Raw genomic sequence first — 144,179 nt, 5'->3', positions numbered from 1 at the left:
AAGAGGATTGGCAATCTGCAAGGACGTTGCCCAGGGGACGCCTGGATGTTTTGATGTTTTTACCATCCTTGTGGAAGGCTTCTCTCATGTCCCCGCATGGAGCTGGAGCTGATAGAGGGAGCTCATCCGCGCTCTCCCCGGGTGGGATTCAAACCTGACAGCCTTCAGGTCAGCAACCCAACCTTCAAGTCACAAGGCTTTAACCCACCAGGGGCTCCAAGGGCCATGTAAAGAGGTCCTAAGAGAGGGCACATCAGGGTTTATTCATTTTATTTATTTATTTAATTTATATACTGCTCTTCTCCCCCAGGGTTTCTGCATTTCCTGTTGCATTGCCAATGGAGAGTCTATTGATAGTGTTTACAGCAAGTAAGGACAGATTCAGCCTAAACCAGATCCAGCCTGAAAACACCTGCAACACCGCAAGATCAAATTCACGTTCCACACTTGGAGAATAACAGCAATATGCAACCAGTGCTCTGTGAATCTGGTCTGTGTGTCATGTGGACTCAGTTGCCGCAGTGACACATAGACCAGATTTACAGCCTACATACTATTCCTGTCTTGACATTTACTAAAAAAAAAACAAAAGAATGTCAAAGAATAATATGCTGAATTGGGGAACATGGATGTGAGAGGAAGGAGTCAGCTGTCCTTTGGTCCAAATTTTCTCCTTGAATTATATTGGGCATCTTCTAATTAGTGAGTCTGTTTTCTAAATGACAAAGGACCAAAAGCTTTGCAATGGGTTTTTGATATCTGCATGGATTAGATTCCAGGACTCCATGTGGATACCAAAATCCAAGGATATGCAAGACCTATTATATACAATTGTGTAATAAAATGATAACCCACATATAAAATAGCAAAATCAAGGTTTACTTTACATATTTTCTGTTTAATATTTTCAAGTCATGGATGGTTGACTCCATGGATGCAGAATCTGTTGTTACAGAGAGCTGACTGTATTGAATGCAATAGATACAGAGAGTGTGTCTTTAGAGCAGGATTTGACAACTGACAAATTTATACTGTCAGTGATAATAGAACAATATGTGATTACAGAATAAGAACTTGAAAAATACATTTTTGTTCTTTCTTTGTGACATAATAGACATTTGTAAAGGTGTAACTAACCAATAACAACTCTACTATCCCCATATAATTCTTTTTTTTCTCTTTCCCTCATCCATTCCCACAGTGTGAATTTTTTATTTGAAAATGCTTAATAAAAATTATTTGCCAAAAAAAGAACCTGCAAAAGTTCCTTTTGGGGGCTACAGTTCCCTAAATCTGCCAGCTAAGACAGCCTATGACTACACTGCCTTGGAAATTTCTAGGAATTATAGTGCAAAGAGGTAACTTTCCAAGCTCTGCCCAAAACTGACAATGAACTGTATATTCCTAAATTCTGTCAGCTGTGATGTGATCATTAATTCGAGATCAAATTTTGCTTGTAACACATTCTGAGATTAAATTCATAGCCCCACTTTCTCCTGGAGCTAGAAGCCAGGGTCAAGTTCCCTTTCCACCTGCACATTGGCTGCCATCGCTGTGCCAATTTTTCAGCTTCTTTTTTGCATGTACATGTTCTCAAGGAGAAGAGGAAGTACTTATGCATTTCAGTGTAAACATTTCTGCTGAAAGTGCTCAGCCAGCAAACTCATGATAATGTCCTGCTCTGCAGTTTTTTCATTGACACTTATTCACCAGCTCTCTGCAGTACCATTTAAGATTTGAGGGTTTTTTTTTCTTTTGAGATACTAGGTTATATGGAATCTTATATTTGGGGGGAGGGGAATTAATAAAATGAGAAATAAAAGCCTTTCTTCCTTTTGCCTCCTCTCAAGATGTCTGCCTCATCATATCCAGATAGTGAAATTTGTTTCTTTTCATGCTGTATAGTTATTTCTCTTACATTAAATTGTTCTCTCATTCAGGTGGTCTCAGCTTGTTTGGTTTTTTATAAACAAAAATCTAATCAGAGAGACTGTTACTGTTGTTTAATTTATTGTTTCTCTTCCACCACTGCAACTTTTGGAACAGACTGGATATGTTATTGCAGAACTACTATTGAGGGCACATGCACACACATTCCCTGGTAATTTACCTGTATAGTGGAACCTCGACTTAAGAGCATCCCAAATTAAGAGCATTATGAATTAAGAGCCATAACTTGACCTGGGTTTCACTTTGATATATGAGCAGCATTTTGAGTTAAGAGCTAGTGCCAGAGGGAGTGCTAGCACAAGAGGGAGTGCTAGTGTGAGAGTATTAGGACTTCAAGGGAGCAGCCTCCGTGCTAACGTGCCTCATGCCTTAAGCTCTTGTGTGCTTTGGGAGATTGCTATCTGCTTTGCTTCTGTCTGCTTTGAGGAACTTTGTTAATTTACTTTGCATGGTTTTTATTCCTTGTATGCTTGGCTTCATGAAGAGAGAGGGGGAGAGAGCAAGAGAGGGAGGGAGGCTGTAATGAATACAGTAAGAATAAAATTGTGATTCTGCCTCTTCACTTTGTGCTTCCTTGCCACAACTTTGTGCTTATACTATTTTAAACTTGATCTTTCTTTTTTATTGTTCCATGTGAATATGCATTTATATATTATTTTCTATTTATAAAGCACATTTTCTTATTTAAAAACATATAACAAAATTGGAGGGTTCACGGATGGAACATTTTAAATGTTTTAATTGTTTTACTTGAATTCTTGGATTTTAAATGTCTTTTAATGTCGTATTGTTGTCAAGGCATCAAATAGCTGCCTTCTATGTAAAAGCTGCCTTGAATCCCCTTCAGGGTAGAGAAAGGTGGGATAGAAATATCGCAAATAAATAAATAAACAGATTAACTGCATTTCAATGGGAAATTTGCGTTAAGATAAGAGCAATTTAAGTTAAGAGCTCAGTGACAGAACAAATTAAATTATTAAGTCAAGATATCATTGTATTTATACATGATGCTTAAGAGAAGAGAAAGGAGGAGAAAGTGAGAGAGGAGGAGGAAGAGGAAAGAGGTGGTGAGGTCTTTTCCAGATGTTTTCAAAAATAGGCAGGCAGCTAGTGAATCCTTTGGCTAAGGATCCTGTACTGAGCAGTGTGGTTGCACTCAATGGCTTATTGGGCCCTTTTCAGTTCTGTGATTCCATTATTCTGTGGGAAGAGTAGGAAGCATTGCTTTTGTCTTCTACTACTTTTAAGAGAAAGAGACTGTCAGTACTACCCAATCCAAAGCCAATATTCTCCGTTAAACTACTTTTGCATTTCATCTGTTTATTTATTGTTGCTAAATGAATTGCTTCTAGGAGCATTCTAGATGGTACAACATTGCCCCCATGTGTCCTGAGAACAGAACTCCACGTCTTTATAATTGGTGACTTATTTTTAGTGCCATTGTACACAGGACCTGAGCAGCTCCAAGTAACAATCTCTCCTTTTATGAGCAATTTGAATGTCACAGCTGGAAATCCAGAAATACATTGATCTGTAGAGGTCCTTTATTTATATTCACCATCATTCATTTAATGCAGTGGTTTCTAATCTTAAATTCCCAGGTGTTTTTACACTATAAATTATAGAATCTCCAGCCAGAATGTGCAATAAGCATGATTATGTTGCAGCTGCTACCACTCCCAGGTGGACACGGAGATTCATGCAAGCTCCTAGCCATTGAAGACCCCCCCCCCCCCCCCGCTCCCACTAGGTTTTTTTATCATAGAATTTGGTTTATTTATTTTTTGGCCTTTTCAGTACATTGGTGCTGCCCAGCTACATGTGTGTCAGTTTTTATCTGTGAAGTAATGAGGTTTAGGAAACCTACTACCTATCCCATTACCAGGACTGAAGTAAGGAGTTTGTCACATGAAGCAGTCAAATTGCAGCTTGCAAATTGCAAGCATGTTTTCCTTGAACTCAGCACATTACCTAGTTCTGTTCCTTGTGGGAAACAACCTGGAAAAGTATTTCTTTTACAAATATAAACAATCCAGTAATGGCCTCCTTTTGTAAAAGAAACACCTTCCTACGTTCTCCCACCTGGAGGGTAGTGAGAAAGGAGCAGCATCAGGTAATAGCCAAAGATGCACTGTCCTGCTGCAATTGTGATTTCCTTCTTCATATGATAAACTCCTATGTTTCAAGCAGTTGGCCAAAAAATTCCTGTATACAGAACAGCAAAGGGGAGTCATCTTGAACTTTTTCTGAGGGAAAAAGGTCCACGTTTTTCCATTTTGTATACAAGTATAGGAAATTGTCCACATGTATTTGTTTTTTCAAATGGGGGGGGGAGAGAGAGAGAGAGATCTGATGTATTTCCTTTAAAATACAAAACCAGAACAATTTCTTGCAAATTCTTTATTTCTGACCTTTGCCACAGAAGAAATCAGCAACTCCATAATATATTTCCATTCAGTTTTGAGAAGGAAAAAATTGACTATCTTATTTTCTATTAGATTTCCAGTTCATGTAGTTTAGTATTGCTTGCAATGCTCTCCAGAATTTAAGGATGAGATTTTCCTGGACATGACAGAAATTAAACCTGGAACTCTCTGCATGCAAGCAATAACCTACAGATATTCCCACAGCTGTGACTAGCTAATCATTTCATTCTCCACAAAAGAGAAGAGCAGTTCAATCCTACTTAATCATTCCATAATGAAGTTTGGCACTACTATAGTATGGATGAAATTAATTAAAAGGCTTTCCTCCCCATCAAAGGTATAATCAACACAATCTGCTTCTGAACATAATCGGGAATCTGTGTAAGGGGAGCTTACCCGTACGAAGCACTTTTTCATGTGGAAAATTAATTGAATTCTATGTCTGATTTTTCCTCCCCTCTTCTGCGAGATTCAAATAAAGTGTTATCAAAATGTTATGCTTTTATGTGTAATTGGTACTTTTGAGTTTAGAGAGGTTAGTAGGAATTAGACAAACTATTTCTCCCACCCACCCACCCCTCCTCTCTAATATCTTGGGAGAGATTGCATCAGTCTTCAATTTTTTTAAGTGACCTGGAGGCTAAGCAAAACTCTAGTGTGCTGAAAACAATTAACATTTTAGAAAGAGAAATCTTACTGTGAGGTGGCATGCAGCACCTTCTGCCTTTCTCTGAATTCAGCAACAAACACCTTTTCTGAATGCTAAATAGGCAAGAGACTGATGGAAGACTTGCTGCCGTTTGTTTTCATCTGTGCTTCAGGCCCCAGATGAAATTCCACACAGAAATAAAAAGGTGAGGAAAGGTGAGCGGTGAAACAAAACTGGCAACTGAGTCACAATCTGCTCCATTTGTAGCATCCAATCTCAAACGCACATGAAGCTTGCCTACTGTCATGGCTATGCCACCTACCTGGACTTTGGGGAAACCACAAAGCATTACCTTTTCAAAGGGAGGGAAAAAAACTAGCTGTGAAATTCTTTTCTTGGTATTTCTCAAGACAGAGCAAGCAAGCTGCTAGGAGATGAACATCCAAATGCTTGTTTCCCACAAATAGCAGCAACCTAGGGCCAAATTAGACATGTTGGTGGTGACAGAATCATTTATTTACACCTAAATCTCTTCCAAGCCTACATAAAGTGATGCACAGAGAAGTGCAGTGATTTTAAGAGCTAAAAGGGATGGCAGGTAAAGCAAGATAAATTTTCCAATTACCCACGGCTCAGAATAATTTTCTTTTTTTAGACTACAACTGTCGAAATCTTCCACCCAGAATGGCCAGTGGATCAGAAGCAAGAACCCCAGGCCTGCAGACATCACCCAAATCAGAGGGGCTAGATCATGTATCTTTGGGTGGCTCTTTTCAATCTAGGGGCCTTCTGGAAACACACAGATAAAATCTGGGGGGGGGGGCAAAATCATCCAGAATTCCACTTCTGATTTTATGAAAAAATAGCTGATTTCTTTATTCTCAAGGCTTTTGAGTCTTGTTAATTAACCCTTTTGCTCCTGAAAAAGTGCCACCTATGGAAGTCAGCCATACTTTTCCCACACTTTGTCTATCGTGGAGAAGATTGAGGTGTCCCACCCCTTCCAATGCCTAACCTCTTCCTGGGGGGGGGGGGGTGGTAAGTTACCATGACATCCAACTGTACCAGCGTGGCAGGGATAGTCACAATCCTCCTTTGTCCCATTTTAATTCTGATTTTAATATGTTCCATTTTCTCTCTCCTCCTTCTAGTTTATTCCTTTGTCTCCAGCTTGCAAGTGTAAAGTGCAAAGTAGTTCCATTCACTTAACTCAGCAGTGGGAAGACAGTGTGGAATCTTGAACTTCTCTACAAACTCAGGCAAAAGCAAACTGATGCATCCTGTCCAAACTTATAAGGTCTTCCTCGTTAATAAATTTTGCCAGCATGCTCACATACTGCTGCTGCTGCTTGGCCAACCTGTTTCCCAGCTTTCACCTGTGAAATGTTGGATAGTATGAAAAACTGGAGACTCTGTCCTATTTTCAGCCAGTGTGGTAAAAGTAATTCACTTTCCTATTCTCGTATAGGGAAGGGCTTTCAGAGTTTTTGAGGGAGATTTCAATTGATACTTCCAGGAATGATTTGCCACTTTAAACATGCAATGGCCAGAGAATCAACATCTTTTTCCTAGTCATAGCATCAATGGATGAAGGAATGAAAAATTCTGCCAAGGTTATACATTTTAATAAATGTAACAGCTTTGAATTCCTTGGCTGACATTTCAGCTAATAATTCAACAGGGACAAGTTTAGGATGTGAGAGTACATGTTTGGTTTTGAGAAGTGATTTTATTAATGCAGTGAAGGAATTGTATTAATGCATTGTATTAAGGCAATGAAGGAAGATCAAAAATCTAATGATGTCCTGCTCAGTAAAAATGAATTATATACTAAAATAGATTGTTGGTGCTCTCATACCTATTTTTTCAAAGGTCTATGATACTCAATAATGTGTGTTGCTTAAAAGTGAAATTCTGCATCTACTGAGCACATCTTCAATTGATGTACAGGTGAAATGAGCATGGCAGGCACTCACTCCACCAATGAGGCTGGCTGGCCTCCTCCTTTTACCACCCCCCCCCCCCCCCCCGCTTTTTAAATCCACTACCCTTTCCCTAAAGTACTGCTCTACTCTGAGAAGTAATACTGCTCCAGTCCAGACTCCTACATGCTGCCAACAGTGCTATGCCACATGCCAGTATCACAGCACAAAGTCTAGAGGCATGAGGGAGATTTGCAATGGAAACTACTGCTATTAGGCTGGCTGCTGTCTCTCAACTCTCAACTCTAGCATTGCCACTTAAAGTAACTCTCAACTCCGACATGCTGTCTCCCTGCTCCACACCACACATCTGTGGTGTGGCGGAATGTCTCTTCTACCACTGTGAGAGTTCAACTACCTACCTCAACCACTGATCTTTTCCCTAAACTACCTTTCAAGACTGAGGAGTAATACTACTCCAGTCCAGACTCCTGCACACTGCCAACAATACTGTGGTACATGACAGTGTTAGAGCGCAAAGTCTATAAGCAAGAGTGAATGAGTTCCTCTGTTGACAATATCTATCAAGTTATCAAGTTCCTTTCAACTCTGACCAATACTACTACTCAAGTCCAGACTCCTAAACACTGCCAATAGTGCTGTGACACACGCCAGTGTTGCACAAAATCGATAAGCAAGCATGACGGAGTTCATCCTCTGACAGTACCTTACCTATCTCAAGTTCCTATAAATTGTCATACTGTCTCAAGCACCATGTGTGCTACACACCTATGATGTTGTGCATAAGAGAGTCCATTGAAAATACTAAAGTTCCAACTTTGACATGCTGCTTCACAATGCTATTTCACATGCCAGTGATGTGGTTCCACGCTTGGTCTACCAGTATGATGGAGTTCTACAATCTCATCATTGCATCCTGATCTGCTACACATGCCACAGCTGGCATCTGGGACCACTTTCAGGTGCATCCAGATGATCCCATGTATGCATGCAGTGTACAACCACTGCAGAGTCAAAGTCTTGACTCTGTCCAGTCATGCCTGGTTTGATAGGAGGGTGGAAACTCCACCAAAATTCTGCTCCCATTCTCAGCCAGTCAGCCAGATGGCCATGGGTAGGGGGCCAGGAACAAGCTGAGGATCAATCCTGACAAGACAGAGGCCCTCCTGGTCAGTCGCTCGTCTGATTGGGGTATCGGGTGGCAACCTGTGCTGGACGGGGTTGCACTCCCCCTGAAATCACAGGTCCGCAGTCTGGGGGTCCTCCTGGACTCAGCGTTGACGCTTGAGGCGCAGGTGTCGGCGGTGGCCGGGAGGGCTTTCACACAACTAAAACTTGTGTGCCAACTGCGACCATATCTCGTGAAGTCTGACTTGACCACGGTGGTCCATGCCTTAGTTACCTCTAGGCTGGACTACTGCAATGTGCTCTACGTGGGGCTTCCCTTGAAGACGGCCCGGAAATTACAATTGGTCCAGCGTTCGGCTGCCAGACTAATAACTGGGGCGAGTTACAGGGAAAGATCAACTCCCTTGTTCAAGGAGCTCCACTGGCTGCCATTTATTTTCCGCTCCCAATTCAAGTTGCAGACCATCACCTATAAAGCCCTAAACGGTTTGGGACCCACCTACCGTCGTGACCGTATCTCCTATCATAAACCTGCCCGATCCCTTTGATCATCAGGGGAGGCTCTCCTGTCGCCACTGCCGATATCTCAGGCCCACCTTGTGGGAACAAGGGAGAGGGCCTTCTCTGCTGTGGCCCCCCGATTGTGGAACTCACTGCCCGGTGAGATTAGGCAAGCTCTCACATTAGCAGCCTTTAAGAAAGATTTGAAAACATGGCTCTTCCGTTGTGCTTTTGGAGAGTAATTACTGCATACATCCCTTTTGTTACTCTCCTCCAATATCTGTCCTCCAGATTGCACCACTACTTTATGACCCTGTTTTCTGTGGTTTATTCCTATTCCCTTTCTCACCCCGAGTTTTTAACCTAGTGTTCATGTGGCCCGCCCTTGGTTTTATTGTTCTTTTGATTTTGCTTAATGTAGTGTATATTATCTTTTATTGTATTGTTTAATGTGTTATGATTTGTTGTTCTATTTATATTCTGTGATATTGTATTGTTCTGGGCATGGCCCCATGTAAGCTGCCCCGAGTCTCCCTTGGGGAGATGGTGGCGGGGTATAAATAAAGATTATTATTATTATTATTATTATTATTATTATTATTATTATTATAGCATGATTATGTCCAGTAACTTTTTGCTCCAGCCAGCCACCAGCTAGCTTCTACCCTCCAATCAGCCTGCCAGTGAAAATGCCAGCCAGTGGCCCTTTTCAAGTCAAACCTGCAAGATCCTTACCTACCTCTGGCAAGACCAGCATTTCACTTTACAACTATGTGTTGCTACTTATTGTTCATAAATGTCATTGATATGAAAGTAATTTAGGTTAATCACATATGCTTAATTTGAAAAAGATCCTGAAAATCATTAGATGGCTGAAACTTTCTGAATCTTGGTGGGCTTAAAGTGGTAAATGTCACATACAAGTGTGGCAAGTTTCATCCTGATTGTCATAAAAATATTTTAATTTTTCAAGTATCTAAGACTGGGAGATTGGGACTCATTCAAGGTGCTTAAATTGGGGAAAAAATCTCAAAAATCAGTGGATAACCAGATTTTTCTGAAACTTTTCAGGAATGATGCCCTGCTCATGTTGTCTCATCGTGCAGAAATTCAAAGGGATACCTCTTTTGAGTTTTTTAAATTATTTGTAAACTCCTTTTAAAATTTCTAAAATGACCTAAACTTTCTGGAAACTTGGCAGTCTAAAAGTTGTAAATGTGGCCTATAGGTGTGGCAAGGTTCATCCTGATATCCACTAAACGACAGAGAAATGAACCTTGCAAATCACCCCATTGCCACTAATGGAACGAATCTCACTGAAACAATAACGAAACTTTGGAATTCAGTTTACAAATCAAAATCGACCCCTTCCAAATCTTTCTGAATTTTTTTTAATGCGATGGGGACCATCCGAATTTTGAAACAAAATCCAAAATGGATTTCTACCATTTCACACACCTCTAATAACAAACTGTTATTAAATACTGTCAGAATTTTAATTTATTTTAATTGGGGATTCAGCCTCTGAGACTGGTTAGTCAAATATCATGGATTACTGTCCCACAGTCTGGACAAAAACCGGCAAAACAGAAAAGGAGTCCATCAGAATCTGGAGGTCTAGCCCCAGATTACCCAGAGTAACAGATCAAGCCTGAAGAGTCAGGGACAAATGAGAACTAGATCTGAGGTCCCTTCTACACAGCTGCATAAAATCCAGATTATCTGCTTTGAACTGGATTGTATGGCAGAGTAGACTCAGACAATCCAGTCCAAAGCAGATAATGTTGGTTATCTGCCTTGATATTCTGGATTATCTGGCAGTGTAGAAGGGCCCTTAGATCCATTGAAAGTAAATAAGAGGGGGAAAGAAGCTGGATATGAAACAGAATGGGAAGTTAATGGACAAATTTGGGAATAGTGTTATATTGTCTGAATGACAAGGGAGAGATCTTACTTTCTCAGTGAAGTTAGAGAGTTATGGACTGAAGTGACAAGATGGAAGGATAAGCAAGAAACTGCAAAAGAAGAGGCCGAAATAACTAAGTAAACTGATGACCAGAGCATGAACCAGAATTTCTACCTAGTAGATAAAAAGAGTAGAAGGATGTTTACAGTGTTTTGCTGGAGAAGTGACAGCAGTGAATGTATATAGTAAAGCAGAATGCAGAATCAAAGAGCAAGGGGATGCTGTATAAACAGCTCAAAGATGATGTTGACAGATATAGAGAAGGCTAGAGGTAAGGAAAGCTCGTGAGAAAAAAAGGAATTCAGTATTGCAAATGTAAGACATGCATTTCTCAGTGGATTCATACACTTCCTAGTTTTGTTGCCTATTTAGAAGTGCAAAACACAAGTTATTTCAAGCCCCTGGCAGACCACAAAGCATCTTTTTGGGGTTATGAATGCCTTGGTGATTAAAGTTCTGTTTGATGCTCACACACATTTTGAGGGAAAACACTCTGTAGATCAGGCATGGGCAAACTTCAGCCCTCCAGGTGTTTTGGACTTCAATTCCCAGAAATATCAGCCAGCTTACCAGCTATTCAGAATTGTGAGAATTGAAGTCCAAAACATCTGGAGGGCTGAAGTTTGTCCATGCCTGCTCTAGATACATGTATCTAGAAGGAAGGGTAAATGGGATTACGCTTTGTAGAGTTGATTACACTCAGGTACTCCCTCGTGGGCAGTCTGTGATATTTTGAACTTTCCTCTTGTGACCCTAGAGCATTATAAAACAGAAACACTATATTAAAACAATGTCCTTGTCTATCTGAATTTTAGAGACTTTTTATGGTATAAATCATACCATGTATATCTTGCAGATGTTTTAATGTGTTGAGTTGCCACAATTGGGAAAGGACAATTTCCCTTGTCTTGCTTGTGCCTGAAGGACTGTGGCTTGATAACCCCATAATCATTGCAAACTACTTTGAAATTGCACAAGAGTAGAGCTATCATTTCAAAGGCAGGGTCTGGGGTCATTCTGGCTATTTAGTTAGAATACATTAGAAACTAAGAAGAACATTTTCAGTTTCACTCCATTGGAAGAGAGAGCATTACCTTGAAAGGCTGATATGTATAAGTGACATATGCATGTGTAACTCATGCTTCACTTACAAAACTATTCATCATAGTGTAACAGACCTATTCTGCTGAGTGGGAGAAGCAAAGTTGCACATACATAAATATTGCATTTTATTGTTTTGCATTGCAGTTGCAATTGTGTTGCAACTGCAATGTGTTGTTCATTGTTTGTTATGCATTATGTATTTCACATCAGCACCCAATCATTGATGCAAGTTACACATCCTCCTAGTCTACATCCTCCTAATGATTTTCCCATTCCTCACAATCAATGGGCAAAACCTCTTGATGGGAAAAAAGCCATCAAATGTTTACAATTCTGCAACATTTCTGTCACCTAATTTTGTGCAATGGGTTTGTTACACTTCTGTGGGATTCTCCTCCTTTCTCCCTCTTGCTCTTCCTCCTAACTATTCCAAAACTGTCAGTTTTCTTTCAATCTTTTACTATTATATTTGGTTGTTGTTTGGTTTTCAAAGCTGAAATTATGAAGTTGTTCTAAAATTGACCAAATTGGCAGAATTGTACAAGAGAATTAGTCTATTTGGGTGGGGGGGGGAGGGTTCTAGCTCCTCTCAATAATGCTTTATAACTTTTTGATGCCCGTCAAGAATGATTGATGGCCTATTAAAATTATTGACACCTATCAAATCAATTGAGATATATGTACCCTCAGTACTTCCTGTGTGTTAATACATCTGACAGGCATCAATTATTTTGAAAGATGTCAATCATTTTAGAGGCTATTAATTATTCTTAACAGGCATCAAAAAGCCATGAAGCATTTTTGACAGGAGCTACAATGCCCTACTGTTAAGACAAATATGATATCAAAGGTGCGTAATCCGCTATTAATGATGCCATAACTTCAATGGAATAGCAAGTTCATGTGATACTGTCCATAGCATGACACAGTCATACCTTTCTTATTCTCATAGCCTATTTTATGGGAATATCACCACAAAATTTCCAATAAGAAAATGAATAAAGTATGAATGGTCTTTATCCCAGTAAACAACATAAAAATGTTTAGGGATGTATCTTCTGCATGCTAGAGGCCATGCAGAATTCCTAGAAGTATGCAAGAATCAGGCTTTTTAACAAACATACATTAATTATTTGGTCAGCAAGAAGGTTTATGCTCATTGTTTTTCTTTTCTGTTGGTTTGTTTCTGAAAAGTTTGTAAATGTTAAATGCACACATAAAAAATACTAACACAGCACCAGCAGCACTTGGATTAGGCACTAGTCTTCCATCTTCTTTACTGTAAATTTTTACCCAGCGAGAAAGTGGTTCGTTAGATTAATGCAATGTCTTGTCGCATTTAAAGAAGCTGGTTGTAAATCCAACCAAAGCAAGACACAGACACACAAAATGCATCTCAATTTTCATCTTTTAAAGAATGAATGTGCAATTTGCAGCAAATCTAAATGGTGGAGTCGACAGTTCAAAGTAATGGGTAGTATTCATTCTCTAGCTGAGTTATTCTGAGGAATAGGGATAACATGATAAACAGTGTTTGCATCATTTTAAGGGTTGCGCATATTAGATATGCAAAAGGTTTATTCATACAAACAAAACAGCAGATGACTTTGGCAGTAGCTATGAATCTTAAGGTTTATGTAATGTTGAGGCCATTTCACATGATAAAAGCAACCTACTCAGAGGGAAAGATGTTCCAAGCTGCAGAGTAGCTGTGGCTGAAATAAAATAATGAAAATCTCAAAGAAACTAATCCCAAAGGCTTCTGGAATTGTCACGCATTGTGGTCATTCCGGCGATGCACATTGGGCTGAGAGGGTGGCATTGCCCCTCGCTTCACATTGCCTGACTTACCCAAGTCACCATCCCACTGGTGGAAGCGTTGACTACTTGGCTTTCCCCCATTGTTCCTGGTAGAACACGGGAAGCCTCCCATGTTAGCTTGCTCCACTTTGCCTTCGCTTTAAGCAAGGAGCCCCACCGGAAACACCTTCACATCATGTAATGGAAGCCAGTGGGCTCCATGCCTAAAGGGAAGGTGAAATGGAGCATGCCACTAATTCTACTCCAATCTGATGGGGTCACAAGAGCCTTTTGTTGATGCATTTTGTGTAATTAGTAGGACAAGTATCTAATCTTTTGACAATCTCATTCAACCTAAATGAACTGCAAGATCTGGCCCTATTTTGATATCGTGTTTTGATTTAATTTCAAACCAAATCACAACAATTTAGCATAGCTAAACTATTAATTGTGTTGTCAAAGGCTTTTATGGCTGGAATCACTGGGTTGCTGTGAGTTTTTTGGACTGTACAGCCATGTTCCAGGAGCATTCTCTCCTGTCATTTCACCCACATCTATGGCAGGCATCCTCAGAGGTTGTGAAGTTTCTTGGAAACTAGTCCAGTGGTCCATGTCAGACTACACAGAGAAACCATTGAAATCCACAAGCATGTGGACAATTACAACAGAAAGGAGGAAACCATGAAAATGAACAAAATCTGGCTACCAGTAAAAACTCTAAAATCAGGACAGTAAATTAAAAAAAACACTCAAAAACAGGGGAATTCCAGTCAAGAAACCATCAGGGCCAGCTAAACATCTCCCAACAAAGGATTCCTCCAGGCAGGAAGCTGCCAAGCTTTGAAGCTGCAAGGCTATTCAATGCTAATCAAAGTGATCAATTGCAACATTCACACTTGCCTCAAACAGACAAGAATTCCTTCTCCCACCCTGGACAGTTCACAGATATATAAATCCCACTGGACTAGTTTCCAACAAACCTCACAACCTCTGAGGATGTCTGCCAAAGGTGAGTGAAACGTCAGGAGATAATGCTTCTGGAACATGGTCATACAGCCTGGAAAACTCACAGCAACCCAACACTATTCAAGTCATGATGTTACAGTGGAGTAAGTGTGTTTATCATTTTACACAGGTTGAGAATGCCTTAAAAGAGATACTTGGGACCAGCAGTGGTTTTGAATTTTAGATGTTTTTACATTTTAGAATATTGTACGTACATAAGATATCCATTTATCTTTCACATCAACTTTATACATATAGCTTGAAAGCAATTTCATTCACAATAATGATTTTGTAATGATTTTGTGCATGAAATAAAGTAAAGGTGTTCCGTCCCCCAGGACGATGGTTTGCCTTACCTATTGGTCATTTGTTTGTTTTCCCTCCTTTGCATTTTGTTTGAGCCTCTGGCTGCAAAAGCCTAGGAAAAGTGGCTTGGAATCTGCAATAGCTGGCTGCAGTTTTCTTTGCAGTGATTGGTCAAAGAGTGCAACATCTTAGGACCGCCCTTTTTACCAGGGTCTAGTCTCCATTTTGGAGCTTCATTCTGGCTATAGTCTTACAACGTGCTGGAGCTGTGCAAGGCTAACTGGGACAAATCATCCTCAAAACCAGGCCAATCTAAGCCTATCCAAATTAGATAAGTATTGAATTATACTGATCTGGGATAGGAAATCTAGTTAGAGGAGCAGGGTTATTCTGTCGCTTCTAGAACTAATCTTTGCTGTAAAGATAGGGAAGGAAAGAGTTTCTCCTTCTAATATAGGCAGCGTGATTAGGGTATAGTGGTTTTATAATCACTTTTGCCTTCTGGAACCAGGGATAATTCTGTGACTAAAACCTATAGAAATTTGTTTCATTTTCTGCAACTTTAAGATCTGTGCCAGGTTTACAACCTTGTATGAATAAACATTCTTTTTTGAAGTTATCCAGACTCAGTCGTTCAATATCTATAGGACAGCTTATAGGGATTTGCAGTTCGCCCGGATAAAGGACAGCACGTTTCAGTTTTATAGTTTTTTATTGTCCGGCGGACGGCACAGTTTTGAGGTAGATCAGCGGTTTTTCCGCTTGAGCTAGCTTGCACGGCTTTATAGTTTTTTATAGTTTAGGAAGTTTTAGTATAGGCTGCGGCTTTTCCGCCTGAGCTCAGTCTGCATACCTAAAGACTCTACCAGCGTCTGAGGCAGTGGAGCCCGCTCTCAGACCCGAAGGAGTCAAATAGTGGGGCTCTATTTCCTTGCTATTTGGCTCGCGTGTGCGCACGTGGCCCAGTGGCTTTCTGGGTTTGCACAGGCTGTGCAGTTCCCAGCAACGTCCAGGGCTCCCTCGGCGGTAGACCTCGAGCCGCGGAGCACCAGCGACAGTTCTTTGGCTGGCTCTGAGGCGTGGAGCCCACCAGAACCAGGCTAGAACCTGGACAGGCCTGGCAACGCTGCTGCGAGTTCGGCCGGAGCACTCAACCGGCTTTGACAGCCTCTTCATCAGGAGTTCGGCCGGAGCACTCGGCCGGCTTTGACCTGCCTCATGGTCCGGCGGTGGTGACCTGCCTCATCGTCCTGCGGTGGTGACCTGCCTCATTGACCTGCGGCGGTGACCTGCCCCATCGTCCTGCGGTGGTGACCTGCCTCATCGTCCTGCGGTGGTGACCTGCCTCATCGTCCTGCGGTGGTGACCTGCCTCATCGTCCTGCGGTGGTGACCTGCTTCATCGACCTGCGGTGGTGACCTCCCTTCACAGCGGGGAGGAGGTGTCTCTTCTCTCCTCCTTTCCAAAGCCAGCCTCGGTGCTCCTTCGGCGGCAGGCCTCGAGCCGCAGAGCACGAGGTGCTTGAAAATTTGGCGAAGTCGCCATTTTGGCAGTTTACGTCACTCGGGCAAGGGAGGTATCAAGTGGCAAGTTGCTGTCAGTTGGCATTTTGCAACTTGCCCACCAAAATCTGGCGCCAAAGGTCACAATCTTTGTAAAGTATAGTTACTTAGTGATATATATTGCTATGATTAAGTGTTGTGCATTGTATTATATATTGCATTTGCTTTTATTGTAAATTTACTTGCTGGTATGTTGTATTTGCTTTTGTTGTAAATTTACTTGCTATTAAGAATACATAATGTCTATGCAATTTCAAGATGATACAGATGGTATACCTCCTTCTGAGGCTGAAAGTAGGAATGAAAGGCCCCAAAGGATAAAGCACCCTTCAGCCAAGATGCTAGCCCATCTAATAGATGAAAAGGAGCTCCTCCATGTGAGGTTAGGTTCGGCATGGGAGCGAATTGTAACATTGATGGACAGAATTGAGAGCTTGGGTATTACAAGGGTGCCATCCATATTACAGACAGACCTTGAAGAGACCTTCGGTCTCTGGAGGGGTTTAGTGTCTAAGATAGTCCAGGTCCTCGAGCGCATTAACGCCAAGGATTCAGAGTTAGAAATAGTGAGTGTCTTAGCTGACACTAATGAGAAAGAAAATAAGGTGAGGGCAATTCTAGATGCCTTGGAATTTAGTTCTCCACCTGTTAATCTAAGGTCTGAGCCAAAAGGAAATCAGTCTTCCTTATGCAGCCATGAGACCAATCTTTTAAAATCACCTGCTGTGGCACTTAGTCTTAAGTCTAACCGCTCTAGCCAGGTATCTAAACTAAGGGAGTGTGCATCATCTAAACATAGCCACTCTAGCAAGTCTTCTGCTGCTGGGAGTGCCATCTCTTCCCTAGCTGCCTTGCACATTAAGGAGGCTGCACGTCTGGAGCTAAAGAGCAAGGTAGCGGGGGCGGAGGCTGATGCTAAGGCAGCTGATCTCACCCTTCCCTTTAAAGAAGAAGAGCAACGACTGCAAATAGAACAGGCCCGTAGACAAAGCGAAATGCAAATAGAACAGGCTCGTATAGAGATGCTTAGAATAAAGATGGATGCCGCAGCCAAAAGGGTAAGGGCTGAGACTTTGGCCAAGGCCCTAATTGAGCCACTCACAGAAGAAAATGTAAGCCAGTTACCAATACAGGACCCTTCTGCCAAAGTGTTTGCGCACCTTGGCAGCATGTACAGCCAGTTTTCGGATGAGGAACAGGGAGACTTCTCTCCTTACCCAGAGCAGGGCCCCAAAGTCACTTTTGAATTTCCTGCAGAGCAGAGCGTCATAGCGGGGAGCTCACCCTTGCTCGAGCTACCTGTGCCTCCTGCTAAAACCCTAGGTCAGTCAATCAGGGCCTCAAGGCCGAGCGCTAGTTGGCCCCTACAGACAGCTGCACAGGGAACCATCGATTCGTCAGTGGTCGATGTCATCCCTCCAAGAGGCCAAAGGTTGACGCAAGGTACACGGTGGGAGTCCACTCCACAACAGCAAACTCCTCAATTGTTCCCTTCGACGCCAGAGTCCCAGCTTGTCTCCATCATCAGAAGCCCCAGAAGAGATCTTAAGGACAAGGGTGTCGAAAAGTTTTCGGACAAGCCTGAGGAATTTCTTCTCTGGAAGGCCACCTTCCAGAGAGCAATCAGAGACTTAAAGTTATTGCCTGAGGAAGAACTGACTCTTCTGGCTGCATGGTTGGGCCCAGCCTCATCCTCACAAGTTAAGAAGATCTACGCAGCCCACGTAGCCGATCCCGACAAAGCCCTGGAAAAGGCCTGGGCCAGGTTGCAGCAGAGGTATGGGGCCAGCACAGAGATTGAAGCATCTCTTATGGACAAGCTCCAAAGGTTCCCAGCTTTGAAACTCAAAGACTTCAAACTCTTGTGGGACCTCAGCGATCTCCTTACGGAATTAGAGTCGGCCAAGGAGAATCCAGAACTGCCCGGTTTGAAGTGCCTCGATCAGCACCTGTCCCAGAGGCAGATTTTGACCAAGCTGCCCTTCACTTTGCAAGAACGCTGGGGACAGGAGGTCTTCAACTACAATGAGGCCCACTCCCAGGCATACCCTCCATTTTCTCATTTGGTCCAGTTCATCACAAGGGCGGCCAGAGAAAGGAATGATCCGCAGACGGGCCTCCCCACCTTATACCAAGGGACCCAGCCAGAGAAGGCACCTAAAGTGGAGAAAAAACCATCCAGAGAGGCCAAAAGACCGGTTAGTGTTAAGGCTGTTGAAACTCAGCACAGGGCCAACGAATCCAAGTCAGAGGTGAAGGAGGTGCTCTGCCCCATTCACCAAAAGCCTCACAGTTTGGCCAACTGCCGGGAATTTGGCAAGAAGCCTTATAAAGAAAGACAACAGATTGTACAGAAGCTGGGCATATGTTTTAGGTGCTGTGGAGCAACTCCACACTTTGCATCCAACTGCAAAGAAAACATCAAGTGTGAGAAATGCAACAGCCTCAAGCATTGCACCGCAATGCACAACTCCAATATCATCTCCCACCCCAAAGAGAACGCTTCACCAAAAGAAAAGTCAGCAGTCGAAGACACCGACAAGCCAGCCGCACCAGAGATGCAGGTGGAAGTTTCAGCAGTCGCCTGTACAGAGCTGTGTTCTGACTCGCACCAGTACAGAGTTTGTCATCCTATCTGCCTAGCGGATGTATATCCAGCCAAGAGCCCTTGGCTTAGAAAGAGACTCTATGTGGCCCTGGATTCACAGAGCGACGCCTCCCTGGCTACTCCAGAGTTCTTCCGCATGTTTGACCTTAAAACCAAGATGGTCGACTACACTATGACTACGTGTGCAGGAAAAAAGAAGTTGCAGGGTCGCATAGCATCTGGCTTTGTTGTCTCCTCTTGCGACCAGAAGAGACAGTTCAAGTTGCCAGACCTGATTGAGTGTTCCTCCATCCCTCGGAACAGAAAACAAATTGTAACTAGAGAAGTTGTGGAGGCTCATCCACATTTGCGACGGTTAAAGAATGCTATACCAGCCTTTCGGCCAGATGTGGACATTGCCCTTTTGCTTGGCTCGGACTGCCCGAGCTTGTTCTGTGTGAACGACCAAGTTAAAGGACCTCCAGGTGCACCTATCGCACAACAATTGCCATTAGGCTGGACAGTCATAGGCCCAGTGTGCATAAACAAGATGCACCCACCATCGTCGTTGGACTCCAATCAAGCACAGGTGCTTAAAGGTGGACGTCCTACACTTGTGCGCAGTTGCCTAAGTCACATCTCAGTCTACTGCCAAGCAATAACTCCAGAGTATTCCTCCATCTTCAAAGTCTCTGAGAGAGACGAAGCCACAGCGCTCTCGAAAGATGAGCAAAGGTTTTCGGACATTATGAAAGCTCAAGTCTCACGAAGTGCAGAGGTGAAAGCCTGCAAATCAACCACAGAAATCAAGATGGGCCAAAGATCTTGCCTGGAACCACACCGTTTTGAATGTTTTTCGGAGTGGCACAGTCTTCTTAGAGCAGTTGCTAGGCTTATACATCGCTTAGTCTGCAAAGATAGTCAGCCTTTGCAAGTTCAGGACATGTTGAAGGCTAAGGGAGTAATATTCAGGTCAGTTCAGAGGCATGAGTTTAGTCTAGAAATAGCCAGGTTAGAACAAGGGCTTGACACCCCCAGTCGGAGTTTCTTGCATGAGTTAAACCCATTTCTAGGCAAGGAGGGTATTTTGAGAGTTGGAGGAAGGTTAGCCAAAGCTAAACTCAAGGCGTGCATAAAAAACCCCATCATCATACCCCCTAATAGTCACACTGCATTGCTGCTCGTTCGGCATCACCATGAAAGGATCCATCATCAGGGTAGAACTCTGACTGAGGCAGCCCTTAGAAATGAAGGTCTGTGGGTAGTTAATGCCAAAAGGTTGGTCAACAGTTGTATTTTCAAATGTGTTAAATGCAGGCGCCTTAGGCGAAACTGTCAAAGTCAGTTGATGGCAGAACTACCTCAGGATAGGACTTTGACAGACCCACCCTTTTCCCATGTGGGAATCGATGTGTTTGGTCCTTGGGAGGTTGTCACTAGGAAAACCAGGGGTGGTGTTGTAAATAACAAAAGATGTGCGGTTTTGTTTACTTGTTTGTCAGTACGAGCTGTCCATATAGAGGTTGCAGAGGGAATGGACACTTCATCATTCATAAACGCATTGAAAAGGTTCATAGCCCTCAGTGGGCCAATTAAGTCAATTCGATCGGACTGTGGCACCAATTTTGCATGTGCAGACCTTAGCCAACCACTTCTGGAAGAGGTGGAAGGCCGAATACTTAAGCCAGCTTCCAACCAGAAGACTCTGGCAAACCCCAGAGGACAATTTCAAGGTGGGAAACCTTGTGTTGCTAAAGGACAAAGACTTGCCCCGCTATGCCTGGCCTATGGGCATTACACTAAAGACCTTTCCTTGCCCTGACGGTAAGGTTAGAAAAGTTCAGGTAAAGACTCATAGTAAGGACAAAATGTCTGTCCTGGACAGACCAACCAGCAATCTCGTGTTGCTTGTCCAAAGTGTGTAAGTTTTATACTGTTTTATTGTTGTGTATACAAAGGTGTTTGTATGTTTTTGATTGGTAAATTCCCATATCCTGGGAATTTAGCGGGGAGTGTTCCGTCCCCCAGGACGATGGTTTGCCTTACCTATTGGTCATTTGTTTGTTTTCCCTCCTTTGCATTTTGTTTGAGCCTCTGGCTGCAAAAGCCTAGGAAAAGTGGCTTGGAATCTGCAATAGCTGGCTGCAGTTTTCTTTGCAGTGATTGGTCAAAGAGTGCAACATCTTAGGACCGCCCTTTTTACCAGGGTCTAGTCTCCATTTTGGAGCTTCATTCTGGCTATAGTCTTACAACGTGCTGGAGCTGTGCAAGGCTAACTGGGACAAATCATCCTCAAAACCAGGCCAATCTAAGCCTATCCAAATTAGATAAGTATTGAATTATACTGATCTGGGATAGGAAATCTAGTTAGAGGAGCAGGGTTATTCTGTCGCTTCTAGAACTAATCTTTGCTGTAAAGATAGGGAAGGAAAGAGTTTCTCCTTCTAATATAGGCAGCGTGATTAGGGTATAGTGGTTTTATAATCACTTTTGCCTTCTGGAACCAGGGATAATTCTGTGACTAAAACCTATAGAAATTTGTTTCATTTTCTGCAACTTTAAGATCTGTGCCAGGTTTACAACCTTGTATGAATAAACATTCTTTTTTGAAGTTATCCAGACTCAGTCGTTCAATATCTATAGGACAGCTTATAGGGATTTGCAGTTCGCCCGGATAAAGGACAGCACGTTTCAGTTTTATAGTTTTTTATTGTCCGGCGGACGGCACAAAAGGTGTCTTTATCTTTGGAAAGTTTTGGTACATGCCTCTTATAATATGGCTCCCACTGGCTAGTTGCCCAGTTTATTTAGTCAAAAAAGAAAGCCTCCACTGCAGATCTCAAGATAAGTTTGCCAAGCACCCACAGACTGCTTTATGTTGATGGCTGGTTTCCAAGAGCTGCAGCTCAGAGTCAACTATACTTATCTGTGAGACCCTAGAAGGAAATGGGATTTCAATTTCCTTCTCACCTAGAATAGTATGGTCCAGGTCAGTAATCACCCCTACTCATCACTCAGCCAAACCAAGCCCAGGCATTTCCACACAGGTGTACAGATTGGGGTGCATGAAGTTTTCCACCTAGTCCCTTGTGAAATAACTGAGCTCCTAGTTAAAACAATTTGCTGTGTCTCATCATTTTAATCGTTTCTCTAGTTGTAATTAACAGTTCACACACCAGCAGTATGAATGTCTTATGTTCCAAGGTTACAAGGATATTCCCTTTTCAAATGGTCCACCAAATCTCAAACACCTAAATATATGAGAATGATTAATCGCCACGTTCGGAAGTACTTTCTTTATATCAAGAGTAAGTGAAGAATCAACACCTGCCATAATTTAAGGTGATAGGCATTTTGGGTAGCAACCATCTAGCCAGTCAAAACAAGACAAAGCACCCCTTTCAAGACAACATGATAAATGTGGTATCTCCCACCCACCTGTGCTAACTGGCAGTTTAGAAAATGTTGATAGTAGTGGGAATACCCTCAGTTAATCTTAGTGGTTGATCTCTGTGGTACAGGCAAACTGATCTTGAGAGACCCTCAAAGACCTTTATCAAAGGTTCAATCACCTTTCAGGTGTGGTTTTGATGTGGTACAAGCTCATCTGTAACACGTGAACCTGATGTTATACACCACCACAATCCTTAGCCTAAGTCAATCCTTAGACATAGTTCACAAATATTTGTAGAGTTCCAACTCACAGTTAAGAATGAATAATTCACTTTTTAGCCATAGCAACAGAGCCACAGCAATTCCACTTGTAGTGGGTTATTTAGGATGGACAGATGCAAAACAGGGCAGGACACAAGCGTCCTAATAGCTGTGATGATATTTCAGCAGGTGCAGCTTTCTAACCCTGCATGACAATGTTCACTGTCTCTATGAAATAGATTGGTGTTGTTATTTGAAAGGTTGAAAATGTACATAGTACGCACTGCTTCCTCCCATGGAGCTGGCCACACAGGAGGCTTCCTATGTTGCCAGATCCATGCCGGCTCCATGGGGAGAAGCCGTGTGCTCCTCGCTTGTCTCCATGTGGCAAGGTGAGGTGAGAGCTCCATGCTTCACCCTTAAGAGGAGTGCGGCCATTGGCTGCCGCCAGCGATTTGACAAGGTCCTAATTGCAATATGTACAAAATTGCAGGTCTTTGCTCTATCCCCATGACATTATTTTATACTCAAATGAGACTTATTTAAAAAGTAGTGAATAAATAAATGGCATAAATATCAATATGCAGGATTTCAGTTATCCACATTCCAGAATATACTGCTTCTCAGAAGTATCTGTGAGCCTTTCTAGATAATAAATCCAATGCAATTCTGTGGTTTGCTTCTGGCCCAGGTTGAGTTGGAAGAGACCACAAAAGCCATCCAACCCCACACCCTACTGTGCAGAAACACAAAATCAAAGCACCCCCGAGATGGACATCCAGCCTTCTTTTTAAAACCTTCAGAGAAAGAAACTCTACCACACTCTGTAAGAACCTATTCCCATCAAATGGCTCTTACAGTTAGAAAGTTCTTCCAAATGTTTAGTAGAAATCTCTTTTCTCATCATTTGAATCTATTTTTCCATGTTCTAATCTCTGGAGCAACAGAAAACAAGCTTTCCTCTTCCTAACTATCCCATCCTTTCAAATATTTAAACATGGCTATCATGTCCCCTCTCAATCTTCTTTTCTTCGAACTAAATAATACTCAGCTAAGTTGCTCCTCATACAACTTGAGTTCACTATTATCTGTGATTTTGTAGTGATTTAAGCAAGGACTTCAGATAAGAAGGTCTGTGCCCAGTGAGCTTCCACTGAATAGCTGGGAAATGGGCCAGCTAGGATCCATTCAGGGATTGGCCAGTGGTTACTCTGACATCACAGACAGGAGGAGGGAATCCCCAGGGTGGAAAGAAGAACAGCGGATTATTGGTAGGTTTAAAGGTTTCATCCATTGCAGACATGTCCCGTGGAGGATGTAAAACTGAACATAATGATGACGTGAGTATGCAGATGATTCTTTGATTGATTTAAGTGTCCAGCTCCAGGAAGACAAAGGTGAAAGACCTAGTAAACAAAAGGTAGTGATCCTGGGTGACCAGAGGCTTGGTTGCCCTTTCAGAAAACTAATGTATTCATATTTGTTTTAGCCCTCTTCCATAAGAACTATAAGCCTCCAGTCACATTTAAACAGGTAAACAGTATAAACACAGCCCTGCTGATAAAGGGATTATCTGTCTCGCATACATACACAAAGGAAACTGTCTTATCACATCTGGGAAATCACTGGAGGGAATTCTCTAATAGTTCAACAATCTCTGTTCTTAGAAACGTATGCAAATAGGGAGCACTGGGGGAACAGATGCCTTCGCAGCATATTTGATAAGGTTTTATACATTTAAGAATTGATACAGTGCACAGTTAATACAAGTTACACAGAAATATCATTCAATACATTCATTAAAGGGTTCAAATATGACATAGTTAAGAATTGCTGCTGGGTCCTCACGGAGCCTCCAGTAGCTTCAAAATAGTGAAACTTCAGAACAGACAAAAATGTTTAAAAAATAAAATCATATATGTTGCTTGGAGTCTTTCTGAAGGTCAAGATTAATTTGGGCAGGGGAATGCCATGGCTCAACAACAATTTCAGATATCTATCAGGATGTGTGTGCATGTCTCCTGGAATGTATCCCCAGGGGATACAAGAGTTGAACTCTACTCGGTATAAACAATTATTTTTCAGTGATACTAGTAACTGACCCCTTAGATCAGGAGTAGGAAATGTGCAACACTCCACATGTTATTTAAACCTAAGTCCCAGTATTTTTCACCGTTGTCATTGCTGACTAGGGCTGCTGGGGATTGAGCATTTATATGATCCTGCTCAGTCTAGAACAAAAGCATACAGACATATAAATACCCATAAAGTCCAAACCCTCTGTAGATACAGTGTATATATTGTGGAAAAGAAGATAAATTATTGTGTCTTGGGGTGTTTTATCCAGTACCTACTCTCATAATTGTGACTGCTGATTAGCAACATATATAAAGCAATTTTCATAGTGCACGAAGCTTTGCCTGGAAGGAGAACTCCCTTAACCAGCAACTTCCAAGAAAGGACCCTAGATCTCAGGGTCTGGCCCTTAGTCTCAAGTCCTGGACCCTCTTCTACAGTCCTCCATGAGGGGGAGAAATCTCAGGCTGAGAGTGCTACTTTGATTGCATTGACTCATTTCATTTGATAAAATGCATTAAAAATACAATATAATACACAGCAAATCCTAACAGTTTTGAAAAAAAAATATAAAGTATTGAATTGAAACTTTAAAATAAAGTGGAAAGAAGCAGTCCACATATGCCCAGGGTGGCAATTCCAAGCGTATAGGGCAGTGAGTGAGAAAGAAAGAAGTTGAGCAAAGGAAGAGGAAATCCTTGGTTTGATGAGCTTACAATTCCTTGAACACAGATCTTGTGCAGGTCAGTAAAAAGAAATAAGCACCAAAGGGAGGGCTTGAATATACAGGCAGTCCCCAAGTTATGAACAAGATAGGTTCTGTAGGTTTGTTCTTAAGTTGGATTTTTTTGTAAGTCAGAACAGGTACATTTTAACTGTAACTCCAGCTATGTATATACACACACACACACGCGCACACACTTTGGATAGCAAAGGGAAGAGTTAACATCTCTGCAATATTTGCTTTGCTGTGTGCGCCTCTGTTCAGAAGATTTCACCTCACTTTCTGATCATTGCATTTTGAAAAATTTGGCTTATAGTGGAAACCAGGATTGGTGATAAAGCTTCAGTGGAGACACCTATTCCCCATGATAACTCTTTCAGGAGTGAATTTCCCTTCCTAAGGCTAGATTTCTCTCACTTCCGATTGTCTCATGTTGTTGTTTATTCGTTCAGTCGCTTCTGATTCTTCGTGACCTCATGGACCAGCCCACCCCAGAGCTTCCTGTCAGCCATCGCTACCCCCGGCTCCTTCAAGGTCGAGCCAGTCACTTCAAGGATACCATCCATCCATCTTGCCCTTGGTTGGCCCCTCTTCCTTGTCTCATCCTTGTCTCATCCCTGTTCTTAATTATGAGTCATTTGTAAGTTGGATGTTTGCAACTTGGGGACTGCCTGTATGGGTACCCAATGGAGATATATCAAAAGTGGGGTAACATGATCAAAGTGATGGGCCATAAAGGTAATCTAACAAGCAGAATATTGAGTGGAAATTCAAGGACTAAGATGAGATCAGTCAAGAGAAGTTTACAATAACCAAGACATGAAATTAAAAGCATGAACTAAGGCCATGGTAGAGGGAGCAGAAAGTAAAGATCTGATTTTGACAATGTTATAAAGAAAAAAAAATGCAGGATTTTTCTTCAGTCTTTTCTGGAAACCTTACTTCAAGTTGCAGTGAGACTTCTGGACTCACAACATCTGCGGAAGTGCAAAATAGAGGTTATCTTATCTTATTTATTTATTTATTTATTTATTTCCGTACTTTTCTCCCATATGGGACTCAAAGCAGCTTACACTACATGAATGAATATCTAAAACAAAATGAAAAATTTAAAGGCCTTAAAGAACAATCCTCTTAAAAGCATTAGTTTATGTCCTTCATCCCAAGTATTAAAGGGCATGATCATTTCTCAAAAGAAATAATACTGCATTTTGTGAAAATAAAGGTTTGTTGTCTGAAGCCAGCCCATGTGTTTGAGTATGTTCAAATTATAAATATTTATAGCTATTTACACCATTCACCATAAGCATTCCTGCAGGACCAGTCATCATCCTGCAAATTATTTTCCTTTTCCTTTGCCCCTCCATAAACCCCCACTGATCTTACCAGAGCTTTCTACAGTGAGTTTGACCTCAGGCTCATAATAACAGTTGACAGCCGATACCCAAATTCATCATCAAGAACGATGGGTTGAACTTTTCTTACAAAACAGTTGCATCTTGGCGGGGGAAATGGCATATAAATAAAAATGCTATCGTGATGTTTTTTAAATGGGCACCAGAAGGAACTCTCCCCTCCGATTAATATTTAATTAAACTATTTTAAGACTCTAGCACTCTGAGCTGATTAAGCTGTTTTTAAGTTAAAGGAACAAATTCAGTTATTCAATTTGACCTAATTTAAGCCATTTAATGTGCCCCATTTGTACTGTACTGTAACTGAATGAATATCATTAACTAATTTTGCTCAAGGCAAGGAATCAGAAAAGCCTCCTTGGCACACACTGAATACATTTTCTACCCCTTGGATCAGTACAAATTAGGTAGAGCTCTGCTAAAATGTAAGGATACAAGCTAGCTCCTTGAGGTCGTAAAGTGTCTAGCCATTCAACTACTTCGCTGTAGTTAGGATACATAAAGAAAGCATGTAAATATGCTGAGAATATGCTGGCCCTAACTAATCTTTGTACCAGAACAGAATGAGTATAAGAGCCATTTGCTTAGTGGGCCAGATGGTGAACAATGATGGCACCAGGGCTGTAGCAGGGGAAGGGGGGGGGGGGTTAGGAGTTCAACCCCCCCCCCTCAAAAAAACTGGTTTACTCATGAATTTTAACTGATTAATCAAATCCCCATGAGTGACCACTGAAGCTGATCTGTCTTGAGTCCACTAAAGTTTATCGATGGAGCCTGATTTCTAAATTAGTTTGTGTTATGGTAATACCCTTCATGATTCACTAAAAAAAAGTTTTAACATCCCCCTCCCCCCAAAAAAAAAAATTCTGGCTATGGCCCTGGCGGCACCCATGTGATTGCTTCACTATAAATGCACACACTCCAAGACGGATTGGGACCATTTTATGGTACTTTTCCCCTGGAAATACAATGTATCTCAGCTCATGTAGGGATATGTTTAAAACTATTGTTAGAGCAAGTTGTTGGTATTATCACTCTTCAGTATTCGGCCTCCTTTTTAGAGCCTTGAAGTGGGGAGCAGCCACTTTTTCATTGAAAACATACTTTGGAAAATATTTTCTTTTTGTAATACAGTGCTCCGAATGCACTGCCAGCCTCTCTTCCCCTGCACTTAAGAGGAGAAGACTAGACAAGGCCTGAAGACTCCTCCCTTGGAAGAGCCGAAGGAGGGCTTTGGGTAGGGGAGGGGGATTCCTCCTCCAAGGCCCCCGGTTGGATTTTAGCGGGAAGGGGAACAGAGACAACGGCTGCTGGCCTGCATGGAATAATAATAAACAATAATAAATTTATTCTTATATCCTGTCCCATCTCCCCAAAGGGACTCGGGGCAGCTTACATGGGGACATAGCCCAGTAATACAGCAATAAAATATATCAACATAAAATACATTGCAATTACAATGAATTAAAACATAAAAACATATAAGATATCATAAAAACATAACAACGACCAAAGGCTTTGTCGTGGAAGTTGAGGGGATATGGGGGCGGGGGGGGGGGGGCAGGAGGGAGTCCACACAGGTGGGAGGGAAGGAAAACATGGTTGTTCCATGCCTGCAGGGATACACAGACATGGAAAAATGCGAGTTTCTCAGGAAGAACCAGGTTTAAAGAGCAACTCCTGTATTTTAGCTAAATGTTATTTAGCCACCCCTACCTTTTAACCCAGTTTAACCTGGGTTATAATGCATGTGTGGAAAAGCCCTGTGTCATCCCCTGGCATGTCCAAAAGAACCACAGAAGATTTTGTACAAATCCTGCATTATCTGTAACAATTGTCAGAGTATAACCAGTAATATTCCTCTCATCTGAGACCCCTCTCCTTCTCACTAGCCACTTCATGGCCATGTAGGAGGGTGGTAGGGCCCCTGAGTAACAATCAACCTTGCTGCTGCCACCTATCTTAGAAGAGCTAATACAGTGATCCTTCTCGTTTATTATTTATAGTATTTATATTCTGCCCTTCTCACCCCGAAGGGGACTCAGGGCGGATCACAATGCACATACTGATGGCAAACATTCAATGCCATTAGACACACAACATATATAGACAACACATATAGACAGAGGCAATTTAACATTCCAGCTTCTGGCTTCCTGAGGGTATGCATGATTCCGGCCACAGGGGGAGCTACCGCTTCACCGTCCACTTGTGACATCGAGTCTTTGATGGAATACTTCCTCATGCCGCTGAAGATTTTTATGGCATTGTAAATTAGTTAAATTAGCCTCCCTGCATAAGCTTACATAAATTCCTACTTGACAGATGCAACTGTCTTTCGGCTGCCTAGGTCTAGCAGCAAGCTGGATTATTAATGGTCAGGAGCTTACCCTGATCCAGGCTGTCTTTGAACTCATGAGCCCTTGGTAAGTAGTGATTTATTGCAGCTTGCTACTAACCAGCTGTGCCACAGCCCGGCCCTCAACTGCTTCTTCCCACCATTACATGGCACTAGGGGAATGGGCATCAAAGATTGTCTGCCTTGCCTTTTTAAGGCCCCTTCTACGCTGCCATATAAAATCCAGATTATCTGCTTATAACTGGATTATATGGCAATGTAGACTCATATAATCCAGCTCAAAGCAGATAATCTGGATTTTATATAGTAGTGTAGAAGGGGCCTAAGAAGAACATTGATGGAGGCAGGAACTCTTCTGACTCAGCAGTATGAAAAAATTGAATATGGGAGTAGCTATACCACCCCACCGCACCCCACCCCCCAAAACGCTTATGGAAATATATTCCCACTGCAAACAGAACATCATTTTAAGTATGTTTCCTTCCCTGCAGAAATGAATATTAAACAAGGATATCCCCAATGATTAATTTATTTTCATCATTATGATGTGGTTTCAATGTAATGGTTAACTTCAGTTCTTTTGTTGTGAAACTGTAACTTTTATTTCTTTTATGTTTATCGAGGTATGACCTCATTAAAGGGGAAAGGAATATTTCATCTTTCTAGTGTTAGCTCAGCTGTGACTCATACTGCTGGTTGAAAAACAGATTTTTAAAAAAAGTAGATGTATTCATTTCAGCTATTCTTGAGACCAAGGAAGTGAACACTAGAGCCTGGAAAATTACAAGAAGGAAAAAAAACTCAAATGAGAGACAATGTGGCATAGTGGTTTGAGCAGTGTGACTATGACTGTGGAGAACAGAGTTTGAATTCCCAATCATCCATGGAATCCCACCAGGTGACCTTGGGAAAGGCACATTCTCTCACAGAAGGGCAAAACCAATCCCTTCTTTAAAATCTTTCCAAGATAGGTTGACCTTAGGGTCACCGTAAGTTGGAAACTAATTCCATTTGGAGATTCTATTATTCTCCATGACTCATTGGGAGATTTTTCAACCAACCAATTCCATACATAAAAGTTCTCAGTTCTGAAAGAACAACAAAATTCTGGAAACACATCTCATGATAATCCCAAACCAGTATGGTATAGTTGTTTGAGTGTTGGACCAAGGTTTGAATCCCTGTTCATCCATAGAAAAGCTACAGTTGACTTTGAGCAAGTCATATTCTCTCAGGCTGGATCTACACTGCCATATAATCCAAATTATCAAAGCAGATAATCCACATTATCTGCTTTGAACTGGATTATCTGAGTCTACATTGCCATATAATCCAGTTCAAGGCAGGTAATCTGGATTTTATATGGCAGTGTAGAAGGGACTTCAGCCTCAAGGAAACACTTGTAAATTTTGCCATGAAAACCTTATGATAGGGTTATAATTAATTGGTGTCAATTTCAAGGCATTATATCCCCAGTGAAAATGACCCTGGAAGGAATCATATACCTTCTTGTGTTTTCTGAAGCTTGGTAATCACTGACAAAATATATTGATGGAACACTTAGAAGTGGCATAGAAAGAAGACAGGAATGCTAGATTGAAGCTGGGAAGACATGGAACACTACCTTTAATTAAACCTCATTATCTATATATTTCAGATGCATCAATATCAAGGTGACATTCCAAGGATTCCATTCTGGGAAACAAAAGCTGTACATTTAAATATGTTGTTAGGAGTGAAGTGGGCTGAAGCTGTTTCACTGAAGGTTTTGATCATGGCATAAATTTTGGGATGCATGAAATAGCCACACATTGAAGAGAATGTTCAACAAAAACTTTAAGGCAATCTTCTTGAGATTACTGACTGAATTGTACAAAGCAACTATTCCATGATGGTTGCACTATCATGGAAAGTGGTTACCTACCAGGATGAGCACCCTGAATATTGCATTTCTCTTTATTTGTGTAATTGCATGGTCCTGCAATCATATTTATATATACCCTCCTAACTTAACTGTGTCATACTTTCACCTCTCTATAATTGTAGAGCAATTTTGTTGTTTGAGCAACAAATAACCCCCAAAAAACCAAAAATATAACTATAAAATATTAAATAAGTACAAAATTGGTGATCACCCTGCTTGCTTGTCCCTTGTCCTTTTCTGGCTTTGGGGGGTACAGGCTCAGCTGGTGCAAAGCATTAATTGTGGAAAGGCGCTCCCAGCCACCACTGACACTTGAGCTTCAAGGGTCAGCGATGTGTCAAGGAGGACCCCCAGGCTACAGACCTGCGTCTTTAGGGGGAGTGTAACCCCGTCCAGCACAGGTTGCCATTCTATACCCCGATCGGCCTCACAGCTGACCAGGAGGACCTCTATCTTGTCTGGATTGAGCCTCAACTTGTTAGTCCTTATCTAGTCCATCACAGCTGCCAGATACTGAAATCTAGAAGTTCATAAGTGAGACTTTCCCATGTATCTCCAGATTCAAGCTAGCAGTGTTGCAGATTTACTGGTTTCCTTATTGATCTGTTCTACCTTACAGCTCATTCACGTATTAATTCAAACATGTTTGAAAACCAAAGTCGATTTGTAAAAGATAGCTTTGCCATTCCATGATCATAACTGGTAACACTACTAGTAGTTACAGAAGGCATTTAAGTTCTCGGTACATAACTCTTGTTTCTCCAGACAAAAGTAATCCCTAGCCTCTTTTGATTGGAAATTGAAATTCCAATTTATTGCAAAAGAAAGAAATCTTGCTATGGAACACTGAATCCCTCAAAGGCGAAGAAAACTTACAGTGAGTCAAGTTATTATCGTATTATTTTTGCCTAAGGAGCTGAAAGAAATATGTGTGTTTCAGGTGTCTAATTTAACATCTAATTGAAATCTTTTTGGGAATCTCTCTGGGAATAGAATTTGTGCTCTATTAAAGAACTGCCAGTTTCCTTAAGATTGCCCATGTGATTTACATAAACAGAGATATATCTGAAGGAGGGAGTAATTTTCTTTTGTAGCCACCGTACATTCAAATTAAAGAGGAAAAGAATCTAATGCTTATATTCATAACTGGAACATTTTTGCCAAAGGCAGTTTTGGAAGGTAATGCTGTAAATACAGTCTATTATATGTTGCCCATTTTGTCCCTTTATTTAACATGTGGCACAGATAAGAGTGGGCTAAGAGGTTGAAGCTGGCCATTATTTTTACAGCACTTGGGGATAGCTGCAACTTTTGCTCATTTTTAAATAACATGAAAGGTGTTCTATCTCTTCCCCAGTCCCTGTCCCTCATTACTGTGGGATATTTATTTCCTGTGGGGTCCCGCAGGGCTCAATTCTGTCTCCCATGTTGTTTAACATCTACATGAAGCCATTGGGAGAGATCATCTGGAGTTTTGGAGTTCGATGTCTTCCATATGCAGATGTCATTCAACTCTATCACTCCTTTCCACCTGTTACTAAGGAGGCTGTTCAGGTCCTGAACCGGTGCTTGGAAGCTATGACAGTCTGGATGAGGGCGAACAAATTGAAATTGAATCCAGACAAGACAGAGGTACTCCTGGTCAGTTGCAAGGCCGAACTGGATATAGTGTTACAGCCTGTGTTGGATGGGGTTACACTCCCCCTGAAGAAGCAGGTTTGCAGCTTGGGAGTTCTCCTGGACTCATAATTGAGCCTGGAACCACAGGTTTTGACGGTGGCCAGGGAAGCATTCGCACAATTAAAACTTGTGTGCCAGTTGTGCCCGTATCTTGGGAAGTCAGACTTGGCCACAGTGGTCCATGCTCTGGTTACATCCCGAATATATTATTGCAACGTGAGGTTGCCTTTGAAGACTATTCGGAAACCTCAAATGGTCCAACAGGCAACAGCCAGGTTGCTCCCCAGGGTGTGGTACAGGTAGCATACAACCCCCTGGCTGGCAGTCTGCTACCGAGCACAATTCAAGTGCTGGCTTTAGCCTATAAAGCTCTAAATGGTTCTGGCCCAACTTACCTGTCTGAACGTATCTCCCTCTACAAACTATCTCAGAGTTTAAGATCATCTGGGGAGGCCCTACTTTCAGTCCTGTATTCCTCGCAGACATGATTGGTGGAGACGAGAGACAGGGTCTTCTCAGTGGTGGCCCCTCAGCTATGGAATTTCCTCTCCAGGGATATTGGATCAGCCCCCTTCCCTTCTGATCTTCTGTAAGAAAGTGAAAACGTGGCTTTGTGACCAAGCCTTTGAAGAATTTGTACAATAGACATATATGGAAGGGTGTGCAATGACTTTTGGAACAGCCCAGTTTATGCTTTTGGATTACATGATTAATTGTGAATGTATTGTTTTAAATATTTTAATTGTTTTAATGAATTTTACATTTTTAAATGTTTGTTAGAACTGTACACTGTTTTTAAGGCATCAAATAGTTGCCTATGTGTAAAGCTGCTTTGAGCCCCTTCGGGGTTTAGAAAAGCGAGATAGAAATAAATAAATAAATAAATAAATTTAAGGGAGAAGGAGCCAATGTAATGCAAAAGTAAAAGTTGAAAGACCATACACATATTTGCCACATCCAGTGATGATACCTGTCCCACATTTTACCCTGAATTTCACGGGAATTATGGAAGTTGTAGCCTTCTCTGCCAAAGAGTCCTGGTATCCCACAAAGCTACAAATCCCGGATTTCATAGTATTGAGCCATGGCAGTTAATTTTGGTTCAAAATAGTAGAGAAATTGTAATTATAACTATCTATTGATCAATCGATTGATCAAACCATAGATAGATATTGATCTATCGAGTGATCCATCTATTATTATTGACACAACGACGTTGTATGACACAGCAAACAAGATAGATATGCTGGATTTCGTTTCACAAAACCACAAGTCACTTCCCAAGTGTCTAGGACTGTGTGATGTATTTTCGGATGATGTGTGCAGATCCCAGCAGGGTGGCCTTTTGCAGTTGGCAGATCGTAATTTTGTCAATGTCTATTGTTTCCAAATGCCAGCTGAGATCTTTTGGCACGGCACCCAGTGTGCCCATCACCACCGGGACCACCTGCACTGGTTTCTGCCAGAGTCTTTGAAGTTCGATCTTGAGGTCCTGATAGCGGCTGAGTTTTTCCTGTTGTTGTTGTTGTTGTTGTTGTTGTTGTTATTATTATTATTATTATTTGAAACACAACAAGTTGAGTCCACAGCAGACACTCTGCTGGCTGTTGAATTGGATCACATGTTGGCCACTTCCCAAGTGTCTAGGGCTGTGTGATGTATCGGCGAATAATGCGTGCAGATCCCAGTAAGGTGGCCTTCTGCAGCTGGCAGCTGGTAATTTTGTCAGCGCCGATTGTGTTTAAGTGCAGGCCAAGGTCTTTAGGCACTGCACCCAGTGTGCTGATCACCACTGGGACCACCTTGACTGGCTTGTGCCAGAGTCTTTGCAATTCGATCTTTAAATCCTCATATTGTGTCAGCTTTTCCAGTTGTTTTTCTTCAATCCTGCTGTCCCCTGGGATTGCAACATCGACAATTCATACTTTGTTTTTAACACAATCGTGAGGTCAGGAGTATTGTGCTCCAAAACCATGTTTGTCTGAATTCAGAAGTCCCAGAGTAGCTTGCCATGTTCATTCTCTGTAACTTTTTCCAGATTGTGATTCCACCAGTTCTTTGTCACAGGCAGATGGTATTTGTGGCACAAGTTCCATTGAATCATCTGAGCAACGGTATTATGCCTCTGCTTGTAGTCTGTCTGTGCGATCTTCTTGCAGCAGCTGAGGATGTGATCTATTGTTTCATCTGCTTCCTTGCAGAGTCTATTATTATTATTATTATTATTATTATTATTATTATTATTATTATTATTATTATTATTATATTTATCCTGCTTTTATCTTGATTTTTTTGATTTTTTTCTTCCTTGTGAATAATAGCAGTTTAGACTAAATAAATCATGCTGTAGGGTAGGTCAAGTTTCCATTTCCTCTGTGCCATTAAGTTCTCAGCAACATCCTCAAAACCTAAAGAAATTGGGGGGTTTTAATTATGGGTTGCTTACATCTTTTTGAGAGTGGGTTGATGTATCAGTACCTAAGACAGAAATCCTTCCACATTTCAGTAACGATGTTAACAAAACAAAAAAATTACTGACTTTTCAGAATTTATGTTTTCCTAAGTCAAAACATAATTGTGCAGTTTCACAACATCTGTATTAAACAAGGGGCTGCTGCTAGGGAATGCCAATATGTATTTGTACTCTATAATACACATCGGGAATATTTGTCCTAATATGCCATTGTGCTCCTTCACATCTTTGCAGTTCACGAATAGGATTTCTTACTGCCTCTGCCATGTAACTAAGTAAGTATATGTAAAATTACATAATATAAACTGCAATGGAACGTTATGGGTCATGACTGGAAAATATCCCTCAGCTGAAACCTCCAAGCAGTTTAGTCTGAAAGAGGGAGAGGTCTTTTCCAAAACTGCAGTCATTCCGGACACATCTTTTCTAATCCTGTTTTGACTCATACTGATCATTAGAATCTTGTGCTCGTGCTTCATTTGAGACAGAAGCAATCTTCAAATTGCAACTTTCTGATAGGATGATTAAATTAAAAATTAAAAATCTCTCTGCTCTAAAATGAACATTGGCTCTAGTTCTTCCTTCATGAAACTTAATGAGCTGAAATAGGCTTGCAAGCATTCCTTGCCTTCCTCTCCATTTAAAAAAATGAAATTCTGATGAGGGGGAAAAAAGGCCATTTTAATCGGAAACATATAATGATTGCTGCTGATTGAGCACTTCTGCTCTTATTTGGTGAATTACATCACTACCTAGCTAACTTCTAAAGGTCCACTTTTGCAGTAGAGTTATGGTGAGCATGTGTGATTTCTGAATTAGTACTTTGCACATGATTCGGTGAACTCCCGAGATGCCTTAGAAACATTTTATAGGTCCCTCAACACAAAGCTTAAGAACAGTACATTGGCAGGGCCATCTCCCAGATTCTTTAGCCTGAAGCAATGATAGAATTGCATCACTACATTTCTCTTTTCTATATTGTTCAACCGTCCTAATTTAGCATGGACATATCCAAGCTTTTATTTGAAAAAAGTTGGAGGGTCTGCTTTCCACATATAGAAGTAAGCCACCTGAGGATGCCAAGGTAACATGGCAGGAGTGTGAATCCACTAAAAGCTGAAGGACTGACTTTCTATAGAATCTCAGGCTCTCCCAGATCTGAACCAATTCTCCCATGGCTTTATTTCCTCTTTTTTTAAAACCAGGAAGTATATTGGAAGTCAAGTTCTGGATTAATTTGTGGTTGGAAAGAAGAGCCTCTTTTAAGCTTAAAAGAGTTAGGGGATGTTGCAATACCTTACAAAATTCCTCATGCCACCTTGAGGGACCATGCTAGTAAGAAAAATGAGTTGCTAGGTCCACATAGTGGCCTCAAAATGGCATTGCAGCCACTTATAGCCCAAAAATTAAACTTTCCCCATGTTTGGTTTAGGGGGTGCCTAACAGCAGCATCCACAGCTTTGTTTTAACACTGTGCCCCTGCTCCTCAGTAGTGACACAATCATCATCATCATCATCATCATCATCATCTTCTTCTTCTTCTTCTTCATTTATAACCCGCCCTCTCTCCCCAAAGGGACTCGGTAGTATCACTTTGAAAATGAATGTGAATTACTTTCCTGGATGATACCTTGCCTCGAGATGCTGATCTTATATCCTAAAGAAATAGGAGAGAGCAGAATCTTTCTAAGGCATATTTTTAGTTTTTACAGGATGTGTGGGGGAAATTAAGTAATTAGATATCATAGTAAAGCACCACTAATTTAAAACAGTATAAAATCTTTTGAAAAGCACTGTATACATATCCCATTAAAAGACCTGTAAGCAACAAATGCCTATTAAATACATTTTTGATACATAACAACAGCAGCAAGAATGTTGTTTGCTCAAACTTGGCACTGATGATGGAAGAATGATTAAGGTTACTGAGTTGGCACACATTCCCAAATAAACATAGGCCTAGAAGGATAAGTCTACTGAAGGCGTTTTGACAGACTGGAAACTTTTTGAGCAATAAGAAATCACACAATTGTGGTAATAATAATACTTATCATCATCATCATCATCATCATCATAATTATATTTCTTACCTCTCCACATGGCTTGAGGTGAGTTACAACATCTCTAAAATATGCACAATCATCTAAAAATACACATATGTAAACATACACAAAATACACATATGTAAACATATTTCTACAAAATACATATTAAAATACACAGAACAAAGATTAAACACAAGACACAAGTTAAAAATTTGTGATTAAAACTGGCTGGGTAGGAAAGAGATCAGTCGGAGCTCTTCCGGCAGGTCATTCCACAGTCTTGGAGCGGTCGATGAAAAGGTCCTCTAGGTGATGGTTGCCAGTCAGGTTCTGGCAAGCTGGAATAGCCACCCCAAGAGGACCTAGGTGTGCAGGTCATATTGGAGAAGACAATCCTGTGAGTAACCTGGACTCAAATCATGTAGAGCTTTAAAAGCCAGAACCAACACTTTTTACTTTGCCCGGAAACTAATTGGTAGTCAGTGGAGTGACACTAGTTATGAGTGTAATATGTTCACTCCCTTATATTCCTGTATAATCAATATGGCTGCCATATTTTGAATCAGCTGGAGTTCCCAAATTTGATACAAATGTAGCCCAATGTAAACCACATTCAGAAGTCCAACCTTGAGGTTACAAATCTTAAGATAGTGTGTGCACTATCTTTAAGTCCTCCAAATCTAGTAAGGGGCATAGCTGGTGTATCAGCCAGCACTCCTGACCAATGCATCTACTTGGACTGACATTTGGAGAGACAGATCCAGGAGCACTCCCAAGCTGCTGACACGGTCTTTCAGAAGGAGTATAACCCCATCCTGTACTGGATGACATACGTCCATCCCCATATCAGGACCCCTGGTGGCAAGCAGTTCAGCTTTGTCTGAATTCAGTTTCAATTTGTTTTTCCTCATCCAGCCCATTACCTCCTCCAGGAATTCATTCAGGGGAGACATACTATCCTTAGCTGAGGCTGTTTTTATTATTATTAAATTATTGATAATTTATTTGAATCTGCAATGCTACAATAATGTATTTTTATTTTCATTGCAATCAGAACTGGGGGGTGGACGTCAAAGCTCCACTGTGTTTTCGGTATATGTCTTTTCCCTCTTTTCTTCTTTCCCCTCTTTTCTTCTGTTTCCCCCTTGCTCTTTTTTTCCTGAATGTTGATTATTTTGAATGTGGCCCCCAGAAGTACTTTTGGTGCCTACCGACAGGGATAACCAAAATGCCCTGTGGGGGATGTGCGAAGTATATTGCTATGATATGGGGGCATCTTTGGTCATTTTAACCCAAGGAGAGACTTTTTTAAAAAATAGGAAGTGAACATAAAACAACCATATCACATTGAGGTCCTCAAGTCGGGGGACAGCATGGGCATCCGTGAGGCAGTAGGGCAAATCTGGCAGGCAATGGGGGAATTGCCACCTTTCCCATCCCATGGGAAAACCTGTTGCTACCCAGATTTCCCCCATGTGTTCCTCAGATTACCTAATGAGAACATGGGAAGCCTACCGTATTCTCTGAGTTCCATCTTAGTATGCTTCCAGGATGGAGCCAGGAAGGAGCCCTGCATCATATGATGAGCTCCAGTGGGGATCCATCCTGGCTCTGTCCTGGAAGTGTCCTAGGATGGAGCTCAAACCTCATGTGATGAGGCCTAAAGTGAATTCTGGAATTAAACAAATGCAGAGAGACTCATTCAGAAATGCCCCTGTCCCCTAGAAGATATATGGGATCACTGGGGGGGGGGGGACATTTCTAAGGGTGCAATGAGTGGCGTGATTCTCTAAGGTCTCCCAGGAGATGGGTGCCAATGAAGCCCCCAACCTGCCACCATTTAAAATCTCTAATATAGGGAGATAAAGGATTTTAGATAGTTTAGACCCAAGGTACATTGGTATTTGTGTATAACAAAGCATTTACATTCTACCCAGAAATGGACCATCATCTAGTGTAGCTATTATATATTCTTCGTAATCATTTGCAGTCAGCACTCTGGTCACAACAATAATTGACAAAAGCAGACTCATGTACAGTACACTACGGTAATTTCAATGGAATGTAATGAAAGCATGTGCCACCTTAGCCAAATCTGACAGGAACAGTCACAGTCGGTACCCTAATTTCAACAATGGAAATATCAGGAGCCTCCAATGGCCTAGGGGATAAAAGCCTTCTGACTTGAAGGTTGGGTTGCTGACCTGAAGGCTGCCAGGTTCGAATCCCACCCGGGGAGAGCGCAGATAAGCTCCCTCTATCAGCTCCAGCTCCATGCCTCCCACAAGGATGGTAAAACATCAAAAACATCCCAGCATCCCCTGGGCAACGTCCTTGCAGATGGCCAATTCTCTCACTCCAGAAGCAACTCCGGTTGCTCCTGACACACACACACACACACACACACACACAATGGAAATGAAATCTCGGCATCAAGGCTCAGGAATTCAAGATAACAGCCAATCTGCATAGTCAGGCAGAGTGTATCTTCCAAAATCAGAGTCTCAGCTCATCCTGTCTGGATAAGGTTCAATTTGCCTATCCTTATCCTTATCTAGTCTATCACTGACAACAAAACAGCTTCCTTGGAATTAAATGTAAATAAGAGACAGAACTGGAGGTCATCAGTATACTGTGACACAAAACACCAACATTCTGCATTGCCTCTTCCAGTGGTTTTATGTGTATATTGAACAGAAGGGGGAGGCAGAATCAAGGGACCCCATGGGCCACTGACCAGGGTGTCAAGCAGGAAGCCCCTTCGATCTTGCTCCTACAGGAGGATCAAAGTCACTGTAAAACAGTGTCCCAACTCCCATTGCAAAGAAATGGCTCAGAAGAGTACCATGATTGATAGCATCAAAAGTATCTAAAAATGCAGCAGGATCAGCCAGGGCACATTCTCCCAGCCAGTCCCAGTATAGGCCATTTACCAAAGCAAACAAAGTCATCTCTGTTCATTAACAAGCCAAATTGAAAGAGAAAATCTGTAACTGAATAAAGAGTTTAATAGAAACAAAGTGGAGGTTCAATTTTGCCTTTGTGGACTACAAACTGGAATATTTTCACATCCATCCAAGGAGTAAGAATAGACTATATTTGTTAGAAAGTGAAGAGCTGGACTGCTTTTGTCAATATCATATGTAATTGTGACAATAACCACTTCTGAAAAAATGCATTATCTAAAATTAGAAAGAAACAAGTATGTGATGTTCTGTTGGCAGTTGATTTATTATATTATATAATGGCATGTGTCATAAAACAGAAGCTCTTCCAGAAATGAGAATAATTATTGCAAAGTGTTTATTTTTTTTTAAAAAAAAAACACACAGAATGGCTAGTTCAAAAATCCCTTGAGGGTTTTTCTATATTTTTGTGCCTTTCTATAGAAGAGGCATAATTAAAACCTTCTGAAGAGGAGAAATTGTGCTCAAATAAATTGTTGTCAGGGGGTGCATCCACACAGCTTGGAAAATGCATGACCTCCTACGCTTTTCCCTGAGGCCTCCAAATGACACCTCAGGTAAAAGTGAAACTAATTTGAGACTAAGCAGGAAAACCCTGGAAAGACCCGGGTCTTTCAGAAAATCTGGTTATTTCCAGATGGGGGCCCTGTGTGGATTGAGCCCGGGGATCACATCACACAATTTCCAGCCCCAATCCACACAACTGTCATGGGATTTCCGGGCTCCTGGAGCCTGGGAAACCCAAGGCAGCCCCCATTGCCTCCCAAAAACCCTTTCAAAAAGTAAAAATTACTTACTCAGCTGCCATTAAAGTGCTTCTGGTCCTCTCCTCACCAGGAGAAGGGGGAGGAGGAAAATTTACGCAGAGGCTTGCTGGTGATGTTGCTTCTGGAGAGGTCACAACAGGGTGCCCAGCCATGTGACCAGAAAAAACAATATTGCCAGCAAACCTCTGTAAGGGAGCCAGCTGCCTAAAACAGTCCCTGGGATGCTCCTGAAATTGAGACAGTTTCAGAGCCATTTAAGATGGTATATGTGAGTATGTTTAGATCCAGCCTAATTCTAGATCAACATGTATGCACACATATCTCTTGACTAAGAAAACCCAATTAAAATCATGGTGGCACCATCAGTTGAGACCGAACACGAAGACCCTAAGAGTCACTACTTAAAAAGTACTGCAGAAATGGCAAACACAGAGTGACATTTAGAATATCCCCTCTGATTTAAAAATCCCTTTAGTAACGCAAAAAAATGTTTCACATCTCTTTCAATCATTAATGAAGGAAAGTGTGTTTGTTGGGGAGGGGTGCTGGCATCTGAAGCATGTAGGAAGATAGAAGATGTGTTAAAGATGAATGTTGCCCCCTCCCAATCCTGATTGGCTGGCATTACAGGATGGCATAATCAGTTAGGTCTCCTGATCAGGGTTAATCAAGAAAGACGTTCTAAGATACCAAAAAAACAAAAATAAAATTGGGAAAGTTGACAGTCCTCTACCCCAGTGGGAAGTTTCATGAAAGCTGTAGGGTTTCATTAAGATCTAGCCAGTATCTTGCAGCTGGTTTAGACTGCTAAAACAGTGCTAGGGGATCATCATCCTAATTAAGCTGCTAATTACATTCTCAGTGGAGGTGATTAATTAGAAACAGGGATGCCATGAATGCTGCCAGTGGCATCATACAGGGAGATGGAGTTGAGGAAGCATTGATCTTGAAAAGCTTTGGACGATTTGGATCTTGCCTTGTTTACTCCCACAGAGCAGTGCCTCTTTGGGTGATATGTTGACTGTAATCCTGGGATTCTAAGAGCAGCTTGGCTTAATAAATGTAGAAATCCTGCAATTCTGTTATCTGCCTTTTAAAAAAAAGTATGATGAGTAGCAGGCAGTTACTAAATCAGTGGACATTGTTAATTGAGTCATTTTATTAAATAGTTCTTATTAAACTCTTTTTTTAAAAAAAAAAGTGGTAGCTAATACTATAAATTCATCATTAGCTCATAAAAATAAACCTGACCGTCATGAGTAAATCTGTTTTTTAATTCAAGAGTGTAGCACAAGCTAACCAAGTTTTCCTATATCCGAATAAATAAAATTCAACAGCAGTAGAAGCAATCTGGTTTCATTCCCAAATACTTAGCCTGAAAATCCTCATTCATGTATATTCCCATTAGGCTTGCCTGGTGTCCTTATTATAAGAAATGTCCCTTATTTGAGGGCCAAAAAGTATATCCCTTCCAGCACTGCCAGGTGTGTCTTATTATAAAGGATGTCACCTGTTTGAAAGTTGGAAAGCTTTTACTTTTTGTATGAGCTGAGTAAGATGTCAAACTATCCTATATTTTGGGATGTAGGCTTTTTGTAAAGTCAGAAATGTATTCATGCTCTCTATGAATGTAGACAATGTGTTAATTTTACAGAAAAGTACATAGCTACATTAAAGTTTCAATTGGGTATTTAGATAGAATATAAACTTACTTATAGCAACTTCCAGATTGCCAATCATATAAAGTAGGCTCATGTATTATGCAAGGGGTCTATTCCAGGTCCCTTTGTGTAATATGATTTTCACGTAAAAATCAGGAGGTTTTTTTCCAGGGAGAAATTTCACTGGCTAGGTCTTTCCCTTGACCAGCATGCCTCTACAGACTGAAAATACTGAACATAGTCAAAATATTCCCTCCCTATTCATGTGCCGCCCCATGGAGGGGAGAGTATCTGAGACTCACATTTTGGAGTGATGGCTGTATGTGACTTCTTCCTCTGCTGAGAGATTTAGAGCCAGACTTCTTCTCTCAGCAGAGGAAAGAAATGAACTGCTTCCTCTGCTGAGAGAAACACAGCTGGGCTTCCCACCAGAATTGGCCTTCAGGAAGGGGAAGGGGTTTCAGGTATTCTCATATACAAGGATGAAATAGTCAGGAATTCACATTTTTATTTAGAGGGCACAAAATTTACTCTCCATCAGCTCTTCCTGAGACAGAGCAGGGAAGTGTTGCACTTTGAATTGGAATGCAAAGTAAAGAGAACAAACTAGCCAAGATTCTCTTGGCCCAAAATAAGGAATTTAACAAAGAGAATAAGCTAACAAGATGTGTGGCTAAAACCCTGGATTCTGTTATCCATGGGTAACTGTGAGAAAGTGCTTTCATGTTGGTCTCAAATAATCTCAACTTAAAGGGGAGGCAATTCAGCACAGGCTAGCCAGGGGTTCAAGCAAAGTTCCAGTAAAAAGCTCTGACAGTGACAAAGGCAGCAAGAAGATCTTCCCCCCTCTCTCAATGCATTCTCTTGACTCTCACATCTCCTTTTTTGTGGTTTTGAGGAAAAAATACTTCAGCAGGTGATCTAAGATAAAGGAGCTAACAACAGGGCTAGGTGGCCAGCTGGCTTTTCTTTGAAACATTGCCAACGACTAGAATTAACCAAAGGTAAATTCTAGGCTCTCCAAAGTAAGCCACATCTCACTTCAAAATCATGCGTATAGCCTACTGCCCATTTGTCTTTCCTGAGGCATTATTAATGACTTGGCTTAACAAAAAAAGGTAGTGATGACATTGTATCATGTACCTAAAGACTTAACATGTTATGAGATCACTATAAATGTCAATGTGAATATACTCAGATTCACCAATATGCAATATGCAATAGGGAGAAGTAGTGCAACTCATTATAGAACAATGTTATTTATTTATTTATTTATTTATTATTCAAACTTATATGCCGCCACTCCCCTAGGGCTCGGGGTGGCTTACAAGAACAGGCTAAAATCTAACAATTTTAAAAAATCTTAAAAACATCTTTAAAACTACCTTAAAAACATCCTAAAAGCATCTTTTAAAAACATCAATAACAGAAATCAAAAGCCTGCCGAAACAGGTGTGTCTTACATGCCCTGCAGAAGGCTGATAAGTCCCATAAGGCACGAACTTCAGGTGGCAGAGTGTTCCAGAGAGATGGTGCCACTGCTGAAAAGGCTCTGCGTCTAGTTGTTGTTAGACGCAAGGTCTTAAAACTGGGGACTTCCAATAGGTCTTGGTCCTCAGAACGGAGGGATCTCTGGGGTTTGTAGGGGTTTGTATCCTGTTATCCTGTTATGCTAATGGGACTCAATCTCAGATAAGTGCTAAAATGTTTTTAATGCAACAAATACATGCATTTATGTCTAACTGCATCTTTGAATGTTATCACATGATGCTAGCAAACTGGAATTGCTCCAGGACAAGAGCATTTGTTGCTGGCATTTATCACATGATGTCATGTGCGTTGCTGTGCCTTTCCTCTGTTACTGTAACACTCCTATTTATGGATTGGTAAGACTCATCAATGGCTCCTCATGTCACAGCCTTCTTCAGTGCAATAAGTCCCTTCTGCTTCTGTTCCAATATGCCAGCTGTCAAGTGGCATCAGTGAGTCTGATTCTCCTCCACTCCTTCCTCCCCACAATTATTCCCAAGTAGGTTGTTTCCCTTTTTTCAACTTCCTTTCTGTTCTTTTTTTTTTTTTTTTTTTGTGATGCCATAATTGTGAAACTGCAATAAAAAATATAAAAACAAAAAGTCATGTTGGGTAAGGCATAGTGCAAGAAGGCGGGATACAGAGGCTATGAGGAAGACAGATCATGGAACAACAGAATGCCAAAACAACACCATTGCACTAACGCAGAGAAAGGTGATAGAGAATACTCTAAAACTTAAAACATGATGTCCCACATTTTATTCAACCAATACTATCCTTTATTCTTTTAAAGAAAAAGTTTCTAGTCATTTCATTCTTATATCTGAAACATTGCCATCACGTGCTAACCCAGACACAGCAAAATGAAGTAACTATTTCCACAAATCATGCCTTGACCCGTACACCAAGTCACTTTTTACTCCAGCAAAAACAAAACAATATGGGATATATGTTCAAGAAACTGGCAATAGCTCTCTGATAGTATAGGGCATGCCACTTAATTCCTTTGCCCTAGAAAATCTTGCTTTTCTTAAAGGATTCTTAAGGAGAATAATTGGTCAGTACCTCTTCAGTGTGCACACACACAGTAGTGCTGTGCAACAAGTCCTACTACACGTTTGCCTATTGTTATTATGTTCACAGTTGATTTCTTCAAGGTCAAAAAACTCTCCTAGCATTGAAGATTTTTGGATAAATAATCTCTTTGAGAGAAACAACAGCAAAAAACCATCTCCTGTGGCAAATCAAACAGAACATCTCATAAAAAACTAATAGTTATCACAGCAGTCATTATCTGTTATAATCACCAATAAAGCAGTGATGGAAAGATTATCTCAATAGGTTCCCAGTTCCATCTATCAAATAATATTACACAGGTAATCATGATAGTGATTTTCCTTTTTTTCCTTGGTTTACAATAGGCTGGTGCTTTTAAAATGTATGTGATAAACACATACCCAGCAGGTAGAAGATGCCAATGCTACCCTTTAGCCGTGACCAGATAGTAATATTCAGGGCTTATTCAGCTCTCGATCTACCAAGAAAATATATTGGCACTTATTGTGAATATATACTTAAAATTTAGGGATGGCTGCTGGCTTCTATATCAATGGAGGCAAGGATGAATCTGTTCCTAGTTTGAATCTGAACTTTTAAGTTTCAAGCTAAATCCTTCCTCCAAAATTGGTTGAGAGCCTTGCTTAGTTTAGAATAAACCCTGAAGTGGATTCACTCACATCCAACATAAAGAGCCAATAGCTGTGACTGCCTAAAATAAAGACAAATGCATCCCTGCAGAATGGTTTATGATAATCTTTTTACATTATTCAAAGAATATGCTTTCACTTTTATGTGTGCTTATTGTGAAACTGTGAGCTGTGTGTGTGTGTCATTGAAAATGTGACTGATGTGCACTTTTCTTGTGATAATGCTTAATATATTTAATGGATTAATTATTCATAATTGGAAAACTTGTGTTATAGACTCTATGACCCCCAACCCTACCAAAACTGATCATACCAATTGCATAGCAATAGAACCTTTAAGGCATCCAACCTGAATTAGGCCTTATGTTGCGGAGTTGCCATCTTGTGAACGACCAAGGCTAGTGGCTGTTTGTATGCTGGGAGAGGGATGTAGAGGTAATCATTTGAATTATTTCAAGTGGTAAGGATTTCATTCATGGGCAGTTCATGGTTGCAGAGATATGACCATTTCAAATTGACTCCATGCTGACACAAAATGTAAAGTCAGATAATTGACATCACAAACCTCAGCACACACATCTTTTTTGTTGTGAAGCAGTATTGGGAGGAAACAATGTGCTTAACCCTCCCATTTACCACTTTTCAAATGCAACATTATAACCCTCCAGCCCGTTTAATCTCCATTAGGCATCTTATTTCCCAAAATCAGGTGACAACCAACAAATCTAGAAGGAGAAATAAGAAGTGTCGTGTCATTGAGTCTACTGTGGTACTATAATAGGGTTTCTTCCTCTGTTGAATTCATGTTGCTCATCTGCTAGAGTGTTGTCCCTAAATTCTATTTTACTGGCTTTGTGAAAGATGACACAGTATGAAATACCTTTAATTCTGGTCTTAAGCCATAACATTTTGAATTGTTAAATGATGTTTTAATTATTAAAACTTATTTGATTTAAAGATTTTTGTAACAGTGCTCTGTCTCTGACTACTAAAGATATTTCTCTTCTTTCAAAACAACGTCGTCTTAAAAATCTGAAGACAAATGCATACACTACACCAAAGAGACAGCAGGCTGTCATGGTTTAAGAAGATAAACATACCTATATGTTTGGTTAGAGTCTTCATCTATGCCAAAAAATAAAAATAATTTCAAGTAATTGCTTACCTGGAAAAATGCCCAGTAAAAATCATAAGGAAATAAGCTATATTATGCTTAATTGTTCTCCTTTAGCTCAAAGCAAGGACTTTCAAACAATACTTTGAAGCAATTAAAATAAAGAAAACTATGGAAATATGAACTTGAAGTTTTAAAAAGGCTGATGCAAATAACATGGATTTCATGAATGTAAAATAGCATTTATCTAACAAAAAAAACAGATTCTTTCTTTTTCTTTTATGAAATTCTACCATCTACATTCTGAGGCAAATGGTGCTCTACTGATAAATTTCAGAAGTTACATTTTGGAATTCACTTTCTTCTTTGGCAAAGTTAAAATACTTTGAACATGCTTCTGAATGTGTTTGTTTTATTAACTTCAGCAATGTTCATGAAAACCTGCGCAATTTTGTTTTCTAATGCTGAAGTTCATGCAGGAATAGAATTGTTCTTCGAAAAAGAAAATGTGAGAAACCCAGATCACCTCTGTGCACTGTTTAGCTGACACTGAGCTGGTCCTTCATGCTAAGAGAATTATAAACTTAGAAGAGACCACAAGGGCCATCCAGTCCAACCCCCTGTCATGCAGGAACAACCAGTCAAAGCACTCCCAATGAAGGGCCATCCAGCCTCTGTTTAAAAACCTCCAGAGAAGAAGATTCCACTGCCAAACAGTTCCTACCATCAGAAAGTTTTTCATAATGTTTAGGTGAAATCATTTTTCCTTCAATTTGCATTCATTGCTCCATGTCCTAAGAAGCAGAAAACAAGCTTGCTCCCTCCTCAATGTGACATCCTTTTAAATATTTAGAAAAGGCAATCATGTGTCTTCTCAACCTTCTCTTAAAACACACCCTAGCTCCTTAAGCCACTTCTCATAGGGCTTGGACCTTTGACTGTTTTGGTTATTCTTCTTCATGTAAATGTGCCCCAGATTTTGGAGAGAGAAAAAAACCACTCTAACAGCTATCATGGCCTGTCAATATTGAGTTCTCTGGGCTTGCCTCAATCATCTTATCACATTTACCTTGGGGAGCATCCTACGACACTTCCCCTCCAGCTGGAGGACTGATGGACTAGCTGCCTATCAGATGATACAAGGGAGCTTCCTGTGGAAGCCCCTCCTCCAACTGGAGGGAAAGTGTCATACAATGCTTTCCTCTCAACATGGCAGGCTTCCCATGCTTTGCTGGCTCCAATGGAACCAGTACAGGGCCTCTCCAAGGAAGGGATGCTTTCCCCATGTGATGGGTAAAGTCTTGCCAAGAGGGAGCTGCCCCGTTGCTCCCTTTTTCTTCCCAGATGCCAGATGAAGCAGCATGCTTTGCCTGGCTTATGTGATGAGGCAATTATAAAGGCAAGAAGCAACAGGAAAGGGACAGTGGGGTGGTGCACATGCTCGAGACATTTTATTCCCTAAAGCAAAGGACAAGTTGCACTGAAATATTTGAGAGACGTGCAAAGAACCAAAACAGGCTGAATACTGATTTTACTCTGATACGGAGAATGAGGCAATGTCCTTGAGAACAAAAGAGAGCCATGTCTAGTCCAAAATTCTGCCCACATAGGGGCCAAGGAATAACCTACAGGAAGCTGACCAACAGTGTCAGAAATACAATAATGCTTAGCACTGAAGTGTAAAGAATGCCTCACAGTGGGAGGTTGTAATACAGCCAGATAGTTTCAATGACCTGAAGTGTCATTCCTTTATAGCCCCATCTGCACTGACCATTTCATGCCAGACAACACACTCCTGCAAAAGAGTGTGAAAGAAAGTCCTAAATGTGCATTCGTGCTATGTGGTTTGTCTAATCACCATCCAAGCCTCAAATTGGTTCCAGGATTTCTTATGGAATTGTCTGCATAGTAAAACTACCATCTTCAATAATGTTTTGAAACTGTATTAAATGATCAATGTAGATGAGCCCTAGGTTTACCTATCCTAACCTCTCTGTGATGTAAATGGATACTGTCCCTTTTCAACCTTGCATGACTGCAGATAAGTCAGATGAGCACTTTGAGTTATTATCCTATTTTACAATGGAATTTCAGCAATAAATCATAGTTTCTTTCTCCAAGCCATTGACATTGTTTCCTTACATGTTAGTATGTGAATTTACGTCTGCAGGAATTACAATAATGCAGTTATATAATCTATATATTCAGTAGCTTGTTGCTGTTAAATTTCTACATAGCAAAGTCAGCAGGATGCACAATGCACATCAGTGCATGATATGCATTGGTGCACAGTGTACATCATACACAAATGCACATCAGATGAAGTTGTGCATTGTCCACAGATGTTCATCAAACAGTGTAATGTGTATTGTGCACTGGTATGCATCATGCACTGATGCACATTGCACACCAATGCACACTGGGCATTTTTTCTGGTGTCCTGCTATGTTACACACATCTTAGTAATTCAAGAGGTTTCTTACTACTCCTGCTAAGTATATAAAATGATATATCATGGCCGGTCATATAGGATTCCAATATTTATTCCTATCTGCACTGCACATAATTTTCATGTATCTACTTAACCACTTGTTAAAAGCTGAATACCTCTTAACCTTTCCTTCTAGGGCAGCTATTCTAGTCCATTGATTAATTTAGTTACTTTTTATTTTATTTATAGCACTATATTATTTTTTGGTGAGGTGACCAAAATTGAACACAATATTCCAGATGTATGCTCACCAAGGACTGCGTAAAGACAACATAATATTGGCAAGTTTAAATATGATTTCCGTTCTAATTCCCAGCATGGAATTTGTGATTCTCTAACACACTTACTGAGTTCCAGAGACAAACTCTACAATTTCTATAGAGCATGGATCAGCAAAGTGCAGGTTCCATGCATTCTCTAAACATCACCTCTGTGTCCCCCAAGCTTCCCCTCAAGAAAAATTAAACATTTTTAGTGTTATATCTAGTCATAGTTTGCCTCCAAAATCACTCCAAATAGAAGGCTACCAAACAAGTGAAAATATGCAAAAATGTCCACCCCTCCCACAAGCAGTCCATAATGCCATACTACACCAAAAATACTTCCATTTTCCTTTGTAGCCCATTCAAAAATGGCGACATGACACCACCCTTTTGGAAAGTACTGCAGAAGTAAATGGAGGTATTTAGATGAAGTAGAGGGAATGCAGCCCATGAAAATGGATTCAGGGGTAAATTGGTTGTGGCCTCATGCAGTTTCCCACCCCTATTATAAGGTTTGTATCAAAATATGACTGTATGCTACTGGTTCCTTTCAATTCACTAGCCTTCTGTTATGCCCATCATATCTATGTCTCCTCCCAGCTCCAAACAGCCCCGTTCTCCCTCTTTGGCTTGGCTGATTCCTGTAAAACCTGTAGCAGCTTCATAAAACTCAACATAGGTCCACTGCCCCAAAACAATAGAGCCAGTGGCTGCCTCTGAAGATAAGAAGGTAAGGACTGAGTTTAAAGCAGGAATGACATTTTCATTGGTAATGGCAGCCTATTTTTTATTTCCTTTTCCAATAGGATCAACATAAAGGTTTTATAATCAATGCATAGCAAATACTTCCTGCTGGAAGTTCGGCTGTTTCCATCCGATCCTACTCTACATCAGTGCATCCAATTATTACAGCCTTTGTCTCACCAGCACTTAATATAACAAAATGTGTAGTCATGCTTGAAACTTTTTGTACTGTAGTAACAAAGACAAATATTAGACTGTTCTATTAAGGAAGAGATAATGGAAGCCTTGTGATGCTTTATGAGGCAGAAATCTAAATCCTGGGTGGCTAAAGAAAGTCCAGAAGGCAGCTTATTGCAATGAATGGGCAACATACTTAATCAGGAAAAAAATATCAGGAAGCTTCTGCTGCTACCAGTAATATTCAAGTTCTTGTGATTCATAATATCTTTTTCAAAATGACATTGAACCCACAAGGTACAATCAGAGGAAGAAGCTAATTGCTGAATCTCCTCTAGGTTAAACACAACTGACTGGTGTTCCGATCGCATCCATTCTTTTAGTTCATCCTACTTAATCTTGGTAAAAATAGGGCTTTGAAAGTATGACAGGAGTGGTTAATTGGTATAGTATATATGCAGACTTTATGTCATGGTCATGATATACAATAATGATATTGTAATGCTGGGGAAAGTACCAAAAAGGACAACCACGGGCTCATCTACACCAGGCAATTTAGCCTTGATGTCTTAATTCAACCATACATCCTACATCTTCATGCTGCAGCTGGGGCCATTGTTCACATGGTGATGAAGTACTGCTTTTGTCAACCACTAGATAGCAAATTATTCACTGAAGCCATTCAAGCAACACCAGTTACAAAACAAGGCTGAAAATGAGACTCACATTGGCTTTCTTCAACTAGATGCTTAAGAATCCTGTCCAAAAATGACAACTTTATCTGGGTTGGGCTGGAATAGACAATCCTCTAAGTCACTGGATTCACTGGGTCCATACTTCTTTTCTCTTTTTCAGCTTGATCTACCTCATAAAATTGTGGTAAAGAAAAAGTGTGGAGGAGAATCAGTATTTGCAAATCTACATAGCCAATTAAACAATCATTAATTTAATTATTAGATGGGACCATTTAAATATGAGGTTTTGCACAATATTTGGAATAGGTTGTATACAATCCACCCCAGGATTATGCAAAACCTCAAGTTTTAAATGGACACTTCTGCCATCCCACAAGGCATAGATTACCCAAACTAGTATCCAATTTTCACATATGTGTTCCTCCTCACTAGATCATCACCTTGTTGTGGTGAGGGGGCTTGTGCATTCCAGTGAACCTGTGAGCAAAATCATCAGGAGTTATGTACTCCCAGCAGGGCCACACATGGAGGCAAGGTCACAGTGGAGGAACCAGACCAAGCACGATAGTTCCAAGAAAATGCAGAGAACAAAAAAAAAATGGCATTCATCAACCTTGCAAAGGGCTTTGAGACAGAGAATCGCAATGCTCTCTGGACCATACTCTTGAAAATCAGGTGTCTTGATAAATGTGTGAACATCCTGTGTTTCCTCTATGATGACTTGATGGCACAGTCTTGAAGAGCAATGGCTACTAAAGTGACCCATTTAAGGTTGAATCAGGTGTCAAACAGGGATGTGTTATTGGTCCAACCTTTTCCATCTTCATAGCTATGATTCTACATCTAGTTGTTGGTAAGTATCTCACCAGTGTGGAAATCACATATCAGATAGATGGCAAGCTCTTTAACCTTAGCAAGATGAAAGCCAAAAGTAAAGTCACAACAACTTCTGTTATATAACACCAATATGTTGATGATAATTTAGTCTGTGACCTATGAGCCACTTTAAAAGACCTATGAGCCACTTTAAAAACCTTTGCAGAAGCATATGAAAAGCTTGGCTGAACCTTGAGAAAACCAAAGTGTTCCATCAGCAGACACCAACCAAACCCTCTGTAATGCCAGCAATAAAGTATAATGGTGTAACACTATGAAATATTGACCATTTCTGCTACCTAGGCAGCCACCACTCCACAAAAGTTGACATAGATGCCAAAATACAACACTGTCTGAGCAATATGGATGCAGTATTTTTGAATGGAGTAGAGTGTTTAAGAATCATGACATTTGTATGGATAATAACATGTTTGTTTATAAAGATATTGTCATTCCAACTCTATTGTATGCCTATGAGACATGGACCATTTACAAATGACACTCTTGACTTCTGGAAATATTCCATCGAGCATTGACTCCCAAAAATCCTGCAAATCTCTTGGGAAGACAGGCAAACAAATATCACCATTCTGGAAGAAGCAAAGACCACCAGCATTGAAGAAATGATTCTCCACCATCGACAACACTGGACTGGCCATGTTGTCTAAATGCCTGATCACCAACTCCCAAAGCGGTTACTCTACTCTCAGCTGAAGAATGGAAAATGGAATGTTGATGGACAGCAAAAGAGATTTGAAGATGTGCTTAAATCTAACCTTATAAAATGTGAAATAAACACCGAGAGCTGAGAAGCTCTGGCCCTCAAGCATTCTGGAAGTCAGCTATTACCAACAGTGCTAGAGGTTTTGAAGAGGCACAAATAGAGGATGAAAGGGAGAATCATGCCTAGAGGAAGGCGAGTCAAGCAAACCCTTTTTGTGACCATGTTGTATCTGTAAATCTATGTCATCACTGTGAAAGACCATGTGAATTCAGAATAGGTCTCTACAGACACTTATGGACCCAGCGCCAAGACTCTACCCTTGGAAGACAATCATACTCTGCCACGAGTGATTGCCTATAAAATAGAATAAACAAAAAGGCAAGACAGTGACTTTTGTTCTGAGAGTAGGAATGGAAGCTGGGGAGGTGGCATTTACCTAGGTTTGCATGAGGCCAAACTGAGCAGTACAATATTTCCTACATTTCTGGACATTCACACAAACATATTTGGTGAACATTCTGAAAATGACAGACAACTTTGAAGAACAGGCTTTCTTTGTTTTTAATCCTACTGTGATAATGTCAGCACATGCCAGTCAGGACACCACAGTAACTATGCATTTTGCTGGAAACACAAGTATTCAACCATTACATTTAGGTAGACACACACTCATTATTTCTACCCTTCAGTGTCTTCACATACTGTGCAGTAAATCCTTGCCTTCCCTTAAAAACTGTAAGGAATGCCTCCTTTTCTGTGCATGCCTACTGCTGTCTCTTGTTTCTTCCCCTGTAGTCTAATCTGAATTAGATTACCTGATTTCTAGCCAGAGGATGTGATGGGAAGCACACTGACAGTTTTCTTGTATCTCTCAGGAGAAACATTTCTGTTTATTTCTGTTTGATCATTCAAGCATAGAAAATGTATTTGATCCCCCAAAGGAATCCATTTGGGATGTTCGGCTTTTCATCACCTTGTCCACAATGAGATTTGGGGGGGGGGGGGGGGAAGCATATCATCCAGGAAAACACAATATATCCTCCCAGAGAATATTTGTGTAATAAAAATCTGATATAGCTTATTTAAACACAGTCTGAATATAATATTTCCTTTGGTTTCTTGTGGAAGAAGTATTTTTGTCATTTTCTATTCAACATTCCACTTTTAAGCTTTATAACATGCACATTGCAATTCTGTAGCATATACATGCATATGTTAAAGTAAACACATCTATAGCATCCACAGAATTAAAAAAAACTATATATTGTACGTATTTTTTTAAAAAAACAGGATGAATTAATCTTTGTTTTCAGAAAACTATTCCAGTTATTTAAAAATGTAATATGATGAAATAGAAATGGGAGATTCTGAAATGAGGTGTGATGTAATTTTTTCCAGCCACAGCATTTTCAAAAATTAACTATACTCTCATGGTGTATAAAACTTCATATGTTATTGTATGCTATTATATAAATGACACCCATGATCCAGTAATTAAAGTATCAGATGTAACACCCTGCATTCTACTCAAAGGTAAGCTGCAAGTCATTCCCAAATCTCAAATATAGGAAGGAGAACATTTCCCCTTTGGCTGTGTTTTCTGCTTCAGTGAGTTCATTTCTGGGAACTCACCAACTTGGGCACATTGCTATAATGCAGTTTGGCTCTTCCTTCAGACCTCCTCAATAAAACAAGCATGACCAATACATATCCTTCCTCCCAGTCTATGGGTACCTAAGCTATGAAAAAATCAGATATGTTTGATAACCCCAGAGAGAGAAAGAGACAGTGGCCTGATGGGAAAGAGGAAGAAGATACAAAATGGAGATTATCAAAGATATGAACGGGCTCAAAAGCTTGTCTCCAAAAATACCCATCTTCATGCTTGCAGAAAGGATTTACTAAAAAGCAACACTGGGCCTGAATTAATACCCCAAACCCATAACACTTGAGCCTATTGTCAAAGAAACCTGAACATCATTGCCAAAACTGACTCAGGATTGGACCTCATGGTTTCAAAGGAGGTAAAAGAAGCACTTCGGTAGATAGGATCTTTGAGAAAATTCTCTCAGTTGGAACCAAGCCACAAGGATCTGCATAACCTATCTTTTCCTCCTGCTTACTCATATTCTGCCTTAGTTTGGCATCCTGACTTGGGGAGGTATGCTCCATGTATAAGCTACCATGGGCCGCACTATGGTAGAAAGGCAGCATATAAACAAACACATCTGTATACGTGGTTAAGGACCTGACTTGTGATACTGTTCAGAGTCTTAAGGCAAAGATGCCCATCTTGATCACCCTCTCTCCTTTCTAGCCTAAGTTAAGGATTCATTGTTTACCTGCAAGTTTCTTCCCTCCTTCATCTGCAAGCTTCACTAAATTCTGCTCCATCTACTTCTGGAAAATAGATTGCTATTTCCTTTCCCCTCTCTGCCTTGGTCTGGTACTTTCTCCTATTCCATCTTAAATCTAACTTTCTACCCTCTTTCTTTTCTCCATTGCTACTGAAATTGTCAAGCCAGACTCTTAGAACTAACTTGCATATTGATTATTGCATACTGAATAATATTGATTATTAAAAAAAAATGATGACCCACTTTTACTGGAATCCTTGATGGGGGTTTCCCACCATTGCTCTGTAAGCAAAATTCTGGGTAGGGAGATAAGGCCAGTCTTGGGAAAGTATACATCTTAGTCAAGAGTAATTTAATTCAAAATTTCATACCTGATAACAGAAGCCAATAACATTATGCATTAATGAAAGAAAATCTAATGTAGCCTCTTGAAAGAAGAGGCAGTAATGAACGAAGATCATTAACCCTCTATTTCTCCCCACTCCACCCCAATTAAATTTCAAGTAAATTAACAGTATTATTCATTGGGATTTTAATACTTTTCTATTACATTAATTTGTTATTGTTTTTGTAATTTTTCAAAAAATATATGATATTCTCAGATTGCCTCATAGATAAAAAAATAGAGATTTTAAAAACCAAATAAATTGTGCAATTTGCTCTTGACATATGCTGACATATATACTGTATCATGCAGGTAAACCTCATATTAAAAAAAAACATTCGGACACAATCTGTCCAATAGTTGCTTTAAGATGTAATCAGCTTTACAATATATATATATATATATATATATATATATATATATATATATATATTGCTACAGCGAGCAGCATCATAAGTACCCCTGAAACCTGATGGGTCACTCACCATTTTCACATATATGAAATTATAAATGATAAATGTATGGAAGACAACAACTTCTATCCCAAATGTCCATCTATTCAGTTATTCTGTATGCACTGGGTTTATTTATGTAAAAGCTGTGAACATATGAGCTGACTGTGTGGGTTCTTGCAGTCTTCTTTTTGAAGATTTCAGATCATCCAGATGTAATTATTTGCAATTGTTACTCTCCCAAATAAATGATTTTTATTATTTATTTATTTATTTATTTGCCATTCAAGAATTATTCTGCATTAAAAAACACTGGACATTTGTCTTCTGCACAGAAAAAAAAACATTTTGTGCACAGAAGATGCTATTTCCTATGCTAGGGAACCACACAGAACTTTGTAGAATTTTTCTTATAGAACTTTCTAGAACTGCACACAGCAGTAGAGAAACTTTCAACTGCATCTACATTGTAGAATTAATGTGGCGTGATATCCTTTGAATTGCCATGGCTCAATGATGCTAGAGTTATACAAGGTATCTAGAATAGAATAGAATAACTTGTACATTGTACAATGAAATTAAAAGCCTTTCCCAGCACATATCACAAAAACACACCCATCCCTCCACACTCCAATCTTCTTTGTCTCACCAAACTACAGATCTCAGAATTCCATAGCATTGGACCATAGCTGTTATAGTGCAGTAATCTAGGGCGAGTAAGAAATGAATTATTATTATTATTATTATCATCATCATCATCATCATCATCTCCATTAATTCTACAGTCTTTAGTTTCTCACTTAAAAGAATAAAGATACCTGTTTCTAGCTTTTTGCCAAATATTTTGTATTTAATGGAATAAAAGAATATTCAGCCTTTCAGCTGATAAAAGGCTAGGGGACATTCACCATTTAAATCAGGAATTGCATAAGAAAAGAAGCAGGCTACCTGCCTATAAAATGATTTTGAATGAATGAACAAAAGTCACTTTCTCTGAGACACATACACACTGTTCAATGAAACACAATTAATATAAAATGGCTGCTATACTAGCCATAATTAATAAGAGCCCGGTATAGCAAAATGGTCTGCTACCGGAGTCCAGTGTAATAATGTGAACTTTAAAACTTCCTGTAGCAATATGCCCTAAATCATTCAAGAGCATTCCTCATAATTGGAAAGACTGTTTTGAAAGTAGTATTGGGGCACTTTGGAAGCTAAAATACTTTATCAGCACTTTGAATGGTGTCAAGTTGTGTATTTTTGTCCTTACTATAGAGAGATAGCAAGAGGGAAACTCTCACCTCAATGCAGGCAGCAAAGAAAATTGTTCTACCTTCCCCCTGGCTAGGTGATAATTGACTCATTATTTGGAGCTATAGTTTGCAACTTGCCAAGATCCAAATTCAAATTGTTAGCCTTCGGAACTTGGTACAAAGCAAGGCCCAAACAACGGGACACAAGATCAAGGGGAGAGGAAAGCAGTGGACGAAGACTTCAGTGATATGAGAGCATTGAAGTGGAAGACACACTTTTTCCCCTTCAGCTGTTTTATAGTTCAAAATTTCATCTGCCACTATCTTGAACTCAGTAATAAAGTAATAACAGCAAGGAAGGGACCGTTGAAAGTAGAACCATTTCTCTGAGGAATGTATGCAACATACATTCATAACCAAGTGTCACTCAGAATTGTTTGAGGCTACCAAACACCTTTCTTTCAAAAACAGCATGATCTGTCCCTTTACCTGTCCATCATATTTCTGAAACTACTTTTGGTCTCATGGCTTCATCTGTGTATGATTGCTTGCCACTGCCCAAACAGAAAGCTGACTTTACTTCACTTTATGCAGAGTCAGGGAATACTATGGAATATTCAGGAAACTCTGAAATATCCACAGGCTTCATGGCAATCTGGACAGCTGGATCAGATCCATTTTGGCCTGATCTCCTATACATATGGATACCACTGGTGTCACCCTTTCCCTGCATTTAATCAGTACAGGTGAATGATCCTCATGTGGCCATAACTGCTCCTTGCCAGCCACAGAGCTCCCCATAAGTGCCTGGCCATCATGGTCGCATCTGCTGACGTCAGAATGAGGTGCCCACACAACCAGCAAGGAAAGGGTGGTGTGCCATTATAACATCTGCATATGTGACCACAATGTTCGGGCACTCCTAAAGAGTTATATGGTTAGTGTTGAGCAGTGGTAACAACACAGAAGACAAGGTGACAGTTCAGCGGGGACGCTGCTGTCTCATTCCAGCAGGGATGACTAAATGCCAATGCATCTGGCCACAAATTACCATCTCTCTGGGATCAGTCTGGGCCATAATGCTCCAAATTGGCCCCAAATTAAGTGGCCAGTGTAGGTGTGGTTTGAGTGAAATCTCACATGTAGTATTTTTGTTCACATTGCTGCCCACAAATGGTATATTTTGTTGTTGTATACTTCAAAGCTCCCTAGAGAATACAGATTGCCTTCTCCAATGTGATTCTTCCCAAATGTGTGTAAAATGCACAAGGTACATCCAGACTAATTAACAAGACAAGAAGTTCCAGATTTTTTTCCCTTTTCTTCTTGATTGTATTTTCTAAGTTCAAGGCCCATCCAGACAGGCCCCAAATGAGGGGCCTGTCAGGCTTTTACCTGAGGCATCCAAATGACATCTCAGATAAAAGCAAATTAATTAGGCACAAAGCAGGAAAACCCTACTTTGTCCCAAATTAATCTGATAATGGGGTATTGGGCCTGTGGGGACTGACCTAGAAGTAGTCCTGGGACTACCCGGGGGTCAGTCCCCATTTCCTATCTCACGTCTTCAGGCTCCATGAACCCAAAGAAGTAAGAGGACACCCATCCCCTTCCCAAACCACCCCAAAAAAAGTCCTTAAAAGAAGTAAAAACTTACCAGATTACCATGGCCCCCCTCCGGCTGGCCTCCTGGCATGTAGAAATGACGTACCAGGAGGTGGTTGGGGGGAGGAGGGAGAAAATATTTTCTCTCCCCCCCCCGGCCTCCAGGAGGCCTGCCAGATAATAATAATAATAATAATAATAACAACAACAACAACAACAACAACAACAACAACTTGATTCTTATATCTCGCCCCATCTCCCCGAAGGGACTCGAGGTGACTCACATGGGGACCAAGCCCTGCCAGAGGAGCGTCATGGCGGCCCGGTAAGTTTTTACTTCTTTTAAGGGCTTTTTGGAGGGGTAGCCCATTCCACGAGAAAAGCCCATTTTTGGGGGCGGACATGGGAACTTAAACCCAGCAAGTCAAAGCGCTGTCTGAAAGCGCCCTCAGAGATGTATTGCTTATCCTACAATATTTTCTGTCAGAACCCAGTATGATCAAATATTTCTTAAAGGCAGCTCGGTAGGTTGGTTTATTTTGAGTCAGTATAAAATCAGAAAGAACAGGAACAAAATCTAGGACAGTTTAAACATTATGGATTGTTCATACTTCGATTGCTTATTGGAGAATGTGGGGTATGTAATACAAGAGATCCAGAAAATAGTATACTAGGTTGAATATAATCATAATATAACAATAATTGTAACAACTTTACTAATGTCACCACCTTCACTTTAAAACTGAGAGTCGAAACATAATAATAAAGTGATCTGTTGCTTCTCAATGCTTCTTTTGACCCATATCCACCCTTGCAACAGGTGTCTTATTTATGAACCTTTCAAAAAAAAAAACATTTCAAAGAAAATGGGAACAAAAACCTTGAAACGCTCTTGTTTAAATGTCCTTTAAACAACTTAAAGCATAACTACAATGTACTATTTTGTTGCACCAAAACACATAAAGCTGTTACCCTTTGTTTCACTATATTTGAAATGTGACTCTGTTATGTCTTGTTACACAAGCAGTGCTGTCCATGGCAAAGAACTTCACTTTACTTTCATTTGCTACTTCCCATCTGTGGTCTCAACTTCTATATTTATTCATATCAGTTATTACTGCAGCAATCCAATATGTTAAAAACATTTCCCATGTGTACTTTTAGCCTCTAGTTAGAATTTATCGAGGAAATATTTCCTGTTTGCTACTCCTTGCTCATCTGACCATATAAGAGAAAAACAAGATTTTTTCATGGTTCAGCAGTAGCATTTGCTAACAGCCTTCTAAATTTGACTACATGCACCCATTCAGTTGAATCAGAAGGCTTCTGTTTGTCTGATCATTTTTGTTTCTTGCACATACTTACACATATATATACGCACATACAGAGGCCTGTGTGAGGAACGTTGATAATATTGTCACAAATACAGTTTTTACTCCCAAATACTGAACTAAATAATTGGAAACATGGTAAATTTTGTTGTAAATTGCCATCAAGTTGACTTCAGCTTTTGCTGACTTTATGAATGAGAAACTTTCAGGTGTCCTGGAAATATATAACATTTTAATGAAAGTTTTATAAATAAATTGTAAAAGTTCCTTCAGTCATCATGTCTCTCTTGTATTGGCAATCAAAGAGTTCATCTACCCATTGAATTAATGCAGTTTGACACCACTTTAATAGCATTGACTCAATGCTATAGAATCTGGGAAGTTGTAGTTTGGTGAGGCATCAGAACTCTTTGTTAGAGAAGGTTAAAGGTCTTATAAAACTACAACTCTCATGATTTCATAGCATTAAGCTGTGGCAGTTTAAAGTTGTGTCAAACTGCATTCTGCAGTGTAGATGCACCCAGAGTCCCATGAAGGCTGTTCCAGCTGATGAATTTCAGGAATTTATGAACTATCACATGAATCCACTATTATACTACTGTTGAATTGTTGATAGTGGATACATGTTGCATTGACTAGCTTTGATAACATACCTTTCTTCAATACCACAATTGCCAATCTTTGATCCATGATCATATTTCCAGATACTTTTGTTACTCCACTTTCTTGCACTACTTTTTTGGCACAATTGGCAACTGCAACCATTAAAAACAAAAAAGCAAATGTATATGTAAAATTTAAAATGAAATGAAAACCGCAAGCTTGGGAATAGTGAGAGGGAAGATAAACAAGAGGAGAAACCTGCCCGCTGATATCACTTTATTGCTGGCACAGAAGCATAAGGGACCCATTGCACCAATGTAGAAGATGGATTGGGAGCTTTTTAAAAAACAGTTTTTATTAAGTAACACGTTTTCCAAATCACTTTCTAAAACAAAGATACAAATACATATAGGTAGATGAGAGAGGGAAAAAGAAAAGAAAAGAGGAAAGAAAGTGGGGGGGGGGGAGAGAGAAAAAAGAGAAGAGAAGAAGGGAAAAAAGAGAAAAAGAATTTAAAAAGGGGAAAAATAAGAATAGACACTCTCATTTTAATCTAATACTTTTACCCACACAACTTAAACTTAAGAGAAAAAAATAAAAATAAAAACAAAAATTTATACATATCTACAAATATATTGACTTCCATCCTTTATATGGTGTTAAAGCTGAAAAGTAATCTTTCACCAAGTCTTTATCAATCTCATATTATTTCTTCAAATATCTCATTTTCTTCTTCTCTAATATTAGTGGCAGATGTTTTGTTTATTCCTGTTTCCTTCAAATGAGTACTTTCAGTTTCTCCATTTTTAAATAATCCTTGAACAATTCCCAGTCCATTTGTTTTCTTCATTTTTGGGATTGGGAGCTATTGACGGGTTTTACCCGTCAATAGCGAGGGATGGAAGAAACATGTGGAAGAGGCAGACCAGCAGCGGGATGCATAAAGGATTTGGTGATAGGTACGGTAATGGCAGTTTGCATTTCTTGTGCAATAAAGTCCTTAGTCTTCCATAACTTTTACTAATTGTGTTCATAGCTAGAACTAAAGTTCAGCATGGGATTGCCTTTACAACACTACTAGGACTTGAAAGATAATATTTTAAAAAATGATTTTTGAATGTGGCTTTACTTTCTAGCATGAATTATTTTGGAGATACGGTTTCAGTTCGCTCCCCTTTCTATTCATTGGTGAATTAAGGAAGCCCATGGGTGAATGTTTTGCCCACACCTGCTTTCCTTAATTTTGCTTTATTACATGTTTTCATTTCACACATCTCAAGTAATATTATATTTTTATATGAGAGAAGAACGTTACAGAATGGTCACTAAGTTGTGACCAATAGAAAAATACCAACTTATTATTCTCCTGATGGATCCTTTCCAATGATTTGATAGAATACATCAATTTAAAATGAAAAAAACCTACAACTTCTGAGCTTAAACTGTTTCCCTATTTCATGCCCTGCTTAAGTTCCCTGGGGATGACAGATTAATTTAATTAGTTTTATTGAACTGCCTAGTTGCTTTTATTGGCAAATTCACTCATACGAGGCCTCCTACAAATTTCTCTGGAGGATAACACCATCCTATTGGCCCATTTTTTAAATTAAAGTAAATTTATTGCCCTGCCTTGTGTTATTTTCAGCTGTAGCTTGTGTCATTAAACTCACATTTGTATGGTGCCTTCATGGCCACTTATACGGAGGAGCTGAAAGTTTGATTTGCCGCTTTCTGCCACCCCCCAACCCCAGTTCCTAGCATGATTAACGAATAATAGGAAGCAAATAGATATTGCCAAATGGACTGTGAACTGAAAACACTGCTCAACATTCACTGGGGAATTAAACAATGCTGACCAAAACCGCACAGCAGATGCCACCTGGATGCCACCTGGAAGCACAAGATGAGGGAGCTTCCAGCTTCCGGTTTGGTTTGGTTTCCCTAAGAGGCCTGTGCAAAATAATATCATTGAAAAAGCTTGCTGGCATACAGATAGTTAGGTTTCTTAGCCACAGTAACAAAAAGCGTCAGTTTTGAAACATCAGATCAAAGAATACAGGCTTTCTCACTGAAACGAAAGACAAACTGCCTCCAAGTTAGATAGTGGTGTCTCAGTTTAGGATATCTCTGATTAACTCTGTCATTGACAATCAGTGGGAATATTACATATCTAAGAACCAACTATAGGATCATTGTCAACATTTGGGAAAAATAGTTCAATATTTATAGTCACTAGTAATTAATTCATTTTCCCAATAAAACAGCTGAAACTAAACTACAATACCTAAATAAAACAATGGGGAATGTGTGTGTGTGTTTGTGTACAGTGCCATATATTGGTGGTTTTTGCATCCCAAGACATTGTTGTTTGGTGTAAATGGCTAATTCCCAAAAGTGATCTCTTAATACTGGTACATGAAAGACATAATGCAATGCTTAACCCCTTTCCTCCTTAATTGTGTATGTCTGTGGTGGGCAGGGGGTGGAGATAGGAGAAACAAAGGGAAAACGTGCAGCAAGATCTTGAATGGAAAAATATGTCTTCTTGAGTGTCAATAAATATATGTCTGTGGCAAATTCCCACGGAAAGCCCTATGTTGCTTCCCCAGCCATAATATAGTGGGCAATGGCCATCAAAATTGCTAGAAGGGAACCACTGAGAGCAAAAGAATCCCTGACTCAAACATTATCCATCAATAGCCTGGACTTTTAAAAATGCACTTCCAGCTGTAAACATGCCAAAAACAGAAGAACTTCTTGGTTAGACTCAATTGAAGGAATTAGTGGTTTATGGTCTATATCAGACAGGAGCAACTATCAAATTTTTGGCTTGATACCCATAGGGTGAGTAACCACATGGATGGTTGAAAACAAAATCAGAGGTAAACAGATGTTCAGTTCTGATTTTGAAAATGTTGGAAAAGCAATAACGCTTAGCATTAAAGATTATCTACAGTTGGCAATAGAAATAGGGTTAGATAATTTGACTGTCCTGAAGAAACTGTCCTCTTTTGTCATTCAGCTCCTTCTGTAATGTAGAGTTTCTCTTTTGTAGAAGTTCTCCCTACCTTGTTAAATATAACTAACTTAGATTAGCTTCCCGAGTAACTTTCCTATTTTAAAATGGAGTTCCTACAATAAACCTTCAAACCTTTGACAGAAGCAACTTAAGAACATTCTGCAAGTCGCTTCTGGTATGTGAAAATTGGCTGTCTACAGAGATGTTGCCCAGGGGAGGCTCGGATGTGTTGCTGTGAGGCTCCTCTCATGTCTCCACAAGCTAAAGCTGACAGATGGGAGCTCACCCCATCTTGTGGATTTAAACTGGCAACCTTCAGATCAGCAACCCAACCTTCAGGTCAGCAGTTAAGCCTTTGACATGATGGTTCCCTAAATATATCAGATAAATTGGTAAAATTATTTCAAACAGTTTATGGTGACATCTCCAATGTGTTCAGAAGGTGATCTGTTACTCCAGTAAGTTTCCAAGGCAGACAATTCACTCCTACCTCTTTTGACCCCAAAAGATCTGTCCAGGATAAAAGAGTAAGGATTTTAAAAAGAATGTGAATGGGACACTCATATCGTCTTAGAGAGATGCAGGGAGAACAAGGTGTCTGGCATTCCAGAAAGTGAGACATTGAAATCATATTGCTTAAATGAAAGTTTATGTTACTGCAATGCTGGAGAGTTGGGGACAATACAAAAAATTCAGGTGGAACAGGATTCCCATTTGGGAGCACAGTGTGCTCGTTTTGTCCTCCTGAACTGCCTGAGCTACATCCCCGACTGAACCGAAAATACTGGTTTTTCATAGGAAGTTTCCATGTCAATGAAAGGTAAATATAGTGTAATAATTGAGGAATGAAAGGACCCATTTACCATTCGGCCTCACATAATAAAATTTCTTAATTCAACTTTGCCTGGATTCTGCCACTGAGTTGTAGTCCTTCCTCGGATTGTTTGGGCCATTCATTTATAATTTGTTTGTAAGTCAGAACAGGTGCATTTCCTAAGTGTAACTTTAGCCATATGCATGTATGTATATGTGTGTGTGGGGGGGGGGGGGGAGAGGGAGAGAGCTTTGGATAGCATAGGGAAAGGCAAATGCTCCTGTGGTGTTTGTTTTGGAATCTGTGCCTCTGTGCAGAAGATTTCACCTTGCTTTCCTTCCCTGTGATAATTCAATTTGGAAAAAATTGGGCTTGATATGGAAACAAGGATTGGTGATTAAGCTTCAGTGAAGACACCTTTTCCCCATGATAACCCTTTTATGGGGAGATTTCTCTTGCTTCTTGTTGTCTCACCCCCATTCTTAACTATGAGTCATTTGTAAGTTGTATATTTGTAACTCGGGGACTGCCTGCATAAAGAAAGGGAGGGAGGGAAGGAAGAAAGGAGGGAGAACATATATAGATCTAAATATAGTAACATGGATTAGTGCACACATCCATACAATCACTCACATGCACACCTGTATTTTGAGTTGGATATTGGTGCAGAAAATCTTAAGTATCTGGTTTTTCAAAATATTATTTTATATTCTGAACAATAAACAGTGGCCAGCTCTTATACTTATAGAGCATCCAGTTACTTGCTCCAAGGTGTTCTCTTTGCTTGGTTTTTTGAGTGACAGTATCACCATGGGAGCAAAGCTGAGAGTGTATTTGCTTTATCTTCCTCACCCACTTCCCTCCCTCCCAGCTTTCTCTCCTTTAGCGCCAGTGACTGAGTGATGCCCAGCTCTGCCTGAAGGACAAGGACAAGTGAGGTGCTGAGTGCCAATCAGTGAAGCATGTCACCTGATGTAATTGGAAAACACATTGCTTCTGGAGTGCGATGAGGACATTACTCTTAATAGAATGTGCTCGGGCAATATGAACCTGACATGGTCATTTCCAAAGGCTGATTTAAAGAACCCATCTGTTTAGTGCTTATCAATGAGATAAGTCAGAGCTACCGAGTTGGATTCAGACCAGAATTCTCTAAACACTCGAGGGTATTCAGATTGATAACGCTATTTTAGATCAGAAGCAGGGGATTGATGCCATACAGAGGGCCTTTCTCACAGTTTTCACCACAATCTAAGAGAAAGATAACATTCCTACAAAATAAGCTCATTTGGATCTTATTTGATTAGTTAATACATTTTTATTTTCTTTTTCATGATTAAAATCTACATAATATAGATTTGTAAAATACAATGGAATCAATACATTTTTACATGTTCTTATGATATGGTATTATCCATGGAACTCTAAAATAAAAGTAGTAATATAAAAAATAAACACAATAAAAAGAACAATTGAAGACATAACCAATTATTTGAAAGTATCATTGGTAAAGATCAATACCTGGTAAATCCCACACACATAGGGCTTTCATTACTTTACCAACTGTCTAGCAGAGGGACAAGAATAAGTGAGACTCTACTGTACTGTATTGTATTATCACAGCAATCTTGTAAAGTAGGTTGAGTTGAGAGATTGGCTTGTTTGTCAGAGATCTTCATGGCCAAGTCGGGATTTGAACCCAGATATCCTTAACATAATATTAATGTATAAGCATGTGTATGGAACCACAACAGTCTGATAAGCTTTTCAAACAGGTTGAAACAGAAGAGCTTTACCTGAAAACTTAAAATAAGTAATTAACATTAATGCCACCTTAACTCTGTAAAAAGGTTGATAGGAAAATCATTGTTTTCAATCTATGCTTTCTTAAATGCCAAAATATTTTCATGTGTGTGAGAGTTTCACAAAAACAAAGCTAATATTAATCTCTCCAGGGACTGACTGTGCAGATAATCATTTGCCAGACCATCAGAGTGGTTTATGCAAATCCTTGTGGTTTTACAAAAGGAAGAAATGTTATTTTATTTTTCATTACTGTTCCGTTATTACGGTCATTATTCTAAGCACCATGCAATGTGTGGTCTATTGGGGTACATTATGAGACTTTCATGAAAGGACATTTTTTTTACAAAAAAATATTATTATCCAGGCAATAATAAATAATCAGAGAAATCATTGTTAATGCCTTGCCCTTCTACATTGACTCCCGTTAGAGAATATGAAAGAGCATCACAGTATTTAAAAGTTGTATCTTGTGTTATTTTGTGGGTTGCAAATATTATGATGCTCACTGGGAAGCTTGTTGTTTTCCACAAGCTATGAAAAATAGCTTCCATTGAGAGACCAAGAGAGATCTTGGATATCATAGAATCATAAACTTGGAAAAGCCACCAGGGCCATCCAGTCCAACGCCCTGCCATGCAGTAATAAAAAAAAATCAAAGCACTCCTGGCAGATAACTATCCAGCTTCTCTTTATAAGCCTCCAAAGAAGGAGACTCCACCATTTGCCAAGACAACATATTCCACTGTCAAACAGCTTACTCTCAGCAGGAAGAGATCCTCAGATGGAATCTCTTTTTGTAGTTTGTAGCCATTGGCTTTCAGAATTTGATGTCATCATAAAGTGATTTAGCAATAATATGCTAGCTGATCCATTTGTTTTCATGCTAATTTTACTCTTTCCTTTGAATGATTTATTTCGAATCAATGCATCAAACACTGTAGGAGAAATGTAGTTTGATACCACTTTAGGTGCTATGGCTGAATGCTTTGAAATCCTGGGATTAGTAATTTAGTGAGGGGCAAGTGACTCTTTGGCAGAGAAGGCAAATGTCCTTGTGAAACTACAACTCCCATAACTGCATAGCATGCAGCCATTGACAGTTAAAGTGATATTAAACTGGGTTGTTGTGTGTGTTTCCAGGCTGTATGGACATGTTCCAGAAGCATTCTCTCCTGATGTTTCACCCACAGCTATGGCAAGCATCCTCAGAGGTTGTGAAGTATATTGGAAAAAACTAAGCAAGGAAGGTTTATATATCTGTGAAAGGTCCAGGGTGGGAGAAAGGACTCTTGTCTGTTGGAGGCAGGTGTGGACGTTGTAATTATTTACCTTGATTAGCATTTGATGGCCCTGTGACCTCAAGGCCTGGCTTCTTCCTGCCTTGTGAAATTTTTTGTTCAAAGGTGTTAGCTGGTCCTGATTGATTCATGTCTGGAATTCTTCTGTTTTCAGAGTGTTGTTCTTTATTTACTGTTCTGATGTTAGAGTTTTTAATACTGGTAGCCAGATTTTGTTCATTTTCATGGTTTCCTCCTTTCTGTTGAAATTGTCCACATGCTTGTGGATTTCAATGGCTTCTCTGTGTAATCTGACATGATAGTTGTTAAAGTGGTCCAGCATTTCTGTGTTCTCAAATAATATACTGTGTCCAGGTTGGTGCATCAAATGCTCTGCTATGGCTGACTTCTCTGGCTGAATCAGTCTGCAGTGCCTTTCATGTTCCTTGATTTCTGTTTGGGCAATGCTGCATTTGGTGATCTCTATGTAGACTTGTCCACAGCTACATGGTATACAGTAGACTTCTGCAGAGATGAGAGGATCCCTCTTGTCCTTCACTGAATGTAGCATTTGTTAGATTTTCTTAGTGGGTCTTTAGATAATTTGTAGGTTGTGTTTCTTCTTCAGTTTGCCTATGCAGCCAGTGGTTCCATCGATTTATGTTAACAGCACTTTTCCTCTGAGTGGATCTTTGTCCTTACTCTCATGGCTTGTTCTTAGCCTTACAGCTATTCTGATGTCCATGGTGGAGTATTCATTGGCCTGTAGAGACCAATTTAGGTGGTTTAGTACACCTTGGAGGAGGTGAGATTTGCAGATTCTTTGTGCACGGTTTGCCAGGGCTTTGATTCTGCTTCTTTTTTTTACTTGGGTGATGGTTGGCGTTTTTATGAAGGTATCTATCCATGTGTGCAGGTTTTCTGTAAACTGTGTGGCCCAATTGTTGATGTCTGCCATAGATGTGGGTGAAACGTCAGGAGAGAATGCTTCTGGAACATGGGCATACAGCCCAGAAAACACACAACAACTCTGTGATTCTGGCCTTCGCCAACACATTGAAATTAAACTGTATTAATTCTACAGTGCAGATGCACCCTTCATAACAAAAGCTTTGTTAACTTGATAGCAGCCATTACTGGTATAAACACAAAGGCAAGTAGGGATAGACTTATTTATTTATTTATTTCCATCATTTATATGCCGCCCTTCTCACCCGAAGGGACTCAGGGTGGCTCACAATACAGTAGAAAAATAAAACATAGCAATATAAAACAATCAATTTAAAACAATCCCATAAATACATTTAAAACAGTATAATAAAATACTTAATCCATTCGTCCACATAAACCTTGCACGTAAACCTTAGTCCGGACCGAGTTAAAGCCATCATAATTCATTCATTAAACGCTTATTCTCAAAGCCAGGTCTTTACCTTTTTTCTGAAACTCAGAAGGGATGGAGCCTGCCGGATGTCACTGGGAAGGGAGTTCCACAGCCGAGGAGCCACCACCGAGAAGGCCCTGTCCCTCGTTCCCACCAGCCGCACTTGTGAGGCAGGTGGGACCGAGAGCAGGGCCTCCCCAGACGATCTTAAAGTTCTCATGGGCTCATAGGAGGAGATACGTTCGGATAGGTAAGTTGGACCGGAACCGTTTAGGGCTTTGTAGGCCAAAACCAGCACTTTGAATTGGGCTCGGTAGCATATTGGCAGCCAGTGGAGCTGACGCAACAGAGGAGTGGTGTGCTCCCTGTACGCCGCTCCAGTTATAAGCCTGGCTGCCGCTCGTTGTACTAATTGAAGCTTCCGGGCCGTCTTCAAAGGCAGCCCCACGTAGAGCGCGTTGCAGTAGTCCAAACGAGCTGTAACTAGAGCGTGGACCACCGTGGCCAAGTCAGACCTCCCAAGGAACGGGCGCAGCTGGCGCACAAATCTGAGTTGTGCAAAGGCTCCCCTGGCCACCGCCGAGACCTGGGGTTCCAGGCTCAGCGATGAGTCCAGGAGAACCCCCAGACTGCGAACCTGTGTCTTCAGGGGGAGTGTGACCCCGTCCAACACAGGCTGTAACCCTATTCCCTGTTCAGCCTTACGACTGACCAGGAGGACCTCTGTCTTGTCTGGATTCAATTTCAATTTGTTAGCCCTCATCCAGTCCGACACAGCGGCCAGACACCGGTTCAGGACCTGGACAGCCTCCTTAGTGACAGGTGGGAAGGAGTGACAGAGCTGGACATCATCTGTGTACAGATGACACCTCACCCCGAAACTCCGGATGATCTCTCCCAACGGCTTCATGTATATGTTGAACAACATGGGGGACAGTACTGACCCCTGCGGGACCCCACAAGTCAATGGTTGTGGGGCCGAGCAGGTGTCCCCCAAGGACGCCATCTGGGATCGACCCTCCAGGAAGGACCGAAGCCACTGCAGAACAGTACCTCCAAGCCCCATCCCGGCAAGGCGCCCCAGAAGGATACCGTGATCGACGGTATCGAAGGCCGCTGAGAGGTCCAGCAGAACCAGCAGGGACACACTCCCCCTGTCCAGTTCCCGGCGTAGATCATTGACTAAGGCGACCAAGGCTGTCTCGGTACCATGCCCCGGCCTGAAGCCAGACTGCGCCGGATCCAGAAAATCAGTGTCAACCAAGAATGCCTGGAGTTGTGTGGCCACCACACGTTCCATGACCTTGCCCAAAAAGGGGAGATTGGAAATAGGCCGAAAGTTCTCTAATTGAGTGGGGTCCAGTGATGGCTTCTTCAACAGCGGTTTGATCACAGACAATTTGAGGCTCGCTGGAAAAATGCCTTCCTGAAGGGAGGCATTCACCACCACCTTCACCCACTCGGCCAACCCCCCTCTGGCTTCCTTTATCAGCCAGGATGGGCAGGGGTCTAGGATGCATGTGGTAGCCCTCACCTCTCCAAGCACCTTGTCCACATCCTCAGGCTGAACCAATTGAAAAGAATCCATCAAAATAGGACAAGCAGGTGCTCGTGTTACATCCTCGGAGACTGCCGTTAATATGGTGTCAAAGCCGGAGCGGATCAGAGCGACTTTGTCCGCAAAGAACCGAGCAAATGCTTCGCAGCGGGCTGCCGAGTTGTCAGGGATCCCGTCTTGAGCGACAGGATTTAACAAGCCTCTGACAACCCGGAACAGCTCCACCGGACGGTTCTTTGCAGACGCAATATTAGCTGCCAAGAAAGCATTCTTTGCAGCATCTATTGCCGCGGCATATGCCCTGAGGTAGAGACACAGCCGTGTTCGGTCTGATTCGTTCCACTCTGAACGCCACACGCGCTCTAGTTCCCTCTTTTTTCACTTCATCGCTGCCAACTCCTCAGTAAACCAAGGAGCTGGTTTAGCTCGGTTACTCAAGAGGGGACGTTCCGGAGCAATCGTGTCTACTGCCCTAGTCATCTCCCTATTCCAGAGAGAGACCAGGGCATCAACAGGATCACCAACCGAGGCGGCGGGAAACTCCCCAAGAGCTGTCAGGAATCCATCTGGATCCATAAGCCTCCGGGGTAGACTTCATTTCTGAATGTACTGGTTTGATTTGAACCTCACCTAGGACATGGGAATAAAAATTCCTTGGTATCTGGGTGCTTCTAAAATATACTTCAGTGTCACTTGAGTCTCCAAAATAAAACTGGCTTGTACAAGAAAAAAAAAACCTGGGACATTTTGAGACATCGGGTCACCTGGAATTACAACATGGCTATTGATCTCAGAGTGGCTTATTCTCAATTAAGTGAATATAGAATTTCATCCTAAATCTCAACAGGCATTGATGTAACTGCAGATCTCAGCCACAGTCTCCTCTGCACAGAGTTGCATTAATTTAAAAAAGGATGCTAGTAATAACCAAATTCACCCTGAAGACGGTGTAATTCTGCTTCTTACTATGGAAAAATCCAACGTGAGCTTCTGAAAAAGATTCATTGAAGCAGAAACGACGTTCTTTTCCTTTGAAAAATATGCATTTTTCCCTGCTCATCCATCCAAGTCCCTTGTAATGAGGTTACTTGAGGCTATCATTCATTAAGGTTTGCTGATCATCAGCAGATTGTGCAGAATCAATTTATGCTTTCCCAAATGGGAGTCTTCCTCCCCACTGCTTAAGCCAAATGAGGAATGCCACCGCTGAATCATGGAGGCAGGTCAGCTGAGGATTAGCATGCTTTCAATTACACAGTTATTAATTCCATTAAACAATGAAAAATGTACCGTGGCCCTGGCAACAGGCCTCCCATTATACGCAATGTACTTGAACATTTCATTGTGAGTCTTATAGGCCAGTGTATTTTTAGCTGCCGGCTAAGAAATTAAATGATGATAATAAATATGTGCATTTCTGAAGATGCCATTGTGTTGAGAAAACACTTTTGCCTCCACCTGTTTTGAACAAACAGCCAGAACACACATTCATGTTATAGATGGAAAACCTCCAACTGCACAAATTTTGTAGGGATAGTCCCAATTAGTTCTCCGTCACCCCACTTTTTCAGCTGCTTTTAAAATGTCCAGGTTTTTTTTCTTCACCTCACAGTTTCTCCCTTGTTCTCAGCTATCTTCAGTTGCTGACAAACTCTGCTCAGACTACAGTGGACATTTTTACTCAAGCAACTCAGCAACAGAAATAGGAGTGGAGGAGCACAAAATCTTTCTCTTAAGAAGGCTCAGGCAAAAGCAAACTGCTGCAGCCTTTTCTAACTTATATATTCTTCTTCATTAATGACTTTTGCCATCTTGATGTTATTGCTTGGCCACATGTGTCCCATTTTTCCCTGTGGAACATTGAAAGATATGCAGAGGATAATTGTGCTAGACATATTCTCATTTTTACTGCATGCATAACGATATATATTTCTTCATTATTTTAGAGGAGTGGTTCCCAACCCTTTTTTGACCAGGGACCAGTTTTACCAGGGTTCACTTGACCAGAGATCATTTGACTAGGGACTACTTGACCAGGGACCACTTGATATTTATTAGTTGCCTCCCAGCTAATAACACTTAGAGGGACATCAGTCCTGAGAGAATTCAAAATCATAATGCAACAATCAACCCATCAACATAAAAAGCAATTAGTTAAAAGCAACACAGGAAGATTAGAAATATTACAGAGAAAAAGGTACAGTGTAGTAATAGAAATATACAGACATCATTATAATCACCACCACCATCATCATGCCTCTATGCTTCTATATAAGGCAGAGATAGGTAACATGTGGTTGGATAGTGTAAAACATAAGCTTGAAATACATTGGTTGTGTTGCTTAGGGCTAGTGGGAACTGTAGTTTTGTCCTTCTCTGCCAAATAGTGCTGATGGCTCACTATACTAAAATTCCTGTGATTCCATAACATTGAGCCATGCCAATTAAAGTGGAGTCAAACTGCATTAATTCTACAGTGCAGATACACACTTACTTTTTCTAGTATCTTATATAGGCTCTAGGACAAGGCAGAAAGTATTTATTTTATTGGAATAACTTCCAAACATCACACCATACTTCAAATAACCGAAGCCATCATAGTGACATGAATGAAAGGAAAGCAATATGCACAAAATCTGCAATATGGTTGTTGTGATGTAGAACTGGTTGAGTCTGAAAGGGTTAAAAGTGCAACACAGTAGTTTGTTTTCTTTCAAACCATCTGAATAGGGGAAATGGTTACAGTCAGTTACTCACATCAATGAGCACTCAGAAACACATCTGTGTTGGCTAAGCAAACAGTTTCCCTGCTTGCCTCCTTTCTGTGATATAACACAGACAAAGAAAAATCCACAAGTATAGTCATTCTCTGTTTTGATGCAAATATATCAGTAGGAAGCAAACCTCCACATCATTCAGGTAGGTCCTGATCCTATCATATATCTGTCCAAGTGCCACTGTTTTCATTTCCTTTTTTAAAAAAGAAGAAATTATATACGTGTACTTCAGCAGCAGGAGAGGCATAGCCTAAAATCAGATAATAGACTGTAAAGCCTTAGGATAATGCATTGTCTTACATGGTTATTTACAAAATGGGCCAAGGGCTTATTCTAAAATCTTAGAGGATTTTTTGAAAGGAAATCTAGTGGTATGTGATTTCAGCACTACATTATCAGATGTTAATTCTTGCTTATGTATGTATCATAGAATATTTCTCCTCTTCTTCCTCCTCCTCCATTCCCTCTCTTTCATACACAGAAAGTATAGGAGAGACTGTACCTAGAAAAATTAATATTGGGATTTATTGTTGACTTATGGCATCCCCAAGGGAACCTGGTGGGCTTTCATGACCAAATCATAATCCAGTTCTCAAACCACTATATTTGGACTATAGCCCCCCCCCCCCCCATTTCCAGCCACTTATATTAAGTGAAGAATACTGGCTGCTGCAGTCCCAAAATTATCTTTTGTGGTCTAAGATGAAGTAGGATCTCCAGATATTCATATCCATTTGACCATAAGAGAACTATTAAGTGTTACAAGATATTCAATATACTGTATTATGCCTCCATTTCCTCCTTCTTCCCTTCTATTTATGACATGTATGTTATCGGTGTATTTAATTTTACCCTTATCAAAATCTTTGTAATTTAAAAATCCTTTTTTATTTTCCTTATTATATCTGTTCTCACTAACTAAACCATAAGAAAGGAGAATATCTGTAGAGAACTTAGCCCACTACTTAAACAATATTTTTCCATTATTCACATCATTTTATATGTACAGTATATGTATGCTGCAGAGTCTCATAAATCACTTCTCTCTGCAAGTAACTTTTGTTGAGAACATCTGAGTAGAAGTTCATTACATAGAGCTTTGAGTGCCCAGTGGTGACATCACTAGATGAATGGACACTCAGAACAGATTTATCTCTGGCCATCATATATTTATCTTATCAAACACTCAATATTCATAGAATGTATACTGTACATCAACTTTTCGAGAAGATTTAGAAGGCTCCTTTAACTTTCAATGCTTTTTTTTAATACTAGGAGCTGTGGTAGTGCGATGGGTTAAACCCTTGTGCCAGCTGAACTGCTGACCTGAAGATCTAAAGGTTGGCGGTTCGAATCCATGAGATGCAGTGAGCTCCTGCTTGTCAGTCCCAGCTTCCATGTGGGGACATGAGAGTAGCCTCCCACAGGATGGTAACACATCTGGGCATCCCCTGGGCTATGTCTCTATAGATGGCCAATTCTCTCACACCAGAAACGACTTGCAGTTTGCTTCTCACACGATAAAAAAAACTTTCAATACTACTTTAACTGTCATAACTCCAACCGATCCAGGGATTTGGAGTTTATAGAAGAGTATTTAGAATTCTCCGCTGGGGAGCCTCAGTGCTACACCAAACTACAAATCCCAGAATTCCATAGGATGGAGTCATGGCAAGTAAAGCAGTATTGAACTGCTGTAATTATGCAGTGAGTAAAGAACCAATTGATTTTGAGAACTAATAGTTGGCACTGGTGTTGAGAAATGGCCATTTGATTCCACTGGTCCCCATTCACTGTTGGACTCCAGTTCCTATAATCTTCAGCCATGACAGCTGGAAATTGAGGGATTTGGAATATAAAAATCTGTCAAAGCCCAAATCTCTTCCTCTGGGTTACATGTGAAGAGAGAAGTAGAAATTAGCTTTGTTTCTGTACAGTAAGGTTACAATTAGGACATACAATAGGACCTCTGTACCTGTGAGACCAGTGTCGTTGGTTTCACCCATTAGCATAAAAGAAAAATTAATCTCTAGGAATTTCCTAGATCCTCTAGGCAATTCTATGGTGTGATTCCACTGGAAATTACCATAGAATTTCTTTGGAAAACTTAGAACGTTCATAAAAAGGATACTACTCTTAAAAAAACTTCTACATCCACCAATGAGACTCCACAGTAACTTGCTAATGATGTCATTCATTTCAATAGGATTTACTAATATCCACGGCTTCCTGTTCTAAGTTAAGTTCAGGACATATCCCCTGTGGATACAGGGGTCATACTGTACTTCTAATGACTAAAATGTATTGGTATTTCTGTAGTGCTTCTAGAATGAATTATTCAATTTGTCCTTGTCCATATTTTTCATTCTGACAAGTGTTCACATACATACAGATGTTCACATACACACAGAGATGCAAATTAATGATGAAGGCATTCTAGCTACAATAAAATAAAATAATTATCCATGTGGAGACAGAGAGCACACTAGGATAGGTGGCCAACTTTGTAGTCAGGTCCTGGACATAAGTCACTGACTATTCAGTATGTGCAATTAGTCCAGGATTTGAAAATGTTACTTTTGTGATTATAATCCTCCACTCCCCTGACAACATGACCCATTGCCATGGATTCTGGAAGCTGTAGTCCAAAAAATAAAGGTTCCCGAGCTCTATATTCCACATAATACAATTTGACATGACCTCTACATGACACTTCTAATGTGTGCACTGACTGGAAATACTTGACAAGTCACCAGAAGTAAATTGTAGCAATAGAAAAAGGAATTTGAGATGCATTTTAGCACAGCATTAATGGAAATTCAATGATGCTCAGACTTTATCATAACTGATACCAATGCTATAAATACTTCACTGGGATTTTTAATGTTTTTAAAATGCCCCCAGATCAAACACAGACACATTCTTTTTGAAGAGGGCAATTGGCTGCAATGTTGCAATGTGTCTGATTGGTCCTTTTGTCATGAAAGCTTATGGTGTCACTATGAAGTAAATTAAAAGCAGAATGACACGTGTAGTTACACAATTAAAAATGAATGAGAATGGAAGCCCGGTGACTCAGTACTGCCCATCCAAATTTAAACTGGTGATAGTTGGAAAGGGACCATCCTCTTTCTTTCTTTTTCTTTCTCTTTCTCCTTCCCTCTCTCACACACACACATGTTCACATACATACTCACATAAACATAGCTCTTTATTATAAGTATTACAAACTGTGAACAGTGATAGCTGATGACTTCTATGTCAATGGGATGATAAATCCAGCAATCCAAGATGTAGGTACCAGTATGATATATTGATCTGAGTGATGGACCAGGACTCTGAAAAATCAGAATTTGAATCCACACTCAGCCATGGAAATACCAAATAAAAGTACTGATTTCATTTAGCTATGCATTTCCCTGATTGCCCACATTCATCAAATATTTACTTTGTGATGGCATTGAACTAGTTTTGCTCAGGGGTTTGAAAGTTGAACTAGAACTCTAAGAGACCAGGTTTTGAATCCCCACTCAGCCATGGAGGCCAGCTTGCACAAGGCACTTTTTCTCAGCCTGAGAGGACAGCCATGGTAAGCCCTTTCTGAACAAACCTTCCAAAAAGATCTGTAACAAAGTCACCTCAGGGTCCCATAAGTTGAAGACATCTTGAACACACACAACTGCAACAGCAGTAGAAGCAAAAAAAAAAAAAGTATCCAGGATGCTGGTCCTATTCAGGGGATAGGGTTCAATAACTTGGATATCACCTTTTGAGTTCTGACTAAAACTGAGAAACCAACACATGTTTATTTAAATTATTAGAACTCCTGGGCATAAGGTTAAAATAATTTGTGTCCTACACTGGGAGCACTCACCACAAGCTTGAGATTTATGATCCATAGAAGAGCTTTATTTCTTCTGTAAGGCATGGGTGGGCAAAGTGTTTCCAAGGCTGTTTTGTAGCCCTCCATATCCTCAACTGCCCTATTTATACCCAAAAAGAACATGAATTGCCTTGAGCCACAAGGAACAGACATTCACTTCTTAAATAGATTACACAGTTTTAAAAATACACATTTTTGAAATCTAGCTGCTCAAGGTTTTAAATATAGTTGTCATTTTGTATACTGGGAGTCCCAAGGCAAAAAAAAAAAAATAGTCCTCAACCCCTTACAGCTGCCCACCTTTGCTATAAGGGCATATTTTGTAAATATTAAGCTGTGTATTAAAATTTATCATTTGTCTGTTCAACAGATCTCAAGGAGCAGGCTATGGAAGACTTTCTAGCTAAGGAGTGCTGAGGCTGACTTTTCTGGTCTAGTGCATAGTGTTGCTTAGCCAGTCAAATCAACAATCTTATGCTACAGCTATTTTAAACCACAAAGCCAAAACATTCCAAGATATCTACAAAGAGCATTAGCCTCCTGAACCCAAACAATTACATGAAGGTGGATTTCATGAAATCAGCAGGACTCGTGTTCCTGAAATATGTTTAGATTATGATATTAATTTGAGCTGCCTATTTTCTATTCCAGAGAAGTCTCTTTAGGGCAGGATTTATTAAACTTCTTCACTTGGGACCCCTTTTGGCCCAAGAAATGTTTACGTGACCTCAGGTATATAAAATAAGTATAAAAATTAGACATTTATTGAAAACAAATCAGCATTTGCCAGGCTTGCTAAACAGGCTGATTTTCCTTTTGATGAAGTATGGCTCAAACCTCTTCGGCAGGTCCAATGTAAACACTGGTTGGAGTTACACTTTGGAAATGTACCTGTTCTGACTTACCAAAAATAATCAACTTAAGAACAAACCTACAGGACCTATCTTGTTCTTAACTTAGGGGCTGCCTGTATTCTGAAACATGGTGTCCTAAATGCACCAAAACCTCTATATTTCACTACTTGCTTTATGTTCCATGTACTACACCATCCATTCTTTGAGACCCCTCCTCCAAAGAAGAACCTGGTGCACTTTGTCTAATCAATGCTGAAATGACACTATTGTCCTTGGTTCCCTCCTGTTACCATTGAACAAGGGTTGACATATGATGACACTTTTGTAGGTTTATGTTCCTTTGTTTCAGTGAGAACCTCACCGAAAGCCATGTCATTGAAAGTTTACTGTGCTGCAATTTAACTGAGCCATATGGCATTGTTCTCTTTAAAAGTAGATTTGTAATTCCAAAATGTCACATCTTATTTAGCCCTTTGATTACCTTTTCCACACTACTTTTTCTGGTTTTCATTTCCATAGCATTTAAATGAGGGAACTGATGCTATTGACAGGAAGTGATGTGGGATGAGGAGAGGTGGCCTGATTCATCCAAGAAAGGTCACACAACCAAGCAGTAACGGATTTGATCATTCTACAGTTCATCTTCTCCTTTTCTTTTTCAGATATCGAATTACCACAGTATCATGGCTTCCTTCCCAGAAAAGATGTCCCTACAGATGATATCAGCTATTCAAAACTCATCCTTGATTCAACCAGGATTTTCTTTGCTGAACTTTGATGGCCATGTTTTCCTGTTTGGACAGAAAGGCTGGCCAAAGAGGTCCTGCCCCACTGGAATTTTTCTTCTGGATTTCAAAAAGGATGAACTCAAACTGAAACCAGCATACTTCTCAAAGGATTCCTGCTACCTCCCTCCTCTACGGTACCCTGCAATCTGCATTCTCAAGAGTAGTGCAGCACAGCCTGAGAAATGCCAGTACATCATCCATGGAGGCAAAACACCAAACAATGAACTTTCTGATAAGCTCTACATCATAAGCTTGGTCAGCAAGAACAACAAGAAAGTCACATTTCGGTGTACTGAGAAAGAATTAATAGGGGAGGTCCCTGAAGCGAGATATGGCCATACCATTAGTGAGGTTCACAGACAAGGTAAAAATATGATGGTTATAATTGGGGGAAGGTCATACATGTCTCTTGGACAAAGAACCACTGAAAGCTGGAACAGTGTGGTGGACTGTATGCCAGATATATTTCTGATAGACCTTGAATTTGGATGCTGTACTTCATATACCCTACCAGACCTTCAGAGTGGGTTCTCTTTTCATCTCTGCCTTGCCCGAAATGATACTCTCTATATTATAGGAGGTCATTCCATTCAAAATAATACCAGACCTCCAAATCTCTATAGAATAAAAATTGATCTCCCTTTAGGAAGCCCAGCTGTTAGTTGCTGTGCTTTGCCAGGTGGAATCTCTGTTTCCAGTGCCATTGTGACCCAGACCAATAACAACGAATTTGTTGTTATTGGGGGCTACCATTCTGACAACCAGAAGAGAATGGTTTGCAATACAATCAATCTTGAAGATAACAAGATAGAAATAATGGAAAGGGAGGCACCAGAATGGACTCCAGAAATCAAACACTGCAAGATATGGTTTGGGAGTGACATGGGAAATGGAGCTATACTCTTTGGCATTCCAGGAGATAACAGGCAGCTAACTTCAGATTCAAACTACTTTTATATATTGAAATGTCATGGAGAAGATGATCAAGAAGCAGAACAGATGGTACAAGTATGTAGTCAGAGTTCTACAGAAGATGCAGGAGAATCCACTCCTTTTGAGGATTCAGAGGAGTTAACTTTCAGCTTTGATATTAATGACATTGACACTTACAATGAAGGCGATGAAGAAGATGAGGAAGATTCAGGTTATTGGATCACTTGCTCTGCAGGCTGTGACATTGATATAAACACTTGGGTGCCTTTATACTCCACAGAGCTCAACAAGCCTGCCATGATTTTCTGTTCCAGTGAAGGTGGTCACTGGGTCCATGCTCAATGTATGGACCTGTCTGAGGATACACTTATTCACCTGTCACAAGTAAGCATCAAGTACTTCTGCACTGAACACATCCATCTAGCCAGGGGACTGCAAACGCCCAAGGAGACCCCTCCTCTGGAAAAGAAACCAATGAAATCATTACGTAAGAAAAAAACCATGAAAATATTCACTCCTGCAAAAAAGTCTTTTATCCGGAAGTTGTTTGAATAGTTTCAAAAGTGCAAAATGGAGAATATTATCTTGGGATGGAAGGGTCTGGTTCCAAATCTAAAGTTAGTTACTACTCAGATATCTTTTAGACTTCTAAGGAGTGCTTTGGGTCTACATTTGGTGGCAAAATTGGAGTGATTAATTAAAATACTGTTTCCTTGAGTTTGGCTCACATTCTGCATACTAAATACAGTTCCAACTCAAGATCTATTTTATCATTATTAGACCAGCTCATCATTATGACTTTGGTAAAACAGTGGTGGGCTAACCCTATAATTAAGATAAGGTGCAACAAGAAGGCATTTTTCTTTAATGAAATATACATGGCTCTGTTAAGACTATATCAGGCTGCCTTATGCAAAGTAGGACTCCCACATGCCACATTTGTATCCAAAAAGCGTATATGTAATGATTTAAAAACAGTATGCAGGACCAAAGCTCACACTGGAGTCTACACTGACGGGCAACAACCCTTCCAAAAGTACCTGGAGGTGCAAGGATTAAAACATAGACCATCTTCTTGAAAAGCAAGTGGGCATCGGAACTATCTGCTCCCAGTTAACTTTGGGCTGACCACAATATTTCTCGTCAGGCTGATGAATTGCTCTGGACTTTGTTGCTGTTGCCAACTGCCATCGAATCGACCTATGACAACCCTCTTAATGAAAGATCTCAGTAGTTCTGTCATCAGCAGGCCTGAACTTTGTTATTCATCTTCTAATGGTCAAAATTCTATATACTTTTGGTGCAGCATAAACATACACTTGTATAGTATGCTTGGCTTAAAGAGTTGCGCAACTGACTGAGATCAGTCCTGGACAAGTGTTGACTAGCCATGCATACATCAAACCAAAAGTGTGAGGGAGATCAGTGGGCATGCTTGCTGAATGATAGGGGCCATACCTACCCACTTTCTGAGACAGCACAACTGCTTCTACAACTGTTTTTATGCCAGTAAGTGACCCAACTGGGTTCTGATCTATCACTTATTCATCTTTGATGTATAATTTTGTCCTTTAATATGATGCAAATGCTCCCTGTGAATTGTTTTTTGTGTGTGGAATAACTGAATAAAATATTTTAAATAAATAATTACTGTGCTTAGAATAATAGAATAATAGAGTTGGAGACCCCTCTCCTAGGGAAATGAAACCAATGAAACCATGGGCCATCTAGTCCAACACCTGCCATGCAGAAAAAGCACAATCAAAGCACCCCTGATAGATGGCCATCCAACACCTGCAGTCCAGACAGCTGGCCCATGATTTTCCAAGCTAAATTAGCCTGGAAAAGCACGAAGACACCTACCCCCTCCCAAAAGCTCCCCAAACCACTTTGAAAAGTAAGAAAAAACTTACCAGGCCTCCATTAGTGGTCTGACAGCTCTCCTGACAAGTAGCAATGATGAGCCAGGAGAGCGGGGGGGGGGAGCAATTTTCCTCCTCCCCCTCCCGACCCCCCCCCCCCAAGTTTCCTGAAATGTCATTGCTAAATGCCAGGAGAGCTGTTGGACCACTACTGGAGGCCCAGTAAGTTTTTTCTTACTTTTCAAAGTGGTTTGGGGGGCTTTAGGGGAAGGAGTGCCAGTGTCCGGGTGTACTACTGGAAAGTTCCGGGAGAACATCTGGACACCCATCCAGAAAGCATGGTGCCTGGGGTGTGTGTGGACAGGCACCCAGGAACATTAGCATTTTTTAAACACAAATGTTCCTGGGATAAATGCCTGTCTGGAAGCGCCCTAGGTTATATGGCAGTGTAGAGTCATATAATCCAGTTCAAAGCAGATAATGTGGATTATCTGATTTGATAATCTGGATTATATTTCAGTGTAGAAGGAGCCTTGGTTTCATCCTTCCTTTGTATCACAAACTCCAAGAGCACATGGTCACTCCCACCTAAAGAGTCCAGCACTACCACTCCATTGACCAGATCCTAAGTGATGGTTAGGATCAAATCCAGAATAGCTGATCCCCTAGTTGCCTCTTTTACCTTCTGGACAGTAAAAGTGTTCGCAAGACAAATGAGGAATTTGTTGGGCTTTGTACTCTTGGCAAAATTTGTTTTCCAACAAATACCAGAGTAGTTAAAATCCCCCATTACTATTATATCTTTTCTTTCTGCATGTTTGGTCATCTGGTTGAGGAAGGCTTCATCCAGATCTTCAGACTGTCTTGGAGATCTATAGTAGACCCTCACTGCTACATCTTTTCCAGTCCTTGTTCCCTTAATTCCTATCCCGATGCTCTCAATCTGGTTTCCAGCATTGAAGTTTTGCATCTCCTCACAGGTGTAAATATTTTGACATATAATGCTACTCCACACCTCTCCTTTCTAAACAAAAGAACAATAAATATACTTATATGAAAAATGTGAACTAGAATAACTGTAAATAAAGGGCAAATTATATACACTGCACTTTGTAGGGGTTATTGATGTAATGAACTGGACTTCTAATAGGGAAAAAGAATGTAAGATCACCTTTTGAAGGAAATATCTTGGAATCTGCAAACACAGGCACCGGAAGATAAGATAAAGGACCTTATCAGATGCAGTCTTCTCTGTCTCTTCTCTCTGTTTCTCCATTCTGCTGAAATGGAGTCCTACGGAGCCCATCAGCAGGGCCATTAGGAGTTACCCGACTCCAAATGGCACAAAGTGGACAAATATGAGGGAAAGATGGACCTGACAGGGGAAAGGACATGGGATGGCAGCAATCAGAGTCTAGTTGAAAACATATAATGAAAACAACAAAATATGTATAGATTCTGCCACTGTGGGACAAAACTAAGCCAAAAGCAGGGGCTTTATGTTGGAGAGATAATAGCGTGCTCAATAGATGTATCATTTTGACTCCATCAGACTCCATCTTATGCAAAGGTTGGAAAAGTTGCTTTTCTGAACTACAACTGTCAGCACCTCCCAACCATCAGGGCCAGTAGCCATGCTGTCTGGGGCTTTCTTGTATTTCCAGTGGAAAACAGTAACTTTCCCCACCACAGCTGTGCATAGCCAGTTGGCTCCCATGGAGCTATGATAAAAAATACTGTTACTTCTGGTGTGCAATAAAAGTTACTACTGATTGATAGTAAGACATTGGAGAAAGAAAAACAAAGAGCTATTGCTGAGCCATTTGCTTTTTCTTCTCAAACAGCTTCCTATAAATCACTTTCTACTCTCAAATTGCAACTTCTCTAAAAATAAAAGAGTTAAAGTCTCCTCAGCTCTTTAAATTATGTAGACATCTCTTTATATAGCTCACAAATGTAAAATGCCCTGTAATTCCAATACTTACCTCAAACAATCATCAGACAATGCTCATAATCACATCAAGATTTTATTCTAATCAAGTTTTTGTTCTTGACATGAAACTATACTGTATCAAAATAGGATTGTACAAAACTATTTCCACGCTGGCCCTTTGCCCCTGCAAAATCAGAAGTTGTTCATGTGACTTTACCACTTTGGATGCATCTGATTTGAAATCCATGTAGACTCTCTGTTTTATCTGTTTAGATATCTGATGCTTATACTGGTGTGTTTCTTGAAAAGCAAGTGGGCATCGGAACTATCTGCTCCTAGTTAACTTTGGGCTGACCACAATATTTCTCGTCAGGCTGATGAATTGCTCTGGACTTTGTTGCTGTTGTCAACTGCCATTGAATCGACCTATGACAACCCTCTTAATGAAAGATCTCAGTAGTTCTGTCATCAGCAGGCCTGAACTTTGTTATTCATCTTCTAATGGTCAAAATTCTATATACTTTCGGTGCAGCATAAACATACACTTGTATAGTATGCTTGGCTATAAGAGTTGTGCAACTGACTAAGATCAGTCCTGGACAAGTGTTGACTAACCATGCATACATCAAACCAAAAGTGTGAGGGAGATCAGTGGGCATGCTTGCTGAATGATAGGGGCCACACCTTCCCTGGTCTTCTAGTGTATTTTTTGTCCTCAAATGTGCTGCGACAGTATCTGAAGAATAATCTTCCCCACCTTGTTATCTGAAGATGTAAATCATCTGTGTTGAGCTCTAAGATTTGCCACCAAATTCTTTGGATCAGCTCACTGTGGGGTTTTTTTGAAATGTTTACAACTTTAAAAAATAAAATAAAAGGATAAGACAAAATGTACATGTGAAGGAATGTACGAATTCATGTACATACTTTATGATCCCTGTATCCATAAAGAATGTATTTCTGGATACATGAAACATTAGATAATTGTGAAACCTATTGAAATGAAGAACTTCTGGCACAAGAATACCATAGACTCATGCTGGAGGACTCTGTATTCTTGCCTAGAGATGACATATTTATTGGACATGGAATAAATGAATGTGGATACTGCTCCTGTGGATACAGATGGTAATATTATATACTGGTGTGTTTTTTCCAGGAAAATCAATAACCTTTAAACAAGAGCTCAGACTGAGAGCAAGTCTAGAAATTTGTGGAGCTGATTTCATGTCACAGATTAAAAGTTTCCTGAGACTGTTGCTAAAAATGTTATAGCTGACTTGAACAACATGTTACACTGCAGGGACATATCTACTCTATGGGAAATATTATGTAGGCAGTTTCCCTTTGTACAGGCGCCAACATTTTGTAGGTTGATGTGAGAGCAAGAAATGTGTTCTCGCTTTGAGGAGACTGCTTCCAGGCAAGCCCAAACCATTTGCTTGAGACAAAGACATTGTCCTCCAAGGAGAGGAGAATAGATCGAGGGAAGCAGAGCAGGTGAGACATACAGCATTTTCCTTTCTGGACCTTTGAGCATTTCCCTCCTAGAGCAGTTGGTTCACTCAGCTGGGATACATTGTCCCAGGGGATTATGAATTCTCCATCTTTGGAGGTCCTTAAACAGATGGACGTTTTCAGGAGTGCTTTAGATGTGCATCTCTGCAGATAGTTAAAGTAGTCCTTTCCATCTCAAGAAGTTCTGCGATTCTATGACCATCACTTTTTTGTCTCATTATGTGAGTCTATCATAAAAACCACCAGTATCCCTGGGCAAATGCATCTTGATCTTCATTGCTGACAAATGTGGTATAACTGGCACTACATTATTCTATATTGGGAATAGCTTCTTCTCCTCAAGGCAACAGGCTATGGTAGAGGTAGAACTCTACAGATGCTGGAGGGTGTTTCACCTTATCTAAAATACTAACTTGGCAATGACCATTTCCCTCCAAATACTGGTAAGTTGAGGAGAAATAAATGTGTAATGCCAGCAAAAAACATCAAAGTTTAGCTACTTGAAAAGGACTCTGGGAAATGCCCCCAATTCTTCTGCATAGGTTTAAGGTAGGTAAAGGTTTTCCCCTGACGTTAAATCCTGTCATGTCTGACTCTGGGGGTTGGTGCTCATCTCCATTTCTAAGCCGAAGAGCCGGCGTTGTGCGTAGACACCTCCAAGGTCATGTGGCCGGCATGACTGCATGGACCGCCGTTACCTTCCCGCCGGAGCGGTACCTATTGGTATACTCACATTGGCATGTTTTTGAACTACTAGGTTGGCAGGAGCTGGAGCTAACAGTGGCCACTCATGCTGCTCCTGGGGTTTAAACCTGGGACCTTTCAGTCTCCAGCTCAGTGCTTTAATGCACTTTGCCACCGGGGCCCCATAAGAATGGGGAAAATGAACTTTTGTTGGCCTCATGTGGCAACCAAAAGGAGCAGAAGAAAAATCTATGCACTAGTACTAAGCTGACAAATACCCTTATGAAATAAACAGGATCACTTTATGTAGGTACCAGTCAGTATATTTTGAATCCCATGTAAGAATAATATCTTGGGGTAGAACATTTATGAAGGAGTAAAGCACCTTATTCCACCCCTCTCCCCCAGTTTCTTCATATAGGCTTTTTCTTCAAACACAATCATCACACACAGTCCAGATGCCTTTTGATTACAACTCCCATCATCCCTGACCACTGGCCAGGTGGGTCAGGGCTGATGAAAGCTGTAGCTGGATACATCTGGAGAGCCACAGGTTGAGAAGAGCTGTCCTAGGTGAACCAGCAATCTGACTTCTCAGGATGCTCTTGTGTGTAATGTGTGATTCGTGTGTACTTACTTAGAGGAGTGTTTCATATTCCCTGCTCTGTAGGAATGGAATGCTAGAATTTTGAAAAGAGAGAGATGCAAAATAAAGGTGGTTGCAAGGGAGGAAGAAAATGAAAGGAGATCACATATTTCCTCCAGTAGTCTTCTCACCCTATGCATATGATATGTTTGTAAGATTTGTTAAGCAATAAGACAAGGAGAGAACCAATAATTTGTTGCTCAATGCATTTATTAAAATCTAAAAATTACCAATAACATAGCATGAAGAGACAATTATGGCAATAGGTTTAACATTGGAAAATCTTATTTCATGTTAGAAATGAGGACATGGTTCAAATGACAGCACTCTGGTTCCATTACAAAAAAGGGACCTGCTATCTCTAATGGTGTCATTATCTCAAGAAGTTCCTGACCCATGAGTACAGGACAAATATTACTGGCTCAAACCCATTTCCCTTATAATACAATAAACAAAGAACAGAGTGAGAAAAGAGGAAGTGATATCACTTGGTAAGATGTCCATCATAGTACCTGACATCTACCTGTCTCCAAATCCACAATCCAGTTGAATCAAAGTGAGTTCAGTCAGTCAAATGAATGCACTCGGTTATTCATATTAACTTTAATCCAATCAGGTTGTCAGCTGATGCATCACACGTACATTGTTAATAAAATAAAACAAAAGGAAAGTTTTGCCAACAGCAAGGTTTCAATATAATTTAACAACAGTAAATTTCCTAACTCAGTGTGAGCATCTGAGATATTTATATCTATTTTAAGTAGAAAGAAAGTGTGATTCTTAAGAGAAGAGAGAAATGTAAGTACTTCTGCTTATTTAAAGCTATTTTAATAGCCCTCCTTCACTCCAAAAACAATTTAAACCATTTTTTGCAACCATGGTTCAGTAGCGGTGCATCCCTTGACAATAAAGGAGGAGAAGGGATGACATATTCTCATTTAGATGGGTGGCTTTGTCTGTCTCCTATTGTTTTTTAAATCCCTTTCACCAGAAAGAATCACTTTGAGGCATATTACGTTTTTATACCACAAATGAATTCAAATTTTCTCACCTAAACAGACTCATCTATCCACATAATATAACAACAAAGATAACGCCATCACAAAATGAAAAACAAGTAGATACAGAATAAAGAGCCCCCATCTCCCATACTAATCCAACAACAACAGCAAAAGCATTCTGTGCTGGGTAGCTTGTGCGTGCAAAGAAAACCTGACATTATCTCTGCCAAGTGTCTTGGGGGTCTAATAGTGCAACTTCCAAAGTAATATCTCAAATGAGAATATTGGCCATCACTTGCACTCCTCAGGCACACACATTACAAGAAACTGCACAATTCAGAGTGCTCAGATTTCTCAAGGGCATACAAAGATGAAGTCATGTACATCCTTCTTCCAAAGGAGGAATAGGATCCTTACTCATGCTTATATTTCTTTTGCTGGCTCTAATAAGTCATATTCCTGGCTGCATGAATATTCTGAGATTTTGGGGTCTCAACGCTGAATTTATCCACAAGCTAAGTAAACTACAGCCTGGAGCCTACCATTATGATTGATTTTAGGGCATCTACTGTATATCAATATCTCTATACTGTGTTTTTTAAAAGCTATCAGAATAATGCTTGTTGGGGAAACAGTGTTATGGAATCTCAAATTTGACATAGGGTGGGGTTTTAGTTTGTCTTAATTGGATCCTTGAGATTTTAGATTGCAGTAAACTAAGGTCACTTATTTGTAAACCAACCCTCAAGCACGAGGGTTTTGCATCTGAATGAGAAAAGATGATAAAAATATATTTTGGAAATAGATTTGGCATGTGATGCCAAGCATCATGCTGTAGATCCCAGACCAATAAGAGTGCAAAATTGATGAAATATGGGTAGTTTAAAATAGATTTGTTCAACAGATATCTGTGGGGAAAGAAACCCTTCATTACCTTTCTATAAATGATTTGGCCTTGCACAATTGGGCCGTAACATGCCTTTAAGGTTTATTTATGTGAGTGAATGTTGTGTAGTGGTTTGAGCATTAGGTTAGCACTTTGGGAGACCAGGCTTCAAATTTTACTCAACTACAGAAACCTGCTGCATGACCTTGGGCAAGTGATCCAAAGAGGAAGGCCATAGCAAACCTCCTTTGAATAACTCTTCCCCAAAAAACACCATGATAGAATCACCATGAATTAGAGCTGATTTAAAAGCAGAAGGAGGAGGAGGGGGTTTGTTTATATTTAAACGTATTTACCATATATCCACCCAATAAGTCATCTCAAAGCTGGGCTTGTAAGAGTCATAAGATGTGTACATTCTGTACAGTGACATCTATGTTAAATCTGCAAAGGATGGAAACTTGGTATGATGAATTAATAATTCATTGGTAGACCAGTTGTTTTTATAGAGAACAGTCCTCTATAAAGTCAGCAAACATCCTGACAAAGCACATGAAGACATGGACCCTTGGTCTGAAGGATGGGTAACATACCGATATTAGCACATGTCCAGTTGCATGCAAAACGAAAATCAGATCAAATTGGTATGATCGTAACTTTCTTAGAGTGTGCTTAGATAAAAGTAGAAAATAATAGTTATGTATCATAATATTATCTAAAGCGCTGGAACACCATTCAGAATACAACCCATTGCTGCCAACTAAAATGTGGTTTATAAAAAATACAATGGAAAAACATATTTTAAAAATAGTACAAGAAAACACTCTTTAGAACAACAAAATTGGTTTAAAACACATTAAAAGATAAGATTATTGCTACTGCATCAATTGAATTTTTTATTCAGAACTTGGCAACAAAATATAAGACAGACTGTAATAAAAAGTGTATGCTGTAGTTGTTTGAACAGCCTAGATAGGCATCATCCTAGTGTATGAACAATTTAATAAATACTGTAATGAGGACTAATAGATAAGCAACATTGTAGATATGTAAATTACATTAACCAAAGTCCAAAAATGCAGTCAAAGCAAAATGATTACATTGAATCAAGCTGAACCAGTTACAATGAATTCACTGAGAGTTCTTGCAAACCTATAAGAGATTGCTGGTGTTGATGACAGTAAGGAAAAGGTTAGGCATCAGAAGTCTTCTAGAAATACAGCAAGTATTTGCATATTTCTCTTCTATGTTATGGGTCAAATATAACCTTGCACTGTGACATCAATACACAACATGTTCTCTATATAGCTGCTGATATTTTGTAAAAGAGAGAAGCCTGGTAAGTGTTTCAATTATTTACAAAATACATACTGGCCAAAATGCACAAGTGCTGCTTTTTTATTGCCCATTAGTCATATATTGTGGTTTAGAGGTTTGAGTGTTGGAACAGGACACAAGGGTTTGAATCCACACTCAGCCACAGAAATTCAATGGCTGATATTAGGCAAGTCACGAACTCTCAGTTTACAAGGAAGGCGGTGTCAATAAAACTTGTCAAGAAAACACTGTCCCCTCAGCAGGCCTTCCCAAGCAAACCCTAGAATGTGGTCACAATAAGTCCAGTAAATGTGAAAGCACACAACAAGAATAGTAATAGATCTTTCAAAACATTTGACTAGCATGAAAAGTGTTCTTGAAACAATTCGTTGAGGTATATAGATAAGCTATCAATTTGTCATATGTGATAAATGAAGCCAAAAAAGGTAATCATGATACAATTAACTTTACAGTGTAACTGTTTTAGCACCATCTCCAAAAAATCTTGCTAATTTGTTAACTGTGATATGTCAAGAATAACTGCTGTATGCTTCATTTATAACAGCTATTATGGTATATATCTTCAGAAAAAAATTGTGGGCCAAACATTCACCTATTTATTCCCAATCTAGAAATATCACAGTTAATTGTATTTAAATCTAGTTCAAATTACATTAACCAAATAAGCTCTGATACAACTAGCTTAACTCATTAAATATTGTTTTTAAACAAGTCTGACTTCCTCTGGATGAAAGCATATGGCAAGGATCCACATTTTCCCATATGTAGAAATCAACGGGACCTAAATGGGTCAAATATTTTACTGTCATCTATTGTTTACTCTCAATATTACTCTGTGTCAAAATGTGTGCGTTTTAGCTATTGATATTCTGATTTATTTATATTCTCTACTTTTTAGACTTATGAAGTTACCAACTATTATCAAAATTTAAAGAACACCTTAAACAGAAGTCAAGGTGGCATTTCTTAAGTTCAGATTTAACAACAGATAGGAGAGTTTAAAATAATTACAGATAATATTATTACTACAAACCTACTTTTATGTATAATATATATCTAAAACATTAGGCATCATTTAAAGTCTAAAATTGTTTCCCAGTTAAAAACATTTACTCAACATTTTTGCACTCAAAAGTTTTATATGCTGCTAGGCCTATATAAATGCCTTAATGCCATGGATATATTAGAAACTAAAGGCTAGTGACTATTAATATGGAAATGTTTTAAAAGGCAGTGAAATATGTATTTATTACAGGAGATAAGATCCCACCATTCAAACAGATCACCAGGACAGGCAAATTTGCAGTTATTAAAAGATTTTTCTTTTAGTAATCACAGTTTAATAGGATCTACAACTGACACTGCCACACACTTTCTATATTCTCTCAAATTCACCCCCTTGTGAAAAAAGTTCATAATATAGTTGAAATCCAGATAAAATTACCCTTTCCATACTCCAATTATAAGCTGGACAGATATCTAAAATATATCACCATGTTCTGAAATCTGTTCTCCAGAACAGCCCACCAAATGCCTTTGATCAAGTGCAGAACCCTTTACCACTGAGTGTTAAAAGTGTTAAAAACAAATGCACCCCATTAAAGGCAATTCAACTGCAAGATCAATGTAAATTATACTTAAAATTCCATAGAATCAGGAATTTCCAAAGATTCATCCAAAGTTATGAAATCTCCCCCACCCTCTTCTGGACTAATTGTAAACCCTTGGCTTTTCAATGTATTATGAGCATTCATGAACTTTTGTAAATGTTTTGAGGTATATAGCCAATGGTGCTTTAAGACATCTTCCATTTCATAGAATTTTGATTGCCTGGCATTCATTTTTCGAAAACGTCTGAAAAGTTTGTTCCCAGACTCATTTCCTTCACTTGCCCAAGCACCAATAGATCCATCTCGTTCAATAATTTCTGGAACATGAGCAAGGGTTTTATGAAAGTAATTAGTAATCTTGCCTGCATATCTGTAACGGAATTTTGTAGCCAGCAGCTCTGCAAACCGTTGAGAATTGAAGCTATACTGGCATACTAATTCTGGGCATTCTTTGGTGGGACATGAAGACCGCCACACTGGTTTCATCTTCAGGTAAAGGTCCATGAGTTCTCTGAGGGCTTCATGTCTCTCCTCACTCTTTATTAATTCACAGACTGCTTCCACAGTCTCCTTGGTCATGAGCTTTCTGGCAAAATTCCCATTCATCCTTGTCATAGGCTTCAAGTTCATCTTCTTTCTGAGGTGTTTGTCAAGGGTTGACTGCCATCTCCTTCTCTCTTCTTTTGATGCATCAGTGTTTTTGTAGACTTCACCAATCTCAAACTGGAATATCTTGTAAAATTCAGCTGCATTGCCAATGTCACAGTGCAAGGCATCTATTGAAGGAACGGTCTCAATAAAAGGTTTTGCAGAAACCCCTTTGACTCTGTCACGCAGTTCATCAACGGTCTCATGGTAGGGGTTGGTCCTCCACAATTCATATCGTTCTAGGTTTTCAGCATGACTCCTTGTGATGGAATGAAGGATCAAGTTCTGAGAGGCTTCTAGGCGTGTTGCATCACAAAGAGTGCAAATATAAGTGGAGCCTGAAGCTTCAAGACCCTCTACTTCACGGACAAGTTTTTCATCATATCCAGTGCCCCTAAAGATGAATTTGAATGTTCTTGGGATTCCAGCCATATCAAGTATCAGTACACTGTCTTTCATGGCCTCTCTTTCTGCCACAAGAGGACTCAGGATGGCTGTGAGTGTCTCATGGTCTGATTCATCAGCCAGCATAAGGCACAAGGGCTTACAACACAGCTCTGAATTGGGCTTGCATTCTTCAAAAACCCTTATGCTTGCATTGCCATGAGTGACAGAGATGGTCATGAGTGTGAAAGAGAATCGAACTGCTTTCTCAGGAACAGCAGGGCCACAGCCATGTTTTTCACTAACATCTCCCATCCCATCACAGGACTCTTTAATCACCACAGTGAAAGGGCCTTTGAAGTAGTCGTCCAAGTCCTGTCTTTTCAGGCCTTCTAGGATGTCTTCTTCCATATCCATCAAGGCAGAAGCCAAAGCTGCATCATATCGGAATCTCTTTGCAATTGTGTCCACTGGGTAGTCATCAACCAAATGTTGTATGCCTGACAGTCCATCAATAATGCCTACTTCTGTGTTACTGGAGACATTTTTCAAGGGTGGTTTCCACTCAAATTGATGGTAACCGGGCAAGAGGGCCTTTTCAGCAGTTCGGAGTGCATGGAGTGGCTGGAATATCTGCCTCCCAGTGACAGCTTTTACAGTCCTGTACATTTTATGGTATTGGCTACAGCTGAGAAAAGTATTGACTCTGATTGCCAAGCAAACAGCTGGATGAAGGCCTGATCCCTTTCCTTGCATTATAGCTTCCAACTCATCAGCTTGTCTGTGTTCATTTCTGGCTCTCAGAGCCAGCAAAAACAAAGTTAGACACACAGACTTGACATCTCCCCCCTCTTCTTTCTCAGCAAAAGCTTTTACTTGTAGCTTGAGTTCTCTTAGACGGTGCTTTTGGGCTCTCCGTGTCAAGGAAAGTAAGTGTTGTCTTGGTCGGCCACCTTTGTTTATGCATACATATCCCTCTTTGTCTTTTATTTCTTTGTGTATGGAAAGATGGTGGCAGTATTTTCCCAAACAGATCTCCTCCTGACAATCTTTTACTGGACATATCACAGGTAAACTATTCATGATACTCAGAAATGATTTCACAGGGCTCACCAGATCAGTAGGAAAGCAAGGATAGCGACAAGCTGGGCAATAGCTTCCCAGTGCTTTGAGGCATTTGAGGATGCAGGCTCTGCAGAATAGGTGCTTGCACGTTGTTTCTACTGGGTCAGCCAGAATGTGCTCACAGATCTGGCAAGAGATTGACTTTACAAAGTCTGAAGGGTAGTCTACTGCAAGGATCTTGGTGCTGAGGTGAATCTTTTTGCAGCTGGCAATTTTTTTCATTAAACTCTTTTGATTGACTTGTTTTGTATTTCTTATCTGCCTTATTTTTCTAGCACGTCCAGCCATCATCCTCATTTTTTTGTTCAACTGTGGATTAAGGACCTGCTTCTTTCTCTTCACTCCACGGGGTGAAGTGCCACAAACATCACAGCTTGTAGAATGGGGCTGCCATTCCATTGGGCCTTTCTTTGGAAAAAATATTTCATATGGGGAATTACTTAATTTCTTTTGAATCACAGTCCAACATTGGTGACAAAACTTTGTAGGATGGATTGTGTCAATATCTCCTTTCACATCAATCTTTAAAACTTTGGCAAGGAGATCAGGCCAAGATGTTGCCTTTTTCTCTTTCTTTCTGAGAAGGGCCTTCATATCATCATCTATTGGTCCATGAACTGGGTGGCTTCTCTTATAAGGATCAGTTTTAAATGAGCCTCCACAAATGCGGCAGAGATGCTGCAAGTTTTCCTGGTGTGTTTCAGCCTCTCGTTGGCTCACATGAAAGGCACCTTTATCTATTGTCTGAATGCTTTTGTTCAACTCAGTGTCTGTTTCAAAGGGTGAATGTGACAGAGCCACCATATCAGTCTTTTCCTCAATGACTTGGTCCAGAGAAGCTGCCACTTTCCCTTTATTATTGTTAGCCAGATGGCTGCCATCAGGAAGTGGCTTCTCAATTGATCTCACTTTGAAGAGCTTGAATTTCCATTCAGCAAATTTCTTATATGGTAGCTGCGTTTGCTCTGACACAAAGCACAGATTCATGCTTGGAGGTGGAAGTGTCTCCATGCTGGAAAATGTTTAATTCCCTACGAACAAGAGAAAAGAAAGAAGACAGTAAGGACCTTCAGTGAACCAAAATAAATGATATGATGAACAATGAATAGAAACAATAGCTATTTATGTTAAGTATCTTTCATTGATAAATAGCATGGGCAACATTATTTGATACCTGGGTAAAAATACCCATAAGGCATTATGATGGCATCCTTTTGGAGACATACTGTATGTAGGCATATATTCAACATATATTTGTGTTGTCCTGTGGAAAACTATTTTTGTGCAAAGATATACAAACCATTAATTTCACCTGATGCCCTGTACCCCAACTGGCTGGAGGAGGGCAAAGGACAGCATTATTCAACTATATTCCTATAGCTGAAAACAGCTTTTGGACCTTGTTGTTTTAGGTCTTGTATATAGAGGTTCCAGATAATGATTTTACCATTGTGAATCCGGCTAAGAATGTAGCTAGATGCAATAGCATTGTTGCTTCTGGTCAGTAAAGGTTGTAGGGTGGTGATGTCAGGAGATAGATATGTTCATCATAATGGGTTGAGGATAGGTTAGAGTTCCGTATGAAGGTCTGCAAGGATCTAGGACTTGAAAACCTGTACAGGTCACCCCAGACCTTCTATAGCTGCTCACCCTTGCTTGCAGAACTCAAATCTGCTGATTTGTTGTTGTAACCATGGTGCATTATGCTAATTTGGCTGACATTTGGACATCACAATTCTCACTGTGTTGACCATACACCAAAATACAACAATATACAAAATCCACAAAGTGGTGATACCTGTATTCAGCAAACTCCAAAGTATAAAATAAATTAAGCATTCAAATGCTCACTGGTTTATTTATCATTTCTATTATTGTTGTTGTTGTTGTTGTTGTTGTTATTATTATTATTATTATTATTATTATTATTATTATTATTATTATTATTATTAACATCTTGGTGAAGAAGCCAGCAAAGTTTTGAAAGCTTACATAATGTATTTTATGCTTTGAATTTGGCTGAATAAAAATGCAGTTGTTTTGTAGATTTTGGCTTAAGGTGGATGAAGGGAAATATATTCCATTTCAAAGTAGCATCCTATGCACCCTTAAAATGGGGATCAGGCATAAAATAGGGGTTGTATTTTATTCTTGTTTGAAAAATAGTTATATTTCTATTTTTGAGAATGCTTACTCAATCCTGCATATATTTTTTACAGATGGTCCATTCATCTAAGATGCAAGTTCTGTTAAAACAGGAGATGCTGTTAGGAAGAGGCAACAAAGCACTGAAACCCAAGTAGCACACTCCTATGAACATTTCCTTGAAAGCAAATCCTGCCATGTTAAGCAACTTGTGTAGCCTGAATGTTTCAGAATGTGGTCCTAAAGCAAAAGTCTTTCCATGCAACAATGAGGCTGCACATGCACTACTATATAGAGGATCTGAACAAAGTATCTACTAAACAGGGAGCCAGTATTGTAATACTCAGAAGCCCCATCACTTTTGGAGTAAAAAATGGAAGCAAACAAGACTCTACGCTAGTAAGGCTGTCCTGGAAAACATGCTTCGTTGTAAAATGTCTTGGATTAGGGAGAAGGCTGTATCAAATACCAGATTTGTATAGCATATAGGAAAGTTCATCAACATTTCTTTTGTGCAGTACTCTCTTCCCCAACCAGCAACAGAAAAACCATGTGAAGCTGAATTCTGTGTGTGGGATCCAGTGCCTACATAGAATTACTCGACTGATGGAAACATCTGGTGGCCCTTTATAAATGGTGCCCTATAGATGTCTTAAGTCCGAACTCCCAGCATTCCTGACATTGGTCATCTTGGCTGGGGATGAACATCTGATGCCCTGATCCCAAGTGTTTGAAGGATACTAGCTTGGAGAAGATTAGGGACTATGAACTGCTTAAGCTTCCAAAGGATAATTCATCAAGGTATGTTTTACTTCTGTGGATTGTGGTTCCCAAGCTTGAATCTCCAGATGTGGTTGGGCCTTAACTCCCATAAACCCCAGCTAGCACAATCAGTGATCAGGGATTCTGAGAGTTTTAGTCCAACAACATCAGGAAACCCAAGGCTGGAGCTAGTAATATGCTAAGAGGGTAAAATGTCCTATCTATCTAAATAAAAGGAATTTGAGTGATTAAATAGAAAGCAGGACCTGACATTCGGCAAATTGCTATTTAAAGAGAGTAAACTGAAATTCACAATTATACCCAAGCATGAATGGACCTGGAATCTTGTCCACCATTGCTTTCTGTGCCTCCAAACTGTAATATAAATTGATATTTTCCAAATTATGTCATGTCTCACAGAGTGCTGTCTAGAAGCTTTTAAAATGCCCCATTTGATTACCCTTTAATCCATAGCATTAGCAGCTAATATTAGCCTGTCAGTATGTGCAGATGTTCACAGTAAATGAACAGACATGCAGCAGACAGAATCACGCCAAATAATCCAATACCAGCTCCACACATAATTTCTTGGTCACAGAGCCTATCCATGTACGTGCTGTTTCCACACAATTTATACCTAATATATTTCACTGTTGACTGAGGCTGATGAGAAGTGGAATTCAACAAATTCTAAAGCAGACGTGGGGATCATTCAATGAGAATTGTAGTCCATCGACAACTGGAAGGCCACATGGTTCTCATCCCTGATCCAGAAGTCTACAGTTTTGAACCCCTATTATAATCCCTTGTTCACATGTTGAAATTCGTGTCACATACATCTACTTGTGCAAGTTTGTCATCATGCTTTTAAAAGTTCCACCATAGGTGCTCAAGTCTCATTATGTACAATAAAGTGATAAAATGGAAAAATAAAGGCTTGCTTTTTGGAATTTAAAAAATCAAATCATGGATAGTTGAATCCATGAATATGGGGGCCAAACTAGATTGCTCTTGAAGACGTAAGAGCAGACCAACTATGACAACCATGGACCCTGTGTGAAGAGGAAAGGGGATGAAACCCTTGTGCCTGAAGAATACAATTTGTGAAATTCATGAAATTGTAACACACTGAATAAAGAAATAAATGCTGACTACATGTCATCTTAGGCCTCTTCTACACTGCCCTATATCCCAGGATCTGATTCCAGATTATCTGCTCTAAACTAGATTATACAAGTCTCCACTGCCAGAGAATCTGGGATAAGCAGAGAATCTGGGGTCAGATCCTGGGATATAGGGGCAGTGTGGAAGGGGCCAGAGTCAAACAGGCTCAATCTCACTTCTTGTGGTGAACCACACTGCAGTAAACATCATTAAATCAAAGTGGTTCATAAATGGCATCTCATCTTCTTTCAACTTTTTACATGAGTCATCAAATATCACCTGGGCCTAATTTTTGCTGTGGTTATGCAGCTCAGGAGTTAACATGAAATTGATTTCATCTCCTTGCTAAGAAAAGTTTAAAGCTAAAATGTCAGTGGAACAAATCCTAATCCTTATGGCCCCATCATCAGATTTATGTGATCTCAGTGTAGTCCCTATCTACATGCTTCAGAGATTATATAAAAGGTCTCCCCATCAGGGATTTTTCCTCACATGTTACATCTGCATGTATCTGTACTTTGTTGGTTCTTATCAGGAGATGAGAGAACTTCACTCAAGGGCATAAACCACTGGACAGATTTCCTGCACAAGGTCCATGCACAGCCCTCCTCAATGTATTTTGGTCCTCGTGTTCTCTCTTGACATATCATTTATTATTTCCATATAATACCCATCTATCTGTCCAGGGGTGCTCCTAGATGGCTGCTTCCTACTGCTACTAATCAAAGGATGAAGCTACTTCACTTTTCATCCAATAAAAATAATATGGAAGTATAATGTTTAAACCCAACAAGGTTTAAATGATAGACAATGCTATTTGGATTCCAGGTAAAATTTTGTGAATGAAACTGAGCAACTGGACAATGAAAGCCTCATCTGGAAGCACACTTACGACCTTATCACACTGGCCGCCGGAAATGCCACGGATCACAGCAAATCTGGCAGTGCCCAGCAAACCCATCGCTCAATGCCCCATATTGCCCAATTTACATTTAACCCCAACCCATGGGGGAAGTGTCCATCCCCCATCTTTCCCCCATTGTTGCTAATGCAACATGGGAAGCCTACCGTGTTGCTGCCACAGCGGCATATGTCAGTTCCACTTTAGTTTAGCCACGGTGCCCCACTGGAAGTAGCTTTACATCATGGGATGGGAACTGGCAGGCTCTGTGACTAAACTGGAGAGGAATCTGAATATGCCACTGAATTCAGCCGAGTCTAAATTCAGTGGCATATGAAGATTCCTCTCCAGTTTATGGAGATTCCTCTCCAGTTGAGATTGTTAGTTTGGTAAATCAAAAACAGTGTTAAAGCTATTTAATTGCCCTATTTTCCATGCAAAGTGTCAACAATTTTCCTTTCTTTTTAAGAAATTTTGATTAAAGGACACAATCTAATAGTTTTAATAGAACATTAGTTTCAGATCAGATCAGCTTGAGGAAGCTGCTATTTTTCTGTTATTTCTGCTTAAGAACTTTACTCTTAAATAAGGATGCTGCATTGAGAATCCTTATTTATCTCATTAGCTTTCTCCCTAAAATAGAGGCTGTTCTGGAGACCAGGTCTTGATTCTGTGAGGACTAGGCAATAAGAAAAACAAAGTTAACATAAGCTTTGAAGAAGAAAATAATTTCATTTAATATTAGTGTCCCCGTGAGATTAGAGTAAATTTTATCAGCCTACCTTGGTCTCACCCCCAATTCTGTATTGTTGCTTGCTATATCTTCTCAGTTGGTGACAAGGTCTTTGTTGCACACATGTTCATGTACATCCTTCCCCTTTCCCATTTTGGGTTTATAAAGCTCCTTGAGGTGTTGTTTGTCTTATTATGGGTCTGTCTCTCCTCCCAACTCCCTGTACAGTTTGGTTACTAACCACAAGCGGCTTACAGTCATCCACAGTTGAGATGTCCCAGCTCCAGCTGACACCTGGTTTGGTTTGTGTATGTGTTTTTAACACACCAGAGTTATACTGCTTATCAAAACAATGATTTCCTGTGGGAGACCAGGAGGTCACAGATATATTTCAAATGTTGCTATTTGCTTCCAGCACTTTTCTAACCACAGCTATTGTAGCATTTAAAAACTAGACTGTCAAATTGATGTAATAGTTGGAGAAGATAAATAGTGTGGTTCCCCAGATGGGTTGCATCTTCCAGTCAGAGACTGAACTTTAATAGCACAGGTCTAAATATATAAACATAAACATATACATCAAATCCAGTTATGTTAACATTAAGCAGGATAAAGTTTTCTATGTGGCGTTACCATTGTATTACACATTAATGATAAAACTAGAAGTCTTGTAGTGGAGAGAGAAAGGGCCAGATGTGCTCTGACATCTTTGCCTTCAGGTGGCAAATTACCTTCTTCAAGAATGTTCATAGGGGAATGTAATTTGCCCACTCCAATCTGACACTTTCTAGATTTCTACAACATGTACACTGGGATTTGTAGTCTAACATAGCTGGAAAATGCTTTGAGGATGACTGGCCTAAGGATTATTCTTAAAATGACCTGTGAAATTAAATTTAGCCACTGATCTACTACACCTCATTTCTTCTTGTCCCTCCCATCCACTCTCAGCCACATGTGTGCTGGTCACTCATGCTTCAAACACCATGATTGATTGAAACACTTTTGCATTTCACATCAATAATTCCTGTCAAAGTGGTTTTCAGTTGCCTTAACATGTCCCTCAAAAATAACTTTATATTACTTGCAATACAACAGCTATTAATGTCATTATTTCTTAGTACATTGCTTTTTAGAGGCCCCTGGTGGCACAGTGCATTAAAGCACTGAGCTGCTGAACTTGCGGACCAAAACGTCCCAGGTACAAATCCCGGGAGTGGAATGAGCGCCCGCTGTTAGCCCCAGCTCCTGCCAACCTAGCAGTTCGAAAACATGCAAATGAGAGTAGATTAATAGGTACCGCTCCGGCGGGAAAGTAACGGCGCTCCATGCAGTCATGCCGGCCACATGACCTTGGAGATGTCTATGGACAACACTGGCTCTTCGGCTTAGAAATGGAGATGAGCACCAACCCTCACAGTCGATCATGACTGGACTTAACGTCAGGGGAAACCTTTACTTTTACCTACATCGCTTTTTAAATGTAACTCTAATATGCCCTTAATGTGAGGGAAGAACTGATTGTTGTGTGTTTTCCGGGCTGTATGGCCATGTTCCAGAAGTATACCTCACAACCTCTGAGGATGTCTGCCATAGATGTGGGTGAAACATCAGGAGAAAATACTTCTGGAATCATAGAATCATAGAATAGTAGAGTTGGAAGAGACCTCATGGGCCATCTAGTCCAACCCCCCGCTAAAAAGCAGGAAATCGCATTCAAAGCACCCCCGACAGATGGCCATCCAGCCTCTGCTTAAAAGCTTCCAAAGAAGGAGCCTCCACCACAGTCTGGGGGAGAGAGTTCCACTGCCGAACAGCTCTCACAGTGAGGAAGTTCTTCCTGATGTTCAGGTGGAATCTCCTTTCCTGTAGTTTGAAGCCATTGTTCCGTGTCCTGGTCTGCAGGGCAGCAGAAAACAAGCTTGCTCCCTCCTGCCTATGACTTCCCTTCACGTATTTGTACATGGCTATCATGTCTCCTCTCAGCCTTCTCTTCTGCAGGCTAAACATGCCCAGTTCTTTAAGCCGCTCCTCATAGGGCTTGTTCTCCAGACCCTTAATCATTTTAGTCGCCCTCCTCTGGACGCTGTCCAGCTTGTCAACATCTCCCTTCATCTGCGGTGCCCAAAATTGGACACAGTATTCCAGGTGTGGTCTGACCAAGGCAGAATAGAGGGGGAGCATGACTTCCCTGGATCTAGACGCTATTCCCCTATTGATGCAGGCCAAAATCCCATTGGCTTTTTTAGCTGCCGCATCACATTGTAGGTTCATGTTTAACTTGTTGTCCACGAGGACTCCAAGGTCTTTTTCGCACACACTGCTGTCAAGCCAGGAGTCCCCCATTCTGTATCTTTGATTTCCATTTTTTCTGCCGAAGTGAAGTATCTTGCATTTGTCCCTGTTGAACTTCATTTTGTTAGTTTTGGCCCATCTCTCTAGTCTGTCAAGATCGTTTTGAATTTTGCTCCTGTCTTCTGGAGTGTTAGCTATCCCTCCAAGTTTGGTGTCATCTGCAAACTTGATGATCGTGCCTTCTAACCCTTCGTCTAAGTCGTTAATAAAGATGTTGAACAGAACCGGGCCCAGGACGGAACCCTGCGGCACTCCACTTGTCACTTCTTTCCATGATGAAGACGACGCATTGGTGAGCACCCTTTGGGTTCGTTCGCTTAGCCAATTACAGATCCACCTAACCGTAGTTTTGTCTAGCCCACATTTTACTAGTTTGTTTGCCAGAAGGTCGTGGGGGACTTTGTCGAAGGCCTTACTGAAATCCAGGTACGCTACATCCACGGCATTCCCTGTATCGACCCAACTCGTAACTCTATCGAAAAAAGAGATCAGATTAGTCTGGCATGACTTGTTTTTGGTAAATCCGTGTTGACTATTAGCAATGACCGCACTTGTTTCTAAGTGTTTGCAGACCACTTCCTTAATGATCTTTTCCAGAATCTTGCCTGGTATTGATGTGAGGCTGACCGGACGGTAATTGTTTGGGTCGTTCTTTTTTCCCTTCTTGAAGATAGGGACCACATTCGCCCTCCTCCAATCTGCTGGGACTTCTCCCGTTCTCCAAGAACTCTCGAAGATGATTGCCAGTGGTTCTGAAATAACTTCCGCTAGTTCCTTCAATACTCTTAGATGTAGCTGATCTGGCCCTGGCGACTTGAATTCGTTTAGAGTGGCCAGGTGTTCCTGGACAACTTGTTTCCCTATTTGGGGTTGGATTTCCAACATCTGAACATCTGCTTTGACTCATATAATCCAGTTCAAAGCAGATAATCCACATAATGTGGATTATCTGCTTTGACAATCTGGATTATATAGCAGTGTAGAAGGGGCCCCAGACAGTTCTTTTGAGGAGTAACCACTGGTAGAATGAGACTAGAAACAGAAAAGACAAGACCTTGGAAAGTTTCCTTTTTGGACAATTCAAAGAAGCTAAGTGGTTACCTTTTCTAAGACCAGCAACAGAACTTGCTATTTTTCCCTTAATGAAAATGACATTAGTACTGTTTCTTCCCAAGGAACATGAAATTATATTTTTCTTTATCACCTACTTCATATCTCCAGGTGTTTTGGACTTCAGCTCCCAGAAATCCCAGCCATAAAGGGCTGGGATCACAGAAGACATACTGTTCTTCCAAAACAACATACACCTGCTCTGTGTACTTACAAGTCCCAGTCACTAAGCTACAATTCCAGGCAAACATAGAACATGGTTATATGTGTGACTGCACTTCCATATCATTTCACAACACCAAAGCAAAACATTAGCAATACTGTATATTGTTACATAACCAACAAATTATTACGGAGTTGAGGATTTCAAGGATTCCCCCCCCCCCCACACACACACACACAAAAAAACAAAAAACACCTGCTCTTTTTACAGTTGCAAAATACTAAGGACAAAACTGAAGTCTAAATGACAATGAGCAAATTCAAAGGGAAAGGGGGATTAGGTAATGAAAGGAAGCAAATCATATTTATATTACGGCCCTTTATACACTTCCATATAAAATCCAGATTATCTGCTCTGAACAGGATTACATGGCAGTGTAGACTCAGATCTTTTCTACACTCCCATATAATCCAGTTTAAAGTAGATAATCTGAATTTTATATGGCAGTGTACAAGGGGCCTAAAAGAATCCACAGAGGACTTCAAACTAATGTGAGCCAGATAAAGAAGTGAGCCAACAGCCACACATTGCAGTTTGACTCATGTTCTTAGGTTCAAGGAATTATGATTCAATGAAGTATATATCCATTCCCTGTGATATATATACATGCATACAACTATCTATCCTATGGCCTTTTTTTCAAATATACAAATGCATACTATCTTATGCTACTATGTTCAAAGAATTATACTTGTTTACTTAGTCAACCCCTGGTTGTCCGAGTATGATGGCCTTCCAAATTCTTGGAAGAGGCCTGTGCATGAATTTTTTTAATATGTGGAGGTCGGTGCACAGCCAGTCAACACACAGTCTTCACAGAGGGTCCTAACCAGTGGTGTAGTTAACACGGCGATTGTGGCTTATCAATCTGTTGCAGCCTTTTTCTGCCTTTACAGCCATTGTAACATGTATCATTTTATTTTTCTCCTGATCCGCCGTTGAGGTCTTCAGATTGTGCTAAGTCTGGAATCTCTCTCTCCCCCCCCCCCCCCCGAGAGTGCATGATTCTTGTGGTTACACCCACAGGTTCATTGGAACACGCAAGCCCCCTCACCACAACACAGTGACAATCCATCGAAGAATCATAGGGCACTTCCAGACGTGGCTTAAACCTGTGCCAAAGCGGGATTTAAAAACCAGCTTCAGTGTGGGTTAAAATATATACACACACACCCCAAAAAAAGAGCATTCCTGGTGGAGGTGTCCCCATGCCATCCCGGTAACATCCTGGGCTTGGAAAGCAAAAAAACTGAAAGGGCTGTGTAGAGTGGGCCTGGGGATTGCGTGACATGGCCCTCAACACAATCCACACTGGGCTCACACCTGGTAAGGCCCGGATTTTACCAAAGTAATTTTACCAAATAAAGTCTTACCAGGTATAATATAATAATAATACTTTATTTTTATAACCTGCCTCCATCTCCCCGAAAGGACTTGGGGCAGCTTACTAGGGGACGAAGCCTGGAATACAAGTATACAAAATATGAAATAATACAAAAATAAAAACACGTAACCATAACATAATAAAAGCAATTAGTCACAGAATAAAAGCATCAAAATATATCAATAAGTATTAAAGAACTAAATAGTGGGACAAATAAAATTGCAAGGGAAAGGCCAAGGCTTGTGCAAAATGCAAGATAATGGGACCAAGAATGGGATAAAGTGCTGAAGGTCAGGACAGTAAACAATTCAGACTGGGCAGTGATAAATTAAGAGCTGACCTGTTATTCAAAAGCACATTGAAATATCCATATCCATGTCTTTACAGAATATGGACAGAGTGGGGGCTAATCTGATCTCCCTGGGGAGAGAGTTCCAGAGCCCGAGGTGGGGGGGGGGGGGGAGACCACCGAGAAGGCCCTCTCCCTCATGCCTTCATGATGGAGGAGGGAGCAAGAGAAGGGCCTCGCCGGCAAATCTAAGCACTCACACTGATTCGTAGGGAGATACACAGTCACGAAGATAAGCAGGACCCAAACCTTTAAGGGCTTTATCGGTCATAACCTGCACTTTTAATTGGGACAGGAAAATTATCAGCAGCCAGTGGAGGAGTAGAGGCATCGTATGCTCCCTGTAGCTAGCTCCTGTTAGCAACCTGGCCACCCCACCTTTGTACCAACTGCAGTTTCCAGGCCATCTTCAAAGGGAGCCCTACGAAAAGCGCATTGCAGTAGTCCAATCTAGATGTAACCATACTAACCAAGGCGTGGACCACCATGGTATTGAATTAATTAGAGACAAAACGGGGTCCCAAATTAATTCACTTTTACCGGAGGCATCATTTGAACATCTCCGGTAACAGCCTGACAGGCCACACATTTTGAGGCCTGTCTGGAAATGCCCATAGAGTTGGAAAGACCGTTGCCCATCTGCGCTGCCATATAATGTTATTTCAATGCATTATACAGTTTAGCTGTACTGAACTGCATTATATGAGTCTGCACTGACCATATAATGCAAAATAGTGGGGCCCATGAGATCTATCTAATCCAACTCCCTACTGTATATTCAAAGCATTCTCTCTGTAAGACCACTCTGGGTTCCCCTGGGGGAGAAGAGCGGTATATAAATAAAATAAAATAAAATAAAATACAGCTTTTGATTTAAACCTCCAGAAACAGAGGCTCCACTACACTCCAAGGCACCTACACTGTCAAAAGAGCATTTATTATCAGGATGTTGTTCTGTGTAGATGGAATCTTTTTTCTTGTAGTCTGAATCCCTTGTACCATGCATTAGGATGTACTTACATTGTAGAATTAGTGCATCTTGACACCACTTTAACTGCAATGGCTCAATGCTATGGACTCCTAGGATTTGTATTTTGGTGAAGCACCAACACTCTTTGGAAAACAAAGATGACATCTTATTTATTTATTTACTTTGTTTTATATCCAGCTTTCTCTCCCTCGTTGAGGAACTCAGACGAGGAACTTATAAAACTACAAATCCCCAGATTCCATAGCACTAAACTATGGCAGTTAAAGTGATGTCAAATTGCATTAATTTTATAATATACATGTACACTTTGTCTGTTCTTCCTGAAAAGAAATATGCACTTTTTGAAATCTGCATTTCTGATAGAGATTTCAGATCCTTATTCTTGCCTCTCTGACAAGACTGTGTGTGACTGTGGTAATAATAGAGGAAGCAAGATGTCAAAAAGGCATGCTTGCAAGGGAAAAGCAATGTAGGCAGGAAGATTGTGGTAGTCTCTTTGTTAATCAGGAGACCAGAACCAATAAAGAGTTTCAAGAGGAACATATGTAGAAAGATAAAGCAGATCAAGATGGAACAGATGTATGAGAAGAGTGAAGTGATAAGAAGAGAGAGGAAAGGAAGTCATTGAAATAAATGGTACAATGGAGTATCACAATCTGAATGGCAAGTGGAGGAATAACCAAGCATCTGCAGCTTTTCTAAACCGAAAATATGTTTAAGAGAAGAAGCAAAAAAATTAAATACAGGAATTTAAACAGGAAGTAAACAAACATATGCACTATACAGATATTTAGCATCTAATTGTAATCACTTCAGAGTACAGAATTAACACCGTTTACTTTATTATATCACATATATTAGGACTTCCAGTCCTGGCACTGAAAATTAGGACCTGGTTTTGAGACTTTCATTTCCAGAATTCTGACAAGCTTTGGTGCTAGGGAAATATTTATAATCAGGCTCCATGTGTATCATAATCAGATCCCAAATAGGTCACCGTCTTCCTCCATCTGCTTTTTTTTTTAAAGGAAAAGGACTTATGGAGAAGTAAAAAACTGAAGATTTTTTTTTTTTTACAGATGCACAAGTTCAGTCCTTATAATGCAATCTTGTACAAACAGGACTATTTTGAAATTAATTCTACTTTATGTACTAAGATGATTCCAAATTCAATGATTTGGACACTTATGTGAGTTAACTGCCTCCCTACCCGCTAAAAAACTTCCCTCCTGTGAAAACCGTTAGGAATTATCACAGAACTGAGACTGAATGTTTCCCTGTTCAGTTAGCACCATCATGTGGTGGAAGGAATATCTACACAGTGAAGTATTTATCACACTACAGATTTGGCTGCAATATCCATCCAACCTAGTACCCTCAACATCTTTTGAACTATAATTTACATACTTCTTGATCATTGGCTATGCTCTTCGGGAAAAGCCAAACCAAGAAGTTCAGCTTCCAATTTCAAATCAAATTGCAATTACAGTACATAGTTACAATGGTTTCAATGAGATTTTCTTTTCTTTTGAAAATATTGTTTTGTTGGCATCTCAAAAAAAAAAACCATCATTCTCTGGGTTTATTTGGTTCTGGTAGCTAATCGACATGGTTTTACTGTGGCCCAGTCATTCAGGCCCCTTCTACATTGCCATATAATCCAGATTATCAAAGCAGACAATCCACATTCTCTGCTTTGAAATGGAATATAAGTGTCTACACTGTCATATAATCCATTCAAAGCAGATAATCTGGATTCTATATGGCAGTGGAGATGGGCCCTCAGTCTTATACAGAATCTTCAAACATACCACATCTTCCAAAATAAACAAAAATAAAAGACTTGAATATCCCTGCCCCATTAATCCTTTAATGTCTTTTGTAACAACATTCAGCTTCATATCTTAAGGCATTTTACAGCAGCCTTAGAAAGGTCATATGCAAGCAACACAATTGATACAATGAGGTTAATGGCAGCATCTTTTACTAGAGACACATTCACATCTAACACTCAAACAACTGGATAATGCACCACACCTATTCTTTCACTATTGTTTCCCATATAAATATAAATATAAATGATGTACCCAAACAGTGTTATTTAAGATATTATAGTAGGCATTCTAATGGGATTTTGTATCTTTTGATGCATTAAGCAAGTCTGGTTGCATGTATTATTGTGAAAGTTTCAAGTTATTATTGACATTTTAGGACTGCCTAGGGCCACACATCTGATGGTACTCTACAATCTGTTTCCTTTCCTTGTATTAATTACTCTTTTTCACTTATGTTGTTAATAGAACTCAATGTTTTATTTAAAATAAAATAATGATGTGCTAATGATATAATTTCAACCATTCCAACTCTTTTTTGAGTTATTTCATTTTGGCGGCATTTACATCCTAATGTACATGTGTCCAATGCAGAGTCTGCAGGCCGGATTCAGCCCATGTCAAGTTTGTGGTTTGCAAGGATTTCAATGCCAGGACAATATAGTTACATTTGTGCAGTCTTATGGGCCATTAGAAAGCAACCATAAGGGTAATGTGGCCCTCAGTAAAAATGAGTTTGAATCTCCTGTCTTAATGGAAGCTGGTGTTCTTTTTTAACTGCTTTCTACAGCTTAACTGGAAGCTGCCCGCATCACCATCTTCTATTCATTGTTTAGATAGATCTCATCTCCAAATCTTGCAAAGTGATCATTAACCAGAACATTTCATTTGATCCTAGATCAATGGTATCCAACAATTTCTTCCATTTCTACAGCATTCCATTGCCATTTATCCAGACTATCTCTCCTGCATTGTTTTTTCTGAGTAGAAATAAATAATGTATTGCAACAATATTGAGAAGGAAATGCTCCATCCAACTGCAGCTATAGCAACAATTCACCCTGGAGCCACCTCATACTATAATGCTATTGGGACATTACTTTTCCATTCACTTAATAGCTCTCCATGTAATTAACACACTGTTTGCATTGAACAGAAGAAGATTGAGGACTCACGCAATGTTTTGGCCAAAATTATCTATCCAATGCACACACTATGAGCATGTCTGCAGAGAAAAATCTACCATTGAAGTTTCTATAAGCTGAAAACATGCACTCAAAACTTAGGAAATGTGCCTCCAACATGGGAAACACATGGGAGCAGAGGAGGCAGGGCACACAAAAGCAATGAAAGGACCAAGAGACATGACCCTTATTGCTGCATATGCATGTATTTGATTAAGTTTCTGTGGGATCACCACTTGTGTGCGTGTGTGTTAAGGGAAAAACACCTGGTCAATCACAATTCAAAGTTGGGTAATTAGAAGAATCAAGGATAACAAGCTTGAACCACTCCCTGAATGGGGTATAACTTGGGGAATGTTTGTAATACATTTTGGGACTTACTGAATCGCTTGCTTCAGAACTTACTCGGAGTAAGTTCCTGGCTAAGAGCCTACTATGCTTTTCTTCTTGCACCACTGAAGAAGAAATCTCCAAAGAAGATGCATGAATTTAATGCAAAGAACTTTGTGAGTTGTTGCTCCAGATGGACTGAGTTATTTTAAAGCTGGAGGTTTTGTGTTTTTGAAGCTGCTTGTTTAATTTTCTCCTTGACTCTTTACTTAAGTCAACTTTGATTTTTCCCATTTTCATGGCTTGTATTTGCTCATTGTGGATGCACAAAGGGGCTGGATAAGTCTGGACAGGACTGCACGCAGTTTGTTTTTTTCACAAACCCATAACAACCCTGACCTCCCTTCGTGATAGGATAATTGCATGTAGAAACCACCAATATTCTCATTCTGAAAAGGACTTCATAAATTTGTATGCCACTTTAAGTCATACCTCTGTGGAATTAATCTCAAAGAACATGTCTATGTAGTAAAATTAACAGAACTAACAGAGCAACCTACAAAAAAAGCAAAGAAAAGCAATAAATAAGCAGTTATATGTAAACAAGAAACATTTGCTGGAGGAAGAGAGTGCTACTTACTTCAGCATGTACATTATAAATAACTTCTCTGTGTGTGTTCACATCATGAGAACTTAAAACCCCAGAGTGTCTGGATTTCCTTTCACCAACATAATTACATTTTGTCGTTTAGAAACTGGACTGTATTGGAAGTAGGTAATAAATTACAAGCCACTGTAGACAAAGGTGTGTGCCTTCAAGCTTCCTGTCAACTTAGGGTGACCTCATGAATTTCATAGGATTTTCTTAGGCAAGAAATACTCAGAAGTGCTTTTACCAGTTGCTTCCTTAGAAATATAACTTACAGCATGGGGTATTCACTGGCATTCTTCAATCGAATTAATAACAAGAAGTGACCCTGCTTAGCTTTCAAGATAGAATCTGGTGCCTTTAGAGTATTTATTAAACCAAAAACATGATGCAAAAGAAGGGATTATGATGTCCACACCAAACTGTTGGATCGTTTCTAATCTACAATGAATATCTGCCAACATGCTAACCTTAATTTCCTTGTTAACAAATCAGATAGAGAACCTGGGGTCATTTATATTTAGCACCAGCACTGGCAATAACTTTTCCCCTTGATTTAGAGTGTGAGGTCAAAAAGCTCAGATGCTGAGCAAGTCTGAATCTTCATATCAGGGATTGCCATATTGTCTTAAAGACAGGTGGTGGCAAAGGAATAAAAGCAATAAAATGATGTTTGCTTGTTCCTTCTTTGTATCACCTGTTAAAGTGTCTCTTTGAAATAAGTAAACTTACTTATCTTTTGAGACCAAAGGTAGTGATGTGTGCTTTCGCAGACAAGTTGTTTTTTCTTCCCAGATCTACTGGTTAAAGTTAACCTCTTGGGGCCTTTGAGCTGAATCTACACGTAATATGCCTCTGCTTCCCTTCTAACTAAAAAGTGAATTTCAACTGTGTGAGATAAAGCTGTTGAATGAAATGGCCAGTTCCATTCATAAAATATCCTAGTAACTAGTAGCCAAATTGGGTTGACTTCAAACCAGCATTCCAGCATTCCAGGCAGGAAGGCACAGATGGTCCACTTGATACATCCCAGAACTGGCAGTATCTTTGTAGAAAGCTTGCAGCCATATGGCTCACTTGGAGGCAGCTCAATTGCAGCAAAGTAGAATGTCATTCCAAGTTGGTTTGTAGGCACATTACATGATTGATCACTCTAGTTTCTCACTTTAATGGAAAGACAGACTGTAAATGTGATCACCCAAAATTGTCTAGCCTTTTGGTGGCTTTTAGTAATGTGAACCAACACATTATCCTGGACCAACTGGGTGGGGTGGGAATGGATGGTATCACACTATGATGATTCATGAATCTCTTGGCATTTCAGAACTGGGAAGAATAAAAGGTTTACAGATGAGGGTCTCCTGAAAAGTAGGCCCTCCTGAAAAAGCAACAAAAATGGAGATTGCCTAAACAGAGAAAGAAATGTGAATGACTGAATCATAGATACAGAATTTGTAGATATGGAGGGCCAGCTGTACATATTCTTGATTCATGTCTGGACAAGATGCAGCTGCCTGACTGCTGGCCATTGTTCTTACCTTGCCGATTTCAAGCACTTTGCTATTCACTCAGCTGCATGCTCATTCTTAGCAAGGTAATTTAAAGAAGAGAAAGAAAAAGAGAGGGATAAAGAAAGTGACTCAGGGCCCTTCCACACAGGCCCAAAACATGAGATGAGTTGCGGATTAACCTGAGACGTCCAAATGACACCTCAGGTTAATCCAAATTAATCCGGGTAAATTTGGATTTCCCAGTTTATTCCAGACTCACAAAACATCTGAAAAGATCCAGATCTTACTACAAGGTCCAGATCTTTCCAGGTATTGGACCTATAGTGATTGACTCTCGAGATTGCCTTCTGCGATCCCAGGGGTCAGTTGCCATTGCCCCCCCCCCCCCCGTGTTTGAAGCTGCTGTGGGATTTCAATCCCGAGAGGAACTGAGATTTAAAATCCCAGCTCCTCTTGGGATTTGGGCCTGTCTGGAAGGATCCTTGGTTTCAAAAGGTAAGTATTCATTACTTCTGACTACATTTGCTACAGGAATCTTTTGGAAGATATCTCTTTTTAGCGTTGTTGTTGTTGTTGTTGTTGTTGTGTGCTTTATAGTTGTTCCTGACTTATGGTGACTGGGAGGTGGCCCTATCACAGGGATTTTTTGGGCTGAGAGTGATTGATTCACCCAAACTCACCCTATGGTTTTTCATTATCAAGTAAGCAATCAAACCCAGGGAGTAATTAATCAAAAGTGATTATGCAAAACATTTGTTTGGTATGGATAAAAGTAAAGGAGGTCTCAAGCAGAGTGCCACAGGGTTCTGTCATGGGTGACAAGCTCATTTTCATTGAGGGCAATATCAGCCTTATGCTTGCCTTCAAAGGGCCATTGAATCCATGAATGGAGAATTTGTGGATACAGAGGACCATTATTTTTTTTTACATAGTAGTTGGTACTCTTTAGTTTTTTCCCAGTTTGGGTCCTCAGATGTTATTGAACGACAGCTCACATCACTTTTGGTTATCTGCCATGTGGACTAGAAGTAACAGGTACAGTGGGTTGTGTGGCCATGTTCTAGAAGCATTCTCACCTGATGTTTCGCCCAAAGCTATGGCGGGCATCCTCAGAGGTTGAGGGGTCTGTTGGAAACTAAGTAAGTGAGGTTTATATATCTATGAAGTATTCAGGGTGGGAGAAAGAACTATTGTCTGCTTGAGGTACGTGTGAATGTTGCAATTTGCTACCTTGATTAGCATTTTAATGGCCTGCAGTTTCAGGGTAGCTGCCTGGGGGAATCCTTTGTTGGGAGGTATTAGCTGGCCCTAATTGATTCTTGTCTGTAATTCCCCTGCTTTTTTAGTCTTGCTCTTTATTTACTGTTCTGATTTTAGAGTTTTTTAATACTGGTGGCCAGATTTTGTTCATTTTCATGGTTTCCTCCTTTCTGTTGAAATTGTCCACATGCTTGTGGATTTCAATGGCTTCTCTGTATAGTCTGACATGGTAGTTGTTGGAGTGGTCCAGCATTTCTGTGCTCTCAAATAATACAGTGTGCCCAGGTTGGTTCATCAAGTGCTCTGTTATGGCTGACTTCTCTGGTTGAATCAGTCTGCAGTGCCTTTCATGTTCCTTAATGCTACATTCAGCAAAGGACAAGAGGGATCATCTCACCTCTGCAGGCGTCTACCATATACCATGCAACTGTGGACAAGTCTACAAAGGGGCCATCAAATGTAGCGCCCAAACACGAATCAAGAAACATGAAAGGCACTGCAGACTGGTTCAGCCATAGCAGAAAACGTGATGAACCAACCTGGTGTTGTTGTTCAACCTAAACTGAATATAAGCCAGTAGTATAATGCTGCAGCAAATACTATCTTGGCCTGCATTAATCGAAGTATAGTTTTGTTGTAGAGAGAACTAATAGTCCCTCTATATGCTGTGCTGGTTAGGCCTTGTCTGGAGTAAAGTTCTAAGAATCTCATTTTGAGAAGGCTATAAACAAGGTAGAGTAAGTTCAGGGAAGGGCAACAAAGATAATAAGAGGTATGGAGAACCAAAGCATATGAGGAGAGGTTGAATTATCTCGCAATGTTCAGCTTGGAGAAGAGAAAACTGCTTATAACACAGTTGCACTCTTTAAATACCCTCAAGAGCAGCCACAAACAGGAGGGTGCTGGCTTGTTCTTTGCTGTGGCAGAGGATATAACTAGGTCTAATGGTTTTAAGGTACAGGAGGGTAAATTTTTAAGATTAAAGATTTTGAAGATTGACTGAAAGTGGTTCATCACTGGAACTAATTGCCTAGAGTTGATGGCGTCTTTTTCTCTGGACATCTTCAAAAAAAAACTTCAGCTGGAGATCCGGCATTGAGTAAGGAGATGGTCTTTATTTATTTATTGTATTTATATATATTTTTTCTCACCCCTAGGGGCAATGCTTTTTGCGCCAATGCATTTTACAATCAATGCTCGGCACAAAACAGATCCCCAGACTATGGAGGAAAACTAAGATCATTGCCATTTTAAAACCTGGTAAAGACGGCTCCAATGCCAGGAACTACCGACCAATTTCTCTCCTATGTGATCTATATAAAGTATATGAGAGGATGCTATTAAATCAATTAGGACCTGTTATTGAACGTTGGATTACTTGAAGCTTCTAAGCAGTCTTCAAAGGTAACCACAAGTAGAGAATGTTTTAGTAGTCTATTTGAGATGTTTATTTATTTATTTCGTGTCAAAAGCATTGGTACAGCAAATACATTTCAAATAATGGAAATAAAATAAAAAAGAAAAGAAATCACAAGCAACTAAATAGTTTTGGACCAAAAGCGGGCAACAGCAACCGCATTGTCTGTAGCTTTAAACAACTCCTCCTCTGTACATGAGGCAGGGCATTGTGGGCAAGCATACATATGCGGAGTTGTTTGTTCTGCTCCACAGTCACACAAGGTGGAGGATTCCTCCAGGTAGTGCCACCTTGCCAGGTTGTCTTTAGATCTGCCCACTCCGCTTCTGAGTCTGTTCAGGGACTTCCAAGTTGCCCATTCCTGGTTTGCCCTTGGAGGAAGACCCTCGTGGGGGGCCATCCAGTTGGAATTGCCTGGTTTAGCTGACCAGAGGGACACCCTTGCTGTTGCTGGAGGAACATCAAGAGGAGTGGTGGTTCTCATGAAGCCCTTCCTTGATTTGAGTCTGGTGGGAGGAGAGTGATAGCCATGCAGTGGGTGGCTTTCACAATGTTCGACCTTTTTTCTCTCACCATTAGCAGCAACTTCCCGTCGCACGTCAGGAGGGGCAATGCCAGCTAACTTGTAGAGTTTATCAACAGGTGTAGGTTTAAGGCATCCCGTGATGATTCTGCATGTTTCATTCAGTGCTATGTCCACCTGCTTTGCATGGGCAGACTTGTGCCAAACAGGACAGGCATACTCTGCAGTTGAGAAAGACAAGGCCAGGGCTGATGTTCTTATTACTTGTGGGTCTGCTCCCCATGCGCTGCCAGTCAGTTTCCGCAGGATGTTATTGCGTGCAGCTACTTTGTGCTTGGTGTTCATGCAGTGTTTCCTATATGTTAGTGTTCGGTCTAAGGTGACACCAAGGTATTTAGGATGGAAACAGTGTTCGAGCTCTTGGCCTTCCCAAGTGACACGGAAAGAGCCTTCCCGAAGATTGAGTGAATTCAGTCGGGCGTCCCCTGGGCAACGTTTCTTGTAAGCGGCCGATCTTTCCACCCCAAAAGCATTGGATGAATGGATGAATACCAAAGGTCTTTATCAAGACCATTGCTAACGATCATGTCTATTAATATTTGAGATGTTATGAGAGCATGGACCACCGTAGCCAAGTCTGGCTTCTCAAGGTACGGGCGCAGCTGGTGCACAAGTTTTAATTGTGCAAAAGCTCCCATGGCCACTGCCAAAACCTGAGGTTCCAGGCTCAGCAATGAATCCAGGAGAACTCCCAGGCTGCAAACCTGTGCCTTCAGGGGGAGTGTAATCCCGTTCAGCACAGGCAGTAACCCTATACCCTATTCAGCCTTACGTCTGATCAGGAGTATCTCTGACTGGATTCAATTTCAATTTGTTCAGCCTCATCCAGTGCCTTCCAACTCTATGATTCAATGTATCAGTTACCTCACAACCTCTGAGGATGCCTGCCATAGATGTGGGCGAAACGTCAGGAGAGAATACTTCTGGAACATGGCCATACAGCCCAGAAAACATACAACAATCCTGTGATCTCGGCCATGAAAGCCTTCGACAACGTATCAGTTACACTGCTGCTGCATTTTATTCTAATTTCCCAAACTTGTAAAGATTATGTTACGTGAAGCACTTTGAACATTCAAAAAACAAATTATAAACTAAAAACATAATAATTATAATTCCATAAGATGAATTTTTATCAACTGCTGGTGTTTTTTAAATATATTTAATCATCAATGTCTTTGTATTGCAGTTTTTTTATTTTTATGTCTACCACTGAGAATTATCTTGGCTTGGAAGCACCACAAGATGGCACTATTGTCCTATATAATAGCCATTTCTCTTTTGTAAAACATTTCAGTTCACTGGCCTCATGCATCACATTTTTTGCTGCAATCAAATGACAGAACATGCAGTAGAAAACTAACATGTGCACAAGATATTTGATAAGGTAACACTGCACAACATTCCAAGTCATCAGTAGCTTCCTACACTCTACTCAGCTCTTCTCTAACCATTTTGAATAACTTTTGCTACATTCAGGATTATTGGCAAAACTGGAACTAACATGAGGCAGACTACTTGCTTTGCATGGCAGATTTTGGATGTTACAGAAAGCCAGCAAATAGTGCTATTTATTGTGTTTTTGCCATATTTTTAATCCAAGAGGCTGAGATAAATGCTTGTGGTGCCAAAATAACTTGGCTGTCTTTGGGTGACAGATATCTTGACTTATGTGAGAAGACAGTGGCATTTGCTTTGCCTCCCTCAGGAAAATTTCTTGGGCACTCGCTAACTATTGATTTGGCATGGTTACCGTTTTTAAAACTGTATGAATTCATAGCCAGAACTTACTTGTGAAATTCCTAGGTACTCCTAAGCTGCTAAACTGAAATAAGGGCAAGCTTTTTTTTCTACTTTGATAATTTCAGCCAGTACATCTCCTTCCCTACATACTGCACACATTACCTATCTTTTTTCTTTCTCTCTTTCTTATAGTCACAGGCCTCATCTACACTGCCATATAATGCAGTGTGAAACTGTTATATGGTGAGGGTATCCTCATGTAATTCAATGCAATTAAACTGCATTATATGAAGCTACACTGACCATATAATGCAGTTTTAAACTATGTTATATGGTTGTATAGATGGGGCCACAGACTGCATTTAGTAGAAATAAAGTGCAGATATCGTCACCATATGTTTTCATATGTTGTGCACACAGCTGCAGGAAGACAGCCATTGCATATAGATTACACACTTGCATTGGGCATTTGCATGTTGCCACAGATTATATAAACAATGAGCCTGTGTCAGAACGAAATTATAAACATGGAGCCCTAAAACACAAATGCAGAAGGTGTGCTTCTACTGTCCTCATGAATTCTGACTGTTAATAGGACTTGTGTATACCTGCTGCTCCATTGCCCCTCCTTGCATTAAGAAGAGTGACACAGGCATTGCAGGAAGAATATCAGTACTATGAGGAGACAGGAATTTATTGATCATGTAATAAATAAATTTCTGCCATTGATATGGGCTGCTTTTGGGTGTGATTCAACTTCACCTGGGAGAGGGGGGCACCATTTGTTGCACTTCAGGAGGTAAAATTCCATTGGCCAGTTCTGAGAAAATTGTCCCTGATAGATTTGTGGCAGGATCTGCCACAAAAATAAATCAAAGAGAAAAAAAAACTAATCTCTTATTAAAGGGCTTCTCAACCTATCAGAAGAGGTGAACTGGCAATCCCACCAAGTGAGCCAGGGAAAGGCACTACATTAGTGCCGAGTGACAGCAATAGTTCTGAGAAATAATAAATAAAACTTTATTTCTATCCCGCCCTATCTCCCCAATGGGGATTCATGGCAGTTCATACATTCAATTCAATGACGTAAACTGTTACCAAAAAAGCAAATAAACTATAAATCAAATAATAACATATTAGGTTGCTGTGAGACAAGTCTACATAGGGACCATCAAATGCAGCATTGCCCAAACACGAATCAAGGAACATGAAAGGCATGGCAGACTAATCCAACCAGAGAAGTCAGAGCACTTGATGAACCTCTGCAGAAGTCTACTGTATACCATGCAGCTGTGGACAAGTCTACATAGAGACCACCAAATGCAGCATTGCCCAAAAAGAAATCAAGGAACATGAAAGGCACTGCAGACTGATTCAACCAGAGAAGTCAGCCATAGCAGAGCATTTGATGCACCAACCTGGACACAGCATATTATTTGAGAACACAGAAATGCTGGACCGCTCCAGCAACTACCATGTCAGACCACACAGAGAAGCCTTTGAAATCCACAAGCATGTGGATGATTTCAACAGAAAGGAGGAAACCATGAAAATGAACAAGATCTGGATAGAAGTATTTTAAACTATACAATCAGGACAGTAAATAAAGAAGAACATTCTGAAACAGGGGAATTCCAGGCATGAAACAATCAGGGCCAGCTAATACCTCCCAACAGAGGATTCCCCCAGGCAGGAATCAGCCAGGCCTGGAAGCTGCAAGACCATGCTAATCAAGATGATTAATTACAACATTCACACTTGCCTCCAACAGACAAGAGTTCTTCCTCCCTCCCTGGCCCTTCCACAGATATTATAACCCCCACTTGCCTAGTTTCCAATATACCTTACAACCTCTGAGGATGGCTGCCACAGATGTGGGCGAAACGCCAGGAGAGAATGCTCCTGGAACATGGCCGTACAGCCTGGAAAACTCACAGCACCCCAGTGATCTCGGCCATGAAAGCCTTCGACAACACAATATATTAGACATCAAGGGACCACCTCCAGTCTAGGGTTTACCACTTTGAGCAGCACTGCGTTATTAAAGACTAGCAGGGTTGGAAAACCTTCCTTTTTACACTCATAATACCACTAACAAAGACAGACGCGTGTTGCATGGTATTATCTATGGATGTGGGGAATATATGCACTTGAAATCATGGACGTTCTACAGACCCAATAACGTTATGGCTAAACAATATGCTGATTAGTTATTTAAACGAAGCAAGAATTTTGCTCGTTCCTGATTGTCTATGCCATACAGACCTACCAAAATCTATAGACACCCGCCCCCTCCCTGTTGTTAGGAATTGTGGAAGGGCCGAAGTTTGCCCATTCCTGCCCTACTGGAAATAAGTGACGACGATGGCGACAACGCTTGTTGCTGCTAGAAGAGCGGGGGCCCCTGGAGGTGAAGCAGGGCCGTGACAGGGAGGCGAGGGCGGGAGGGAGAGAGAAGCCCGTCCGTTCTGCGCACGGCCGGAGAGGGCGCTGTGGCGGCCGCTTCCCTTCCCTTTCCGGCCGAGGCTGTGGTTGTGGCTGCGAGGCACTCACTCGTCCTTGGCTGTGACGGAGACGGAAACTCCGTGCCGTTTTCTGTTTCCGCAGCCGAAGACTCCTGTTTCCCTTCCTGGGCCTTTTTCTCGAGGCATTTCCCACAGGCCTCTCGGCCAGAAGTGGCAACCGGGCTGAGGTAAGTGCGCCTTCCCCGCTTCCTCCTTTTCTTCGGCTGCTCGAGGGACTGGGAAACAAGGAGGCCTGTCTGTCGCCGCCTTCTCTCGCCGGCCTTCCTTGTGGGCCTCGCCGCCGCCCCGTTGAACTTGTCGCTGTTGTGCTTGTGTGACTTCAAGCCTCTCCCGACTTGAGGTTTGTTCAGAAGAGCTTTGCCGCGGCCTCCCTCCGAGGCTGAGAGAGTGTGACTTGGCCAAGTGGGTCGTGGAAGACGGTATGCTCAGAGTAGGCTGTATATCAGTGCGTTGTGAGTTTTCCGAGCTGTATGGCCATGTTCCAGAAGCATTCTCTCATGACGTTTCGCCCACATCTATGGCAGGCATCTTCAGAGGTTGTGAGGCCTTCTGGAAACTAAGCAAGTGAGGTTTATATATCTGTGGAATCTCCTGAGTGGGAGAAAGAACTCTTGTCTGTGGGAAGTGTGAATGGTGCAATTGACCACCTTGATTAGCTTTAAATGGCCTTGCAGCTTCAAAGTCTGGCTGCTTCCTGCCAGTAGGCTGCGAGGAATTATGGGAGTTGAAGCCCAAACACCTGGAGGGTTGAAGTTTGCCCATGCCTGGTATATACAGTTACCTGCATTGCTTTTTATTCCTTTGGGGTTATATGATCACTTTTCTTTCTTTTTCTGCTTTGTTTCATTTTTGTTTAAACTATAGTTGCCGTTTGCCTGACTTTTCTGGAGGTTAGGGCTACCCCCACCCCCTGAATCGCTTTTAATCCAGAGAATTTTGTCCCAGTGGGGTTCTGCGCCACTTCTCTGCCCTCCTTATTTTGAAAAACCCTTTAGAGAACAGGCATGGGCAAACTTCGGCCATCCCTCCAGGTGTTTTGAACTTCACCTCCCACAATTCCTAACAGTCAGCTATTGGGAATTGTGGGAGTTGAAGTCCAAAACACCTGGAGGGATGGCCGAAATTCGCCATGCCTGAAGAAGAATATTCTTTTGTGGTATACAACCAGATATAATTATGCAAGGCAATGGTTTCAGTTGTTAGACTGAATAACCTGTTATCTCTGATCTTTTAGGAAAACAGAGATTTGCCAGTGAATAAAAACAGTAGTGCTTCAGAAGTGTTTTTCAGTGCCCAAAAGTATATACTCTCCCATAAAACAATTTGTTTTTGTCATGTACTCAAGAAACAAAAATGAAGTAGACTTTAAAAAAATAACATATTTGGTTTACTCACAACCTTAATGTGTTAAGCTTTGTACCTGTGTATGCTGATCAGTCCAGTTTCAGATATGTTTGAGATGATTCTCTGTGCCAGAACATCTCTTACATCAAACAGCAAGCAAGTGTGTAATCTGAGGTCTGAAATAGTCTGTAGTCTGCTATCTGCAATCTGCCATCGCCTGCTGTAGTAATCATGTAGTCTGCAGCCCCTTTTATAACTTTTCAGGAACCATAGAGTAAAGTAAGCTGCATATCAGAACATACAGGAAACAGTAAGCAACAGGATCATAGATAAACAGATTACTAGAGGATTGAAGGAGTTTGTCATTTCCAACACCTTATTATTGTCACAGCCAAGTTGCTTTGAGTCTCATTAAGAGATGAAAGCGGGATATAAATAAATACAGCCACAACGACGACGCTGGAGATGGCGCCTTTCCACCTTTAAAGGTTGCATTTGTTGTTGTCTTCCTTCAAGTCATTTCCAACCAAAGGCAAACCTGTCACTGTGTTTTCTTGGCAAGATTTGTTCAGAAAAACACTCCCATTTCCTTCCTCTTAAGGACAGAGCAGAATTAATGCAGTTAAATGCCACTTTAACCACCATTGCTCAATGCGAGAGTTGTAGTTTTCAACAGTCTTTAGACCAGGGGTCCCCAAATTTTTTAAACAGGGGGCCATTTCATGGTCCCTCAGACTGTTGGGGGGCCAGACTATAGTTTTAAAAAAAAAACTATGAATAAATTCCGATGCACACTGCACATTCTTTTTTTGAAGTAAAAAACAAACAAACCGGGAACAAATACAGCCTCAATGTTAATAATATCATCATCATAATCATCATAAAAATAATAAAGAGAGTTGGAAGAGACCTCTTGGGCCATCTAGTCCAACCCCCTTATGCTTTTGTGCACCAAAAGATAATCATAGCACCCTGACAGATGGCCACCCAGCCTCAATGTTAATAATAGTAATCATCATCATCATCATAAAAATAATTAAGAGGGTTGGAAGCAACACCTTAGGCTTGAGGGAGGAGGGAAAGGCGCACACCTTTCCCTTCTTCTCCTTCGTGCCACACTTGCCTTCCTCAGCAGAAGAGAAGGGAGCTGCCACTGCTGGGGGCCCAAAAAATGGCTTCAATGGGCCCCATGTGGCCCGCGGGCCATAATTTGGGGACCCCTGCTTTAGACTAAAGGATCGCCTTCTCCAGTACAATCCGCCCTGAACACTTTGGCCCTGTGGGAGGCGTCTGCTTCAACCAGGAAGAACCCGACTGGCGGCCGTCACTCAGTGGACCTTTTCATCAGCTGCCCCAAGACTGTGGAACGACCTGCTCGAAAAGCTCTGGCTGCTAAATGAGCTGTCGGTACTTAAAACCATCTAAAGACCTATTTCTTCCGACAGCCCTACCTAGACAGTTTTTAAACATGTATCCTTTGTTTAATCTACATTTTGTGTATTTTAATACGTATTTTATAGAAATACTTTTTAGTATGTATCTTTTATAAAAATACATTTTAGTGTGATATTTTTACACTGTTTATGTGTTTTAATTATACTGTAACCTGCCTCGAGCCACAAGGAGAGGCGGGCAAGAAGTAAAATGATGATTATTATCTGCCCAAGAGTGCTGGTGCCTCACCAAACTCCAGCTCCGAGGATTTTGTCGCAGTTAAAATGCATTAACCCTGAAAGACTTCCCAAGATCATGTAGGAAGCAATCAGTTTCATTAGGTGTTCATAGAACCATAGAATCATGTTGCTTGTTTCATTGTTGGATGATTACCAAAACGCTGAAATTCCCTCTAAAGCAGGTATGGGCAAACGTTGTCCCTCTAGGTGTTTTGGACTTCCAACTCCCACAATTCCTGACAAATTGTTAGGAATTGTGGGAGTTGAAGTACAAAACACCTAGAGGGACAAAGTTTGCCTATGCCTACTAAAGTGTAACCATTAAGTACAATAATCATCTCTAGTTTTACTCCCACTTCATCTGTCTGTCCTGCTATAGTTGGAATATGTGAATAGTTGCCATTCCCCCCCCCCCCCCTTGGGTAGATAAGTGGGTGTTTTCCTCTCTCTTAATCCAAAGATTATGACATAGATCCACCCAGCTTTGGGAGGAGGCAAAATGTTTCACCACTGGAATTGTTGATTCTGAAAGGAGTGTTGTTTGTTTGTACAGTCAAGCTCTCTAGTATCCAGAGATTCAACTATTGATGGTTTGAAAATTTTAAAAAAATACAAAAAAGCCAACTTTGATTTTGACAGTATATGAGATACTATTTTATAATGCTCCCAGATGTGCCCAGCCACGCCCTGCTGTGGCGTCGTCCTAAGTAGGTTTTTGTTTGTGGAGGCAAGTATGAATGTTGTAATTAGTCACCTTGATTAGCATTGAATGGTCTTGCAGCTTCAAAGCCTGGTTGGTTCCTCCCTGAGGAGTGAGCTGGCCATGATTGTTTCCTCCCTGGAATTGCCCTGTTTTCATAGTGTTGTTCTTTGTTTACTGTCCTGGTTGTAGTGTTTTGTAATGTTGGGTGCCAGGTTTTGTTCATTTTCATGGTTCACAGCAACCCAATAATAATAATAATTGTAATAATAATAATGTTATTAACAATTGTAATAATATTAATAATGATGACTCTGAGGTTGAGAGTGTCTAGAGAAAGAGGACAATTAGTATTTAATGACCTTGTAGTTTCAAAGCCTGGCTGTTTCCTCCCTGGAGGAATCATTTGTTGGGAGATGTTAGCTGGCCCTGATTGTTTCCTGTCTTGAATTCCCCTGTTTTCTAAATGTTGGTCTTTATTTACTATCCTGGTTGTAGTGTTTTGTAATGCTGGGTGCCAGGTTTTGTTCATTTTCATGGTTCACAGCAACCAAATAATAATAATAATAACAACAACAACAACAACAACAACAACAACTCTGTGGTGAGAGGTGTCCAGAGAAAGAGGGCAATTGAAAGGATGAATAATCCCTCTGAGGAACATCTTAAAGTGCTGGGTCTGTTTACCCACAAAAGAGAAAGTTGAAAGGAGACATGACAGCCATGTATAAATAACGTCCGCTGCTCTCCCTCCTGGGAACAGTCCCTTATGGCGATAATACAGCCATTTTTCTCTCACCGCCAACGCTCTCTCTCCTGAGGGGGAAAGGGGTGAGGTTGGCAGCCACAAGCCCTATGTTATGAGGCTGAGAATGTGATTTGCCCATGGTAACCCACTGTGTTTCTATGGCTGATTGGAGATTCAGGCCTTGGTCTCCAGAATTGTAATCCAATACTCAAACCACTACACCATGCTGGCTCTCCAATTATTGGTAGATTAATGTTTTTTCCCAAATTTTATCAATTCATACTGAAATAATTATTCTTTTAGATTTAAGTTGTATCTATTATTTGCACCCCTTCTCCTAAATGCATTTTAAATTCTTTCTTATTGCCAGTTATAAATCCATCTTAGGGCAGAATACTGTTAATAAAAATAATAGTAAGTAGCAGCCTTGCTTCCACTCTCTTTTAAGACTTCCTAGACAGAACATTAGTTCTTTTGTTAAATTTGATTTTCTGACCTTGCTTCCCACAAAGGAAGGGGCAAAGTAGCAGCAAAGGAGGCTTCATGAGTTCTAAAAGCTCAGGTGTTGCTGATTTATTATACTGGAATAGAATCATTTGAATACTAATGTATCAGATATTTAACAAGCATATGTATACATGCTAAAGGGTGAGTTCTTCCCCATTTTGACTATAGACCTAAAATGTTGCTTTAAAGTGCTTATTCAAAAAAATCAAAGCCAATTTGAATATTTTTTTAAAAATAGATTGAGATAATTGGTAGTTCTACCAAATTTATTATAATTTTACAAGCAAAGAATGTTCATTCTTGGCTTATAAATTAGTATAACATTGGGAACAGTACTTACCCAATGCTGATTTCTGTTTTCTCTAATGGGAATGGGTTTTCCCTGGTCTGTAGTAACCACAAACTGAAAATGACTTTCTAATGCTGTGTACTTAGCCCCGTGGCATAGCCTCTTGGTAGACACTTCATGCATTACAACAAAATATGATTTCTCCCTCATGTTCCAAGATTCTTTATGCAAGAATTAATGTAGCTGAGTATGGCGTTTGATCATCTGGAAGAGTGGTGTCACTTGGTGGGACTAAATACAGTGTAGGTTCAAAAATGCAATGAATAATGACTGAGAACTAAAAGAGAATGCTCCAAGGTACTTATGTTGTGAAGCACAGTAAGAGAGAAACGCAAAAGATAGCAACATGCTCTAGATTTTTACCATTCAGAGAAAATGGATCCCATTTTAGAAGTGAGAAACTGTTTTGGTTTAAGGTTTGTATTAAAATATGTTTTTGTTTGTTTGTTTGCTATTGCTGCTACCTTTCACTTTGTTTTGCCCATCCCTGAACGGGATGGTAGCGCACATCATCCCAAAACTAACTATTCTCCTCAAGGATAATAGTATTTTTATTGATTCTATTAGTGGATGGGCATACTAAATTGATTTTGGTTGGGAATCTTTGCAGCTTAGAGAGGAGTCAGATCAATGAGTTAATGAGTTAATAATTAACAAATCATAATTTGTTAATTAAATCTAGTCTCTTTTATAGATGAGAGTTTGTGTGTGGGAAGCCCCTAGAACAATTGGAGATTGGTTCACCCTGAAGGAAAGGACAGGAAAGTTTTGGACTATGAGTGAAGGTCTGCTTGCAGAATGTTAGTGATCTTTTTGCTTATTGGATGACATAACTTGTAGATCAGCAGATGCAATGTTGGTCTCATCATAATCTTTAGATTAAGAAGTATGCACAATTAATTGGACTCATCATAAATGTGTTATTTGATTTCAGCAGGGATGAAAAGCTTGTGACCATCCATATGATGAAGTGCTGTTTCCATAATCCTTTCCATTATCCAGTGAAAACTTTCTATGAAGAATAATAAAAATATATTCGGCAGTTAAGTAAGTATGATTAGAATGAACTCTAGTGATGGTTCAATTGCTGTAATGTTAACATTTAGTAGGACAAACAACATATTCTCAAGGAAATATTTTGCTGGTACTTTATTTTGGAGTTTGAATATATTTTTCTAGGCTAAAGGCAGTGCCTTCAAGATAAAACAGAGAAATTGTGCTTGGGCTCACAGCATTTAATGCATCTAATAAAATGAGAGCAGTCTTTTGAGATAATCAGCTATTCCTAAAAAGTGAATAGTGTGCATAGTAGTGATATTATCAGTTTTTCTAAAAAATATTGATTAGGATTAACCAAGACTGTGATCTCCATTTCAGATAAGACTAGCCTTTGTCTGGAAATTCCCAAAAGAGCAGGTAATTGTAACACCAGTAGCTGAAGGTGTGTTGACAATATTACAAAATGACTATTAACTGTCCCACCTGTGGGAGAAAAGTGGGATATTTATTTTTATTTATTTATTTACAGTATTTATATTCCGCCCTTCTCACCCCGAAGGGGACTCAGGGCGGATCACATTACACAATAAGGCAAACATACAGTGCCATAACATAGAACAGAGATAGACGCAGGCACCGGGCTGGACTCGAACTCATGACCTCTTGGTCAGAATGATTTGTTGCAGCTGGCTGCTAACCAGCCTGCGCCACAGCCCAGATAGAAACAGTACAGTGTACAGTGGCTCGTAATATACATACCTGAGATCATGGCTCTGAGAAGACATGAGTGTGGGAAAATGTTTATCTATAAACATATATAAACGTTTATATCCATTGTTGATTGATACTTTTCAATTTGTGCAGCCTGAGGATATGGACAGAATCCTTGGAGGAGTAAGAGCCACTGCATGTGTACTGTATTCTTGCCTTTCCTGCCTTATTAAAAGGCCAGAGGAGGTCTAACTGAGTGGGTAAGGGAAGTGATTGATGCCTCTTTACAACAAGGCTGGGTCCAACATGCCTGAAAGAGGCTGCTGTAAGACGTCTTCTGAAAAAAAAAGTCCTGTTATACTGGATAATTCTAGACCAGTCTCCAAGATCCTTTTATTGAGTAAGGTATCTGGATGAGGCCAATTATCTAGAGTCAGTTTAGCCTGCTTTAAGGACCTGATTATGGGATGGAGGCAGTTTTGGTCACTTTAATAAACAACCTATACCAGGAACTGGACAGTGGAAGAATATCTGTGTTGATTCTGCTGGACTTCAGAGTAGCTTTTGCTACCATCAACCATGGTATCAATAATAATAATAATAATAATAATAATACTTTATTTTTCTATCCCACCTTCCCCAAAGGGACTCGGGGCAGCTAACATGGGTCCAAGCTCAAAGAACAAAGCACAAACATGATTAAAACATAGTAAACAATATAAAAAAACAGAATAAAATAAAACAGATTAAAACACAATGATACAGTATAACACAATAAGAAATAAATTAAAATGATAAAATAATATAAAATAGACATCATCACTAAGGATAAAATGGGGGGGGGGCAATTGGGTCAAAAGTGCAGGTATATAGTTATAAGGCCATTTAATAAAGTGCCTGGACAAAGTGCCGAAATGTGCTCTAAGAAAATTTGGGATGGAATAGGAGGTCAGGTTATTTCCAATACAGGAGTAAATAAAGTGCATCTAGGTCACCTTGCTAGAATAGAGTTTTGAAGTACTGTTCTACAGTGGCTCTGTTTCTTCCTGGAGAGGCACTCTTAGGATATTGCTGGAGGAATAATAATAATAATAATAATAATAATAGCACCTACTTTATTCTTATATCCCGCCCCATCTCCCCTAAGGGACTCGGAGTGGTTTACATGGGGACCAAGCCCAGTAATGCAACAATAAAATACAACAACATAAGATACATTCAATTACAATGAATTCATATATAAAAACATATAAAACTCATAAAAGCATGAACTCAACAAAAACCGATAACCAATAACCGGGCAATGGGTGTGTTAAAAAATTGGAGGCAAGGCAATAAATTAAACACGTATAATATATTGCAAGAGCACTAATAAGATGGGCCAGTAATAAAGTGCAGTGGCTGGGTATAGGTGGAGGTAAAAGGACTCCGTCAAATTGTGCTGAATTAGTCAAAAGCACATTGAAATAACCAGATATTCAAGTCTTTCCAGAATGTGGCCAAGGTAGGGGCTAATCTAATTTCTCTCGGGAGGGAGTTCCAGAGCCGGGCTTTACCCTTGACTTACCTGCTTCTTCACCCAAAAGTAGGCACTGTTCTGTGTTTTATCAAAATATGTACCCTAGAAGTTATAAATTTTGGGTTTCTCAGCTGATTTCCACTTGTTTTTGTACATGCTTGAAAGGTAGAAGCATTAGGAGAATGTCTTCAAGTCTAACATTATCCGGCTGATATTTGGTTGCTTTTCAAGATTTAATTCTTTAGATACCAGTTTTGGTAAGCAATACTCAAAAAGCTAATGTATGTATACAGAAGAAGCAGTTTGAAATGATCTGCTTAAATGATTGTGAAAGCAGCTGAAGAAAGTGTATGTCTTGTAGGAAGCACTGATGGGATTATGAAAATGTAGACCTTTTAGTTAATTGTCTTCTCTATTTGTGAAAATGTTGACCTTTGAGTTAATTGTCTCTCTGTCTCTCTTCTCCTTCCACACAGGTTACACTTGGGCACCTTACAAATTACTATGAGTTTGCTACATAGCAACACCAGCTTTGAAACCAATAGTCAAGAGAGTGGCTGCTGTGCAGCCATGGCCAGTGCTTGCAGTGCTGCAGCCAAGGAAGAGAGCATCAATGCCAGTGTCAGCAATGAGACTGGTGGGACACTTTCAAACTCTTTCATGGAGGAAACACAAGGCTATGATGTGGAGTTTGATCCACCGCTGGAAAGTAAATACGAATGCCCCATCTGTTTAATGGCTCTGCGAGAAGCAGTACAGACACCATGTGGACACCGTTTCTGCAAAGCATGCATTGTAAAATCTATAAGGTAACAGCACACTGTCATGCAACTATCATGTACTGAAACAGAATAAATTTCAGTGCTCACTCATAGAAGAGTCTCAGATACAGGCATTCTTAATAATGAATGTGTCTGGTTAAGAAACCTTTTTACACCTAGCTCCCACCTCTTCTTCTGTCTAGATGGAAGTATTTAAAATATTGACATTTGGAGGATGGCAAAGAAAAACTTGGAAAAGAACAGCCTTTTGGTGTAATAGTTCAGCAGAGTATCAGCAGTAAACAATGTAAAATAAAGCTTGAGATGGGAAGGAATGGGATTGAACTCTAGCCAATCCTACCTTAGCTGGGTGTGTCCTTTGGCAGCCAGCAAAGTAAACAACAGTTGACTCCAAAATACTTTACTGAGAATGCATGAAGAGCAAAACAAGGGAAAGGAGAGAGCAAATGTAGCCTTCATCACCAGCCACGTCCAGCACATCAGCAAAGCATAGATCTATCTGTTTGGCCACCAAAATGGAAATAATAAGGAAAGTGAATGTTGTTGAAAGGGGGAGGGGGAGGGGGGAGTCATTCCTAAAGGTATAATAGCCAAACCTTTCAAGTCGTCTCTTGAAGGTAATTGATTAGTTGATCTGAGCATATTGTTTATAGTACTTTTGGTTCAGTAAATTGATCGTAGTTAGCTTCCAGTACAAGGAGCCCCGGTGGCAAAGTGTGTTAAAGCACTGAGCTGGAGACTGAAAGGTCCCAGGTTCAAACCCCAGGAGCGGCCAGAGCTGCTGCTGTTAGCTCCAGCTTCTGCCAACCTAGTAGATCGAAAACATGCCAATGTGAGTAGATCAATAGGTACCGCTCCGGCGGGAAGGTAACGGCGGTCCATGCAGTCATGCTGGCCACATGACCTTGGAGGTGTCTACAGACAGTGCCGGCTCTTCGGCTTAGAAATGGAGATGAGCACCAACCCTCAGAGTCAGACATGACTGGACTTAACGTCAGGGGAAACCTTTACCTTTTTAACTTCCAGTACACAGCTATGTATGAATAAGAAACATAGTTCACGCTGATAACTGTGCTATATTTTTGTTTTCTTTATGGATTTCTGAACATTAAAATAAGGTTTCTATCAAGTTGTATCCTGTGGGGGGCAATTGGGATTCTTTGGAAAGGGCCACAGAGTCTTGTTACAGCTTTGCTGTCCTGTTTTTAGAGCCCTTCTATCCTGACCACTTAAAAAAAAATTAACTGATTTATAGAAGTTAAAGATTGGGTTATTATAGGTCAGTCTACTTGGGTCTCTCAAAAATGTTTTTTCCATGTTGGTACAGTAGAGTCTCACTTATCCAACACTCGCTTATCCAACGTTCTGGATTATCCAACGCATTTTTGTAGTCAATGTTTTCAATATATCATGATATTTTGGTGTGAAATTCGTAAATACAGTAATTACTACGTAGCATTACTGCGTATTGAACTACATTTTCTGCCAGATTTGTTGTATAACATGATGTTTTGGTGCTTAATTTGTAAAATCATAACCTAATTTGATGTTTAATAGGCTTGTCCTTAATCTCTCCTTATTATCCAACATATTTGCTTATCCAACGTTCTACCGGCCCATTTATATTGGATAAGTGAGACTCTACTGTATGTGTTGGTGATGGCCGACAGGGAGCTTTGGCGCGGACTGAACAAATAAACAACAACATGTGTTGGTGTTACTCTAAACTTGTTTTAGCATTGGAAAGTACCCACTCCAGAATGAGATTAATTCTTCCAAATTGCATACAGGTAGATCCAGCTATTTTTGTGCTAGTAACCTTAAAATTTGCTTAAAACATTTAAAGTTTGCCAGTGTATATAGTAATATAATACTTTATTTATAGGCTGCCCTATCTCCCCGAGGGGACTCAGGATAGCTTCCAAGAAAAAAGGCAAACATTCAATGCCATTGGTAATGAATAAACACAATCAAAAATAATACAAAGTAAACAAGGCAATACAATTAATACTTAAATAACATAACTGTCTAAACAAACATATAAGGTCCATAAAAACAAGCACTAAAAGGTAAAGGTTGATCTGATTTTAAATGATTTATAGCAGTCTGCAGGGTTGAGGTAAACTTGCCAAAGCGCCTGTAAGGTGTCCTAATCCTCCTCCTCTCCATAGGCTAAAGTGTATGTACTGTTCTATACCATGGTAGTAGCATCTGTGGTTTGCATATGCACTAACACTCTATATGTATATGTAACATAAGCAGAATACAAGCAGGAGAAGAAAAAAGCAAAGAGAAAAGAAATAACACTATATGCACCATGGAAGTTGAAATCAAAATCAGCCTAAAATAGCAAGGAAGGAAAGAAGAGTTGAATGTTGCATACTAGTAGAATAAAAGCAGTAGAAACACAAACTACAGTATTAAATTGAATCTGGGATAACCTGATCCTTTGTATTTAATAAGCACACTCAGCCTTTCATTACTATGGAACTTGAATATTTCCATGTATGTTACAAAAGGACTTTTTTCCTGGTGTGCATTTTATAACTGGAAATTGGGTTGCTATTATAGCAACTGTGATCCTGCAGCAGGATATTTCAGAAATATTCTGTGAGATCTAAAATTGTTCTCAGTTACTTTGATTTTCCACTTCAGTAATAGGCTCCTGAGTCACATTGCCTATTCCTCAGGAGGAAAAAAAACCCTAAAACTATTTTAACAAGTTCGTAATTTTCAATGCTGTAGACAGATCCTGAGAGACTGAATCATGAATGCAGGCTTCCTTTTTTTCTCCCTGGTGAAAAATGGTAGTTCATTGTTTCATCACATCTCAAATGTGCATTAGTTTTACAAACTAAAATCTAAACATAGAGGTTCTTTTTAATAACTTTGTCAGCTTTAGCTGGGCTGTGGCGCAGGCTGGTGAGCAGCCTGCTGCAATAAATAACTCTGACCATGAGGTCATGAGTTCGAGGCCAGCCCATGCGGGGTGAGCACCCATCAGTTAAAAAATAAAAAATAGCCCCTGCTTGTTGCTGATCTAGCAACCCGAAAGATAGTTGCATCTATCAAGTAGGAAATAAGGTACCACTTATAAAGTGGGGAGGCAAATTTAACTAATTTACGACGTGGAATGAAGTACTGTCACAGTGGATGATGAAGCACCTGCTCCCCCCTGTGGCCAGAATCGAACATCCCCTCAGGAGAAGGTTAAATTGCCTCTGCGTTTGTGTCTGTCTCGGTTCTATGTGTATATGGGCATTGAATGTTTGCCCTATATGTATATAATGTGATCCGCCCTGAGTCCCCTTCGGGGTGAGAAGGGCGGAATATAAATACTGCAAATAAATAAATAAATTATAATTAGTTGCCACCTTCCTTTTCAAATCAGTAGTAGCAAATATTATCTTTATATCATCTGTAATGTTACATATAACAATACAAAGCTGGTATTTTGCTCATTGCATCCAGCTCTATCCTCAAAGGCTATATCTGGAGAAAATTCTGACTTGCATAGTTTAAATTTATTGCCGTGAGAGCAGGTCAGAAATCCAGTCTAGTTCCTTTTTCTTATCAAATCTATGATTGACTGTGTCCAGTTCTTCCATTTCAGTTGTGGAAAATGAGAAGAAACAAGAACTGGGGGAGATGGCAGGGCATTGTGATCATTAAGAAACCCTAGTATTTTCCTCACTGGAATTCCAAAGTCAATTTGCAGACATTGTATGGGTACAACTTGAGAATGGAGTATAAGAATAGCATGTCTTAAAACACAACTTGAACCTTGGAGTTTTATCTCTTCCTCCCCACTGTAGCTCCCAGTGGCCTCTGGAAGGTTCTGGAATGGTTTAATAAGGATAACACGGGGGAGGCTACATCAGGAGAGGTGACACGAGCAATGGTGCACAAGGAGGAATGTCTTCATGATCAGACAAGGCATCATTAGATCCAATCATAAGAATAAAAAGACTTTACTACAATCTAAGCTTACTATATTTTAAAATGTAAATGTTCCTTCTTTTCAACAGAGATGCCGGTCATAAATGTCCAATAGACAATGAAATCTTACTAGAAACTCAACTGTTTCCTGACAACTTTGCAAAACGAGAAATCCTCTCACTGACAGTGAAATGTCCTAATAAGGGCTGTGACCAGAAGATGGAATTAAGGCATTTAGAGGTGGGAATTTTAATGAATGGTCATGTTTCAGTCCAGTTTTATGATATTTTGAGCATCTGCAACCATTATCTTAAGACCGTTCTGGGGAGATGCTTTATATCCATCTCCTACTTTTGGATATTGTTATGATCGTTACTTTGAAAATCCGCTGAAGACACTTTAAAAAGGACTGAATAAAAGTGGGAAAGGGCTATCGGTGGTATTTACATTGACAAGTGCAGATCTCTGGATGGGAACATCAGAATAAAGCAACAAAGAGGAACCACTGAACACTTTTTACCATTTGTATTCCATAAAATATGGTTTCACTGTTACACAAACTTGTGCTTTTCAGCTACCAAGCCTATTTGATCCATTGTGAGTTTAATCTGAATGTTGTGAAGTCTGTTTCTCTTAAAAGGTACACAACAGATATGTGCACTGATCCAAATGTTACTTTTACTAAATCACTAGCTCTTTTTTAAAAAAACAAGATTAATAGAGTACATAGATCATCTCTGTGAATCCTAAAAAAATTGCACCCAGAATCTACTGCTTGAGCCAGTTCTAGATTTGCCTCATGGTAGACTTATCTATATGAAAGACCACTAAATAAGATACATAAGGCAGGGAAATTCAAGAGCCACTATAATAATATAAATCCTGTGATAGGGTTGCCATAATAAGAAAATAATTTAAGGCACACAATAGCAACAAAAGTTGCTTACCTCAAGGTGACAAGCAGTATTCGTTTTAATTTTGTATACATGATTTACAGAGTTAATGATATTGTCGATATGCCTGGTGTTTCTGAAACTTTGTATTGTTCTTTCTCAGGATCATCAGCAACACTGTGGTTTTGCTTCCGAAAAGTGTCCCCAGTGCCAGGGCATTTTTCAGAAGAATCGGCTACAAGAACACATCAAGCTAGAATGTCCACGGCGGCAAGTCTCCTGTCCAAACTGTGCATTGCTTATGCCTTATGAAGATAAAGAGGTATGGTCAAAGCATACAATTTTGTTTTGTAAGACTGGTGATAATTTATCATTTGAATTAAGCATTGATCATTGATCAAGGCAGAAGAACTTGCCATCTTCATGTGTTATCTGAGAAGATAGTATCAATGTTTACAGTTATCAGAATAGAATATCATGTAGGATAATATTTAGAAGGATTTGACAAATAGATTTTGCCTTTTTTGTGCCCCAGAACATCCTGGATTTGTATTTTTCCTCACAGAAGTCCAGGACAAGGTAGGCCTCCTATTTTCTTTTCTGAAACAGTTTCCCCTTGAGGCACTTCCCCTTGAGTCCCCTCCAGGCACTTCATATTACATTTTGAATTTCCACTTTTCCTATTTGTGATTACAGTTTCAGCTGGAGATCTTCTGGTGAGATTTAATCAGAGTGATAATTTTAATTCACTTTCTTTTGTAAGAAAAATATTCTTTAATTTTTCCCCAAGTAGTTTTTATTTTTTGAATTTTTCCACAATGCTACTGTCTTGGGTTAACCTTAAGGCAAATCTCCCTGAACTACAAAATCTTCACTGTTAGCTAGCACCACTTTTGCTATGGATTTTGCCATTCACAAGGAAATTACAATAGATGGCAAAAATGACTTTGAAAATATTTCTCATTACCTAACAAGAATACAAGTTAGACATCTTTGGCATATTGTAGAACTATATTGATGTGGTTTGCTTGAGAAGTGGTTGAAATATTTTTTTTTCATAAAATGTTGCTTAAAGATAAAGAGTCTTAGAAAGATGGGATTTCTGAATATCATCTAAGGACACGTCTTCCCTGGTGGTACTAAACCACATCTTACAAATATACAATATTTGATTTAACAAAACATTTCTGTGAACGTCTGAGAAATTGTTGTGTGATACTTACTGATGCTTGGTTAGCATTGCTGTTTCTCTAATGCAGACAGGTGATAAGAGAGAGAAATTACTTTCTAGTTAGCAGTACTTTTAATAATATTTGTGATCCATTAATCTCCTTTGCTTAAATTGATTCTAATTTAGTTTTTGTTTTCACTGAAATGAAGGTTCATGATGGAGTATGCCTTTTGGCGAATGTCTGCTGTGAGTACTGTAACACAGTGCTAATCAGAGAACAGGTAAAATCCTCTCTTGGCTCTTTTCCCATTACCCCTAATCGTATATATTGTATTTTCAAGGTTGCACAATGGAATTGGGGGGGGGGGGGGGAGAGGGGGAGGTACCTCGGTAGAAATCAGCAGCAGTTATTGGGAGTTTGTGTGTGTTGTGGGTCTAGCTATGTGAACATTGTCTTACCAAGGTACTTGGTTGGTGCTTGTCATAGATTATCAAGTTTCTAATTGGAGTGTGTCTGCAATATATGTAAATTACAGAGATTGAGACCTCGCCATGTGAAGGACTGCTATTTCCCCACATTAAATGAGTTTCAGCTCTTTAAATAGCAGTACATAGATTGTTATTGCCTGCTTCCTAGCCTCGGGTGGCAATGCCACCTTTGAGGATTAGAGAAGCAGACCTTATCACCTCTGCATCCCAGCAGTAGGAACAATGTATCATGAGGGCCTTCTGTGATGCCACTCCTTGTAGAAAAGCATCTTCCTATTTTTAAAATATTAGAATACTATTAAAATAAATAAAATAGAACACAGTATATAGAAAAAAAAATGAAAAGCCCTTTGCCCTCTGGAAAAAATTGCTATTAGCTGATGAAAAAATAATACCAGACGCTATACTGTTGTTTTCAGGTTGAACTGTGTTGTTAATTGTTGGATTTTTAGAGCAGATCTTGTGCATGCATAGTCAGAAATCCTATTTATTTAAGTACATCTAACTTCCAGATATGTAAGGACATGGCCAGGGTCTTAAAAACCTTTTGTATTGTTTTATTTTGGAAGTTTTGGCTGAAAGATATGATAAAAACTGAATATAGTATAATAAAATAACAAGATTTGCTGTGAACTAACAAGTAGTTTTCTCACCGTGAAGCATTGCACTTCAAAATATCTAATTTATAATTGGATACATTATGTTATGGTATAAATGGTATGCCTATTCTCATAAATACAGGCTACTAATGAGTAATTCATAGGTTTCATATTGTCTGTACTCAAAACCAGAAACAATGTTGTTTGAGCAGGAATTTCTTTCTTCTTTCTCTAGTTACCTAATCACTATGATAATGATTGTCCTACTGCTCCAGTACCATGTACCTATAGTGATTTTGGATGTCCAGAAAAAGTAAGTTATAGCACAATTCTGTACATGAATTATGGATTGAATTGAATTCGGTGTTTTTGTGTATGTACCTTCAAATTGGCTGTCTACTTATGAACGCACCATCAATTTCATAGGGGTTTCTTAAACAAGCAATATCAGATGTTTTTGCCAGTTTCTTCCTCTGAAATATAGCCTACATCACCTGATATTAATCAACAAATATGAAATGATAACTGGGGTTGATCTTGCTTAACCCCCCCCCCCCAACACCAAACAGGATCAAGTATCTTTAAATTATTACAGAATTTTACTTTAGCTTTATTCATCTATAAATAGGTATAGGACTGCATTTAAGAGTTTTTGTTTCAATAACGTTTTTTTTATTTAGTAAAAAATAACTGCTTTATTAATTAAGGTGCTCAGAACAGTTAACTAATACGAACATAAGAAAAGTTGGTTAAAACCAAATTTTATCTAGCTCATTATTCTCTTCCCAGGAAGTTCAGGGAGGTGCAAATATTTTCAGTCCCTGCTACCAATTTCAATCATGTGTAGCAATAAAAATCAGATATTCCACCTTGTAAATATGGAAATGCTTTCCATTTGTGTAAAACTACCATTGCTTATTACCCATAGTTTCCCAGTTTGGATGAAATAGGAGACTATAGAAATTGAAGATGTCCTGTGTGTTTTGGCCAAACAAAATCATATAATCATCCAATTTTTATGTAATAGTCGTACTCTGAAGTGCAACATGAGCTGCTGGTCTTGAAATCAGGTAGCACTTATAGAATTGTAATAAAGGTGCTTATTAGATCAGACCAAACTTCCTTGCTGCTGTACATTAGAAAAATAATTTAAAATAACATTGCTGTAAGGCAGTGGTTCTCAACCTCTAGTCCTTTACATGTTTTACATTTCAATTCCCAGAATCCCTTACCTTTGCTCCTGCATGGTGCTACATCTGGGGGTTGAAACACAAAACATCTGGATGTCCAAATGTTGAGAACCGCTGTTCTAAAGGCATAGTGAATCCATTTATTTCTATGAAGTTTCCATTGATTAAGGAAAAAAATGGTGGCCTTCCCTCTGATAAATGAGATGCTTCACCCCTCTGCTTTCAGCTAAAATTCCCTCTGTCTGGGGAACTTTTCTATTTCATAACATTAACTGCCTTGAATCTCTTAGCAAGAGAGAGCTCAACTGAAAGCTGTTTAAAAACGTATTTACAATATAATATTTCAAACATAACAGCAATTGCTACAAGGGGTAAAAGATTTATTGCCTAAAGCTGTTATGCTTTGGATTTGACCAAAAGGTTAGAATGTGAGCATTGTGAACCTGTTCCAGTTATATGTGATACAAACCTTCAGAGAAGTCTGTGGAACTTTTTAGGAGATGCTCTTGAATAACGCAAGGTGCTGACATTTCTGACTAACTCCACATGCAAAGCAAAACTTTTGGGAATGACTGAAAATCACTCCTGCTAGCTTCCTTCTGTTAGGACATGAGAAGTGAACTTCACTCTCTATAAGATCCCTACACCTTCTATATTTCATTCAACCCATAAAAATATTTTCATTGATCCTATTAAGCTATATCCTGTACTTTAAATATATCTCTATTGAACCCATAAGGCGATCATTTGAAAATTAACACTGTACAATTGGTTTAATGTTTAGGCCTGTATTTGCCTGTTTTACTGCAGTTTATGAACAAAAGATACATAAAATAACCACTATAAAGGAAGGAACCTCATAGTTCAGAAAAAGGATAAATAAGGGGAGGCATTGTAAAGCCAGGGAATTTCCCTTATGGCTTTAAATGCTTCCCATAAACTCTCACCTGTACAGTAATAACAGTTTCTCTTGTTCAGTTTTCAGTTCTTGTTTCAGATATTTTCAGGAAGATAAAGTCAGTTCTCAGTTTAATACAATATTTTCCTTTTTTTTAATCTTAAGGCTCAGCACTTGATCTAAGTCAGAGGAAAGGCCCATGAACTATATGTTTTTTATTTGTAGATGCAGAGAAATGAGTTGGCACGCCATTGGCAAGAGTTCACTCAGGTTCATATGAGAATGATGGCTCAGACTCTCCGGAATGTTCATGTTACAAACCCAGCTTCTGGAAATTTCCATGGTGGTTTATCCTTTGACCCATCCCTCTTCTCTCAAGCCATGCCACCATCATGTGAATGTAGCCCAGAAGTCCGGAACTTCAAGGAGACCATTCAGCAACTGGAAGGTCGTTTGGTGAGACAGGATCACCAAATCAGAGAACTCATTGCCAAGATGGAGACCCAGAACTCCCAGGTGGGGGATCTCAAAGGTACAATTAAAAATCTAGAGGAGAAAATCACTGAATTGGAAGCACAGCAGTGTAATGGTATTTTCATATGGAAAATTGAGCATTTCAGTGTTTATCTGAAAGCCCTAGAAGAAGAAAGACCTGTTGTGATCCACAGCCCAGGTTTCTATACAGGGAAGCCTGGCTACAAACTTTGCATGCGTCTGCATATCCAGCTTCCAAATGTTCAGAGGTGTGCAAACTATATTTCCCTTTTTGTTCATATTATGCAAGGGGAGTATGACAATTATCTGCCCTGGCCGTTTCAAGGCACCATACGCCTTTCTGTTCTGGATCAGTCAGAAGGATCTCCAAGACAAAACCATGAAGAAGTAATGGATACCAAGCCTGAACTGCTAGCTTTCCAGCGCCCAAAAACCCGTCGCAACCCAAAAGGCTTTGGATATGTGACTTTTATGCAGTTGCAAACTCTAAGACAAAGAACATATATAAAAGAGGATACTGTCCTGGTACGTTGTGAGGTTTTAACACGTTTGGACGTAATGAGTCCCCGAAGAGAAGGTTTTCAGCCTCGCAGCACAGATGGGACTGTGTAGTCCAGCTTGAGTACAGCTTTGAGCTGTTGCTTTTCATTGTGAGAAATTCTGCAAAAAGATAAAAGGAAACAAGGGGAGCAGAAATAAAACTACCATTTGCAGAAGGCAGTGTGTTTTGCGGGAAGTGGAAACTGTTTCCTCTTTATCTTTGAAATATAAAAGAAAAAAGATGTGCCCTCTGTTGGTCATAATAAGTGAGTTACATAACTGCAGTGGTATGAGAAGATCAAAATTATGCATTAAAGGAGTTTCTATTACAGTGCGGTCAGATTCTGCTTTTATTTCCCTGTAGCAGGACCTGTACTATTTAATGCCTTTAATCTTGGTGTCTCAGTGGGGTTGAACTGGCTAAAAATTTGTATGAGAACACTCTGCCGAATAAGCCTTGATAATATCAGAGCATAACTATAACAGTGCATTATACTGTAAACCTGAGCTAGAAGATCAATATTCAGTTTGCCATTCATCTTTTTGCAAACTTCAAATCTTGGGTCTTACAGGAGAAGGGGCTAGACATTTTTGATGCATTTAACCACTCAGTAGATTTGGCTCATTGATCTGGTTAATCTAACGCTATCCCAGAGATGACTGATAATAATAATAAATAGATTTCCAGATAGCTTTCTCTTTAGCCAGATAGCTTTCTCTTCAGCCAGTTGCCTTTCTGCTTTAGTTTGTGCTGTTAATCCTATGCCTGACCCAGTCCCTTTTTTGTACTTGGAGCAATGATTTTTAGTAATGAGAGACAAGTCCACTGATGTCAAAAGCTCTAGTTTTGTATATGGAAGTAAAATTTTAATTAGAGCCTAGAGACAAATGGAATTTGAACTTCCAATCAATACTATATTTTGCCTCTTAGCTGAGCCTTGCCAGCTACTTGTACTTGTTGTTTATGACATCTTCAGGGTCTTTTTTTCCTGAGATTGCTAAATATGTTTACCTTTCAGTTCTGCATGTATGCTGTCCACATCTAAAATCTAATTAGGGATGCTATATTCCAGTTAATCATGTCTTACAGTTTAGCGCAGGGTCCTTAAACTTTTTAAGTGGAGGGCCGGTTCACAGTCCCTCAGACTGCTGGGGGGCCAGACTATGATGAAATACTCCAAAATTAGGATTGTTGTTGTTGTGTGCCTTCAAGTCATTTCAGACTTTAGTCAACCCTAAGTCTAAAGTTTAGGACAGGGGTCAGGTAAATGACCTTGGAGGGCTGCCTCTGGCCCGTGGGTCTTAGTTTGGGGACCCCTGGTTTAGTGTTAGAAGCTCTTCTTCCACCCATAGTTCTGAAGCATTCACAGTTATGAACGTAGATTCTCGAATTATGCAGTTTCATTAGTGGTGCCTACTGACCTGCACATCCTACCCAAGGTATAGTTTTGCTTGAAGAAATCTCTGATCATTGATGTTGACAGAATAGTTAGTAGGGCACTGTTTTGACCTCTGCAGTACTAAATGACTTCAGCAATAAGAAATAAGGCGAAAGATAATTGGGGGATAGCAGTTTGACTGCCAGGCAGGGGAAAAAAAGAAAGACTTTCTTATAATTGTGATGCCGAAGAAGCCCAATGAAGTGGATAGTAAGAGAGATATCAGTCAACACAAGTGTTGCAACACAATACTGTTTTATGTTTTTATATATATTCTGCTATCCAAGACCATTTATTGTGCTTTATTTGCATCCCAAAAGAGGCAAGCCTGATAAGCAAAAAGAGCTCAAGACATTTCATGCATTGCAAAAACACAAATTTTGAGGATATTGCAAGAAAGACTTGTGAGAAGACAAAGAGAGGTCCTTTTACAGATTCTTTTTCAGCTACTGTTTCAGACTCTTGGATTTATTGCTTCTTTTAATGAAATGCATAGAAAATAAGTTTTCGATCACATTACTATTAAGGTAACATTAAAGCTTGTTTCACAGCATAATCTTATCTGCATCTCTGTTATTAGGTACAGTGGGACTTACCGCCAGGTAACCAGCAGCCTCATCCTAACTTTTAAAAATCCTAACTTCGACAACACACAGCCTCATCCTAACTTTTAAAAATCTCTATGCACTGCACAGTTTCATTTGAAAGAATGTTTACCCTATTTCTTTGCCATGGCTTATCTTGCCATATTTCTACTGTTTTCATTCTTTTGCTCTTTTCTCTCTTTTTTCTTTTACCCTCACATGCCTACTGCAGGCATGGACCTGAATGTGAGACGTCGGCAGAGGCTAAGCATTCATGGCACTGTCCATGTCTCTGCTGTTGGTGCCACAAAACAATGGGAATCTGGTAGGAACATGGCACACAAAGACCATGTGCTTATTTATTGCCAGAATTTCATTGGTATTTGTAATAACAGAAACCTATTAGTGGCAAAAATGGACAGGGAGCCTGGATGTGGTCCTCAGGCCATGTTTGTTGCCCACTCCTGTCCCACAGTGAATGTTGTTTCACAGCACCATTGTTGTGGTCAAACCAGAAGTTGCATCTGTTTTCTTTCAACTCTTGGCTTTTCTTCGCACATTATATTTGGAATTTAGAATGGCTAGACACCATAGATGTCTGGATTCTCTTATTCTAAGAAATGCATAGGTATTAAATATGTACAATTGAGTCTCACTTATCCAACATAAATGGGCTGGCAGAATGTTGGATAAGCGAATATGTTGGATAATAAGGAGGTATTAAGGAAAAGCCTATTAAACATCAAATTTAGTTATGATTTTACAAATTAAGCACCAAAACATCATGTTATACAACAAATTTGACAGAAAAAGTAGTTCAATACGCAGTAATGCTATGTAGTAATTACTGTGTTTACGAATTTAGCACCAGAATATCACAATGTATGGAAAATATTGACTACAAAAACATTGACTACTAAAAAGCAGTCTGCGTTGGATAATCCTGAATGTTGGATAAGTGAAACTCTACTGTATGTATGTATGTATGTATGTATGTATTTATCTGACAGGCATTTTACTTTATTGTATTTCTTTCCTTAGTCTTTCTCTTCCTTATTTTTTTTTCGTGTCATGTGCATTTTGCTTTTAAAACTGAGCAATGCTCTGTGGTCTCTTAGTCATTGTTTTGAAGTTTCTTTAGGAATTTTAAGATAGCATAAACATATCAGGTGATGGCAACAAGTGAAAAGCAAGACTGTTCTAAAGTGGCAGTTGTCTACGATGAAATGTATTCAAATCCGACTTCTTGAGAAGAAGCTGCATGTAGATATGAATGTGAATTATGTATATTTCTTTTACTGAGAAATTTTCTTATGCAAAAATGTTTTGTTGTGGCAGCTAAAGGGTCATGTGAGTTCATGAAATACTTGTGTCTTACTCTTGTTGGCCTAAATGGAGTGTTACATGCAAGGACTCAGTAACAGCATCCATGCTTATGCAGTATTTTAATAGCTTGCTCTAGAGAAATCTATTTGAAGAATATATGATGACTTTGTGAACTAAAGCACATTCAAATATACTCACATCAGTGCACCTTTTGTCAAGATTGCTACCTCCTGAATTTTAGGAATATGCTATTGAAAATGAAGTTATTTGCCTAAGAGTTTTAAATTATTATGACACTGTAAGATGTTAAAGCAACTTTCTAACTGCATGTGTCCATTCCATGTTGTGAACAAGCAGACCACAAAAGTGCCTTTTTAATAAAGAAATGGTCTGTCTCACATGTATTAATGCATAATATGATATAATCAAATTAGTCACTGGTGAAAACATATTACCTCACAATGTCAATTCTATAACTTTTAGTAACAATTTTAATTAAATATATGAACTAATGCACAACCTTTGTATGTGTAATATTAACATAATTATGTCATGGTTTTGCCAACTCCTTTTTTAGACAGTTATGGAATAATGTTATGTGAGTAAGAGTTTAATCTAGATAATTGCATGGCTAGGATACTATTCACACACAACAGTTGGGGACCCAGATGTATCAAGGTTTTTTTAATGGATCAAGTTTCGTAAGTGAATTCATCCCATTTTAGTTCCATCTCTGCTGCAAACTCTTCCCTGATTGCACAGAAGTGTGGGATCTCTCTCCTGGCTTATATATGGGTGTCAGTACACATACAGTAAACCAATCTTGAAATATTTCTCCTGTTCAAAGAAGCTCAGAAGACTGCACCATGTTTTACTTTTAGTATAACTGTATTTATTTCCAATATTTCTACCCCGCCCTTCTCCCCGAGGGGACTCAGGGCGGCTTACACAACTGGCAGGATCACTACCAGTATATCATAATATAATAAAATAATAAAACAGTTAAAATAGTTAAATAACATATTAAAATACAATATATAAAAGATTTAACACAATGCAACGCTGAATATATATGCCAGTCATCCATCAGACCTTGTGCAAGAGCTTTAATCCAATCCATGTCAACGCTAACTGAGTTCATTCATTAAATGCTTGTGCACATAGCCAGGTCTTCAGCTTCTTTCTAAACCCCAGAAGGGATGGAGCCTGCCGGATGTCACTAGGGAGGGAGTTCCACAGCCGAGGAGCCACCACCGAGAAGGCCCTATCTCGTCCCCACCAGCCGCACTTGTGAGGCAGGTGGGATCGAGAGCAGGGCCTCCCCGGATGATCTTAAGGTTCTCATGGGCTGATAGGAGGAGATGCGTTTGGACAGGTAAGTTGGACCGGAACCGTTTAGGGCTTTGTAGGTCAAAACCAACACTTTAAATTGGGCTCGGTAGCATATCGGCAGCCAGTGGAGCTGGCTTAACGGGGGTGGTACGCTCCCTGTAAGCCCCCCCAGTTATTAGTCTGGCTGCCGCCCATTGTACTAATTGGAGCTTCCGGGCCGTCTTCAAAGGCAGCCCCATGTAGAGCGCGTTGCAGTAATTCAAACTGGATGTAACCAGAGCGTGGACCACCATGGCCAAGTCAGACCTCCCAAGGAATGGGCACAGCTGGCGCACAAGTCTGAGTTGTGCGAAGGCTCCCCTGGCCACTGCCGAGACCTGGGGCTCCAGGCTCAGCAATGAGTCCAGAAGAACCCCCAGACTGCGACCCCATCCAACACAGGCTGTAGCCCTATTCCCTGTTCAGCCTTACGACTGACCTCTGTCTTGTCTGGATTCAATTTCAATTTGTTGGCCCTCATCCAGTCCGACACAGCGGCCAGACACTGGTTCGGGACCAGGACAGCCTCCTTAGTGACAGGTGGGAAGGAGTGACAGAGTTGGACATCATCTGCGTACAGATGACACCTCACCCCGAAACTCCGGATGATCTCTCCCAGTGGCTTCATGTATGTGTTGAACAACATGGGGGACAGTATTGAACCCTGCGGGACCCCACAAGTCAATGGTTGTGGGGCCGAGCAGGCGTTCCCCAATGACACCATCTGGGAACAACCCTCCAGGAAGGACCGGAGCCACAGCAAAACAGTACCTCCGAGACCCATCCCGGCAAGACGCCCCAGAAGGATACTGTGATCGACAGTATCGAAGGCCGCTGAGAGGTCCAGCAGAACCAGCAGGGACACACTCCCCCTGTCCAGTTCCCGGCGTAGATCGACTAAGGCGACCAGGGCTGTCTCGGTACCATGCCCCGTCCTGAAGCCAGACTGTGCCGGATAGTTATTTTGAGTATGCTACAGTTTTGCAGTCAACAACTGCATGGTGTGAAACAGTTCCTCAATTTATTCTTTGTCATAATGGATAACTTACACTAC

The 144,179-nt window shown here is 40.1% G+C and overlaps 3 protein-coding genes across 7 annotated transcripts; 2 read left to right on the top strand and 1 right to left on the bottom strand.

Moving 5' to 3' along the window:
* The first annotated feature begins 78,708 nt into the window (after positions 1–78,708).
* rag2 (recombination activating 2) lies at positions 78,709–81,907 on the top strand. The gene has a single exon (XM_062967898.1). The coding sequence runs from the start codon at positions 79,036–79,038 to the stop codon at positions 80,626–80,628; it is 1,593 nt and encodes a 530-aa protein (XP_062823968.1). The 5' UTR covers positions 78,709–79,035; the 3' UTR covers positions 80,629–81,907.
* A 5,001-nt stretch (positions 81,908–86,908) lies between these two features.
* Positions 86,909–100,122, bottom strand: rag1 (recombination activating 1). The gene is made up of 2 exons (XM_003214651.4): positions 99,463–100,122; positions 86,909–94,739 (listed from the first exon to the last, which is right to left on the bottom strand). The coding sequence occupies exon 2, from the start codon at positions 94,717–94,719 to the stop codon at positions 91,579–91,581; it is 3,141 nt and encodes a 1,046-aa protein (XP_003214699.1). The 5' UTR covers positions 94,720–94,739; positions 99,463–100,122; the 3' UTR covers positions 86,909–91,578.
* Positions 100,123–118,836: 18,714 nt separating this feature from the next.
* traf6 (TNF receptor associated factor 6) lies at positions 118,837–138,736 on the top strand. Of its 5 annotated transcripts, none has more exons than XM_008105789.3 (8): positions 118,837–119,026; positions 125,118–125,227; positions 127,886–128,218; positions 132,220–132,370; positions 133,187–133,345; positions 134,404–134,475; positions 135,518–135,595; positions 137,596–138,736. In XM_008105789.3, exons 3-8 carry the CDS (start codon positions 127,914–127,916, stop codon positions 138,475–138,477), a joined length of 1,647 nt encoding a protein of 548 aa, XP_008103996.1. In that variant the 5' UTR covers positions 118,837–119,026; positions 125,118–125,227; positions 127,886–127,913; the 3' UTR covers positions 138,478–138,736. The 5 variants fall into 5 exon arrangements, with proteins under 5 accessions (XP_008103996.1, XP_008104015.1, XP_008104005.1 ...); XM_008105808.3 differs by having other exon boundaries at positions 125,118–125,231; XM_008105798.3 differs by having other exon boundaries at positions 125,115–125,227.
* The last annotated feature ends 5,443 nt before the right edge of the window (positions 138,737–144,179 follow it).

Source organism: Anolis carolinensis, chromosome 1 (assembly GCF_035594765.1).
Source record: "Anolis carolinensis isolate JA03-04 chromosome 1, rAnoCar3.1.pri, whole genome shotgun sequence".
Classification (NCBI taxonomy): Eukaryota; Metazoa; Chordata; class Lepidosauria; order Squamata; family Dactyloidae; genus Anolis; species Anolis carolinensis.
Note: the sequence above shows the minus strand (reverse complement) of the source record. Positions and strands in the feature narration are given on the sequence as shown.

What these genes read in the sequence shown, in the direction of transcription:
- traf6 (XM_003214649.4), top strand. Translation starts at nt 127,914, where the DNA reads ATGAGTTTGCTACATAGCAACACCAGCTTTGAAACCAATAGTCAAGAG. An exon ending in TGGAATTAAGGCATTTAGAG is followed by an intron (nt 132,371 to 133,186) that starts GTGGGAATTTTA and finishes GTTCTTTCTCAG; the next exon opens with GATCATCAGCAACACTGTGG. An exon ending in TGCCTTATGAAGATAAAGAG is followed by an intron (nt 133,346 to 134,403) that starts GTATGGTCAAAG and finishes ACTGAAATGAAG; the next exon opens with GTTCATGATGGAGTATGCCT.
- rag1 (XM_003214651.4), bottom strand. Translation starts at nt 94,719, where the DNA reads ATGGAGACACTTCCACCTCCAAGCATGAATCTGTGCTTTGTGTCAGAG.
- rag2 (XM_062967898.1), top strand. Translation starts at nt 79,036, where the DNA reads ATGGCTTCCTTCCCAGAAAAGATGTCCCTACAGATGATATCAGCTATT.